The sequence below is a fragment of the Pristiophorus japonicus genome, chromosome 17, assembly GCF_044704955.1.
Source record: "Pristiophorus japonicus isolate sPriJap1 chromosome 17, sPriJap1.hap1, whole genome shotgun sequence".
In the NCBI taxonomy this organism is placed as follows: Eukaryota; Metazoa; Chordata; class Chondrichthyes; family Pristiophoridae; genus Pristiophorus; species Pristiophorus japonicus.
The window spans coordinates 56,442,345-56,554,904 of NC_091993.1; the positions used below are offsets into that span (position 1 = coordinate 56,442,345).

Sequence of the window (112,560 nt, forward strand, 5' to 3'; positions counted from 1 at the left end):
CTGCCTGCTGTACCTGCATGCTAACTTTCAATGACTGATGAGCCATGACACCCAGGTCTCGCTGCAACTCCCCTTTTCCTAATCTGCCACCATACAGATAATATTCTGCCTTCGTATTTTTGCCCCCAAAGTGGATAACCTCACATTTACCCACATTATACTGCATCTGCCATGTATTTGCCCACTCGCCTAACCTGTCCAAGTCACCCTGAAGCCTCTTAGCGTCCTCCTCACAGCTCACACCGCCACCCAGTTTAGTGTCATCTGCAAACTTGGAGATATTACACTCAATTCCATCATCTAAATCATTAATATATATTGCAAAGAGCTGGGGTCCCAGCATTGAGCCCTGTGGCACTCCACTAGTCACTGCTTGCCATTCTGAAAAGGACCCGTTTATCCCGGCTCTCTCTTCCTGTCTGCCAACCAGTTCTCTATCCACGTCAGTACATTACCCCAAATACCATGTGCTTTGATTTTTCACACCAATCTCTTGTGTGGGACCTTGTCAAAATCCATTTGAAAGTCCAAATACACCACATCCACTGGTTCTCCCTTGTCCACTCTACTAGTTACATCCTCAAAAAATTCCAGAAGGTTTGTCAAGCATGCTGACATAAATCCATGCTGATTTGGACCAATCCTATCACTGCTTTCCAAATGTGCTGCTATTTCATCCTTAAAGATTGATTCCAACATTTTCCCCACTACTGATGTCAGGCTAACCGGTCTATAATTACCCGTTTTCTCTCTCCCTCCTTTTTTAAAAAGTGGTGTTACATTAACAACCTTCCAGTCCATAGGAACTGATCCAGAGTCGATAGACTGTTGGAAAATTATCACCAATGCATCCACTATTTCTAGGGCCACTTCCTTAAGTACTCTGGGATGTAGACTATCAGGCCCTGGGATTTATCGGCCTTCAATCCCATCAATTTCCCTAACACAGTTTCCCACCTAATAAGGATATCCTTTAGTTCCTCCTTCTCACTAGACCCTTGGTCCCCTAGTACATCCGGAAGGTTATTTGTGTCTTCCTTTGTGAAGACAGAACCGAAGTATTTGTTCAATTGGTCTGCCATCTCTTTGTTCCCCATTATAAATTCACCCAAATCCGACTGCAAGGGACCTACGTTTGTCTTCACTAATCTTTTTATCTTCACATATCTATAGAAGCTTTTGCAGTCAGTTTTTATGTTTCCGGCAAGCTTCCTCTCGTACTCTATTTTCCCCCTCTTAATTAAACCCTTTGTCCTCCTCTGCTGAATTCTAAATTTCTCCCAGTCCTCCGGTTTGCTGCTTTTTCTGGCTAATTTATATGCCTCTTCCTTGGATTTAACACTATCCTTAATTTCCCTTGTTAGCTACGGTTGAGCCACCTTCCCCATTTTATTTTTACACCAGACAGGGATGTACAATTGTTGAAGTTCGTCCATATGATCTTTAAAGGTTTGCCATTGCCTATCCACCGTCAACCCTTTAAGTATCATTTGCCAGTCTAATCTAGCCAATTCGCGCCTCATACCATCAAAGTTACCTTTTCTTAAGTACAGGACCCTAGTTTCTGAATTAACTTTGTCATTCCCCATCTTAATAAAGAATTCTACCATATTATGGTCACTCTTCCACAAGGGGCCTCGCACAACAAGATTGGTAATTAGTCCCTTCTCATTACACATCACCCATTCTAGGATGGCCAGCTCTCTGGTTGGTTCCTCAACATATTGGTCTAGAAAACCATCCCTAACACACTCCAGGAAATCTTCCTGCACCGCATTGCTACTAGTTAGGTTAGCCCAATCTATATGTAGATTAAAGTCGCCCATGATTACTGCTGTACCTTTATTGCACACATCCCTTATTTCTTGTTTGATGCTGTCCCCAACCTCACTACTACTATTTGGTGGCCTGTACACAACTCCCACTAGTGTTTTCTGCCCTTTGGTATTCCACCCATACTGATTCTACATCATTCAAGCTAATGTCCTTCCTTACAATTGCATTAATTTCCTCTTTAACCAGCAACGCCACCCGCCTCCTTTTCCTTTCTGTCTATCCTTCCTAAATGCTGAATACCCTTGGATGTTGAGTTCCCAGCCTTGGTCACCCTGGAGCCATGTCTCCGTGATGCCAATCACATCATATCCATTAAATGCTATCTGCACAGTTAATTCGTCCACCTTATTCCGAATACTCCTCGAATTGAGACACAGAGCCTTCAGGCTTGTCTTTTTAACACACTTTGACCCTTTAGAATTTTGCTGTAAAGTGGCCCTTTTTGTTTTTTGCCTTGGGTTTCTCTGCCCTCCACTTTTACTATTCTCCTTTCTATCTATTGCTTCTGTCTCCATTTTATTTCCCTCTGTCTCCCTACATAGGTTCCCATCCCCCTGCCATATTAGTTTAACTCCTCCCAAACAACTCCCCCTAGGACATTGGTTCCAGTCCTGCCCAGGTGCAGACCGTCCGGTTTGTACTGGTCCCACCTCCCCCAGAATCGGTTCCAATGCACTCTCATAAACTATCTTCTCTCTCTTTATCATTTTTTAGTCGTCCTTTGCTGGTTTCTAAAATTTTCCCAATCCTCTGGCCTTCTACTGTTCTTTGCAACATTGTATGTCTTTGTTTTCAATTTGATACCATGCTTTACTTCCTTAGTTCGCCATGGATGGTTCATCATTCTCTTGGAGTCTTTCTTTCTCACTGGAATATATCTTTGCTGAGAGTTATGAAGTATCTCCTTAAATGTTTGCCACAGCTTTTCTACAGTATTACCCTTTAATATATTTTCCCAGTCCACTTTAACCAACTCTGCCTTCATACCTTTGTAATTACTTTCATTTAAGTTCAGAACACTAGTTTGAGACCTAGCTTACTCACCCTCAAACTGAATTTGAAATTCTACCATGCTATGATCACTCTTCCCAAGAGGATCTTTCACCAGATCTAAAATAATCTGCTCCCTGGTTGATTCCACAAGGTATTGTTCGAAGAAACCATCCAACATTCACTCTATGAACTCTTCCTCAAGGCTACCTTTGCCAATTTGATTTGTCCAATCAATATGAAGATTAAAATCGCCCATGATTATTGTCCTAGCTTTCTTACAAGCCTCCATTATTTCTTGCTTTATACTCTGTCCTAGTGCAGCTACTGTTAGGGAGCCTATAGACTATTCCCACCAATGACTTCTTTCCCTTATTATTTCTTATCGCCACCCAAACTGATTCTACATTTTGATCTTCCGAGTCAATATGATTTCTCACTGCTGCACTGATCTCATCCTTTCTGAACAGAGCTACCCCAACTCCTTTTCCTTTCTGCCTAGCCTTACGAAATGACAAATACCCCTGAATATTCAGTTACCATCCTTGGTCACCTTGCAACCACGTCTCTGTAATGGCTATCAGATCATACCCATTAATTTCTATTTCTACCATCAACTCATCTGTTATATATGCAAACTATAGTTATACTCTCTGTGTAGTCACTGTATCGTTGCATAAGATGGAGACTTGTTATTTAATGTACTATCAATAAGGTTTACACTGTGTATATACTATGCTGGCACCACTAGAGAGTGCAACTGGTGGAGATCGGGGTTTCCTGCTCTGTGGCAGAGGCTGTCCACCAGAGGGCACTGCGGTGGGAGACCTGAAGGTCACCTGCATAGGTGTGTAGGGCCCAGTATAAAAGGCTGCCCACCATGCTTGTGCCTCACCCTGGAGTTACAAATAAATAATCAAGGTCACTACAGCTTGAGTACAACACATTGCCTCGTGGAGTCATTCATAAGTACATTACAGACATAACATCATCTATCTTGTTACGAATGCTGCGTGCGTTTAGATATAGAGCTTTTAATTTTGTCTTTTGTGTATACATAAGAACATAAGAAATAGAAGCAGGAGTAGGCCATTTGGCCCCTCGAGCCTGCTCTGCCATTCAATAAGATCATAGCTGATCTGATCATGGACTCAGCTCCACTTCCCTGCCCTTTATTCCCTCATCGCTCAACAATCTGTCTATCTCTGTCCTCATGTATGGATCTGAGGCATGGACGATATATTGAAGGCACCTCAAGTTGTTGGAGATATATCACCAACGATGTCTCCGCAAGATCCTGCAAATCCCCTGGGAGGACAGGCGCACCAACATCAGTGTCCTCGTCCCCAGTATTGAAGCACTGACCACACTCGATCAGCTTCGCTGGGCAGGCCACATAGTACGCATGCCAGATACGAGACTCCCTAAGCAAATGCTTTATGTGGAGCTCCTTCATGGTAAACAAACCAAAGGAGGACGGCGGAAACATTATAAGGACACCCTCAAAGCCCCCCTGGTAAAGTGCGACATAACCACTGACACCTGGGAGACCCTGACTGCAGACCGCCCGAGGTGGAGAAAGTGCATCCAGGAGGGCGTCGAGCTCTTCGAATCTCAACGCAAAGAGCGTGAAGAGGCCAAGCACAGACAGCGGAAGGAGCGCACGGCAAACCAGCCCCACCCACCCCTTCCCTCGACGAATGTCTGTCCCACCTGTAACAGGGTCTGTGGTTCTCATATTGGACTATTCAGCCATCAGAGAACTCACTTTGGGAGTGGAATCAAGTCTTCCTCGATTCCGAGGGACTGCCTATGATGATGATGAACTATATTCAATGACCCAGCCTCCAGAGCTCTCAGGGACAGAGAATTCCACAGATTTACAACCCCGAGAGAAGAAATTTCTCCTCATTTCAGTTTTAAATGGGCAGCCCCTTATTCTAAGACTATGTCCCCTAGTTTTAGTTTCCCCTATGTGGAAATATCCTCTCTGCATCCACCTTGTTGCGCCCCCTCATTATCGTATAAGTTTCAATAAGATCACCTCTCATTCTTCTGAACTCCAATGTGTATAGGCCCAACCTACTCAACCTATCCTCATAAGTTAACGCCCTCATCTCCGGAATCAACCTAGTGAACCTTCTCTGAACAGCCTCCAATACAAGTATATCCTTCCTTAAATATGGAGACCAAAACTGGATGCAGTACTCCAGGTGTGGCCTCACCAATACCCTGTACAGTTGTAGCAGGACTTCTCTATTTTTATATATATCCCCCTTGTAATAAAGGCCAACATTCCATTTGCCTTCCTGATTACTTGCTGCACCTGCATACTAACTTTTTGTTTCATGCACAAGGACCCCCAGGTCTCTCTGTACTGCAGCACTTTGCAATTTTTCTCCATTTAAATTATAATTTGCTTTTCTATTATTTGGGCCAAAGTTGATAACCTCACATTTTCCCACATGATACTCCATCTGCCAAATTGTTTCCCACTCACTTAGTCTGTCTATATCCCTTTGCAGATTTTTTGCGTGCTCCTCACAATTTGCTTTCCCACCCATCTTTGCATCATCAGCAAACTTGGTTACATTACACTCGGTCCCTTCATCCAAGTCATTAATATAGATTGTAAATAGTTGAGGCCCCAGCACCAATCCCTGCGGCAACCCACTAGTTACTGTATGCCAACCGGAAAATGACAAATTTATCCCGACTCTCTGTTTTCTGTAGGTTAGCCAATCCTCTATCCATGCTAATATATAGGCTCTGTCCCTTCCTGCCACACTGTGGTTATCATTACCTCTGCACTTTTGCCTTCTCCTTTCTCTTTTTAAATTTCTGCTCACAGGAATCCTCCCCTTCCACCGCCACTCCCCCATAATTTAGTTTAAAACCCTATCTACATCTCTAGTTATTCGATTCCAGATTCTAGCATTTTCCCTGCTACTGATGTCAGGCTAACTGGTCTGTAGTTCCCCATTTTCTCTCCCTCCTTTCTTAAATAGTGGGGTTACATTTGCTACGTTCCGATCTGCGGGAACCATTCTAGAATCTATGGAATTTTGGAAGATGACAACCAATGCATCCACTATCTCTATAGCCACCTCTTTCAAAACCCTTGGATGCAGGCCATTAGGTCCAGGGGATTTATCGATTTTTAGTCCAATTAATTTCTCAGGTACTATTCTTTTACAAATACTAATTGCTTTCAGTTCCTCATTCTCGCTAGACCCTTGGTGCAACACTATTTCCGGGAGGTTTTTTGTGTCTTCTTCTGTGAAGACAGACACAAAATATTTGTTTAATTTCTCTGCCATTTCCTTAATCCCCATTATAATTTCTCCTGTCTCGACCTGTAGGGGACCCACATTTACTTTTGCAGGGATGGAGAGAGTGTGTGACCCAGGGATGGAGAGAGTGTGTGTGACCCAGGGATGGAGAGAGTGTGTGTGACCCAGGGATGGAGAGAGTTTGTGTGACCCAGGGATGGAGAGAGTGTGTGACCCAGAGATGGAGAGAGTGTGTGTGACCCAGGGATGGAGAGAGTATGTGACCCAGAGATGGAGAGTGTGAGACCCAGGAATGGAGAGAGTATGTGGCCCAGAGATGGAAACATAGAAACATAGAAAATAGGTGCAGGAGTAGGCCATTCAGCCCTTCTAGCCTGCACCGCCATTCAATGAGTTCATGGCTGAACATGCAACTTCAGTACCCACTTCCTGCTTTCTCGCCATACCCCTTGATCCCCCGAGTAGTAAGGACTTCATCTAACTCCCTTTTGAATATACTTAGTGAATTGGCCTCAACTACTTTCTGTGGTAGAGAATTCCACAGGTTCACCACTCTCTGGGTGAAGAAGTTCCTCCTCATCTCGGTCCTCAATGGCTTACCCCTTATCCTTAGACTGTGACCTCTAGTTCAGAACTTCCCCAACATTGGGAACATTCTTCCTGCATCTAACCTGTCTAAACCCGTCAGAATTTTAAACGTTTCTATGAGTTCCCTCTCATTCTTCTGAACTCCAGTGGATACAAGCCCAGTTGATCCAGTCTTTCTTGATAGGTCAGTCCCACCATCCCGGGAATCAGCCTGGTGAATCTTCGCTGCACTCCCTCAATAGCAAGAATGTCCTTCCTCAAGTTAGGAGACCAAAACTGGACACAATACTCCAGGTGTGGCCTCACCAAGGCCCTGTACAATTGTAGCAACACCTCCCTGCCCCTGTACTCAAATCCCCTCGCTATGAAGGCCAACATGCCATTTGCTTTCTTAACCGCCTGCTGTACCAGCATGCCAACCTTCAATGACTGATGTACCATGACACCCAGGTCTCGTTGCTCCTCCCTTTTTCCTAATCTGTCACCATTCAGATAATAGTCTGTCTCTCTGTTTTTACCACCAAAGTAGATAACCTCACATTTATCCACATTATACTTCATCTGCCATGCATTTGCCCACTCACCTAACCTATCCAAGTCACTCTGCAGCCTCATAGCATCCTCCTTGCAGCTCACACTGCCACCCAACTTAGTGTCATCCGCAAATTTGGAGATACTACATTTAATCCCCTCGTCTAAATCATTAATGTGCAATGTAAACAGCTGGGGCCCCAGCACAGAACCTTGCGGTACCGCACTAGTCACTGCCTGCCATTCTGAAAAGTACCCATTTACTCCTACTCTTTGCTTCCTGTCTGACAACCAGTTCTCAATCCATGTCAGCACACTACCCCCAATCCCATGTGCTTTAATTTTGCACATTAATCTCTTGTGTGGGACCTTGTCGAAAGCCTTCTGAAAGTCCAAATATACCACATCAACTGGTTCTCCTTTGTCCACTTTACTGGAAACATCCTCAAAAAATTCCAGAAGATTTGTCAAGCATGATTTCCCTTTCACAAATCCATGTTGACTTGGACCTATCATGTCACCATTTTCCAAATGCGCTGCTATGACATTCTTAATAATTGATTCCATCATTTTACCCACAACTGAGGTCAGGCTGACCGGTCTATAATTCCCTGTTTTCTCTCTCCCTCCTTTTTTAAAAAGTGGGGTTACATTGGCTACCCTCCACTCGATAGGAACTGATCCAGAGTCAATGGAATGTTGGAAAATGACTGTCAATGCATCCGCTATTTCCAAGGCCACCTCCTTAAGTACTCTGGGATGCAGTCCATCAGGCCCTGGGGATTTATCGGCCTTCAATCCCATCAATTTTCCCAACACAATTTCCCGACTAATAAAGATTTCCCTCAGTTCCTCCTCCTTACTAGACCCTCTGACCCCTTTTATATCCGGAAGGTTGTTTGTGTCCTCCTTAGTGAATACCGAACCAAAGTACTTGTTCAATTGGTCTGCCATTTCTTTGTTCCCCGTTATGACTTCCCCTGATTCTGACTGCAGGGGACCTACGTTTGTCTTTACTAACCTTTTTCTCTTTACATACCTATAGAAAATGGAGAGAGTGTGTGACCCAGAGATGGAGAGTATGAGACCCAGGGATGGAGAGAGTATGTGACCCAGAGATGGAGAGCGTGTGTGACCCAGAGATGGAGAGTATGAGACCCAGGGATGGAGAGAGTGTGTGACCCAGAGATGGAGAGTATGAGACCCAGGGATGGAGAGAGTGTGTGACCCAGAGATGGAGTGTATGAGACCCAGGGATGGAGAGAGTATGTGACCCAGAGATGGAGAGTATGAGACCCAGAGATGGAGAGTGTGTGTGAGACCCAGGGATGGAGAGAGTGTCAGACCCAGGGATGGAGAGAGTGTCAGACCCAGGGATGGAGAGAGTGTGAGACCCAGGGATGGAGAGAGTGTGAGACCCAGAGATGGAGAGAGTGTGAGACCCAGGGATGGGGAGAGTGTGTGTGACCTGGGGATGGAGAGAGTGTGTGTGACCCAGAGATGGAGAGCGTGTGTGACCCAGAGATGGAGAGTATGAGACCCAGGGATGGAGAGAGTGTGTGACCCAGAGATGGAGAGTATGAGACCCAGGGATGGAGAGAGTGTGTGACCCAGAGATGGAGTGTATGAGACCCAGGGATGGAGAGAGTATGTGACCCAGAGATGGAGAGTATGAGACCCAGAGATGGAGAGTGTGTGTGAGACCCAGGGATGGAGAGAGTGTCAGACCCAGGGATGGAGAGAGTGTCAGACCCAGGGATGGAGAGAGTGTGAGACCCAGGGATGGAGAGAGTGTGAGACCCAGAGATGGAGAGAGTGTGAGACCCAGGGATGGGGAGAGTGTGTGTGACCTGGGGATGGAGAGAGTGTGTGTGACCCAGGGATGGAGAGTGTCTGTGACCCAGAGATGGAGAGAGTGTGAGACCCAGGGATGGGGAGAGTGTGTGTGACCCAGGGATGGAGAGAATGTGTGTGACCCAGGGATGGAGAGTATCTGTGACCCAGTAATGGAGAGAGTGTGACCCAGGGATGGAGAGAGTGTGTGACCCAGGGATGGAGAGTGTTATATATACGAACTTGTATTTACTCTGTAAAGCCAGCAGAGGGCTCATTCCCTGGAGTCCCAAGGGATCCCATAATCCCTTGGGAGCACAGGTATTTAAGAAGGCTTCACAGGTTGGAGAGGCACTCTGGAGACCTGAAATAAAAGACTACGGTCGCACTTTACTTTGAGCTCACAGTGTTCAGTCTGACTCTTTCTCTATACACTACAACTGGCGACGAGATACAGATAGCGAACTCAAAGATGCAGAGAACAGTGGGCATCCTGGAGAAATTTTCGGAGGGAGATGATTGGGAAACTTTTGTGGAGCGACTCGACCAATACTTCATGGCCAACGATCTAAATGGGGAAGAGAGCGCTGCCAAACGTAGAGCGATCCTCCTCACCGTCTGTGGGGCACCAACGTATGGCCTCATGAAGAATCTGCTCACTCCAATGAAACCCACGGAGAAATCGTATGATGATTTGTGCACACTGGTCCGAGAGCATTTGAACCCGAAGGAAAGCATTCTGATGGTGAGGTACCGGTTCTACACCTACAAAAGGATTGAAGGCCAGGAAGTGGCGAGTTATGTCGCCGAGCTGAGACGCCTTGCAGGACATTGCGAATTTGAAGGACATTTGGAGCACATGCTCAGATACTTTTTCATACTTGGCATTGGCCACGAAACCATACTTCGCAAGCTTCTGACTGTAGAGACCCCAATCTTGAGTAAGGCCATAGCGATAGCCCAGGCGTTCATTGCCACCAGTGACAATACGAAGCAAATCTCTCAGCACACAAGTGCTGCTACAAGTACTGTGAACAAAGTGATGTTGTTTTCGAATCGTAACGTATAGGGCAGGTCACACATACCTGCAGCTACACGTCCGCAGCTGTCTCAAGGGTGATGAATGCAAGGCCATTAACACGTTGTTGGTGCTGTGGGGGTGATCACCATTTCCATTCATGCCGATTCAAAGTATACGTTTGCAAGGGCTGTGGAACAATGGGACACCTCCAACGAGGGTGCAGGCAAGCTGCTATGCCTGTTAAACCTGCAAACCACCACGTTGCAGAGGACAGATCCACGGAGGATCACTACAAACCAGAGCCTCAGATAGAGGAGGCAGAGGTACATGGGGTGCACACATTCACCACGAATTGTCCCCTGATAATGCTGAATGTTGAACTAAATGGACTCCCGGTGTCAATGGAGCTGGACATGGGCGCGAGCCAGTTCATCATGGGCAAAAAGACTTTCAAAAGGTTGTGGTGCAACAAGGCCTCAAGGCCAGTCTGAACTCCAGTTCACACGAAACTAAGAACATATACTAAAGAACTGATTCCTGTAATCGGCAGTGCTACCGTAAAGGTCTCCTATGATGGAGCGGTGTACAAAATATCACTCTGAGTGGTACCGGGCGATGGTCCCATGCTGCTTGGCAGGAGCTGTCTGGAAAGATACGCTGGAACTGGGACGACATCCGAGCGCTATCGCCCGCTGATGACACTTCGTGTGCCCAGGTCTTAAACAAATTTCCTTCGCTGTTCAAACTAGGCATCGGGAAATTCCAAGGAGCAAAAGTGCAGATCCACTTATTTCCGGGGGCGCAACCCATCCATCACAAGGCGAGAGCAGTACCATACATGATGAGAGAAAGGGTAGAGATCGAGCTAGACCGGCTGCAACGAGAGGGCATCATTTCACCGATCGAGTTCAGTGAGTGGGCTAGTCCTACTGTCCCAGTCCTCAAGGGAGACGGCACCATCAGAATCTGTGGCGATTACAAAGATTATCATCGTTTCTCTCTGCAGGACCAATATCCACTACCAAAAGCTGATGACCTCTTTGCAACGCTGGCGGGAGGAAAGACGTTCACTAAGCTGGATCTGACTTCAGCCGACATGACGCAGGAACTGGAGGAATCATCGAAGGTCCTTACCTGCATCAACACGCACAAGGGTCTTTTTGTTTGAAACAGATGCCCGTTTGGAATCCGATCAGCGGCAGCAATATTCCAGAGAAACATGAAAAGTTTACTGAAGTCAGTCTCGCACCGTGGTCTTCCAGGGCGACATCTTGGTCGCAGGTCGGAACACAGTCGAGCACCTGCAGAACCTGGAGGCGGTTCTTAGTCGACTCAACCGCGTGGGGCACAAGTTAAAACGCTCGAAGTGCATTTTCCTGGCGCCTGAAGTGGAGTTCTTGGGAAGGAGGATTGCGGCAGACGACATCAGGCCCACCAACGCGAAGACGGAGGCAATCGAGAACGTACCGAGGCCACAGACATGATGGAGCTGCGGTTGTTTCTGGGACTCTTGAACTACTTTGGTAACTTCTTACTGGGTCTCAGCACCCTGCTAGAACTACTACATGTCTTACTACAAAAAGAGGGCGAATAGGTTTGGAGCAAAAGCCAAGAAAATGCCTTTTTAAAAGCAAGAAAATTGTTATGCTCAAGCAAATTGCTTGAGTTGTATGATCCATGTAAGCATTTGGTACTAGCATGTGATGCGTCATCATATGGCATCGTGTGTGTATTGCAACAAGCTAATGATTTTGGGAAACTGCAACCAGTTGCTTATGCATCCAGGAGTCTCTCTAAGGCTGAGAGAGCCTACAGCATGATTGAAAAAGAAGCGTTAGCGTGTGTCTATGGGGTAAAGAAAATGCATCAATACCTGTTTGGGCTAAAATTCGAATTGGAAACTGACCATAAGCCACTTATATCCCTGTTCTCCACGAGTAAAGGGATGAATACCAACGCATCGGCCCATATCCAGAGATGGGCGCTCACGTTGTCCGCATACAACTACGCCATCCGCCACAGAAAACTGCGCCGATGCTCTCACGAGGCTGCCATTGTCCACTACGGGGGTGGAAATGGCGCAGCCCACAGATCTAGCCATGGTTATGGAAGCATTTGAGAGTGAGCAATCACCCGTCACTGCCCGGCAGATCAAAACCTGGACAAGCCATGACCCCTTATTATCTCTAGTCAAAAGCTGTGTGCTTCACGGGATCTGGTCCAGTGTCCCAGTGGAAATGCAGGAAGAGATAAAGCCATTCCAGCGGCGCAAAGATGAAATGTCTATACAGGCAGACTGCCTTCTGTGGGGCAATCGAGTAATGGTCCCCAAGAAGGGCAGAGACACCTTCATCAATGACCTCCACAGTATCCACCCAATCATCGTAATGATGAAAGCGATAGTCAGATCCCATGTGTGGTGACCTGGTATCAATGTGGACTTAGAGTCCTGCGTTCACAGATGTAACATGTTCGCAGTTAAGCAATGTACCCAGGGAGGTGCCACTAAGTTTATGGTCTTGGCCCTCCAAACTGTGGTCTAGGGTACACGTCGACTATGCAGGCCCGTTCTTGGGTAAAATGTTCCTTGCGGTTGTAGATGCGTACTCCAAGATTGAATGTAAGATAATGTTGGCTAGCACGTCCACTGCCACTACTGAAAGCCTGCGGGCCATGTTTGCCACACACGGCTTACCCGATGTCCTGGTGAGCGACAGCGGGCCATGTTTTACCAGTGCTGAGTTCAAAGAATTCATGAGCTGTAACGGGATCAAACATGTCACATCTGCCCCTTTTAAACCAGCATCCAATGATCAGGAAGAGAGAGCAGTGCAAACCATCAAGCAAGGCTTGAAGAGGGTAACTGAAGGCTCACTGCAGACTCGCCTATCCCGAGTCCTGCTTAGCTACCGCAAGAGACCACACTCATTCACTGGGATCCCACCTGCTGAACTGCTCATGAAAAGAGAACTTAAGTTCACCCTGATCTACATGAACAGGTGGAGAGCAGGCGGCTTGAACAAAGTACATACCATGATAGCGCAAATGTGTCACGTGAGATTGAAGTCAATGATCCTGTATTATTAAATTATGGACAAGGTCCCAAGTGGCATCCCGGCACTATCGTGGCCAAAGAGGGGAGCAGGAGTGTTTCAGGTCAAACTTTCAAATGGACTCATTCACCGGAAATATTTGGACCAAATCAAACTCAGATTCACGGACTACCCTGAGCAACCCACCTTGGACCCTACCTTTTTTGATCCCCCAACACACACACCAGTGGCAACCGACACCACGGTTGACTATGAAGCAGAACCCATCATCCACAGCAGCCCTGCAGGACCCAACATACCAGGCAGCCTAGCAAGGCCAGCTGCACAGCAGCCCTGTGAGGGCCCAACAAATGATTCAATAACACCAGCTTTCACACCGAGATGATCAACCAGGGCAAGAAGGGGCCCGGATCGACTCACATTGTAAATTGTTACACGACTGACTTTGGCGGGTATATATATATGTTATATATGTGAACTTGTATTTATTCTATACAGCCACCAGAAGGCTTATCCCCTGGTGTCCCAAGGGATCCCATAATCCCTTGGGAGCACAAGTATTTAAGGAGGCTTCACAGGTTGGAGAGGCCTCTGGAGACCTGCAATAAAAGACTAAGGTCACACTTTACTTGAGCTCACAGTGTTCAGTCTGACTCTTTCTCCATACACCACAGAGAGAGTGTGTGACCCAGAGATGGAGAATGTGAGACCCAGGGATGGAGAGAATGTGAGACCCAGGGATGGAGAGAGTGTGTGACCCAGAGATGGAGGGGATGTGTGACCCAGAGATGGGGAGTATGAGACCCAGGGATGGAGAGCGTGTGTGACCCAGATATGGAGGGGATGTGCGACCAAGAGATGGGGAGTATGAGACCCAGGGATGGAGAGAGTATGAGACCCAGGGATGGAGAGAGTGTGTGACTCAGGGATGGAGGGGATGTGTGACCCAGAGATGGGGAGTATGAGACCCAGGGATGGAGAGAGTGTGAGACCCAGGGATGGAGAGAATGTGTGACCCAGAGATGGAGGGGATGTGTGACCCAGAGATGGGGAGTGTGAGACCCAGGGATGGAGAGAGTGTGTGACCCAGGGATGGAGGGGATGTGTGACACAGAGATGGGGAGTATGAGACCCAGGGATGGAGAGTGTGAGACCCAGGGATGGAGATTGTGTGTGACCCAAGGATGGAGAGAGTGTGTGACCTAGGGATGGACATACTTTGTGACCCAGGGATTGGTCAGCAGCCCTTCCTCAACTGGCCCTCCTTCACGTGCGAGCCTTGGCAGTGTGTATTAGCCAGCTACAGGACTGTGTATCACAGGTGAGATTCATTCTGTCTTCACCCAAAATCTACACATATGCGGGGTCAGCAGGAGTCAATCTGGGTGGAAATCTTGGCTAATTTTCATTCTCCTCAGAACAGGGTATCTAAGTCAAATTCTATTTCCTCCATGGTCACTGTCGCTGGAATCTCCTAAGTCAGCACAGTGAGAGAGCAAACTGTTCCATGTCCACTCCACACAGTGCAATTTGCTGCTATGCCATGGGGAAGCTGAGCAGTTCCTACTTGCAGTTTCCCTTTAAGAATGCTGCCTCTTTAAAGTAATGTTGTAGTTACCTTAACCTTCTCTGAGCACTCCCCAGTTAAACATCATTTTCATTGATGTGACCTAATTCTGCAACAGGATGTGTCACAACAGGATTATACCACGTACAGGTATCACCTAAACGTAACTGTGTTTTTATAAATACTGTTTACTCTTTTACTTAACCCAGAACACTCAGTGGAAACTAACTGAACCCACCTCCCTCAGTTGTTAGTCATTTAATTAATATACCAATCCCTGTTTCTCCAAGATCTGTCTGAGTTTACAGTGAGCAGCAAATAGCCTGTGAATCATGTAACCTAGGTCACTTTATAGCTCACACGCACACAAGTTGTCATGTATTCAACCAGCATTGTAACCCATGTATAAACTGACCTAAGTTGTACACCGTGAGAACACTGACCACTAGGTGGGAGACACTCCTAACCTGGACCTTCAGATATCAAAGGGGAAGCTCCACCCACCTTCATCACTTGAGTGCTAAGGAATAAAGGACAGGTCACGGACTGACCTTCTCTCAAGCATGGGCCTCGTGTGCATTTATACTGTGTAGTAAGGACGTATCAATGGCGACAAGAAACTGGGATTTAAACCACGCGAGCATGGCCACTAGCAGAACAGACGAGAGGTACTGTGTTAAGGAATGGTTGGGACAGAGAGTCAACATTGTTAAAGCAGCACACAGTTCTCCAGGCAGACAAGGGCAGTCAGGCATGCCCCAACATGTAGTTGAACCCAGAGGGGGAATTCGACAGAGACAATGGCAAGCTGAACAGCGATTCACGCCATTGCAAGGGACAATGCGGCCAGTAATGGGGCCATCAACACCTGTTAATGGTGCACTCAAGGACAATAACAGTGGCAGTCAGGGACGATCGACTGGCAAGGGACCTTTTGTTTCAAACCGCAACTCATGCTGGAGGCGTGGAGGCATACATTAAGCCGGAGTTTGCAGAGATGAGCAAAATACCTGCAGAAATTGCAGAAATGGACACTGGGGGAAATCGCTGGAAGCTAAAGTTCAGCGAGTTCATGTGGAGCACGTATACAGTTCATACACCAGGACGCCACCGATAATGACGAAAGTGCTCCTCAATGACATCCCAGTATCAATGGAGTTAGACACGGGTGCCAGCCAGTCCCTGATGGGTATCAAACAGTTCGAAAAGTTGTGGGCATCCAAGGCCAGGAGGCCAAAATTATCACCGATTGACGCACAGCTACGGACTTACACAAAGCAGATCATTCCGGTGCTAGGCAGCGCCACGGTAGTCGTGACCCACAAAGATTCGGAGAACAGGTTGCCACTCTGGATTGTCCCAGGGGATGGTCCCGCACTACTGGGGAGGAGTTGGCTTGCTGTCATGAACTGGAAATGGGGCGATGTCAATGCAATTTCCTCTGTGGAGCGAGTATCATGCTCACAGGTCCTGGACAAATTTGACTCATTATTTCATCCCGGCATTGGCACTTTCATGGGGGCCAAGGTAGTGATTCACATAAACCCGGACGCCAGACCAGTACACCACAAGGCCAGAGTGGTGCCGTACGTGATGCGGGGAAAGATAGAAGGCGAATTGGACCGCCTGTTGAGGGAAGGCATCATCTCGCTAGTCGAATTCAGTGACTGGGCGAGCCCGATTGTGCCGGTGCTCAAGGCGGATGGGTCGGTCAGGATATGTGGCGATTACAAGGCCACCATCAATCGGGTGTCACTCCAAGACCAGTACCCGCTACCGAGAGCGGAGGACCTCTTTGCGACGCTATCTGGTGGCAAACTTTTTTCAAAATTGGACCTGACCTTAGCTTACATGACCCAGGAGCTGGCGAGTGAGTTGAAGAAGCTGACCACCATCACGACACACAAGGGGTTGTTTGAGTACAACAGATGTCCGTTCGGGATTCGCTCGGCCGCCGCGATCTTCCAACGAAATATGGAAAGCCTCCTCAAGTCGATTCCAGGGACGATGGTTTTTCAGGACGACATCCTCATTACGGGTTACGATACTGAAGAACACCTCCACAACCTGGAGGAGGTGCTACGCAGACTGGACCGGGTAGGGCTGCGACTGAAAAAGGCGAAGTGCGTCTTCCTAGCTCCAGAGGTAGAATTCCTGGGGATGAGGGTAGCAGCAGACGGGATCAGCCCTACTGCATCCAAGACGGAAGCGATCCAGAGAGCACCCAGACCCGTAACACGACGGAGCTGCATTCGTTCCTGGGGCTCCTGAACTATTTTGGTAACTTCCTTCCCAAATTGAGCACGCTGCTAGAGCCGCTACACATGCTCCTACGCAAAGGTTACGAATGGGTCTGGGGGGACAGCCAGGAAAGGGCTTTTAATAGAGCACGCAATTTGTTATGTTCCAACAATCTGTTAATGCTGTATGACCCATGTAAGAAACTTGTGTTAACGTGCGATGCGTTGTCCTATGGTGTCGGGTGTGTGTTGCAGCATGTCAATGCCAAGGGTCAGTTACAGCCGGTAGCTTATGCCTCCAGGTGTCTGTCCCAGGCAGAAAGGAGTTACGGGATGGTAGAAAAGGAGGCGCTCGCATGTGTATATGCGGTAAAGAAAATGCACCAGTACCTGTTTGGCAGGAAATTTGAGGTAGAGACTGATCACAAACCCCTAACGTCCCTTTTGGCCGACAACAAGGCCATAAATGCAAACGCATCGGCCCGCATACAGAGGTGGGCACTCACGTTAGCTGCCTATGACTACACAATTCGGCACAGACCGGGCACCGAAAACTGTGCCAATGCACTCAGCAGGCTCCCACTCGCCACCACTGAGGGGGCTACCGAGCATGCTGCTGAGATGGTCATGGCTGTTGCAGCTTTCGGAAGCGAAGGCTCACCCGTGACAGCCCGTCAGATTAAAGTCTGGACAAATAGAGACCCGCTATTGTCTCTGGTCAAGAAATGTGTCCTGAATGGGGACTGGGCAGCCACGTACAGGGCATGCCCTGCAAAATTTAAACCATTTCACAGGCGCAAGGATGAACTCTCGATTCAGGCCGATTGCCTACTGTGGGGAAACCGCGTAGTCATGTCCCAGATGGGCAGAGAGGTGTTCATCAGAGAACTCCACAATGGGCACCCGGGCATTGTCACGATGAAGGCAATTGCCAGGTCACACGTTTGGTGGCCAGGGATAGACGCAGATCTGGAACTTTGTGTTCGCAGGTGCAACACATGTGCCCAGCTGGGCCATGCGCCCAGGGAAGCCCCCCTTAGCCCCTGGCCATGGCCCGCCAAGCCTTGGTCACGCATCCATGTGGACTACGCAGGTCCTTTCATGGGGAAAATGTTTTTGGTTGGAGTAGACGCCTACTCCAAATGGATCGAGTGTGACATTTTAAATTCAAGCACATCTTCTGCCACGGTAGAAAGTCTACAGGCAATGTTCGCCGCCCACGGTCTACCGGACATCTTGGTCAGCGACAATGGCCCGTGCTTCACAAGCACCGAATTCCAGGACTTCATGGCAGGCAATGGAATTAACCATGTTAGAACGGCACCGTTCAAGCCGGCCTCAAACGGCCAGGCAGAACGAACAGTGCAGATAATCAAACAGGGGATGCTCAGGTTCCAAGGGGGTTCCCTACAAACCCGCTTATCGCGCCTCCTGTTGGCCTATAGATCCCGACCACACTCGCTCACAGGGGTTCCACCCGCAGAGCAACTAATGAAAAGGACGCTCAAAACCCGATTATCCCTTATACACCCCACCATGAAAGAAATTGTCGAGAGCAGGCGCCAGTCACAATATCACTACCATGACAAGAATGCGAGGGCGCGATGTATTGATGTAAATGATCCTGTTTTTGTCCTCAACTACGCTGCAGGGTCCAAATGGCTCGCAGGCACTGTGGTTGCCAAAGAGGGAAATAAGATTCTGGTAGTTAAACTTACCAATGGACAAATCTGCCGCAAACATGTGGATCAAACGAAAAGGAGGTTCAGCAACCCCATAGAAGAAGCAGAGGAAGAACACGATATAGAGTTCACTCCACCACAGGTGACCGAACACCGGAACCAAAGAGAGGAGAGCCCAGTCACTGTGGGCAGTCCGGACAGCCCTGAGGCACTGCAAACAGCAGACACTCAGGCCAACGCCCAACAACCGGAGCCCCAACTCAGGCGCTCTACAAGGGAACGTAAACCACCAGAGAGACTCAACCTGTGATCCCAATAAGACTTTGGGGGGCGAGGTGATGTCATGTATTCAACCAGCATTGTAACACATGTATAAACTGACCTAAGTTGTTCACCGTGAGAACACTGACCACTAGGTGGGAGACACTCCTAACCTGGACCTTCAGGTATAAAAGAGGAAGCTCCACCTACCTTCATCATTTGAGTGCTAAGGAATAAAGGACAGGTCACGGACTGACCTTCTTTCAAGCATGGGCCTCGTGTGCATTTATACTGTGTAGTAAGGACGTATCACAAGTAACACATTAAAACACACTGGGTCAGAAACAGCCCCTTTTTATAAGAGCTGTGACTGCCTCAAAGAGGCACCCATGGGTCGGTGATCACTCACCGCTCAGTCAACGCGGATGGGCTGCCATTTTGAAAATTGCCCTCGTGGATTTTCCCGACGGAGAACGTCACCACTCCGCCTGTGTTGCGGCCCCGTCGACCCCTTACCGACCGGCGGCGACCCCCTTTCCACCCCGCATGGGGAATTGCCCGCAGGAGTGGATCGGCCGCAGCTCAGTGCCCCCGACAGCTTTATCCAGTGGGAAGCTTCTTGTGGCTGGACGGCAAATCCACCATTAAAGGGGAGGGTGCATGCCGCGGCCACCATTTTATTTTAATTGTCGGCCGACTGCCAGGTCAGCCCAACAATGGCGGTCATGAGTTCGGCCGGGCTGCCAACAGGCAGCCTGGCACCCCATCTGGGTACTGGGCTGCTGGCCCAGCCAAAACCCTCCCTGGTGGCCCAATGTTTACCACTAAAGGCCTTTAACTGAAGAGGAGGGACATTTGATGCGTCAGCGCAGCGCTGATGACTCGGAGTGATGGTTGTTCCAACCCGCCCGGACTTCTGCCCCCCTGACCATGGCTGTTCCAACCACTCGGACTTCCTCCCCCCTGTCCATGGCCGTTCCAACCTGCCCACTCATCCTCCCCCCTGTCCATGGCCGTTCCAACCTGCCCACTCATCCTCCCCCCGTCCATGGCCGTTCCAACCTGCCCACTCATCCTCCCCGCTGTCCATGGTCGTTCCAACCCACCCGGACTTCCTCCCCCCTGTCCATGGCCGTTCCAACCCACCCGGACTTCCTCCCCCCTGTCCATGGCCGTTCCAACCCACCCGGACTTCCTCCCCCCTGTCCATGGCCGTTCCAACCTGCCCACTCATCCTCCCCCCTGTCCATGGCCGTTCCAACACACCCGGACTTCCTCCCCCCTGTCCATGGCCGTTCCAACCCACCCGGACTTCCTCCCCCCTGTCCATGGCCGTTCCAACCCACCCGGACTTCCTCCCCCCTGTCCATGGCCGTTCCAACCCACCCGGACTTCCTCCCCCCTGTCCATGGCCGTTCCAACCCACCCGGACTTCCTCCCCCCTGTCCATGGCCGTTCCAACCCACCCGGACTTCCTCCCCCCTGTCCATGGCCGTTCCAACCCACCCGGACTTCCTCCCCCCTGTCCATGGCCGTTCCAACCTGCCCACTCATCCTCCCCCCTGTCCATGGCCGTTCCAACCCGCCCGGACTTCCTCCCCCCTGTCCATGGCCGTTCCAACCCACCCGGACTTCCTCCCCCCTGTCCATGGCCGTTCCAACCCACCCGGACTTCCTCCCCCCTGACCATGGCTGTTCCGACTCACCCGGACTTCCTCCCCCCTGACCATAGTTGTTCCAACCCACCCGGACTTCCTCCCCCCTGTCCATGGCCGTTCCAACCCACCCGGACTTCCTTCCCCCTGTCCATGGCCGTTCCAACCCACCCGGACTTCCTCCCCCCCTGTCCATGGCCGTTCCAACCCGCCCGGACCTCCTCCCCGCTGTCCATGGCCGTTCCAACCCACCCGGACTTCCTCCCCCCTGGCCATGGCTGTTCCGACTCACCCACGCTTCCTCCCCCCTGACCATGGCCATTCCAACCCACCCGGACTTCCTCCCCCCTGTCCATGGCCGTTCCAACCCGCCCGGACCTCCTCCCCCTTGTCCATGGCCGTTCCAACCCACCCGGACTTCCTCCCCCCTGACCATGGCTGTTCCGACTCACCCACGCTTCCTCCCCCCTGACCATGGTCGTTCCAACCCGCCCGGACCTCCTCCCCCCTGTCCATGGCCGTTCCAACCCGCCCGGACCTCCTCCCCCCTGTCCATGGCCGTTCCAACCCACCCGGACTTCCTCCCCCCTGACCATGGCTGTTCCGACTCACCCACGCTTCCTCCCCCCTGACCATGGCTGTTCCGACTCACCCACGCTTCCTCCCCCCTGACCATGGCCATTCCGACTCACCCACGCTTCCTCCCCCCTGACCATGGCCGTTCCGACCGCCCGCACTTCCGCCCTGCTCCAAAAAAACCCAAAGAGTTTTCCCCGGATTGTCCACTCCATGCATTGGGGCGGACGGAGCACTTAAAAATCGGTAGGTCCGCCCCCATTCGGGGGCAGGTCAATTTGGGCCCCTCTCATGGACACACACTCATGCAGACACATGCAGACACTCATGGACACATGCATGAGCACGGACAAACTCGGGGACATGCGCATGGGTGTGCCAAGACACAACACAGACAAAGGCGTGAGCACACACAGACATACACACACATTCATGGACGCACACACATGTTTTACTGCAGACCTGCCCAGCTTATTGATTTGCTTTGCTACTACCATACGAAAGAAGAAGACACTGTTTTCACACCTTTCTGCTCAACCTTATGTAACACCTTCCAATCCGACAATACAGGTGCAGTGTCGGGAATCCGGTACCCTCGGAATCGAGGCCATTCCGGATTCAGGGCTTTTCCGGACTTTCGATCGTCTTTCTGACGTCACGAATCCGGAAACACCCGAGCCCAGATTCGGGTATTTCCAGATTTCTGAACATCAGAAAGACGGGGGGAGGTCCCTGCTGAGGAGCTGTTAGGGCCGTCCGGCCCCGCAGTAGTGGAGGTGTTCGGGCGGGCCGGCGAGGAAACCCCAAGGTTGGGCAGCGGCGGGACCCCGAGATCGGCAGGGTCGGGGGTCCGGATTCCGGAACTCCGGATTTTCAAAGCTGCACTAGTATTACGAAAAGAAACATCACACAGGAATGGTGGGAGTGCAGTGCTGGCCTGTTAGTTTAGATGTTAATTTGTGGATGTGAACTATCAGTTCTCACTCCTAAAATAAACATGGATTTGTCATCTGTCTCACCTTTTCTGGTCATAAATCTCACTCCTGATGAGGACAATACTTGTGTATCTCCAGGTGTGTGTGTGTGTCTGGGCAGGTCTGGGCTTTAATGTACCAGTGGGAGTTTTTGTGCGTCATTTAGTGTTTGATGTGACTCAGTATTTATCCATCAGTCTAAATCAGTGAATCAGTCTCAGTGTGTACAAGTCTATCTTTAAGTATTTTGCTGGATAAGAATGTGTCGAGTCTGTCTATATTTTGGTGTTATAATCAATTCTGTGTGTTAACAGATGTGCATCGCTGTATCTTTGCATTACCATTGTATACATCTGTTAGTATCAATATGTATAACTGGGTCAAGGTGTATCTGTGTCAGTGTGCGTGTGACTGTGTACAGATCAGTATGTTTCTGTCTGCATGTCAATTTATGTCTCATTACATGTCTTTATTTGCATCTACATGTGCCAGTGTTTTTGTTTGTACGTGTCAGTGTGTATGTCAATGTATGTGTCTGTATGGATGTGGAGTGTTCATTCCACCGGCGACGTTCTGGCCTCCCCCTCTCCCCACTCAACGGCGGAGTCTCTGGTGAGCACGTGGTGTGCACAATGGCAGTGGTCACTCTGACCTCTCTGACTGCTCCTCCTTCCACAAAATGGAGCTCTGACCTTCCCAATGCCTGCCCCCAGCCAGCCCTCGGATCACTTACCATCTCACCAAAGGGCGCTGCTCAGCTTATGGCTCACATCCCACCGTAGGCAATTAGGCCCATACAGCAGTGCCTGGTCTCCAGTCGTCTTGGACACCCTTCCCACTGGACCAAGACCTTGCTCAGCTAGGCCGGTGTGGTAGCCGGTGTGCAACGGCCAACCCACATTAAAAGAACGCACAGACATCTTCCACCCTTCAATATGAAGTTTGGGATCTGGAACTCAGGACCCTCATGGACAACTCCAACAGCAACAGGCCGGAATGCTGCAGCGCCATAGTTGCCCGGGAACATAGACGCTTTGATGTCAACATCGCCGCCCTAAGCGAGACCCGGCGGGTAGGGGAAGGCCAGCTCAAAGAACAAGATGGAAGTTACACCACCTTCTGGAAAGGCAAACCAGAGGAAGAACGCTGCCTCCATGGAGTTGGTTTCGCCATCAAGAATGAGCTGGTCAACCACCTCAGAGACTCCCCCTGCGGGATTAGCGAACGTCTCATGACTCTCCGACTCACCCTATCCCGGAACCAGTATGCCCCAACACTCGATGCCACAGATGAGGCCAAAGAGGGATTCAACTCCAGCCTCGAACAATCCCTACGGACGACAAACTGATCCTCCTCGGCGACTTCAACACCAGAGTCGGTAAGGACACAGCCATCTGGGGAGACAGGATCGGCAGAGAGCGGATAGGGAAAGCCAACTCCAGCGGTACCCTGCTCCTGACAAAATGCCGAGAACACGACCTTGTCATCAGTAACACCTTGTTCTGCCAGAGGGACAAATATAAGGCATCGTAGCAACACCCTCACTCCAAACACTGACATCTGCTCAACTACATCATCCCTTGAGTCAGGGATCACAGGAACATGCGCTTCACTCGCACCATGACAGGAGCTGACGGCTGCTGGACGGACCACCACCTAATCTGTTCCATCATCAACATCGATATAGCCCCAAAGCGGCGACGGCAACAGAAGCAGTGCTGCAGAAAAATCAACGCCGGGACACTCAAAGACCCAGCTAAGAGAGCCCTATACAGCCAGCAACTCATTGCTAACCTGGCGACCCTTGATGACCCCGAGACGCAGAATGCCCACAGCGCTTGGTCTGTCCTCCAGGCCTCCATAACCAGTGCCTGCGAAGAGATGCTCGGTCACTCAACCAGGAAACACCAGGACTGGTTTGATGACAATGATCAGGAGATCCAAGAGCAAATAAATCGCAAGCGCAGGGCATTTCTGAACCTAAAACAACAACCCAACTCGGGAGCAGCAAAGCAACATTACAGACGGTTTAATGCCGAGATCCAACAAAAAACCCACGACCTAAAGAATAGATAGTGGGTGGGGAAAGCACAGGAGATTTAGCAGCTGGCCGATAGCCATGATGTGTGAGGATTCTTCAGCGCAGTCAAATCTATCTATGACCCAAGCTCCCAAGCCCCACCCCACTGCTGGCCAAGAACGGGGAGACAATCATCAAGGACACCGAGGCAGTCAGGACCCACTGCAAGGAGCACTTTGAAGATCTCATTAACCGAGACTCTGCCTTTGACACGAGTGTCCTCAACTCCATCCCGCAGCATGCGACCCACCACCATCTCAGCAAAACCCAGGCCCTGCACGAGGTAGTAAAGGCCATCCGTCAACTCAAGAACCGACATCGGGAGTGGATGGAATCCCCACTGAGGCACTAAAGTATGGCGGAGAGGCACTATTGGCACGAATGCATGGACATTATCTCTCTTATCTGGAACACCCTTGAAGCCTCCCTGATAAAGTGCAACATCTCCACTGACACCTGGGATTCCCTGGCCAAAGACTGCCCTAAGTGGAGGAAGTGCATCTGGGAGGGCGCTGAGCTCCTCGAGTCTCGTCGCCGAGAGCATGCAGAAATCAATCGCAGGCAGTGGAAAGAGCGTGCGGCAAACCAGTCGCACCCACCCCTTCCCTCAATGACAATCTGTCCCACCTGTGACAGAGACTGTGGTTCTTCTATTGGACTGTACAGCCACCTAAGAACTTATGTTAAGAGTGGAAGCAAGTCTGAGATACTGCCTATGATGATATCTGGAAGGAGGAGAGCATGCCAGGAGATCTCAGAGATGCAGTTATCGTGACCATCTTTCAAAAAGGAGACAAGTTCTACTGCGGCAACTACAGAGGAATCTCCCTGTTATCAGCCACTGGGAAGGTCATCACTAGAATCATCTTCAACCGTCTTCTCCCTGTGGCTGAGGAGCTCCTCCCGGAGTCACAGTGCGGATTCCATCAACTACGGGGTACAACGGACATGATCTTTATGGCGTGACAACTGCAAGAGAAATGCAGAGAACAGCATCAACCCTTGTACATGGCCTTCTTTGACCTTACAAAGGCCTTTGACACTGTTAACCGCGAGGGACCATGGAACGTCCTCCTCCGTTTCGGCTGCCCCCAAACTGTTAAGTATGAAAGAACTCCACAAGACTGAGTACTGTGAGCTAAAACTGATGTGACCTTAGTCTCTTTAATACAACTCCAGAGTGCCTAAACAGCATGGCAGACAACCTTTTATACTCCCTTGCACGAGGTGTGCAGGTGACCATTGAACCTCCAACAGTTGCGCCCTCTGGTGGCAAGTCTTACACAGTTACAATGTTTACATACATAACAACAGGTTTGTCGTCATCCTCCTCCTGCTCCACGACGACATGCAAGTCATGATCCTCGCCAACGGATCCACCACAGACTCAATCCACGTCCGGACCAGGGTCAAGCAGGGCTGCGTCATCGCACCAACCCTCTTCTCGATCTTCCTCACTGCAATGCTCCACCTCACACTCAACAAACTCCCTGCTGAAGTGGAACTAAACTATAGAACCAGTGGGAACCTGTTCAACCTTCGTCACCTCCAGGCCAGGTCCAAGACTGTCCCATCCTCTGTCGTCGAGCTACAGTACGCAGACAACGCTTGTGTCTGCGCACATTCAGAGGCTGAACTCCAAGTCATCGTCAACACCTTCACCGAGGCGTAGGAAAGCATGGGCCTGACACTAAACATCCGTAAGACAAAGGTCCTCCACCAACCTGACCCCGCCACACACCACTGCCCCCCAGTCATCAAAATCCACAGCGCGGCCCTGGACAACGTGGATCATTTTCCATACCTTGGGAGCCTATTATCAGCAAGGGCAGAAATCTGCGATGAGGTTCAACACCGCCTCCAGTGCACCAGAGCAGCCTTCGGCCACCTGAGGAAGAGAGTGTTTAAAGACCAGGCCCTCAAATCTGGCACCAACCTTATGGTCTGCAGGGCTGTAGTGATACCCGCCCTCCTATCTGGCTCAGAGACGTGGACGATATACAGCAGACACCTCAAATCGCTGGAGAAATACCACCAACGATGTCTCCGCAAGATCCTGCAAATTCCCTGGGAGGACAGACGCACCATGTCAGTGTTCTCGATCAGGCAAACATCCCCAGCATCAAAGCACTGACCACACTTGTTCAGTTCCGTTTAGTGGGCCACATTGTCTGCATGCCTGACGCAAGACTCCCAAAGCAAGCGCTCTACTCGGAACTCCAACACGGCAAGCGAGCCCCAGGTGGGCAGAGGAAATGTTTCAAGGACACCCTTAAAGTCTCCTTGATAAAGTGCAACATCTCCATCGACACCTGGGAGTCCCTGGCCCAAGACCGCCCTAAGTGGTGAAAGAGCATCCGGGAGGACATTGAGCACCTCGAGTCTCACCTGTGTCAGAGACTAATTCCCATATTGGACTCTTCAGTCACCTAAGAACTCACTTTTAGAGTGGAAGCAAGTCTAAGATGATTGATGATGTATGGATGTCAGTATGTGTGTCAGTGTTTATATGTGTGTCAGTGAGTGTGTCTGTATGTAGACCAGTGCATTTGTATGTGTTAATGGGGTAGAAATTCCAAAGTTCTGGGCCCGTACGAAGTTTCTACGGACCCGGGAAGGCATCGGAAAAGCCGATTTTCAGCGCACAATGCGCATGCGCTGGAAACTGGCTTTTCCGATCTGTCAAGCTGGAGCTTACAGATTATAGACATCTCGGGAGTGAGGACATTTCTTGTGCAAGATTGCGGGATTTACCCATTTCTTGCCCAGCAAATGTCCTCAAAACTCTTGCACCTGATAAAAGCAGGCACATAGCTTACTTTTACAGGCGCAAGTGTTTTAAAACATACAAAAGCACGAAAAAATTAAATTTAAAACACATATTTTATTGTTAAAAACACTCCCCACTACGGTAAGTTTATTTTTAACCATAATTTTAAAAACTTTTTAAAAATTGGGAAAATATTTTATTTTTATACGACATAATAACATTAATTTCAATTAATTTTAAATATGAGTGGTTTGTTTTTTATTTTTCATTATTGTGTGTATTTGGTTTTGTTCCCATTACTAGCACTGAGAACTCATAGATACGCAAGTCTCAGTGCTATTAATGGGAACCGGTGAAATACTTATCTCATTGGCTGAACAGTCACACATGACTGCATCTTCTGCGTGGGAACCCTCTGGATGGGAGCGCGCTTTGCAGCGTGGGAAGAGAAGGCCTCCCCACCGCAATCCAGGGCGCCTCTGAGACCACCAGGTACTTTCGTAAAAATTCTCCGGCGAGGAGGCAATTGCCTGCGGGAAGACCTCCAGAGGAATTTCTGGGCAAATGTGTCTCTCTGTACTTATGTCTGTGTGAGTCTCTCAACGTGTGTCTCTGTACATGTGTCAGTGTACATGGACCACTTCCCATATCTTGGGAGCCTCCTATCAACAAGAGCAGGCATTGACGACGAGATCCAACATCGCCTCCAGTGCACCAGTGCAACCTTTCCTCAGGCCGCCTGAGGAAAAGAGTGTTTGAAGACCAGGCCCTCAAAACTGCCACCAAGCTCATGATCTATGGGCTGTAGCAATACCTGCCCTCCTGTATGGCTCAGAGACATAGACCACGTACAGTAGACACCTCAAGTCGCTGGAGAAATATCACCAACGATGTCTCCGCAAGATCCTACAAATCCCCTGGGAGAACAGACACATCAGCGTCCTCGTCCAGGCCAACATCCCCAGCATTGAAGCACTGACCACACTCGATCAGCTCCACTGGGCAGGCCACATAGTTCGCATGCCAGACACAAGACTCCCAAAGCAAGTGCTCTACTCGGAACTCCTTCACAGAAAACGAGCCAAAGGTGGGCAGCGGAAACATTACAAGGACACCCTCAAAACCTCCCTGATAAAATGCAACATCCCCACCGACACCTGGGAGTCCCTGGCCAAGGACAGCCCTAAGTAGAGGAAGTGCGCTGAGCCCCTCGACTCTCAACGCCGAGAGCATGCAGAAATCAAGCACAGGCAGCGGAAAGAGCGTGCGGCAAACCAGTCCGACCCACCCCTTCCCTCAACGACTATTTGTCCCACCTGTGACAGGGACTGTGGCTCTCATATTGGACTGTTCAGCCACCAAAGAACTCACTTCAGGAGTGGAAGCAAGTCTTCCTCGATTCCGAGAGACTGCCTATGATGATGATGATGATGTCAGTGTTTGTCTGTACATATAGCCCTCAACTTGTGTCTACATGTGTCTCTGTCCTGGCCATTATCACATTGCTGTTTGTGGGAGCTTGCTGTGCACAGTTGGCTTCCGCGGTTCCTACATTACAGCAGTGACAACACTTCAAAAGTACTTCATTGACTGTAAAGCGTTTGGGGCATCCTGAGCTTGTGAAAGGCACTATGTAAATCCAAGTCTTTATTTATTTTTACTTGTCAGTGTGTCTTGGTACATGTGTCAGTGTGTGTTTGTATGTGAGTCTATGTGTGGAGCTGATCGAGTGTGGTCAGTGCTTCAATGGTAGCCTGGACGAGGACGCTGATGTTGTCAGTGTGAGTCTGTATGTGTGACTCTATATATGTCAATGTGTGTCTATGTGTGACTCGATTGAGATTTTCGAAGTGCTCCTTCCAGCGGGCTCTGACTGCCTCGGTGTCCTTGATGAGTGTTTCTTGGCCAGGAGTGGGGTGGGGACTTGGGTGCTTGGGCCATAGGTGGCCTTGACTGCAATGAAGAATCCTCGCAATTCATGGCTGTCGGCCAGCTGCTGTATCTCCTGTACTTTCTCCATCCACCACCCGGGTCCCGGGTTTTTTGTTGGACCTCAGCCTTGAGCCGTCTGTAATGCTGCTTTGCTGCTCCCGAGTTGGGCGGTTGTTGATGGAATCCCAGCTGAAGCACTGAAGTATGGCAGAGAGGGACTGTTGGCGCGAATACATGACCTCATCTCTCTCATCTGGAGGGTGGAGAGCATGCCGGGAGATCTCAGAGATGCAGTGATCGTGACCATCTTTAAAAAAGGGGACAAGTCTGACTGTGGCAACTACAGAGGAATCTCCCTACTATCAGCCACTGGAAAAGTCATCACTAGAGTACTCTTCAACTGTCTTCTCCCTGTGGCCGAGGAGCTCCTTCCGGAGTCACAGTGCAGATTTCGTCCCCTCCGGGGCACAACTGACATGATTTTTGCAGCACGACAGCTACAGGAAAAATGCAGGGAACAGCGAGGGTCCATGGAGCGTCCCCCTCCGTTTCGGATGCCCCCAAAAGTTCGCCACCATCTTCCACCTGCTCCATGATGACATACAGGTCGTGATCCTTACCAACGGGCCCATCACAGATCCAATCCACGTCTGGACCGGTGTCAAACAGGGCTGCGTCATCGCCCCAACCCTCTTCTCAATCTTCCTCACCGCCATGCTCCACCTCACAATCAACAAGCTCCCCGCTGAAGTGGAACTAAACTACAGAACCAGTGGGAACCTGTTCAATATTCGCTGTCTCCAGGCCAGATCCAAGACCACTCCAACCTCTGTCGTCGAACTACAGTACGCGGATGACGCCTGCATCTGCGCACATACAGAGACTGAACTCCAGGACAGAGTCGACATATTTACTGAGGCATACGAAAGCATGGGCCTTATGCTAAACATCCATAAGACAAAGGTCCTCCACCAGCCTGTCCTCGCCGGACAGCAATGCCCCCAGTCATCAAGATTCACGGTGCGGCCCTGGATACAGTGGACCACTTTCCATATCGCGGGAGCTTCCTATCAACAAGAGCAGGCATTGACGACGAGATCCAGCACCGCCTCCAGTGGTCCAGTGTAGCCGTCGGCCGCCTGAGGAAAAGAGTGTTCGAAGACCAGGCCCTCAAAACTGCCACCGAGCTCATGGTCTACAGGGCTTAGTAATACCCGCCCTCCTGTATGGCTCAGAGACATGAACCATGTACAATAGACAGCTCAAGTCGCTGGTGAAATACCACCAACGATGTCTCCGCAAGATCCTACAAATCCTCTGGGTGGACAGATGCACCAATATTAGAGTCCTCGATCAGGCCAACATCCCCAGCATTGAAGCAGTGACCACACTTGATCAGCTCCGCTGGTCAGGCCACCTTGTTCACATGCCAGACACGAGACTCCCAAAGCAAGTGCTCTACTCGGAACTCCTTCGCGGCAAACGAGCCAAAGGTGGGCAGCGGAAGTGTTACAAGGACACTCTCAAAGTCTCCCTGATAAAGTGCAACATCCCCACTGACACCTGGGAGTCCCTGGCCATAGACCGCCCTAATTGGAGGAAGTGCATCAGGGAGGACGCTGAGGACCTCTAGTCTCATCACCGAAAGCATGCAGAAATCAAGCGCAGGCAAATCAGTCCCACCCACCCCTTCCCTCAATGGCTATCTGTCCCACCTGTGACAGGGACTGTGGTTCTCGTATTGGACTGTTCAGCCACCTAAGGACTCATTCTAAGAGTGGAAGCAAGTCTTCCTCGATTCCGAGGGACTGCCTATGATGATGATGGTGATGTGCGACACTGTACATGTGTCAGTGGGAGTTTATGTGTGACTCTGTAAATAAGTCAGCGTGAGTCTATGTGTGTCAGCGTGTGTCTATGTGTGACTCTGTACATATGTCTATGTGTGACTCTGTACATGTGTCAGTGTGTGTCTATGTGTGATTATGTACGTGTGTCAGTGTGAATCTCTGGGCCAGACTTTCCACTTTTATGCAGATCGCCCAAAAATGGGCGTTATTTCTAGCATTGGCAGTTAATATGGATTTTGAGATCACTGGATTATTGCCCATTTGCAAAACCCCAACTTTCCACTTTATAAAATGGGCGTTAGCGGTAACATTTTTGCCCTTCTGCTGTAAAATGGCAGCGTCCACAGTAATGCCATGGCAACGGTCATTTTCCGCGTTTCAGCAGGTCAGGGGTCATCAATACATGCGCAAAAGAGGAGAGAGAGAGAGAGAGAGAGCGAGAGAGAGGGAGCAGAGAGGAACTGAAAGCGTGCGTGGGTGTGTTGTGTGATTGTTTGGCTGTTGTGGGAGATAGGAAGGAGATTTACCAGCAGCAAAAATAATTGAGTGCACAAATAACGTTGTTCACACGGAGTTTTGGGGGAAAAAAATATAGTTAAAATGGAAGGCATGGAGGAGGCGACACAGTACACTGTGGAGGCTAAGGGCACTGGCGAAAACAGTGAGGTAGGAGAGCAACTCGTGGGAGGACGAAAACGAGTTTGGAGATACTCCGACGAGGCAAATGCCTTCCTCCTGCAGGAGGTGGAGTCACGCTGGGGTCAATTGACCCGGAGTGGGCGTGGGAAGCCCACCCAAAAGGTTTACCAGAAGAATTGGGCCGAGGTGGTCTCGTCGGCGACGAACAAGGTGTATGAGGGCAACCAGTGCCACAAGTGCTGGAGCGACCTTGTCGGATCCGTCAAATTAAGTATTACATTTATTTACATGTACTTATATATTTATATAATTTGAATTGTAAGTGTAATGAGTGATTAAAAATCATATTTGATGTCTTGCAATTATACCGGGAATGTTTTACTTAAAGCCTGCGTTGACGGTGTACGTCTTTAGGTAAAGAATGATAATTTTCATAATAATCATGATTACATCTGTCAGTTATGTGTTGCATCAGACTCTGTGACAGTACCTAGCAATGATCTCACACAATGATCTCATGCCATGTCGTGCTGGTGTTACCTTTTACAGAAGAAGCTTTTGAGGAATAGAGCCGAGCAGAGTCATCATCGAGCTCACCGACATCGAGGAGCGGGTGCTGGCACTTGTGGGACCCGCCCCCGGTCGGCCACGCAAGTAGCAGCAGAGCCTGATGTGATGCCACGTGAGTAAAGTGTACACCATTGTGTGATGGTAAGTCAATAGATGCCACATCCACTCATATCCAACCAATAATATATGATAGATGATTGATAAAAGTGTTATCTAAATAAGAATGGCCTCATGAAAATCATTGTAATGCAGAATTTGGTCATGGTCATGAAATGTGATGTCTGTGATGATTTTTAGAGTGGTGGTGCTTTTGTCGTGCATCTGCTGTGTGTAGCGTTTGAATCACCTTGTGACCTGAGCACCCTCTTCTCCTCTAACAACCTCATTTGTGTTTTGCAGCTCAGCCAGCAGCACGGCCCCAGGCAACACCACCGAGCCCAGAAGCTGCGGGTCTGGGGCCGGAGTTGCCGGGGGATTGTCAATCTGTGCTGAGGCAGGGTGCCTTCTCCACGGATGACAGTGCCGACTTTGAGGAGCCTGCATCGACAAGCATGATAATCTATTCGACACCAATGACATCTAGTGCTCCTGCGACCATGCCTTCCTCCACCGGAGGTACCGGGCCCAAGCACCTTGTCGCATCCCAGGTGTCTCCATGTTGGCGCAGACCCCGCAGAGGTTGGGTCGATGCAGCAGGACTGCTCCACGAGTGGCAGATCTGAGTGGGGACATGGAACACTTGTCCAGGAGGAGTGTTGAGATAGGTCAGCAGATCCTCCAGACAAGGGGGGGGCATATCCCAACAGCTGGCCAGCATGTCTGCCACCATGACCGAGTAAGTGCTGCAGATGGCGGAAGCCCTGGAGGTGATGGCCATGAACACTGGTGACAAAGGGCTCCCAGTGATCCCGGAGCACGGCACTGCACCCCAAGATGCCGCACCCCCATTGCCAGCGGCACATGCGAGCCAGGAGGAAGGTTTTGCTTCTGGCCCGGAGGATGTTCCCACCTCGGGACCTTCCTCTCCCGTATCCGGCCAACCAGCGGTTCTGCCGTCAGCCCCCCCAATGAAGCATCGCCTGAGGAGTTCCTCGGCAAGTGGCTTGGAGTAAGGAGGGGAAGGGGTAGAGGTGGAGAGGAGAAGTGGGGGGGTGGGGGAGGAAAGTGAGGTGCATGGCCGCAGGTGTTGTTTTGGTCACAGTATTTTTATGTTGTGGTTGCTATTTTGTTGGGAGGGTTGGGGGAAGGGGGTACCTTGTTTTTTTGCATTTGTGTTCTTTGATTATGAAGTTTGATTTTAAATGTGAACACTTTTATGAATGATGTAAATATTATCAATTTATTGTGGGCTGGGGTGGGTTGTTTTTTACGGTTATAACTATGATTTTACACAAATGTTCTCATTAAATGTTTTTTATTTCACATAACCTTGTTGCGCATTGTCCCAGATAGGACCGCTTCTCCCTGTAAGTGCGTGGGGTGTAAGTTCTCAACCTCCTCCTCAGTCTGCCACCTCATTGTCTGGGCACATAATGCTCTTCAATATACCTTCTGCCATCTCTAGTCTGCAGCACGTGTGTAGTCATCCAGACAGGCTGAGAAATTACAGGCCCCATTACAATCATAATCAGTATTATACCTATTGTTCACAAACAATAAATGTACCTACTAAAACACCTAAAATAATATCAAATCGTCGACAGTATGATGAGATGTTTGTTCAGATGTTCAAATCACCTTAAAAGGCCTCGACAGTACATCAAAACTCCCCAGAACTTGAAACATAGAAACATAGAAAATAGGTGCAGGAGTAGGCCATTCGGCCCTTCGAGCTTGCACCACCATTCAATAAGATCATGGCTGATCATTCCCTCAGTACTCCTTTCCTGCTTTCTCTCCATACCCCTTGATCCCCTTAGCCGTAAGGGCCATATCTAACTCCCTCTTGAATATATCCAATGAACTGGCATCAACAACTCTCTGCGGCAGAGAATTCCACAGGTTAATAATTCTCTGAGTGATGAAGTTTCTCCTCATCTCAGTCCTAAATGGCCTACCCCTTATCCGAAGACTGTGTCCCCTGGTTCTGGACTTCCCCAACATCTGGTAAATTCTACCCGCATCTAACCTGTCCCATCCCGTCAGAATCTTATATGTTTCTATGAAATCCTCTCTCATCCTTCTAAATTCCAATGTATAAAGGCCCAGTTGATCCAGTCCCTCCTCATATGTCAGTCCTGCCATCCCGGGAATCAGTCAGGTGAACCTTCGCTGCACTCCCTCAATAGCAAGAACTTCCTTCCTCAGATTAGGAGACCAAAGCTGAACGCAATATTCCAGGTGAGGCCTCACCAAGGCCCTGTACAACTGCAGTAAGACCTCCCTGCTCCTATACTCAAATCCCCTAGCTATGAAGGCCAACATACCTTTTGCCTTCTTCACCGCCTGCTGTACCTGTATGCCAACTTTCAATGACTGATGAACCATGACACCTAGGTCTCGTTGCACCTCCCTTTTTCCTAATCTGCCGCCATTCAGATAATAGTCTGTCTTCGTGTTTTTGCCCCCAAAGTGGATAACCTCACATTTATCCACATTATACTGCATCTGCCATGCATTTGCCCACTCATCTAACCTGTCCAAGTCACCCTGCAGCCTCCTAGCATCCCCGTCACAGCTCACACCGCCACCCAGTTTAGTGTCATCTGCAAACTTGGAGATATTACACTCAATTCCTTCATCCAAATCATTGATGTATTTTGTAAAGAGCTGGGGTCCCAGCACTGAGCCCTGCGGCACCCCACTAGTCACTGCCTGCCATTCTGAAAAGGACCCGTTTATCCCGACTCTCTGCTTCCTGTCTGTCAACCAGTTCCCTATCCATGTCAGTATATTACCCCCAATACCATGTGCTTTGATTTTGCACACCAATCTCTTGTGTGGGACCTTGTCAAAAACCTTTTGAAAGTTCAAATACACCACATCCACTGGTTCTCCTTGTCCACTCTACTAGTTACATCCTCAAAAAATTCCAGAAGATTTGTCAAGCATGATTTGGCCTTCATAGCTAGGGGTTTTGAGTATAGGAACAGGGAGGTCTTACTGCAGTTGTACAGGGCCTTGGTGAGGCCTCACCTCGAATATTGTATTCAGTTTTGGTCTCCTAATCTGAGGAAGGATGTTCTTGCTATTGAGGGAGTGCAGCGAAGGTTCACCAGACTGATTCCCGGGATGGCAGGACTGACAAATGAAGAGAGACTGGATCGACTGGGCCTGTATTCACTAGAGTTTAGAAGGATGAGAGGGGATCTCATAGAAACATATAAAATTCTGACGGGACTGGACAGGTTAGATACAGGAAGAATGATCCCGATGTTAGGGAAGTCTAGAACCAGGGAACACAGTCTAAGGATGAGGGGTAAGCCATTTAGTACAGAGATGAGGAGAAACTTCTTCACTCAGAGAGTTGTTGACCTGTGGAATTCCCTACCGCAGAGAGTTGTTGATGCCAGTTCATTGGATATATTGAAGAGGGAGTTAGATATGACCCTTACGGCTAAAGGGATCAAGGGGTATGGAGAGAAAGCAGGAAAGGGGTACTGAGGTGAATGATCAGCCATGATCTTATTGAATGGCGGTGCAGGCTCGAAGGGCCAAATGGCCTACTCCTGCACCTATTTTCTATGTTACTATGTTATCTATGCTGACTTGGACCGATCCTGTCACTGCTTTCCAAATACGTTATTTCATCCTTAATAATTGATCCCAACATTTTCCCCACTACAGCTGTCAGGCTAACCGGTCTATAATTAGCCGCTTTCTCTCTCCCTCCCTTTTTAAAAAAGGTGTTATATTAACTATCCTCCAGTCCATAGGAACTGATCCAGAGTCGATAGACTGTTGGAAAATGATCACCAATGCATCCACTATTTCTAGGGCCACTTCCTTAAGTATTCTGGGATGCAGACTACCAGGCCCGGGGATTTATCAGCTTTCAATCCCATCAATTTCCCGAACACAATTTCCCACCTAATAAGGATATCCTTCAGTTCCTCCTTCTCACTAGACCCTCGGTCCCCAGTCTTTCCGGAAGGTTATTTGTGTCTTCCTTCGTGAAGACAGAACCATGGTATTTGTTCAATTGGTCTGCCATTTCTTTGTTCCCCATTATAATTTCACCCGAATCCGACTGCAAGGGACCTACGTTTATCTTCTCTAATCTTTTTTTCTTCACACATCTATAGAAGCTTTTGCAGTCAGTTTTTATGTTCCCGGCAAGCTTCTTCTCGTACTCTATTTTCCCCCTCTTAATTAAACCCTTTGTCCTCCTCAGCTGGATTCTAAATTTCTCCCAGTCCTCAGGTTTGCTGCTTTTTCTGGCCAATTTACATGTCTCTTCCTTGGATTTAACACTATCCTTAATTTCCTTTGTTAGCCACGATTGAGCCACCTTCCCTGTTTTATTTTTACTCCAGACAGGGATGTACAATTGCTGAAGTTCATCCATGTGATCTTTAAATGTTTGCCATTGCCTATCGACCATCAACCCTTTAAGTATCATTTGCCAGTCTATTCTAGCCAATTCACACCTCAAACCATCAAAGTTGCCTTTCCTTAAGTTCAGGAAATTTACATAGCACCTTTAATGGGATGTGGGCATCACTATCAAGGGCGTCCCTAACTGCCCTTGAAAAGGTGGTGGTGCACCAACTTCTTGAACCGCTGCAGTCCGTGTGGTGAAGGTGCTCGGTGGTCTGTCCAGTTTTATTCCTATTATTGTTTCTTGTAGTTGTTTGACTTGCTGGGCCATTTCAGAGGGCAGTTAAGAGTCAAACACATTGCTGTGGGTCTGGAATCACACACAGGCCAGACCGGGTAAGGGCGGCAGATTTCCTTCCCTAAAGGACATTAGTGAACCAGATAGGTTTTTACCACAATCCCGTAGTATCACCATTACTGATACTATACTACATTTTTTTTTTAAATTCTAGATTTATTTAATTAACTGAATTAGAAATTCCCCATGGTGGGATTTGAATGCGTGGCTCCTGATCTTTTGTCCAGGCCTTTTGTTTACTAGTCCAATAACATAACCACTATACTACCATACCCATGTGTCAGTACGTGTATCTCTGTACGTGTGTTAGTGATAAGGCGACCTGTGAGAGACCATCAGCGGCGGGTCGGCACCATAAAAGGAGCAGCGAGCGGCGGCCATGGGCAGCGTGACGGTGTACCACGGCAAGGTACACCGCGAGCTGGTGCAGGAGGGCAAAGGCAGCGACGATTGACGTCATCAAGGTCCAGGTCACTGATTGGAGCGTGGGCATTCACAGCAGGAGCGGCAAGGTCGGGGCGAAGGAGCGGTGAGAGATTGTAGAGGGACGTGATCAGGGACCAGGAGAGGCGTGAGTTCAGGGCCAGTAGAGCCGAGGGCCCAGGGGCAGCAAGGGCCAGCCAACACTGCTATATGTGTGCGCACTAGGCCCGTGCAGCAGAGATGGTCTCCAGTCATCTTGGTTAACCCTTGCCACTGGACCAAGACCTAGCTCTGTCAAGCCCGTGTGATGGCTGGGGTGCAACGGCCACCCCACGTTAAAAAAATCCACGCACAGGCATCTTCCACCCTTCAGGATGTAGTTCATGATCTGGAATATTAGGTCCCTCATTGAAACACCTGTGAACTCCTTTTTTGGAGTGGAAGCAAGTCATCCTCGACATGAGGGACTGCCTACGATGGTGATGGGAGTACAAGTTATGGTGGGGGTGTTAATGTAGCACTATGTTGCTCGAGTCTCGTGGTAACTGCATGGTTGGAGCTTCTATTGATTCTGAAATAATTGATGATTAATCTTTGTTTTCAGTTCCTATTATAAAGGTCCATGAAATGAATATTTATCTTTCTGAGTAAAACTGGAGGGTAATTTCCTGAGTAAAATTGTGGGGTAATTTCACTGTAATAAAAGCCTGTTCTAGATATTTGCTTTTTGCCAGTCAGGAACTTTAATACAATGCTTGATTTTTTTAGTTTGCAAAATTGCCCAACTTCAATGACTGTTTGCTGTATTTTTATAAGGGATCTGGGCAGTGTTGGGAAAATTACTTTTGATTGTTGCAACCAGTCAGTTGGAATGCAGCCAGCGCAGCACTTTAAAAGACAAGGAACGTTCCCCATGACCAGTCTACAATGTAACTGCATCAACTGCTTCAGTTTTGATCCATATTGGCTAGAAAATTAGACTTTGCAGCCAGTTTGCAGACACCTGAAGGCCAGTTCACAAGATCCCAAAATAATTAAAGACAAGGGAGGCCATTCGGCCCATCTTATCCTTCCATCCAGAGAGTTCACAACCACCCCCTTTGCAGCATCCAAATGTTTCTGACACGATTCCAAAGTCTTTGCCTCCACTGCTCTATCTGGGAGTTTATTCCACACTGGGACACGCTTTGTGTGAATTCTCTAGTATCAGCCCTAAAATGACTTTTTACTAGTTTAAACCTCTGTCCCCTAGTTCTACACTCACAATTTCATTTTCTGTGCTCATTAATAATCGTAAATCCCTCGAGAAGATCACCTCTCGGACTCCTCTTCACCACGTTGGAAATTTCAGGTTTCTCCTGTCTTTCTGTATAAACTCTGACACCTGACCCTGGGGATGGGAATCATGGTGCTTCTCTGATCTGCCTCCAGCACTTGATTTTCTCTCTTGTGTTTTGGTGACCAGAACTGTACACAGAGCTCAAGGTGGGTCTGACCAGAACTGGACACAGAGCTCAAGGTGGGTCTGACCAGAACTGTACACAGAGCTCAAGGTGGGTCTGACCAGAACTGGACACAGAGCTCAAGGTGGGTCTGACCAGAACTGGACACAGAGCTCAAGGTGGGTCTGACCAGAACTGAACACAGAGCTCAAGGTGGGTCTGACCAGAACTGAACACAGAGCTCAAAGTGGGTCTGAGTAGAACCAGACACAGAGCTCAAGGTGGGTCTGACCAGAACTGGACACAGAGCTCAAAGTGGGTCTGACCAGAACTGGACACAGAGCTCAAGGTGGGTCTGAGTAGAACTGGACACAAGAACAAAAGACAGTCTGGAAATGCAAAGGCTGAAAAGATAAGCACCTAGGTCAAGAAAAGGCTCATTCCTTGATAAAAGACTAGTTGCCAAGGCACCACATACCACAGTAAAAGATAAAGATTGACCTAAAGGAGAGTTTAAAGCAAAGAAAGTCACAATGCATGCTATAACTGCTAACCGCTCTTACTCACAAGATAGCAAGAGCAGTAATTCCTCATGGGAAGAGGTAAAATCTAGAGAACTAACGAAGTATGAGCAAGGCGTGACAGGGAGCAGAAGGACCGGGGTCCAGGACCAGGACCCCCTGACATACACCAAACTCTCCATCGGTGATAAGACCCATACGAGTAGTTAAAAAAAAGAGGCGGCAGACATCGACATGGGATTCTGTAACATTGATCTGAACTGGACACATATATAAAAGTGGTTCTAGAACTGGACTCAGTATTCAAGGTGGGTCTGACCAGAACAGGACTCAACAACAACAACAACTTGTAATTAGATAATAGATATATATATTAAACTAGTAAAACATCCCTAGGCACTTCACAGAAGTGTTATAAGACATAACAAATACATTTAATACTGAGCCACATAAGAAGAAATTACGGCAATGACCAAAAGCTTGGTTTTAAGGAGTGTCTTAAAGGAGGAGAGAGAGGTAGAGAGGCGAAGAGGTTTAGGGAGGGAGTTGCAGAGCTTGGGGCCCAGGCAGCTGAAGGCATGGCCATCAATGGTTGAGCAATTATAATCAGGGATGCTCATGAGGGCAGAATTTGAGGAGCACAGACATCTCGGAGGGTTGTGGGGCTGAAGGAGATCACAGAGATAGGGAGGGGCGAGGCCATGGAGGGATTTGAAAATAAGGGTGAGAATTTTGAAATCGAGGTGAAATTGGGAGCCAATGTAGGTCAGAGTTGTTAGGAGAGTGAGACTTGGTGCGAGTTAGGACACGGGGCAGCTGAGTTATGGATGATCTCAAGTTTACATAGGGTAGAATGTGGGAGGCCAGCCAGGAGAGCATTGGAGTAGTCAAGTCTAGAGGTAACAAAAGCATGGATGAGGGTTTCAGCAGCAGATGAGCTGAGGGAGGGGCGGAGGCGAGCAATGTTACGAAGGTGGAAATAGGCGTTTTAGTTATGCTGTGGATATGTGGCCAGAAGCTCATTTCAGAACCAAATATGACGCCTAAGTTGCGAACAATCTGGTTCAGCCTCAGACAGATGTTAGGGAGAGGGATGGAGTCGGTGGGTACGAAACTCAGTTTGTGGCGGGGACAATCTTCACAATATTTAATTGGAGAACATTTCTGCTCATCCAGTACTGAATGTTGGACAAGCAGTCTGACAATTTAGAGACCATGGAAGGGTCGAGAGAAGTGGTGGTGAGGTAGAGCTGGGTGTAGTCAGTGTACATGTGGAAATTGATGCTGTGTTTTCGGTTGATGTCACCAAGGGGCAGCATGTGGATGAGAAATAGGAGGGGCCAAGGACAGATCCTTGGGGGACACCAGAGGTAACGATGCGGGGGCGGGAATAGAAGTCATTGCAGGTGATTTTCTGGCTATGGTTAGATAGAGAAGAAAGGAATCAGGTGAGTGCAGTCCCACAGCTGGACAATGTGTAGAGGCGTTGGAGGAGGATTGAGTGGTCAACTATGTCAAAGGCTGCAGACATGTCCAGAAGGACGAATTCAAGATGCAGTCTGACCAGAACTGGACTCCTAATTCAAGGTAGGTCTGACCAGAACTGGACTATAGAGTATGATCATTATCTTCTCTGACTAGTATTCTCCTGATTTAACTGTGTTTAGCTCAGCATTCTATTGGCCATGTTGATTGCTGCTCTGCATTGGTTGGATATGTTTAGCATTGAGCTTACTGAGACTCCTGGAACTTCTTCATCTACAACCTTAGCTAATTCAGTACCATTAAGAGCATAAGAACATAAGGAATAGGAGCAGGAGAAGGCAATTTGGCCCCTCAAGCCTGCTCCACCATTCAATAAGATCGTGGCTGATCTGATCTTGGCCTCAACTCCACTTCCCTGCCTGCTCCCCATAACACTTTGACTCCCCTAGCATTCAAAGATCTATTTTCACCTTAAATATATTCAATGACTCAGCTTCCACAGCTCTCTGGGGAAGATAATTCCAAAGATTCACGACCCTCTGAGAGAAGAAATTCCTCCTCGTCTCACTTTTAAATGGGCGGCCCCTTATTCTGAAACCATAACCCCTAGTTCTAGATTCCCCCACGAGGGGAAATATCCTCTCCGCATCTACCTTATCAAGCCCCCTCAGAATCTTATGTTTCAATAAGATCACCTCTCATTCTTCTAAATTCCAATGAGCCCAACCTGCTCAACCTTTTTTCATAAGACAACTCCTTCAGCTCAGGAATTAACTTTCTCTGAACTGCCTCCAATACAAGTATATCCTTCCTTAAATAAGGAGATCAAAACTGTACGCAATACTCTAGGTGTGGCCTCACCAATACCCTGTACAGTGTAGCAGGACTTCTCTGCTTTTATATTCTATCCCCCTTGCAATAAAGGCCAACATTCCATTTGCTTTCCGATTACTTGCTGTACCTGCATACTAACTTTTTATGTTTCATGTACAAGGACCCCCAGGTCCCTCTGTACTGTAGCATTTTGTAATTTCTCCCCATTTAAATAATAATTTGCTTTTTTATTTTTCCTACAAAAGTGCATAACCTCACATTTTCCCACATTATACTCCATCTGCCAAATTTTTCTCCACTCACTTAGCCTGTCCATATCCCTTTACAGATTATTTGCATCCAACACACAGCTTGCTTTCCCACCCATCATTGTATCATCAGCAATTTTGGTTACATTACACTCGGTCCCTTCATATAAGTCAATAATATAGATTGTAAATAGTTGAGGCCCCAGCACCGATCTCTGTGGCAACCCACTAGTTAAAGGTTTACCAACCTGAAAATGAACCATTTATCCCGACTCTCTGTTTTCTGTTATAGCCAATACTCTATCCATGTAATATAGTACCCCCAACCCCGTGAGCTCTTATCTTGTGCAATAATCTTTTATGTGGCACCTGGTGCAAGGGTTACGGATGTCTCTGAGCGGGTGCAGGGCATTCTGAAAAGGGAGGGTGAACAGCCAGTTGTCGTGGTGCATATAGGTACCAACGATATAGGTAAAAAATGGGATGAGGTCATACAAGATGAATTTAGGGAGCTAGCAGCTAAATTAAAAAGTAGGACCTCAAAATCTGAGGATTGCTACCAGTGCCACGTGCTACTCAGAGTAGGAATCACAGGATAGCTCAGATGAATACATGGCTTGAGGAGTGGTGCAGCAGGGAGGGATTCAAATTCCTGGGGCATTGGAACCGGTTCAGGGGGAGGTGGGACCAGTACAAACCGGAAGCTGCACTTGGTCAGGACCGGAACTAATGTCCGAGGGGAAGTGTTTGCTAGTGCTGTTGGGGAGGAGTTAAACTAATATGGCAGGGGGATGGGAATCTATGCAGGGAGACAGAGGGAAGTAGAATGGGGGCAGAAGCAAAAGATAGAAAGAAGAAAAGTAAAAGTGGAGGGCAGAGAAACCTAAGGCAAAAAGCAAAAAGGGCCACATTACAGCAAAATTCTAAAGGCACAAAGTGTGTTAGAAAGACAAGATTGAAGGCTCTGTGCCTCAATGTGAGGAGTATTCGGAATAAGGTGGACGAATTAACTGCGCAGATAACAGTTAACGGGTATGATGTAATTGGCATCACGGAGACATGGCTCCAGGGTGACCAAGGCTGGGAACTCAACATCCAGGGGAATTCAACAGTTAGGGAGGATAGACAGAAAGGAAAATGAGGTGGGGTGACATTGCTGGTTAAAGAGGAAATTAATGCAATAGTAAGAAAGGACATTAGCTTGGATGATGTGGAATCGGTATGGGTGGAGCTGCGGAATACCAAGGGGCAGAAAACGCTAGTGGGAGTTGTGTACAGACCACCAAACAGTAATAGTAGGGTTGGGGACAGCATCAAACAAGAAATTAGGGATGCATGCAATAAAGGTACAGCAGTTATCATGGGTGACTTTAATCTACATATTGATTGGGCTAACGAAACTGGGAGTAATGCGGTGGAGGAGGATTTCCTGGAGTATATTAGGGATGGTTTTCTTGACCAATATATCGAGGAACCAACCAGGGAGCTGGCCATCCTAGACTGAGTGATGTGTAATGAGAAAGGACTAATTAGCAATATTGTTGTGCGAGACCCCTTGGGGAAGAGTGACCATAACATGGTAGAATTCTTTATTAGGATGGAGAGTGACACAGTTAATTCGGAAACTAGGGTCCTGAACTTAAGGAAAGGTAACTTCAATGGTTTGAGTCATGAATTGGCTAGAATAGACTGGCAAATGATACTTAAAGGGTTGACGGTGGATAGGCAATGGCAAACATTTAAAGATCACATGGTGAACTTTAGCAATTGTATATCCCTGTCTGGAGTAAAAATAAAATGGGGAAGGTGGCTCAACCGTGGCTAACAAGGGAAATTAAGGATAGTGTTAAATCCAAGGAAGAGGCATATAAATTGGCTGGAAAAAGCAACAAACCTGAGTACTGGGAAAAATTTAGAATTCAGCAGAGGAGGACAAAGGGTTTAATTAAGAGGGGGAAAATAGAGTACGAGAAGTTTGCCTGGAACATAAAAACTGACTGCAAAAGCTTCTATAGATATGTGAAGAGAAAAAGATTAGTGAAGTCAAACATATGTCCTTGCAGTCGGATTCAGGTGAATTTATAATGTGGAACAAATAAATGGCAGATCAATTGAACAAATACTTTGGTTCTGTCTTCATGAAGGAAGGCACAAATAACCCTCCGGAAGTACTTGGGGTCCGAGGGTCGAGTGAGAAGGAGGAACTGAAAGATATCCTTATTAGGCGGGAAATTGTGTTCGGGAAATTGATGGGATTGAAGGCCTGATAGTCTGCATCCCAGAGTACTTAAGGAAGTGGCCCTAGAAATAGTGGATGCATTGGTGATCATTTTCCAACAGTCTATCGACTCTGGATCAGTTCCTATAGACTGGAGGGTAACTAATGTAACACCACTTTTTAAAAAGGGAGGGAGAGAGAAAGTGGGTAATTATAGACCGGTTAGCCTGACATCAGTAGTGAGGAAAATGTTGGAATCAATTATTAAGGATGAAATAGCAGTGTATTTGGAAAGCAGTGACAGGATCAGTCCAAGTCAGCATGGATTTATGAAAGGGAAATCATGCTTGACAAATCTTCTGGAATTTTTTTAAGGATGTAACTAGTAAAGTGGACAAGGGAGAACCAGTGGATTTGGTGTATTTGGATTTTCAAAAGGCTTTTGACAAGGTCCCACACAGGAGATTGGTGTGCAAAATCAAAGCACATGGTATTGGGGGTAATATACTGACGTGGATAGAGAACTGGTTGGCAGACAGGAAGCAGAGTTGGGATAAACGGGTCCTTTTCAGAATGGCAGGCAGTGATTAGTGGAGTGCCGCAGGGCTCAGTGCTGGGACCCCAGCTCTTTACAATATACATCAATGATTTGGATGAAGGAATTGAGTGTAATATCTCCAAGTTTGCAGATGACACTAAACTGTGTGGTGGTGTGAGCTGTGAGGGGGATGCTAAGAGGCTGCAGGGTGACTTGGACAGGTTAGGTGAGTGGGCAAATACATGGCAGATGCAGTATAATGTGGATAAATGTGAGGTTATCCACTTTGTGGGCAAAAACACGAAGACAGAATATTATCTGAATGGTGGCAGATTAGGAAAAGGGGAGATGCAACGAGACCTGGGTGTCATGGTTCATCAGTCATTGAAAGTTGGCATACAGGTACAGCAGGCGGTGAAGAAGGCAAATAGTATGTTGGCCTTCATAGCTAGGGGATTTGAGTATAGGAGCAGGGAGGTCTTACTGCAGTTGTACAAGGCCTTGGTGAGGCCTCACCTGGAATATTGTGTTCAGTTTTGGTCTCCTAATCTGAGGAAGGAAGTTCTTGCTATTGAGGGAGTGCAGCGAAGGTTCACCAGACTGATTCCCGAAATGGCTGGACTGACATATGAGGAGAGATTGGATCAACTGGGCCTTTATACATTGGAGTTTAGAAGGATGAGAGGGGATCTCATAGAAAGATACAAGATTCTGACGGGACGGAACAGGTTAGATGTGGGTAGATTGTTCCCGATGTTGGGGAAGTCCAGAACCAGGGGACAAAGTCTTAGGATAAGGGTTAGGCCATTTAGGACTGAGATGAGGAGAATCTTCTTCACTCAGAGAGTTGTTAACCTGTGGAATTCCCTGCTGCAGAGAGTTGTTGATGCCAGTTCATTGGATATATTCAAGAGGGAGTTAGATATGGCCCTTATGGCTAAAGGGATCAAGGGGTATGGAGAGAAAGCAGGAAAGGGGTACTGTGGGAATGTTCAGCTATGATCTTATTGAATGGCGGTGCATGCTCAAAGGGCCGAGTGGCCTACTCCTGCACCTATTTTCTATGTTTCTATGTTTATCGAATGCCTTCTGGAAATTGAAATACACAACATCTACTGGTTCCCCTTTATCCACTCTGCTCATTACATCCTCAAAGAACTTCAGCAAATTTGTCAAACATGACTTCCCTTTCATAAAACCATGCTGATTCTGCTTGACAGTATTATGATTTTTTAACTGTCCTGCTACTACCTCCTTACTAATGGACTCCAGCATTTCCCAACGACAGATGTTAGACTAGCTGGTCTATCGTTTCCTGCTTTCTGTCTCCATCCTTTCTTAAATAGGGGCCTTACATTTGCAGTTTTCCAATCTGCTGGGACCTCTCCAGAATCCAGGGAATTGTGGATTCATGGAGTACGCATGTTATCTAACTTTCCTTCTACGTCCAGCACTTTACATTTGTCTCCATTTACTTCAGTTCTGAACAATGTAGGTCTTGTCTCTCTGCCCTGGGATCTCAAGAAAACAGACAAGTATTTCATCGTCAAATAAAAGGAAAAAACATACAAAAAGTTAGAATACAATAAAAATATACAAAAAAAATCTCTGCCCTCAGGCGAGAGCTGGATCTATTCTTGGCTGAGACATAGCCTGCAATGTAAATCAGGGCCAACGTGATCTTCTGCACTAGTTTTTCAAATGCTCTAGGGGGTTAGAGAGGATTTAAACAAGTTTTTTCCCTCTAATTGGACTGGGTTTTTAATCTTTTTTTTTTGCATCTCCCAGGAGATTACATTACATTGCTTAGGGTGAGATGGGGAGTGTCTGTATCGTGATGCATAAGGCCTCACAGCTGTGTGGGATAGCGTGGAGGCACCAGCAGGTCTTTTCCTCTCCGTCATTTTCATATGTTTTGTAAACTTTTCTCATTTCCTGTTTTCTTATCCGAACATACACAATTGACAGGCAGGGAAAGCCCAGCTGGTCCATAAAGCCTGCCTTACACTGATGATGGCCAGAGGATCATGACTAATCATTATCCCCTTCCTCCCCTGCCACATAATCTCCTGGGACAGGCAGTAAAAGAGAGAAAAATCCCAGGGCCAATACGGGAAAAATGCTGAAAAATTCCACAGGAAAATCAAAACCAGTGCAGATCATCACATGGGCCAAGTATTATCTATAAAGACACTTACTGACTATAAGTTGTGATCTTTGCCCCAGGCTAGGTCCCTCTTGAAAGCATGCAGAGAGTCAACACTCTCCACACCAGAGGCTCACCACTCTCTGGGAAAAGAAGAATTGCCTCACATGCAGTTTATTCCTACTCTTACACAGTATAAACCCATGACCCTGGTCCTCCCCAATCTGTCAAACTGGAATAGTCTATAAATACTATCGAGCCCTTTCATTATTTTATATACCTGCACAAGGTTACCTTTAAGTCTACGCTGCACTAAAGCAAATAGACCAAATCCTTCAGCCTGTCTGATTCTCGAAGCTAGGAATCATTCTTGTAGCTCTTTTTCAAGGCTCACAATGTGGGCGTGGGGGGACCAAAACTGGGCCAAGTACTCGAAATGCAGTCTGACCAGCAGCCTGCATAGTATCAAAATGGGTCTTATGGGCTCAATTTTCCCCAAAGCTGTTTTTTGGGGTATTGCCAGAGTTGCGCCCGTTTTTCCAGGCCACAACTGCTCCAAAAATAAATGTGCCAAGTTTCCCCGTTCTCTTTTTTGAAATTGGCGCCGCACAGCCTGTCCTGTAGTCTTGGGGTGGAGCCAACTGTCTGCGCCGAAAATACGATGCCGCCCCTTCTACACATGCGTGAATAAAAGGACGTTTTTGACATGATTCCTATGGGCGCGCATGTGCAGTACAGCTCCCGATCTGCAATCGGCCATTTTTAAAGAGCCAGTTGTGTGTGTGAGAACTTTGAGTGTTGTGTAAGAACTTTAATTATCATTGGAAAAATTGGAGCTGCAAAGCAACACGGTGCAAGGACCAAGAATTTCTTACAGGATGAAGTGGAAGCATTAGTTACTGTGATTGAGAACAGATGGCAGGAGCTGGACACCAGCAGAGGTCACATAAAAGTTCCACCCAAAGAAATGAAGAAAAGCTGAAACCAACTTGCACAAGATTACTTTGCAATGGTGACCACCCCGAGGTCTGGAGGCCAGTGTAAAAAGAAGTGGCAGGACCTTGGTCAAGTAGTTAGTGTAAGTAATATTTTCATTTTTCAATGGAATTGTAAATGTGACCATCTGTATATGTCCCATCCAGCAAAAAGACACCCTCTCTAAAAAGTTATATTTTCATCTTTGCAGATGAAAGTGGCACACAAAAAACGAGAGAGAACTTGAACAGGAGGGAGAACAGCAAATCTGCAGCCACTGACATCCTTGGAAGACAGGGTCGCTGCTTTGATGGGTCCTGCCTGGAAAAAAGCACCCACCACTGCACAAGCTGGGCCCACAATCGAGGGAGAGGGCAAGTCCTGCATATTCCACAGTCTGGCTTTCTTGAATGTTTACTGCGCGGGCTAGCCATGCTTCGGTTCATGGGGATGTCTCCATCAGCTACGCTTCGGTTGATGTAATGTGCTATCGTTCATTGTGGTCTTTCAAATCAGCCTGCTGCCTGCGATGTGTGAGCCTACTCATGCCACCCGGCCCCCTCCTCTGCTGCTAACCATTTGTCTGTTCTGTTATATTTTTCAGAACCTGAGGCCAACCCTGACAATGCAGAAGGAGGTTCAGACAAGGGCGAGTCTGAAGAGAACATCTTCCAATCCCACCTTCCAGACCAAGAGCATGAGGGTGAGGGTGAGGGAATGGATGAAGCCCCCACTGTTGTACTCACTTTTGAGGAGGTGCAGGTGCCGCCTATTGAGGTGCCAGCCCCTTCCCTGAGTAGTGGTTTGAGTGTTGGTGAGACATTCCATGGTTTCCCACCGTCCCAGGCTGCGGGTCCCAGTAGGGTGAAGCAAGGCACACCCAGGGCCCCACTGTCCTAGGCTGTGGGTCCCAGTGGTGGGGTGCAGCAAGGCACACCCAGGGCCCCACCGTCCCAGGCTGTGGGTCCCAGTGGTGGGGTGCAGCAAGTCTCACCCAGGGTCCCACCGACCCAGGTTGCGGGTCCCAGTGGGGTGCAGCAAGGCACATCTAGTGCCCCACCGTCCCAGGCTGTGGGTTCCAGTGGGATGCAGCGAGTCACACCCAGGGTGAGGAGGGGATGGAGAGCTCGGCCATGCTCTCCTGAGCTGCAGGATCTAACAGATGTGGTTCACATGATGGCAATGAGTGCGGAGAGCATTGACCTTACCCGATCACTCCTGGACATCATCGGTGTGGTAGGTGATGAGGTATTGGGACTGTTGGGAGAAGTAACAACACTCTCACGAGAAATGGGAACGTTGTTCGAGAATATCTCAGTCAGCAGAAACAATGTCGGTGCACATGAGGGAGGGAATGTCACAGGTAGTTGACACACTTTTGCTCAACATCAGGGAGGGCATGTCACAGGTAGGTGAGACACTGTCGGCGAACATGAGGGAGGGAATGTTGGAGGTAGTTGAGACATTGTCAGGCACATGAGGGAGGGAATGTCGGAATTAGCTGCTGCAATAAGGGAACACGCCCAGACCGCACACCCATTGACAGAATCAACTGCCACCCTCAGACTAGCCTCTGAAGAGACCCAAGCCGGGCCTTCCACATTACCGCCTGCCCACGCCCCCCCCTTAAAGAAGTGTGTATTACCCGAGATGTTCGAAAGAATAAGCTTGGTGCCAACCCAAGAAACGCTGCGCCACCACCTGTGGACAGGGGTGGAGTCACCGAGACCAAGCACAGTGGGCGGTCTTAGAATAAGGTGGCAGAGAGATAGGTGCAGCCTTTCTCTGCTGTTGTTGTTGTTATTATTGATGTTACTGTTACTGTTCTCAAATTAAAAGTTTTTTGTAAGTTACGTAAATTTACAAGTTTAAAAGTTAATAAGTGATCTTAAAGATTTTAAGTGATCTTAAAGTTTGTAAGTGATCTTAAGTGAAAACTTTAAAGTTTGATACAAGAATATTTTTATTAAAGTTAAGTATAAACAAATGTTTGTTAAACTTTTGAATAAAATATATTTTAAATTATAACTGAATCATTTACATTATTTGTTCCATTATTAACATAACTTTTGGAACTCAAGAAGAATCATTTGTTCGATTATTAATACAATTTTTTGAAGTAAACAGTGAACTGACCGACAATCTCAGGGGAGTATTGCAAGTTGCCTCTGGAATGGTCCAGGCATCAGAAACACAGTTTCAAGATGACAATGGTCCTCTCTATTATGCTGCGCGTTGCAATGTGTGACATATTGTATTCCCAGTCAGCTTCAGTCAGGGTTACGCGTAGTGGCGTCATGAGCCAGGTGGAGAAGTCGAATCCATTGTCTCCCAGTAGCCAGCGCTGCCCTTTGGCCTGCTGCTGAAACATGGCAGATATAATGCTCTCACGTAGGTTGAACGCATCATAGGATCATGGGTGCTCCCAGGGTATCTTGCATCAACTGACATGATGCAATGCATGTCGTCACACACGAGCTGCACATTAATGGAGTGGAAGCCTTTTCTGTTCCTGTACATCTCGGAATCCTCCAAAGGTGCAAGGCGATGTAGGTACAATTAATGCAAACCTGTACCTTGGGGAAGTCAGCAATCCTGGAGAAGCCCACAGCCCTGTCACACATTGTCTAGGCGGTCATGGAGAACTTTATGTAGTCATTCCTCTGGGCATATAGTGCAGCAGTCACCTGCCGAATGCAGGTATTAGTTGCATGTTGAGAAATGGTGCACACATCCCCAGTTGTAGCTTGGAACGATCCAGATGCATAGAATGAAAGTGCAGCCGTAAGCTTCACTTCAACTGACAAAGCAGTCCTCCTGACACTTCTAGGTTGCAGGTCTGCTTTTACTAACTCACAGATCTCAGCTACAACTTATTTGCGGAAACGCAGCCTTCTGACACAGTCTGCATCACTCAGATGCAGGTATGAACGGCTGTCTCGATATACCCGACGTGGGTAAGGTCTCCTGCCCAGCACCCTATGGGCTCGGAGGTTCTTCATGCGATGACATTGAATCAATTGTCTCCTTCACAGCACCATCATGCAGAAGGTTTGCACAAGGTATGGCATTGTCAGTATTGCCCCCATGATTAAATTTTACCTTTGCAAGAAACTCAAAACGGCAGGTAGTCAGGCAGGACAAGGTTCTTTGTTCTCTCTCCTCTCAAGGTATGTATGGACCACACCCAGGTCTGAGCAGGCGCAGTGATCGGGAACCCCCCCCCCACCCCCCCCACCCCAGCTACATTTGATGTGTAGTGCAGGCTTCTGATGCCTTCCATTTGCCCCCCACCCCTCCTCGGGCTTCTTTTGAAGCTGAGCCCTGAGCCCGTATATGGGCGAGTATCAGATTCTGCCGGCCGACGCACTGACCCTCAAGCCCTGTTTGCATACGTTCGGTGGTGGCATGTTTAAAAAAAATGAAAACTTACAGAATTCCATCAAACTTCCATGTACTGCGTTTTAAGGTAAAGAAATGTAATCTTTATTATGCATATTTAAGTGTTCTTCGTTCCCTCCATCATCATCATCATTGGCAGTCCCTCGGAATCGAGGAAAACTTACTTCCATTCTTAGCATGAGTCCTTAGGTGACTGAACAGTCCAATATGAGAACCACAGTCCCTGTCACAGGTGGGACAGACAGTCGTTAAGGGAAAGGATGAGTGGGGGACTGGTTTGCCGCATGCTCCTTCTGCTGCCTGCGCTTGATTTCTGCATGCTCTCGGCGATGAGACTTGAGGCGCTCAGTGCCCTCCAGATTGCACTTCCTCCACTTAGGGCAGTCTTGGGCCAGGATCTCCCAGGTGTCAGTGGGGATGTTGCAACTTTATCGGGGAGTCTTTGAGGGTGTCCTTGTAATGTTTCCTCTGCTCACCTTTGGCTTGTTTGCCGTGAATGAGTTCTGAGTAGAGCGCTTGCTTTGGGAATCTCGTGTCGGGCATGCGGACAATGTGGCCTGCCCAACAGAGCTGATCGAGTGTGGTCAGTGCTTCAATGCTGGGAATGTTGGCTTGGTCGAGGACGCTAATGTTGGTGCGTCTGTCCTCCCAGGGGATTTGTAGGATCTTGCGGAGACATCGTTGGTGGTATTTCTCCAGCGATTTGAGGTGTCTACTGTACGTGGTCCACATCTGAGCCATACAGGAGGGCGGGTATTACTGCAGCCCTGTCGCTCCCTCCAAAACTTCACTGAAAAACAATGGCGTCTTTCTGCACCGATTTTTCAACGTGCGCTGGTTTTTCTTAACTCACCAGAAGGTTTTTCGGGAGTGGTCACATATGCTGACCTAGGTGAAATTTTTGGGGGGCAAACTTACATAATTGAGAAAAACTGGCGCAGACATCAGGTTACGCCCCTATGACGCAAAAAAACCCAAAATTAAAAAAATCTTAACTGAGTTACGCTGGCGTACATTCATTGGGGAAACTTTAATTTTTTAACTTACGCTAAAAAAACGGCGCAAATCACTGGGGAAAATTGAGCCCTTAATGTGGTCTTAATTTATTATCAACAGCGACGATTGCAGATCCCAATTGTAAAGCTATGGCCATCTAAATAGAGCACTATCCTGTGGTTGGTTGTTAGGTTTGCAACTGAGTGGCTTGCGAGACGACCAGAGTCAACCACATTTAATGATTAATGAACCGGTTACATTTTTACAACAATCTGACAGCCTTGTGCTCACTTTTACTGGTAGCAGCTTTTTAAAAATGGAATTAAAATTCTCAAACTGCATGGTGGTGTGACAATTCCCATGCTCTGGGGAACACTAGTCCAGTAACATAGCCTCTACACTACCGTACCCAACTTAACTGATGAGCAGAGTAATTGCAATGGAGGTTGGGGCCACAGCAGAGGGAATTTACTGTGCATCTAACCTGAGCTATACCTTTTCTCAGACTTCAGTCTAATGAAGTGCACACACCCAAAACATCAAACCCTGCCTTTTCTCCTTATAGAGGAGGATTGACCTGCTGTGTATTTGTATTGTTTTGTGTTTTTAATTCCCAATTTCTACCTCTGACAGCAATGCTCCACCTGGCCGTGCTTGATGGAGAGGCTGATGAGAAGTGGGAATTGTTTCATCAGCACAAAAACAAAACATTGGCATTCCACAGATAAAGTAAAACTAAAGGACATGAGATAATCTAAAGTGGGTGGAGGTGCGAGATGAATGGAGACTGCAACTAAGAGGAGCGATGAAATGGAGCCTCCTTCAGGGACCCAGCTTGGGCCAGGTGTTGCTATGGAAATGGCCCATGGTGCTCGGCCCTGGTCTGGATTCCATGGCAGCCTCTGGTGCCAGGTGAACCATAGCTGATCAGGGTCTCCTCCCCTCCTTCCCCCCACTTCGCCATGATCAGGTTGAACATAGTCATGACCCAAGCCAAGAATTTCTTCAGGAGACAGTGGTCGTCGGAGGGACAGGGCCATTGAGCACCAATTTCTCACTGCACAGGTGCAGGGAGGGAGAGTGTGAAACCAAATAAATTCAGGCCAGATTCAGGCACAAGAACAGTGAGAGCAGTCTGTGGCAGGCCCAGAGCTCAGGCGAGGCAGGGGTAGAGCCCATTCCTTTCATCGGAACTCTTAAGTATGGAAGAACTCCGCAAGACTGAGTACTGCGAGCTAAAACTGATGTGATCTTAGTCTCTTTAATACCACTCCAGAGTGCCTAAGCAGCATGGCAGACCTTTTATATTCTCTTGCACAAGGTGTGCAGGTGACCCTTGGGCCTCCAACAGTTCTGCCCTCTGGTGGCAAGTCTTACACAGTTACAATGTTTACATACATAACAGGAACAACACGACTCAGAAACACTTTATGCTGAAATGTAAAGAACGAGTCTAATTCAGTCTGCAACTGGTAACACGATTGAACTAAATGAAAATACATCATTGTCTCACGGTCACATGACCAGTGAGTGAAAGTCACTAATCCTGAGAAATGTGAAGCTTCTTTTAATAAATTAAATTTTCCATTTTTTTTTAAATGTCAGGCTGTACCACAGAAATGAGGCTCCTTCCCTTCAGTTTTTTAAATCCCCCCCACAAGTCCTTTGGGAAGAGTACATAAGAACATAAGAAATAGGAGCAGGAGTAGGCCATAAGGCCCCTCGAGCCTGCTCCGCCATTTAATAAGATCATGGGTTGATCCGATCATGGACTCAGCTCCACTTCCCCGCCCGCTCCCCATAACCCCTTATACCCTTATCGTTTAAGAAACTGTCTATTTCTGTCTTAAATTTATTCAATGGTCTTGCTTCCACAGCTCTCTGAGGCAGCGAATTCCACAGATTTACAACCCACTGAGAGAAGAGATTTCTCATCTCAGTTTTAAATAGGCGGCCCCTTATTCTAAGATTATGCCCACTAGTTCTAGTCTCTCCCATCAGTGGAAACATCCTCTCTGCATCCACCTTGTCAAGCCCCCTCATAATCTTATACGTTTCGATAAGATCACCTCTCATTCTTCTGAATTCCAATGAGTAGAGGCCCAACCTACTCAACCTTTCCTCATGACAACCCCCTCATCTCCAGAATCAATCTAGTGAACCTTCTCTGAACTGCCTCCGAAGCATTATATCCTTTCGTAAATATGGAAACCAAAACTGCACTCAGTATTCCAGGTGTGGCCTCACCAATACCCTGTATAGTTGGAGCAAGACTTCCCTGATATATACTCCATCCCCTTTGCAATAAAGGCCATAATTCCATTGCCTTTCCTGATCATTTGCTGTACCTGCATGCTATCCTTTTGTGTTTCATGCACAAGTACCCCCAGGTCACTCTGCACCTCAGCATTTTGTAATCTCTCTCCATTTAAATTATAATTTGCTTTTTTATTTTTTCTGCCGAAGTGGATAACCTCACACCTTCCCACATTATACTCCATCTGCCAAATGTTTGCCCACTCACTTAGCCTGTCTATATCCCTTTGCAGATTTCTTGTGTCCTCCTCACAATTTGCTTTCCCACCCATCTTTGTATCATCAGCAAACTTGGCTACATTACACTCAGTCCCTTTATCCAAGTCATTAATATAGATTGTAAATAGTTGAGGACCCAGCACCGATCCCTGCGGCACCCCACTAGTCACTGTTTGTCAACCGGAAAATGACCCATTTATCCCGACTCTCTGTTTTCTGTTAGTTAGCCAATCCTTTATCCATGCTAATATATTGCCCCCAACCCCGTGAGCTTTTATCTTGTGCAGTAACCTTTTATGTGGCACCTTATCGAATGCCTTCTGGAAATCCAAATACACCACATCCACTGGTTCCCCCTTATCCACCCTGCTCATTACATCCTCAAAGATCATGCTCAATCGGCTCCAGTGGGCTGGCCACGTAGTCCGAATGCCTGATACAAGGCTCCTAAAACAGGCACTCTACTCCGAGCCCCGTCACGGCAAGTGAGCCCCAGGAGGGCAGAGAAAATGCTTCAAGGTCACCCTCAAAGCCTCCCTGAAAAAATGTAACATCCCCTTCAACACTTGGGAATCCCTGGCCCATGACTGCTCAAAGTGGAAGAGAAGCACGCGGGAAGGCACCGAACACAGAGTCTCTTTGTCAAGAGCATGCGATAGGAAGGAGCGTACGACAAACCAAGCACTCCACCCACCCGTCCCTTCAACCACCATCTGCCCCTTCTGTGGCAGAGTCTGTAGATCCTGCATAGGACTCATCAGCCACCTGAGAACTCATGGAAGCAAGTCATCCTCGACTCCAAGGGACTGCCAAAGAAGAAGATAACAATGACAACACTTCAAAAAGTACTTCACTGGCTGTAAAGGACTTTGGGAAGTCTCGAGGTGGTGAAAGGCGCGATAGAAATGTAAGTCTTTTTTTTTTATGAGAGCAGAGGAGAAAACAAGCAGCTGGAAAAAACTTCCATTTCAAGTATTGTTAGTGAAGCGACTAAAATGAGTCATTAGACAACATTGTTATTCGAGCTGGATGCATTTCATGTACCTGTTGGTCTTTTCTCGACCACAACACTAGGCTTTGAATAGGTGCCAGACATTCTTGTCTCTTATGAATTGTCTGTTTCTTGGCTCCCAGTATCTGCCGTTGCTCCGTGGTAGCTCTCTCGCCTCTGGCTTCAATCCCACTCCAGATATATTCCAGGCTGATATTCCAGAGCAGTACTGAGGGAGCACTGCACTGTCAGAGGTGCCGTCTTTCGGATGAGACATTAAACTGAGGCCCCGTGTGCTCTCTCAGGTGGATGTAAACGATCCCATGGCACTATTCAAAGAAGAGAAAGTGGGCTGGATTTTTATATGGAAGGTGGGTTGGGGGTGGGGGAGATCCAATCTTTCTTCAGAAAACAGTGATCGTCATTGAGCTTGTCTTCCTAATTTCCCACTGCCAGGTCAGAGAGCGAGAGCCCTGCCAACTTTAATAAGATCAACAGAATGGAGGTTGAAAAAAAGGTTTCCATGCTTATATTAACTTCCTATCTCCTGGCAGTAAATCTCTCTGTACCCTCTCCAAAGCCTTCACAGCCTTCCTAAAGTGCGGTGCCCAGAATTGGACACAATACTCCAGCTGGGGCCAAACTAGTGTTTTATATGGGTTTAGCATAACTTCCTGGCTTTTGTGCTCTATGTCTCTGTTCATACGCTTTCTTAATTGCTTTGTTAACCTGTCCTGCCACCTTCAAAGATTTGTGCAGAAGTACCCCCCAGGTCTCTCTGTTCATGCACCCCCTTTAAAACTGTACCATTTAGTGTGCATGGTCCCTCCTCATTTTTACTTCCAAAATGTTTCACCTCACACTTCTCTGCATTAAATTTCATCTGCCATATGTCCACATTCCACCAGCCTGTCTATGCCTATTGAAATGTATTACTCTCTTTCTCACTGTTTACTATACTTCCAAGTTTCATGACATCTACAAATTTCAAAATTATGCCTTGTACCCCCAAGTCTAAGTCATTAATGTATATCAAAATCAGCAGTACTGAACCTTGGGGCTCGCCACTGTATACCTCCCACTGTCTGAGAAACAGCCATTCCTTACAACTCTCTACTTTCTATCCCTTAGCCAATTTTGTATCCATGCTGCTACTGCAGCATCTGAATGTCCATATACACAACCTCAACTGCACTGTCCTCATTCACTCTCTGTTACCTCCTCAAACAAATCAATCCAGTTAGTCAAATATGATTTGCCCGTAACAAATCTGTGCTGGCTCTCCTTTATGAGTTCTTGCTTGTCCAAGTGGCTGTTAATTTTCTCCCGGATTATTGTGTCTAAAAGCTTCCCACCACCGACATTAAAGTGTCTGGTCTGTAATTGCCAGGTTTATCCTTCTCTTTTTTAAACAAGGGTGTAACATTTCCAATCCCCCAGTCATCTGGCACCAGCCCCGTATCTAAGGAGGATTAGAAGATTGTGGCCAGCACCTTTGCAATGTCTACCCTTACTTCCCTAAAACTATGGTTCATATCAGTTAATAATTCTATTATAAAGTAGAGTTTATTATGTGTACAATGGCAAGAGCATTTCTTTGTGGCACTGGACTGACAATGCACTGGTTCATAATCAGAGTTCAGAATTGATTGCCAAAGTTTCAATTCATTGAATACAAACCAGATGTAAACCGAAACAGCATACATTCACGGATAAGAATATGGGAATGCATATCCCAGACAAATGCATACAAGATAGCGCACAAGCTGGAGTTGGTTACACAGGATAATACAGACTAGTGCCTGGTTTGCCTTTTTTATGGCCTTGTTAACCTGTGTCGCTAATTTTAGTGATTTGTGTATTTGTATTCAGAGATCCCTTTGTTCCTCTACCGACCCAGACTCGCACCCTCCAAGTAATAAGTGACCTCCCTATTCTTTCTACCAAAATGTAATACCTCACAATGTTGAACTTCATTTAGAAACAAAGAAACATAGAAAATAAATGCAGGAGTAGGTTATTCGGCCCTTCGAGCCTGCACCACCATTCAATAAGATCATGGCTGATCATTCCCTCAGTACCGGCTTTCTCTCCATACCCCTTGATCCCTTTAGCCGTAAGGGCCATATCTAACTCCCTCTTGAATATATCCAATGAACTGGCATCAACAATTCTCTGCGGCAGGGAATTCCACAGGTTAACAACTCTCTGAGAGAAGAAGTTTCTCCTCATCTCAGTCCTAAATGGCTTACCCCTTATCCTTAGACTGTGTCCCCTGGTTCTGGACTTCCCCAACATCGGGAACATTCTTCCCGCATCTAACCTGTCCAGACCCATCAGAATCTTATACGTTTCTATGAGATCCCCTCTCATCCTTCTAAACTCCAGTGAATAAAGGCCCAGTTGATCCAGTCTCTCCTCATATGACACTCCACCCATTCCTGGAATAAGTCTGGTGAACCTTCACTGCACTCCCTCAATAGCAAGAATGTCCTTCCTCAGATTAGGAGACCAAAACTGTACACAATATTCCAGGTGAGGCCTCACTAAGGTCCTGTATAACTGCAGCAAGACCTCCCTGCTCCTATACTCAAAGCCCCTAGCTATGAAGGCCAACATACCATTTGCCTTCTTCACCGCCTGCTGTTCCCGAATGCCCACATTCAGTGACTGATAAACCATGACACCCAGGTCTCGTTGCACCTCCCGTTTTCCTAATCTGCCGCCATCCAGATAATATTCTGCCTTCGTGTTTTTGCCCCCAAAATGGATAACTTCACATTTATCCATATTATACTGCATCTGCCATGCATTTGCCCACTCACCTAAATTGTCCAAGTCACTGTGCAGCCTCTTAGCGTCCTCCTCACAGCTCACACCGCCACCCAGTTTGTCATCCGCAAATTTGGAGATATTACACTCTATTCGTTTATCTAAATCGTTAATGTATATTGTAAAGAGCTGGGGTCCCAACACTGAGCCCGACGCCACTCCACTAGTCACTGCCTGCCATTCTGAAAATGACCCATTTATCCCAACTCTCTGCTTCCTGTCTGCCAACCAATTCTCTATCCATGTCAGTACATTACCCCCAATACCATGCGCTTTGATTTTGCACACCAATCTCTTGTGCAGGACTTTGTCAAAAGCCTTTTAAAAGCCCAAATACACTGGTTGTCCCTTGTCCACTCTGCTAGTTACATCCTCAAATAATTCCAGAAGATTCGTCAAGCATGATTTCCCTTTCAGAAATCCATGCTGACTTGGTCCGATCCTGTCACTGCTTTCCAAATGCGCTGCTATTTCATCCTTAATGATTGATTCCAACATATTCCCCACTACTGATGTCAGGCTAACCAGTCGATAATTACCCGTTTTCTCTCTCCCTCCTTTTTTAAAAAGTGGGGTTACATTAGCTACCCTCCAGTCCATAGGAACTGATCCAGAGTCGATAGACTGTTGGAAAATGATCACCAATGCATCCACTATTTCTAGGGCCACTTCCTTAAGTACTCTGGGATGCAGACTATCAGGCCCCGGGGATTTATCGGCCTTCAATCCCATCAATTTCCCTAACATAATTTTCCGCCAGTAAGGATATCCTTCAGTTCCTCCTTCTCACTAGACCCACTGTCCCCTAGTACAATCGGAAGGTTATTTGTCTTCCTTTGTGAAGACAGAACCGAATTATTTGTTCAATTGATCTGCCATTTCTTTAGTCCCCATTATAAATTCACCCGAATCCAACAGCAAGTGTCCTACGTTTGTCTTCACTAATCTTTTTCTCTTCACATATTTATAGAAGCTTTTGCAGTCAGTTTTTATGTTCCCTGCAAGCTTCCTCTCGTACTCTATTTTCCCCTTCTTAATTAAATCCTTAGTCTTCCTCTGTTGAATTCTAAATTTCTCCCAGTCCTCAAGTTTGTTGCTTTTTCTAGCCAAATTATATGCCTCTTCCTTGGCTTAACACTATCCTTAATTTTCCCTGTTAGCCATGGTTGAGCCACCTTCCCCGTTTTATTTTTACTCCAGACAGGGATGTACAATTGCTGAACTTCATCCATGTGATCTTTAAATGTTTGCCATTGCTTATCCATCATCAACCCTTTATGTATCCTCCATCTTAATAAAGAATTCTACCATATTATGGTCACTCTTCCCCAAGGGGCCTCGCACAACAAGATTGCTAATTAGTCCCTTCTCATTACACATCACCCAGTCTAGGATGGCCAGCTCTCTAGTTGGTTCCTCGACATATTGGTCTAGAAAACCATCCTTAATACACTCCAGGAAATCCTCCTCTACTGCATTGCTACCAGTTTGGTTCGCCCAATCAATATGTAGATTAAAGTCGCCCATGATAACTGCTGTACCTTTATTGCACACATCCCTTATTTCTTGTTTGATGCTGTCCCCAACCTTACTACTACTGTTTGGTGGTCTGTACACAACTCCCACTCGAGTTTTCTGCCCTTTGGAATTCCGCAGCTCCAACCATACCGATTCCACATCATCCAGGCTAATGTCCCTCCTTCCTATTGCATTAATTTCCTCTTTAACCAGCAACGCCACCCCACCTCCTTTTCCTTTTTGTCTATCCTTCCTAAATGTTGAATACCCCTGGATGTTGAGTTCCCAGCCTTGGTCACCCTGGAGCCATGTCTTCGTGATGCCAATGACATCATACCCATTAATTGCTATCTGCGCAGTTAATTCGTCCACCTTATTCCAAACACTCCTCGCATTGAGTCACAGAGCCCTCAGGCTTGTCTTTCTAACACACTTTGCCCCTTTAGAATTTTTCTGTAATGTGGCCCTTTTTGCTTTTTGCCTTTGGTTTCTCTGCCCTCCACTTTTACTATTCTCCTTTCTATCTTTTGCTTCTGACTCCATTTTGTTTCCCTCTGTCTCCCTGCATAGGTTCCCATCCCCCTGCCATATTAGTTTAACTCTTCCCCAACAGCACTAGCAAACACTCCCCCTAGGACATTGGTTCCAGTCCTGCCCAGGTGCAGACCGTCCGGTTTGTATTGGTCCCACCTCCCCCAGAACCGGTTCCAATGTCTCAGGAATTTGAATCCCTCCCTTCCGCACCACTGCTCAAGCCACGTATTCATCTGAGCTATCCTGCAATTCCTACTCTGCCAATTATATGCCCATTTTGCAAGTTTATTAATGTGCTCCTGTAATTTGTTGCAGTCCTCAGTATTGACTAACCCACCCCAAATTTGGTGTCATCCGACATCCAGTCCTGGAAGAGCCACAATTTCCTTCAGTTAAACATTGGGAAGATTAAAGCCAAGCCATCATATTTGCCCCCACTCACAAATTCATTCCCTCACCAATGATCCCATTTCCCTCCCTCAGGTTGGAAATGGGATCAGGTTGAAACAGGCGGTTCTCAACATTGGCGTCCTATTTAATCCTGACTCAATATCCACTCCATCACAAAGGTTGCCTACATCACCCATCTCAGCCACTCCCTCAGTTCATATGTTTCTGAAGCCATCATACATGCTTTTGTCACCTCCATTGTTCTCCTCACTAGCCTCCCATTCTCCAAACTTCAGCTCGTCCAAAGCTCTGAGCCCGTATCCTAACCTGCACCATGTCCCGCTCACCCATCACTGTGTTCACTGCTATATATTGGCTGCCAGTCCCTCAATGCTTCCGATCCAAAACAAGGTCCGTGCAGCAGAGCTGGTCTTCAGTCGTCTTGGTTAATCCTTGCCACTGGACCAAGACCTAGCTCTGTCAAGCACGTGTGGTGGCTAGTGTGCAACGGCCACCCCACATTAAAAAAATTCACACACAGGCATCTTCCACCCTTCAGGATGAAGTTTGTGACCTGGAATATTGGGTCCTTCATTGAAACACCTGTGAACTCATCCTTTTTTGGCATGGAAGCAAGTCATCCTCGGTACGAGGGAGCACCGATGATGATGATGACAGACTGGAGTGCGTTGCACAGGATAATACAGACTGGAGTGCGTTACACAGGATAATACAGACTGGAGGTTGTTACACCGAATAATACAGACTGGAGTGTGTTACACAGGATAATACACTGGCTGGAGTGTATTACACAGGATAATACAGTGTGGAGTGTGTTAGATGGGATAATACAGACTGGAGCGTGTTACGCAGGATAATACAGACTGGAGCGTGTTACGCAGGATAATACAGACTGGAGCGTGTTACGCAGGATAATACAGACTGGAGCGTCTTATGCAGGATAATACACACTGGAGCGTGTTACGCAGGATAATACAGATTGGGGTGTGTTACGCGGATAATACAGACTGGAGTGTGTTACGCAGGATAATACAGACTGGAGTGTGTTACACAGGATAATACAGACTGGAGTGTGTTACACAGGATAATACAGACTGGAGTGTGTTACACAGGATAATATAGACTGGAGTGTGTTACACAGGATAATACACAGGCTGGAGTTCACCATCCACCTAATACTGGCTAATGCTGTCCACAACCAGCCAATGTTAAGTTAAAAGGAAAATCCTGAGCCAAGAGCTCTGAGCATAAACCTCAATATGAAGTGCCCCAAATTTGTCCAATTCTTGGCCTGGTAAAGATGAGCAGGGAGTTTGTCAGGCTGTCTTTTTATCTGTCCCATAAGGGGAAACGTCAGACATGGATTGTCCTTGGAAATCATCCGCAACACACCCTGGGCAAACCCCCTCAATGTACCCTAGATTGGTGCCAAGTGTCACATCACCCTGTGAATCACCATCCATCTGTGGTTAGACATCCAATCACAGAACACTCAGACAAGGGCAAAGGTCTCCCTTTCAAAGGAAGGAAGAATGGAGGCAATGGGGACAGACATACTAATGATGCACCCTCTGCTACTGAGGGACCAACCTTCTAAAGTGAAGCACAACATCTTCTAACAGTATAAACAAAAAGTAAAATACTGGATACCCTGTACTGGATATCTGCAGCAAAAACAGAGAATGCTGGAAACTCTCAGCAAGTCGAGCAGCAGCTGTGAAGAGAACAGAGGAGGTAACTTTTCAAGTGTAGACCCTTAGTCAGAACTGTTAGAAATTACAATGAACAGCATTTAAAAAGGAACAAAGCAGAGTAAAGGGGAAGTGGAAAACACACATGCATGTACCCACAGCCACATACACACATATCCAGACACCTACACACACCCACAAGAAAAGGATGTAAAGTACTTCAGCGGAAAATGTTAAATGATAGAACGATATTGTATGAGACAATAGAAGGCATACTGAGTGAAATCAAAGAAATAAAATACATGAATGAGACATGGAGAATGTGAAAATAGCTGAATGAGCTGGAGGATGAGGCACCTAAAAATGGAAACATGAAAAACTGGCAAAGAGGACCAGGTTTCAGTAACTCAGGACCTTGGGAGAAGAAAAACGCTGGTCTCCACTGAGGGTACTGACAACTCAGTCAGCAGAGTGTTCTGGCCAACACCGTCACCAACCCATCCTACACTTCCTCCCAAACACAAGGTGGGAGCTATAGCAAAAGACTGAAACTATTAAGTCAATATTAAGGCCAGAGGGATGCAAAGTCCATAATAGAAGGCCTCAGGCTTGTGTGGATCTTCATTAGATCAGTGGAGAAGGTCAAAGTCAGAGGTGTGTGATTGGGAGTGGGAGTGAGATGGCAAGTGACAGGGATCTCAGGCCCACATGGATTGGAGGTGTTCAGCAAACTCGTCAATAATCTGCATTTGGTCTTCTCAATGTAGAGGATAGTGCACCATGAGTAGTAAATACAAGTTGGGAGAAGAAATGTTTGAGGTCTTGGACAAAGGGAAGGAGAGCAGACAGTAGGGGTGATTAGCCCCTCCGGAGCGTGGAGCAGGGAAGGGAGGGGAGGGGAAGATGTAGTTGTAGTGGGATCATGTGATGGAGGTGCCAGATCGGTTGAATACTGAGGCTGCTAGGCAGAAAGTAAAGACCAAGGCAACCCTGCCACTGTTGTGAGAGGCTGGGTGTGGGGAAAGAGGTGTGGGCTGAAGCACAGGAAATAGGACAAACTCGGACTAAGTTTGTATCTACCACAGTTGAGGGGAATCCTTGACTGAGAAAACAGGAGGCCATTTTAGAAGTTCTGGAAGCGGAGAAGGTGGCATTGTGAGAAGATACGACGGAGAAACTGTTTGAAAGCAATGGAGGCAGGGTGGAAAGAAGTATAATCCAGATTGATATGGGAGCCTGTGCGCTTATAACTGATGTCAGTGGAAAGCCCCTCCACAGAGATTGAAGGAAAAAAAGACTTGGATTTATATAGTGCCTTTCGCAACCATGGGACATCTCAAAACGCTTTATAGCCAATGTGGGAAACACAGCAGCCAATTTGTGCACAAGCAAGCACCCACAAACAGCAATGTGATAATGATCAGATAATCTGTTATTTTGTTATGTTGATTGAAGGGTAAATATTGACCAGGACACCAGGGATAACTCCACTGCTCTTCTTCGAAATAGTGCCAGGGGATCTTTTACGTCCACTTGAGCAAACGGGGCTTCGGTTTAATGTCTCATCCAAAAGACGGCACCTCCGATAGCGCCCACTCAGCACTGCACTGGGAGTGTCAGCTTCGATTTTTGTGCTCAAGTCCCTGCTGACTCATAGACGAGACTGCTACCCACTGAGCCATATCTGACACTGACACTTTGAGGGAAATCAGAACCGGGCCATATAAAGGTAAGGGATGGTGGAAATTTTAAGCATAATTGACATTCAGGGTGAGAGCAGGAAGTAGCACCGACAGAGTTATCAATATAAAGGAAAGAGATCAGGGAGAGGAGCCAGTAGGAGTGGAACAAAGAGTGTTCGACATATCCTATAAAAAAGACAGGCATAGCTAGGACCCAAGTATGATCTCATAGCAACATCTTTTATCTGGAGGAACTGAGTGCAGTTAAAGGGAAAGTTTTTCTGTCTGAGAACAAGTTCTGCCAGACAGAGGATGGGAGCTGGTTTGGCTACTGTTCAAAGAAAGTAAGAAATGAAGGTGCAGAGGGATTGTACGTCCATCGTAAACATATGGTGGAGGAGTGCTACCTTGGAGGAACTAGTGAGAATCTAGTGAGAAGGAGGAACTGAAGGATATCCTTATTAGGCGGGAAATTGTGTTCGGGAAATTGATGGGATTGAAGGCCGATAAATCCCCGGCCTGATAGTCTGTATCCCAGAGTATTTAAGGAAGAGGCCCTAGAAATAGTGGATGCATTGGTGATCATTTTCCAACAGTCTCTCGACTCTGGATCAGTTCCTATGGACTGGAGGGTAGCTAATGTAACACCACTTTTTAAAAAAGGAGGGAGAGAGAAAACGGGTAATTATAGACCAGTTAGCCTGACATCAGTAGTGGGGAAAATGTTGGAATCAATCATTAAGGATGAAATAGCAGCGCATTTGGAAAGCAGTGACAGGATCGGTCCAAGTCAGCATGGATTTATGAAAGGGAAATCATGCTTGACAAATCTTCTGGAATTTTTTGAGGATGTAACTAGCAGAGTGGACAAGGGAGAACCAGTGGATGTGGTGTATTTGGACTTTCAAAAGGCTTTTGACAAGGTCCCGCACAAAAGATTGGTGTGCAAAATCAAAGCACATGATATTGGGGGTAATGTACTGACGTGGATAGAGAACTGGTTGGCAGACAGGAAGCAGAGAGTCGGGATCCTTTTCAGAATGGCAGGCAGTGACTAGTAGATTGCCGCAGGGCTCGGTGCTGGGACTCCAGCTTTTTACAATATACATCAATGATTTAGATGAAGGAATTGAGTGTAATATCTCCAAGTTTGCAGATGACACTAAACTGGGTGGTGGTGTGAGCTGTGAGGAGGATGCAAAGAGGCTGTAGGATGATTTGGACAGTTTAGGTGAGTGGGAAAATGCATGGCAGATGCAGTATAATGTGGATAAATGTGAGGTTATCCACTTTGGGGGCAAAAACACGAAGGCAGAATATTATCTGAATGGCAGATTAGGAAAAGGGGAGGTGCAACGAGACCTGGGTCTCATGGTTCATCAGTCATTGAAAATTGGCATGTAGGTACAGCAGGCGGTGAAGAAGGCAAATGGTATGTTGGCCTTCATAGCTAGGGGATTTGAGTACAGGAGCAGGGAGGTCTTACTGCAGTTGTACAGGGCCTTGGTGAGGCCTCACCTGGAATATTGTGTTTAGTTTTGGTCTCCTAATCTGAGGAAGGACGTTCTTGCTATTGAGGGAGTGCAGCAAAGGTTCACCAGACTGATTCTAGGGATGGCTGGACTAACATATGAGGAGAGACTGGATCAACCGGGCCTTTATACACTGGAGTTTAGAAGGATGAGAGGGGATCTCATAGAAACGTATAAGATTTTCACGGGACTGGACAGGTTAGATGCGGGAAGAATGTTCCTGATGTTGGGGAAGTCCAGAACCAGGGGACATAGTCTTATGATAAGGGGTAGGCCATTTAGGAATAAGATGAGAAACTTCTTCACTCAGAGAGTTGTTAACCTGTGGAATTCCCTACCGCAGAGAGTTGTTGATGCCAGTTCATTGGATATATTCAAGAGGGAGTTAGATATGGCCCTTGCGGCTAAAAGGATCAAGGGGTATGGAGAGAAAGCCGGAAAAGGGTACTGAGGGAATGATCAGCCATGATCTTATTGAATGGTGGTGCAGGCTCGAAGGGCCGAATGGCCTGCTCCTGCACCTATTTTCTATGTTTCCATGTTTCTAAGTTCTTCCTTTCTTTGGCTTGCAGTCAATTTTCATCTAATATGGTCCTGTGAAGCGACTTGGGATGATTTGCTATATTAAAGGTGCTATATAAATACACGTTGTTCTAACTGATCTTATATTCTGGAGATTTTCCCCACATGGCATCAAATCTCATAGTTCCTCAACTCCAGATAATCTGCTTCTACCTCTTCCCCAAGATACAGAAACAGGACTGTCCTTGTAGGCCAATTGTTGCAGCGTGCGTCTGTCCCACCAACTTACTTTATCCCTCGCTACCGAGCTACGTTTGTAACCCTTCTAATGTTCTGCCACTTTCATGAATTAGGGAAGTCCAAAACTAAGGACCTAATCGAGTCACTAATAAATCCAAAAAGGAATTCAGGAGAAACTTCTTTACTTAGAGAATGATTAGAATGTGGAACTCCCTACTACATGGAGTGTTTGAAGCGAATAGCATAGATACATTTAAGGGGAAGATAGATAAGTACATGAGAGAGAAAGAATGGCCCAGAAATCCCTCTCAAGGTCTTCCCGCAGGCAAAGCACTGAAGAATGGACAGAAAATGCGCACTTACCTGAAGCTGCTAGGCCCACTCAAGATCCTGGTCCGGAGGCCTCTCGTGACTGCAGGTCGCAGCGTGTTCACGTCGGGATGTCCGCAGGAGCCACATGGAACTGGACACCCAATCACTGGTAAGTATTTTCTCAATATTGCTATGAATGAGAAAAACCCCACAATACAGGGATAGAAATTAAAGTTGTTATAAATGTTTTGAAATGTTTTTAAAAAAAGTTAGGGTTAGGGTTTAAAATAACATTACCTGAGCGGGCAGGGTTTTAATATGTTTTTTAAATTTTATTTTAATCATATTTTTGATATGTTTTAAAACTCTTACGCCTGTAACAGTAGGCTATGCGTCTGCTTCTATCAGGCGCAGGAGTTTTGAGGACATTTGCCGGGCAGGATATGGGTAAATCCCGTAATCTTGCCCATGCAAATGTCCTCGCTCCCGATCTGCGGATCATCTGTCAAGCTCCAACTTGACAGATCGGAAAAGCCAGGTTTTATAGCGCATGCGCATTGCGCGCTGAAAACCAGCTTTTCCGATGCCTTCCTGGGTCCGTACACACTCCGTACAGATCCGGGAGGCCGGGATTTCTGGGCCAATATAGTGATAGGGTGAGATGAAGTAAGCTGGGAGAGGAGTTTCCTTTGAAGCATAGACACTGACGTGGACAAGTTGGGCCAAATGGCTTGTTGCTGTGCTTTAAATTCTATGTAATTCTATGTAATAAATTCTTTTTTTTGCCCAATCACCTTCTGTACTTCCTCATACAGTGGTCCAACCAGTACCCACCTCCTCCCCTTGGCACTTGTTCTCACCAGAAGCAACTTCTCTTTTAACTTCACTCAGTTCCTGCAGATAAAAGGTGCCACTATGGGCACCACCCACTACCATCGGCGATTTAACCATCTCCTGTTTGTCACTCAAGCACTTTATCGGTAATTCTATTCTTGTCTCGTGTGTGTGAGTTTCCGCGTGTGTGTGCGAGTGACCATGTGTGTGTGCGCGAGTGTGTGTGTGTGTGTCCGTGTGTGAGTGTGTGTCCCCGTGTGTGTGTGTCCGTGTGTGTGTGTGTGTCCGTGTGTGTGTGAGTGTGTGTGTGTGTGTTTCCCCTCCTTCTCTCTTTGTTCTGTTCCTTAGTAAATGCTGTTCACCTTTAATAATCTCCAGTTATGACGAAAGTCCACGCCTTTGTTCTCTGCCACACAAGCTCAGTGTTCCCAGCACACTCTTATTTTCTTCCTCTTCCCACAGTGCCCTCTGCAGGCAGTCAGGTGTCATGGAGGGATTAGCCATTTGACTTTTCAGTGTGAATTTAGTCATTCTTAATGGACATTCCCATCTAGTTTCAGCATTTGTTACCTATCCTTCCTCTACAGTCTCTCTTAGCATGGGTCAGGGGGTGAAGTACCTGTCAGAAAGGACCCAGCCTCCACTCTGTGCTTGTAGTCACAGTGTTGTTAAGTTTCTACACAGAGGGATCTCCCTGTTGTCGGCCACTGGGAAAGTCATTTCTAGAGTCCTCCTCTACCGTCTTCTCCCTGTGGCTGAGGAGCTCCTCCCGGAGTCACAGTGTGGATTCCATCCCCTACGGGGTACAACGGACATGATCTTTACAGCGTGACAACTGTCATGTCTCTCACACTACTGTATATAACTGTATCTTACCATGCTATACATGACTGTAACTAGATATGACCTGTAACCACAAGCATACTTTACCACCAGGGGTACACTTGCAGGAGACGCTGCATACTTGTTCCACACAGGTATATAAAGGCAGGTCTCAGGCAAGTGGGCACTCGAGAGCTGTGAAATAAAGGTGCAGGTCCAGAGTGACCTTGAATTCAGCATGTGCCTCGTGTAAGTCTGTACTGCAGGGTCAGGACTTTACAACAACTGCAAGAGAAATTCAGGGAACAGCACCGACCCTTGTACATGGCTTTCTTTGACCTTACAAAGGCCTTTGACGATGTTAAAAGTGCCGGCACAGGCACGATGGGCCAAATGGCCTCCTGTGCTGTGTGATTCTATGAAGACAATCTCCCATTTCAGAATTGAGATCAAAATCCATTTTAACAGTGGTTACAAAAGTAGGTGGAAGTCCAACAGGACCAAACATTCTTTTTTCATCACTGACCTAGTTAGGTGATGAATAGATTCACAACTTACATAAAACAATGAGGGGGCAACGTGTTTACAGAGCAATTTACAGCGTGGGATGGATGTAACAAGCTCGCAGCTAAATAAAGCCTCTGAAATGTATTGTAAGCAACATGAGTCACAAAGACGAAGCATGCTGCTGACTGTTCTTGGTTTGACGAACTGAAGCATCAGCTCAACTGGCCACGTACAAATAACATCACACACTGGAGGAAGCAGCACCTTACACAGTGTCAACAAGTAGCAGCTAAACTGGCTGTCTGAGACTGATTGGCCTCGATATTAACCCCCACCCTCCCGCAACAGGCGGGAGAGTGTGTGTGTGGGGTGGGTGTTAAAGACTTAAATATGGGGAACACGTCCCCAACATACCACGCACGCGCCCGCTGCTTTTTTTATGTTAAGTTCTTCAGCCATTTTCGGCCTCCTCCACACCCTCCTCACCTCCCCGTGAATATCGGAACCATTGTCTCTGACCCATGACAATCAGCAACCTGTATAAAGATGAACCGTCAACAAGGTCAGTTAATGCTGTGCTTATTCTGAGCTCCCCTTTCAACCTGCTCTAATCCTTGCATTCCCGGTTGGATAAAATATGTAATTCATGCAGGGGACTTGGGTGGTACAATCACACCGTCCTTTCAGCATGGAGCTCAGGTCCAGCACAGACCAATAAGATGCAAATATCCACTCTGTGCCAGCTGGAAAATGCCTTTAAGTTAGAGAAACACAGCCATCGGCAGACTCCTGCTCTACAGACCACCACTGCCCTACACAGCTCTCAGCTGTGGCTTAGGTGGTAGCACTCTCGCCTCTGAGTCAGAGGGTTGTGGGTTCTGGTCCTACTCCAGAGACTTGAGCACAAGATCAAGGCCCACATTCCAGTGTAGTACTGAGGGAGTGCTGCACTGTCAGAGGCGCCGTCTTTCGTTTGAGATGCTGAGGCCCCGTTTGCCCTCTCAGGTGGACGTAAAAAATCTCGTTACTATTTCGGAAAGAGCGGGGCAAGCAGAGGGCGGTGGTCCTGGCCAATATTTATCATTCAACCATCATCAGTAAAAAAATATATGCCGTTTGTGGGATAGAAACATAGAAACATAGAAAATAGGTGCAGGAGTAGGCCATTCGGCCCTTCTAGCCTGCACCGCCATTCAATGAGTTCATGGCTGAACATTCAACTTCAGTACCCCATTCCTGCTTTCTCGCCATACCCCTTGATCCCCCTAGCAGTAAGGACCTCATCTAACTCCTTTTTGAATATATTTAGTGAATTGGCCTCAACAACTTTCTGTGGTAGAGAATTCCACAGGTTCACCACTCTCTGGGTGAAGAAGTTCCTCCGCATCTCGGTCCTAAATGGCTTACCCCTTATCCTTAGACTGTGACCCCTGGTTCTGGACTTCCCCAACATTGGGAACATTCTTCCTGCATCTAACCTGTCTAACCCCGTCAGAATTTTATATGTTTCTATGAGGTCCCCTCTCATTCTTCTGAACTCCAGTGAATACAAGCCCAGTTGATCCAGTCTTTCTTGATAGGTCAGTCCCGCCATCCCGGGAATCAGTCTGGTGAACCTTCGCTGCACTCCCTCAATAGCAAGAATGTCCTTCCTCAGGTTAGGAGACCAAAACTGTACACAATACTCCAGGTGTGGCCTCACCAATGCCCTGTACAACTGTAGCAACACCTCCCTGCCCCTGTACTCAAATCCCCTTGCTATGAAGGCCAACATGCCATTTGCTTTCTTAACCGCCTGCTGCACCTGCATGCCAACCTTCAATGACTGATGTACCATGACACCCAGGTCTCTTTGCACCTCCCCTTTTCCTAATCTGTCACCATTCAGATAATAGTCTGTCTCTCTGTTTTTACCACCAAAGTGGATAACCTCACATCTGTGCTACTATTGGCTGCTGTGTTTCCGCCATTACAACATATTGAAATGTGTGCAGGAAAACTTTGGACCAGTGTGTTTCCAGCCCAACCGGGAAGGAAGCTGGATCTAGTGCTGGGGAATGAAGGGGGGCAAGTGGAGCATCTTTCATACAGTGATCAGAACACTATGAGATTTAGAGTTGTTATGGAAAATGGCAAGAAACATCAGGGAAGATACTCAATTGGAATAGGGTTCATTTCAGTGAGTTGAAAAGGGATTTGGCCCAAATGAATTGGTAACAAAAATTGGTAAGTAAATCAGCAAATTAAAATGCGAGGCCTTCAAGGAGATAGTTTGGGTACGGACTAGACACATTCCTATGAGACAGAAAGGAAGGCCATCCCAAGCTAGAAATCCCGGCATGACTAAAGATATGGGCCATGCAATTTGTGGTCAGCAGCAAACAACACTTGCCATTCATTACAATTACCCACAGAATTTTACACTGCGATTTACGGTTATAAAGCAGTCAAAGCAGAGTAGCACCCTCTACAGGGGATCTGGGACCTGTGTGAACTTGGCAAGCCACGGTGTGTCTCCTAAACCAATAAGATTGAAAAATCCTTACTGCAACACACAGGGAGGAATTTTTACTTTTTGGTCCGCTGGGAGCAGGGCTGGGAGGCCTGGTAGCGTGTGGGAAACCACATCGTGAGCAGCGAATACAGTATACTAAATTGAAAGAGGTACAAGTAAATCGCTGTTTCACCTGGAAGTAGTGTTTGAGGTAATAAAAACAGAGAATGCTGGAAATCTCAGCTGGTCAGGCAGCATCTATGGAGAGAAAAACAGAGTTAACGTTTCAGGTCGACGACCCTTTGTCAGAACTGCCACATGTTCGAAACGAGCACATTCTTAAGCACTGAAAGGGGGAGGGGAGGAAAGAACAAAAGGGAAGGTCTGTGACAGGATGGAAGGCAGAAGAGATTAGAGAGACAAAAGGGATGAGGGGACAAATTGAAATGATAATGATAGAAGTTAGAAAAAGTTTAAGATGGATAGGGTGTCAATGGCAGAGTAATGACCAGCTGCCATTGGAGACAAAGAGAAATAAACGAGAAGAAAAAGAGAAAAAAAACATAACATTGGGGGGGGGGGGGGGGGGGGAGAAGGGAGCCAAAGATGACCAGAGATTATACGCTCTGAAATTGTTGAATTTGATGTTGAGTTCAGAAGGCTGTAAGGTGCCTAAACGAAAGATGAGGTGCTGTTCCTCGAGCTTGTGTTGAGCTCCGTTGGAACAGTACAGGAGACCGAGGACGGAGAGGTCAGAGTGGGAGTGGGAGTGGAGTGGGGAACTAAAGTGACAGGTGACTGGAAGCTCAGGGCCACACTCATGGACTGAACGGAGGCGCTCCGCAAAGTGGGCACCCAATCTACGTTTGGTCTCCCCAATGTAGAGGAGACCACATCGTGAGCAGCGAATACAGTATACTACATTGCAAAATGTTGTATATGCATGCCTGTTTACTGTATGATGTCTATAACATTGTTATGCCACACTAAATGTACCCTTACACTGTACACACCTTACCTGTACACCAGAGGGCGTTGCTGCTGGAGACCTAAGGGTTACCTGCACACTGCAGGCAACCCAATATAAAAAGGAGCTCACAGCTTGGTGTCCTCACTCGAGGAGCTGCAAATAAAGGACTTAAGTCTACACAGTTTCAGTATCATACCCTGCCTCATGGAGTCATTTGCTAAAGATATCTACATACACTACAACTGGCGATGAGGATACGAGGTCACGAACTACACGCTCAACATGTCTAACCTCAGCAACTTTCAGCAATTTACAGAAGGCGAAGATTGGGATGCTTTTGTGGAAAGATTGAAACATTTCTTTATAGCCAATGACCTGGATGGGAACACAGCTACACCACCGAATAAGCCCAGGGCCATCCTGCTTAGCAGTTGTGGGCCCTCCATCCATTGTCTCGTCAGGGACTTGCTAGCCCCAGCGAAGACAACCACCAAAAGCTATTAGGAGCTTGTAACACTCATACAGGAACAACTAAAACCGAAAGAAAGCATCCTCACAGCCAGGCATCGGTTCTACACTTACTGGCGACCTGAGGGCCAAGAAATTGCTAAGTATGCTGCACCGTGTGATTTTGGAGACCACCTAAATGAAGCCCTAAGGGACAGATTCATCATTGGAATCAGCCACGAGGACCTCCTGCACAAGTTGCTCTCTGCTGACATCATGGTCACCCTGCAGAAAGCAATCCAAGTGAGCCAGGCCTACATGGTTTCGGCCGGCGACTCCAAGCGAATACTGACCCAGAACTCTAAACCGGCGAGCGCAGTGCACCGCATGGATACTTCGAAAGGCAGGAAGGCTGCCCCGAGTCCAGCAACCCTGAGTTCGCCACATGGGGCAAACCGGATGGCCCCGTGCTGGCACTGTGGAGGAAACCACAGGGCCCACCAGTGCCACTACAAAGACTATGCATGCAAAGGCTGCAAAGAAAAAGGGCACCTCCAAAGAATGTGCAGAAAAAGCTGTACTCACCGTGTGTCTGATGAGTGGCTGATCACCAGGGCTCCGACACAGATGATGGTGAAGTTGCTCAAACCCTGGGAGAAGAGTATGGAATTAATACTTGCTCCACTGAAAGTTCTCCATGGACGATGGAAGTGGACATCAACAGGGTCCCAGTCTCCATGGAAATCGACATGGGGTGAGCCAGTCTATGATGAGCCAAATGACCTTTGAAAAACTTTGGATAAATCCCGCCAATCTACCGAAACTGTCTCCTGTCCAGGCGCAGCTCCTCACCTACAGTAAAGGTAAAATCCCAGTCGTTGGCAGCGCGAATGTCCAGGTCTCCCAGGGTGGCGTGTTGAACAAACTTCCCCTGTGGATTGTAGCCGGCAACAGTCCCACGTTGCTGGGCAGGAATTGGATGAACCCGATCCACATCAGGCGAAGTGGCGACGGCTTCTGGTCCCCGGCAATCGACCTCGAACATGGATCCATCGCTGCATCCGGAGGTTCCATTGTCCAGCTCGACGGCGCGGCATGACTCCACAACACCACAGCAAAATCTCCAAGACCGAGCATCCAAACTCCATTTTCCGGACTGGAGCAGGACTCCAAGAGGTGAACATCGACAAAAGAAATTGATTCCCAACGTCCAGTGTCGAACCTGTGGAAGAAAAGAGCAGGAGAGCCAGAAGATGGCGGCCGCACCACGAGGAGCAGAACCTGTAATCAAAATGGTCGCGGCCATACCACGAGGGGCAGCGTTGGAGGAGCGACACATGGCACCGAGCGGCCAATCGGATTGGGAGGCTCCCTTAAAGGAGACTGGTAACCAAATAAATTTAAAGGGACAGTTTCAACTATTTGAGTACAAGGACTTTAAAGCTAAAGATGCAATTAAAGGGTGCAAGTATGAAAATGCATGCAATGTAACCATGACTTGTGATGCTGGTTTAACTAATGTGACTAATGAGATGAATGCATGTGTCAATAAGGTTAAGAACAAGTTTATTATGCTTAACAATAATGATAGAGAATGTGAAATGCCTAATGTAACCATGTCTGTTGAAACCAGGACACCCAAAAGTGATGCAAATGCTAGAATGTACAATGCATGCTCGACTATGTGTGATCAGAGCCAAGGTGTCATGTATACTGGTAGGACACTGCCAAAGGACATTGGGTCCTACAGGGACCATGCTGATGCCAATGGAATCCTCCTGTGGGAGACCCCCAGGTCCAGCAGGCTATCTGACCATGTAGCCTGGACCTTTGGAACGAATGTGATGCCCCTTGCAGGACACATACACCCAGTGGGAGCACACCCACTACAGGGACAGTGGCCAATGGGCAGCCCAGCCACCACCAATGGCAACCTGCACCAGACCAGCCCTACAACCCCTGGCTACCAGGGCCAACACCAGGAGCGTGAGGCCAATACCCTCCAGCTTCCATGGCAAATCCTGGGATGACCTGACCCTCATCCCCATTGGTGGACAAGGAGCCCACTCAGTCTTGTGGCCTTGCCCACCACCCCACAACTACCCACATCAGTGTATACACACCACCCACTGCTGCCGTGGCTACCCCCCACAACAGTGACACCCACTTGGTCTGTGTGTGAGGGAGGGGAAACATACGAGACCAGCCTCAAGTACAGGGGTCACACCTGGCAACCACACAACCCTCACCACAACCTCCCATAGCCCACCACTCATCACCTCCCCATGTCATGACAATAAGGATATGAAAAATGCTTAGGGGGGAGTATTGTTGTATGTGCATGCCTGTATACTGTGTGATGTCTGCAACACTGTTATGCAACACTGAATGTACCCTTGCACTGTACACACCTTACCTGTACACCAGAGGGTGCTGCTGCTGGAGACCTAAGGGTTACCTGCACACTGCAGATAACCCAGTATAAAAAGGAGCTCACAGCTTGGTGTCCTCACTCGAGGAACTGCAAATAAAGGACTACAGGTCTACACAGTTTCAGTATCATACCCTGCCTCATGGAGTCATTTGCTAAAGGTATCTATGTACACTACAAAGTACAAGTAAATCGCTGTTTCACCTGGAAGGAGTATTTGGGGCCCTGGACAGTGGGAAGGGGAGGGGGTAAAAGGGCAGGTGTTGCATCTCCTGCACTTGCACGGGAAGGTGCCGTGGGAAGGGGAGAGGGGGCTGGGGGTGACTGCGGAATGGACCAGGGTGTCGCGGAGGGAACGGTCCCTTCGGAATGCTGAGAGGGGAGGGGAAGATATGATTGGTGGTGGGATCACGCTGGAGGTGGTGAAAATGGCAGAGGATGATCCGTTGAACATGGAGGCTGGTGGGGTGAAAGGTGAGGATGACGGGAACCCTGTTGTGGTTCTGAGAGGGAGGGGAAGGAGTGAGAGTAGAGGTGTGGGAAATAGAATGGACTCGATCAAGGGCCATGTTAATCACGGCGGAGGGGAATCCTCGGTTGAGGAAAAAGGAAGAGATGTCAGAGGCACTAGTGTGAAAGGTGGCGTTTTCGGAGCAGATGCGACGGAGACGGAGGAACTGGGAAAATGGAATGGAGTCCTTACAGGAAGCGGGGTGGGAGGAAGTGTAATCCAGGCAGCTGTAGGAGTCAGTGGGCTTATCGTGGATACTGGTCGAAAGCCTATCCCCAGAAATGGAGATGGAGAAGTCAAGGAAGGGAAGGGAAGAGTCGGAGATGGACAATGTGAAGGTGAGGGAAGGGTGGAAATTGGATGCAAAGTGAATGAAATTTTCAAGTTCAGGGCAGGAGCAGGAAACGGCACCGATACAGTCATCAATGTACCGGAAAAAAGGGTGAGAGAGGGGACCCGAGTATGACTGGAACAAAGAATGTTTCACATATCCCACGAAAAGGCAGGCATAGCAAGAACCCAAGCGGATTCCCATAGCAACACCTTTAATTTGGAGGAAGTGAGTGGAGTTAAAGGGGAAGTTGTTCAATGTGAGAACAAGTTCAGTCAGGCGGAGGAAGGTGGTGGTGGATGGGGACTGGTTGGGCCTCTGCTCGAGGAAGAACTGGAGCGCCCTCAGGTCATCCTGGTGGAGAATGGAAGGGACTGCCTATGATGATGGGGTAAGTAGCAAGTAACAAGTGCCAGGCAATGACCACCTCCACAAGAGAGTCTAACCACTGCCCCTTGACATTCAACCGCATTACCATCACCAAATCTCCCACCATCAGTACCCTGGGAGTCACCATTGACCAGAAACTTAAGCCATTTAAATATTGTGTCTATAAGAGTAGGTCAGAGGCTGGATATTCTTCAGCGAGTGTCTCACCTCCTGACTCCCGAAAGCCTTTCAACTATCCACAAGGCACAAGATAGGAGTGTGATGGAATACTCTCCACTTGCCTGGATGAGTGCAGCTCCAACAACACTCAAGAACCTCGACACTATCCAGGACAAAGCAGCCCACTTGATTGACACCTGATCCATCAACTTCAACACTAACTCCCTCCATCACCTGCGCAATGTAGCTGCCGTGTGTACCATCTACAAGATGCACTGCAGCAACTCGCCAAGGCTTCTTCAGTAGCACTTTCCAAATCAACGACCTTTGTCACCTAGAATGACAAGGGCAGCAGGCACATTGGATTACCTCCACGCTCCCCTCCAAGTCATATACCAACCTAACTTGGAAATATATCGCCATTCCTTAATCATCGCTGGGTGAAAATCCTGGAATTCCTTCCCTACAGCACTGTGGGTGAATCTTCACTGTACGGACTGCAGCCGTTCAAGGCGACGGCTCACCACCAGCTTCTCAAGGGCAAATAGGGATAGGCAATAAATGCTGGCCTTGCCGGCGACACCCACATCTCATGAACGAATTAAAAAAAGTACTCCAGCTGGGGCCAAACTAATGTTTTATATAGGTTTAGCATAACCTCCTGGCTTTTGTACGCTATGCCTCTATTTATAAAGCTCAGAATTTGATATGCTATAGTAACTGCTTTGTTAATTTGTCCTGCCAAAGATGTGTGCACAAACCCCCCCCAAGGGTTCTTGCACCCCCTTTAAAATTGTACCAGACGCACACAGATCCACATGTGCAGGCAACACACCTGTGCAGAAGGGCAATGCACAAGGGAAATTCGGGGCATTCTAGGGTGATGGGCTTGGCTGCCGTAAGACCTCCAGAAACTTTGGGAAAATGGCGTAAACTTGCGCTGCTTTTTCTGGTATTTCCACTCAATGGGAGAACCCCAATGGAATTCACTCTTTCCAGCTGGGATCAACCCGAAGTAATGAAATGGTAGCATCCTGCTCGTTGTATCCAGACTAACTGCGTTTCCCCAGCTGGAATCAACAAACCTTATTCGATATGATTCTGAAACTACAGGGTACATTCACTCGCTGAGTTATTGGGAATCATTAAAACTTCACAGTAAATGAGGAGGTAGTAGAGAAATTGGATCGGATAAAAATAGATAAAGAGATACTTAAAAGGTTGGCACCGTTCCAAGTAGCTAAGTCACCCGGCCCAGATGAGATGTATCCTACGTTGTTGAGGGAAGAAATTGTGGAGGCTCTGGCCACAATCTTCCAATCCTCCTTAGATATAAGAATAGTGCCCAATGACTGGAGCATGGCAAATGTTACACACCTGTTCACAAAAGGGGAGAGGGATAAACCCAGAATTCAGCTCAGTTAGCCCACCGTCGGTGGTGGGAAAACTTTTAGAGACATTAATCTTAGACAACATTAATTGGCACTTAGAAAAATATGGGTTAATAAATGAAAGCCAACACTGATTTGTTAAAGGCAAATCATGTTTGACTAACTTGATTGAGTTATTTGATTACGTAATGGAGAAGGGTAATGAGGGTAGTGCATTTGATGTTGTGTATATGGATTGTGTATAGCCGCTGGAGTGGAATTAAACTACAGAACCAGTGGGAAGCTGTTCAACCTGCGCCATCTCCAGACCAGATCCAAGACCACCCCGACCTCTGTCATCGAGTTACAGTACGCGGACGGCGCCTGCGTCTGCGCACATACAGAGGCTGTACTCCAGGACATAGTCGACGTATTTACTGAGGCATACAAAAGCATGGGCCTTATGCTAAACATCCGTAAGACAAAGGTCCTCTACCAACCTTTCCTCACCGCACAGCACTGCCCCCCAGTCAGCAAGGTCCATGGCACAGCCCTGGACAACGTGGACCACTTCTCATATCTCAGGAGCCTCCTATCAACAAGAGCAGGCATCGTCGACGAGATCCAACACCGCCTTCAGTGCGCCAGTGCAGCCTTCAGCCGCCTGTTTGAAGACCAGGCCCTCAAAACTGCCACCAAGCTCATGGTCTACAGGGCTATAGCAATACCTGCCCTCCTGTATGGCTCGGAGACATGGACCATGTACAGTAGACAACTCAAGTTGCTGGAGAAATATCACCAACGATGTCTCAGCAAGATCCTAGAAATCTCCTGGGAGGACAGGTGCACCAACATCAGTGTCCTCGGCCAGACTAACATCCCCAGCATTGAAGCACTGACCACACTCGATTAGCTCCGATGGGCAGGCCACAAAGTTCGCATGCCAGACTCGAGACTCCCAAAGCAAGTGCTCTCCTCGGAGCTCCTTCACTGCAAACGAGCCAAAGGTGGGCAGCGGAAATGCTACAAGAACACCCTCAAAGCCTCCCTGATAAACTGTAACATCTCTACTGACACCTGGGAGTCGCTGGCCCAAGACCGCCCTAAGTTGAGGAAGTGCATCCAAGAGGGCGCTGAGCACCTCAAGTCTCATTGCCGAAAGCATGCAGAAATCAAGTGCAGATAGTGGAAAGAGCGTGTGGCAAATAAGTCCTGCCCCCCCCCACTTCCCCTGGTGAATGTCTGTCCCACCTGTGACAGAGTCTGTGGCTCGCGTATTGGACTGTTCAGCCTTGACGTCCTTGACGGCGTCCCTTCGCTTTGGGAGAGGGGTGCGCCAGGGATGCCCCATGTCCGGCCAGTTATATGCCATCTGTGTGGAGCCTTTCCTGCACCTCCTGCGGACGAGGTTGACGGGACTGGCTCTGCAAGGGCCGGGCGTGGAGGTCGTCCTCTCAGCTTACGCCGATGACGTGCTCCTTACGGTAGAGGATCCCGCTGACCTGCGGAGGATGCGTGAGTGCCAGGAGATTTACTCGGCCGCATCCTCCGCCAGGATCAACTGGGAGAAATGTTCCGGACTCCTGGTGGGTCAATGGCGGGTGGACTCCCTGCCGGAGGAGTTCAGTCCTTTTGCCTGGAGCACGACCCATCTCCTCTATCTGGGAGTCTACTTTAGCCCCGACGAGGAAGCCTGGCCGGCAAACGGGCAAGAGCTGGAGGCCAAGGTCGCCGCTCGCCTAGGGCGCTGGACAGGACTGCTCCGAGTGCTGTCCTACAGGGGTCGAGCGCCAGTCATAAACCAGCTGGTTGCTGCCATGCTGTGGTACCGACTGGTCACTTTGACCCCTCCACCTGCGTTTGTCACCAAGGTACAGAAGAAGCTGGTGGACTTCTTCTGTAACAACAGGAAGCACTGGGTCTCTGCTGCAGTCTTGCGTCTCCCGCTTGGGGAGGGCGGTCAGTCGTTGATGTGCGTCAGCACCCAGCTCGCGACTTTCCGTCTTCAGACCCTGCAGAGATACCTTTACGTCGAGCCCCTTCCTAGGTGGCGTGCTCTGGCGACGTATTTCTTCCGCCAGCAGCACGGCCTCAACTACGACATGCAGCTCCTGTTTGTGAGCATGGGGGATGTCAGGACCGCCGTCCAGGAGCTGCCTCTCTTTTACAAGGAACTCACCAGGGTCTGGAACAAAGTCTCCACCAAGCGCAGCTCTCCACCGGCTGGAGTGGCGGCCGTCCTGCAGAAGCCGCTGCTCGGGAATGCGTACCTCCACGAGAGGGCTGTGGCTGGTGAGGTGACCAGGGTCAGGGACCTGCTTGATGCTGGAGGAGCGGGCTGGATGGCGCCAGACACAATGGCGCGGCGCCGAAATTAGGACGACATCCGCCGCATGGCCGATGCCATCGAGTCGCTAAAAACAGCTCTGGGCCTGACTCCGTTAGGTGCATCGAGGAGGCTCAAGCACATGGGGAGATCCCTTCCGAACTGACCCCCGTCCGGATGGAATTCCTCATCGGCACCAAACCCGGGAACCTCCCTCAGGAGCCGGCGCCTCCCAACTTGAGCCGCCTCGGGGAAATCCCCTCCGTGCCTTTCAGTTCCGCGCGGAGGGGTTTTCTGTACGGGCTGCTCCTGCACACTCTCAACTTGGTCATCCTCGCCTGCCATCCGGAAACGCCATGGCGTACCTTCTTGCCGTCCGGAGGAGGCGGGTGTCCCTGATGGAGGGCACTCTGCGCGGGAGTCCTCTCACTATTTATCGGGGACTTGGCCTGGAGGGTACTGCACGGAGCAGTTCCGTGCAATAAATTTTTAAGCCGGTTCACGGGCTCCCAGGCCGCCTGCAATTTCTGCGGTCTGGAAGAGTCCGTGTTCCATGTTTTTATCGAATGCAAGAGGTTGCAGCCCCAGTTTAATTATTTAAAGGGACTGCTCCTGAAATTCTGGCTGCAGTTCAGTCCCACACTCCTGATCTTTGGGCACCTTGTGCGGAGGGGAGCGGATAGGTCCGAGGGCCTCCTCGTAGGACTGCTCCTGGGCACGGCCAAGGGTGCTATCAGCCGGTCCAGGCAGCGGGCGGTCGAGGGAGTCGTTCAGCCTGACTGCCTGCCTCTCTTCCGCGTGTACATCCGCGCCAGGGTGTCCTTGGAGATGGAGCACGCGGTGTCCACCTGTACGCTCGCGGCTTTCCGCGAGAGGTGGGCACCGGAGGGACTGGAGTGCATCATCATGCCCGGCAACCAAATTTTAATTTGATTTTATGTTTCAAAGTTTAATTTGTTTTAATTGCCGGTATTTTTAGTGTCCCCCTCCCCTTTTATAGGGGGCACTTGGAGAAAAAAAATATATGATTTTAGTGCCCCAAAAAAAACTAAACACAAACAAAAACACAAAAACCCCCCCCCAAAAAAACACAAAAAAAAGGGCCTTGAAAATGGTTGGTGTGTCCCCCAGATCAGGGGGACACGATTTAATGTTTTAGTTTCCTCCCAAAAAGAGTTCTGTAGACAAGGGTGGAGCTGTTGGAGGCGTCGCCTGATCATTTGGAGCCTGGAGCAGTGAGGGAAGGAGTTCCCTGCTGTTGCTCCTGCCTGGAAGGCCTTTGTGAACCCTGAGACCAGCCCAGGAAGAGGAGGAAGGGGCTTACTCCAATTCCAATTCATCCAGAGGGAGAGGAGGAGAGCAGAAAATTCAACATCATTATTACTTTTACAAAGAGTTGGAGAGAGGGGGAAAAGAACAACAACTATCCAGTGTGGAAGGAGGGAAAGACTTCATCATCAAAAGATGGGTGTATTGGTGCATTCCCCGAAAGACTTTGTTATATCGGTGGGGGGAGGAAAGAAAACTTGCTAGAGGGCTGGAACATCGCGGGGGTTGTGTGTGTGTGGAAGTGTGTGTGGGGGTCTTGCTAAATAACTAGGCCCCACACAGCACTGAAGCACCCCTCCCCCATTGCCTAGCCTGGGATAGCTGGAGCTACCTGGCTGAAGACTGATTAATCACCCTATTTAACATCGTTGGGAGTGCTGTGCCTGGGTGGCTCCAGCTGCCCCAAGTGAAGACATCTTCTCCCCCCACCCGAAGACCATCTACAAAGACTGTTTTGTTTGCCATCTGGAGGGTGCACCCCAGCAACACCCACCCATCACTGTGAGGGGAGACCTGCCCTCACAGCTTCCCTCTTTCCCACTCCCCCTCCCTCTTTCTCTGTCACTCTCTCTGTCTCTCCCCTCTCTCTCTGAGAGCCGCTTTCTCCTAATTGGAAAAATCAATTACAAGACAACTGAGCAGAGGGAGCAAGGCCCCTCCCCAAACGTCAACTAGGGGAGAGGTGTGCCTCTTTCAGAGCTCCCTCTGTTCAAACACCAACGAGGCCATTTAAGCCCATTAAGGCCTGTGACTTTGGGGTGGGTGTAGCCCTTAAAGGGACCCCGTGATGGCGACCCCATCCACGCCGGTGGCAGGGCCAGCTAAGACGTACGCGCAGGCGGCGTCCACATCCACGGCGCCTCCTGCTGCCCTGCCACCTTTCAGACTAATAACAAAGAAACACGGGGTCAAGAGCTACACTCACCCCACAATGAGCATCGAGGAGTGTGTGCGGGCGATGTCTGGGGTAGTCGGCCCCTCGGCCATTGTCGCAGCCTCCAAGATGTCTGGGAAGGCGGTGTTCTTCCTGGGGTCGGAGCAGGCGGTGTCCCTGGCCCTTGAAAAGGGGCTCACGGTGGGCGGGACGTTCCTGTCGGTGGACCCTCTCGAGGCCGCCGCGCAGAGGGTATTCCTTTCCAACGTCCCGCCCTTTGTTCCCGCTGAGCTCCTCCTCCCTCACCTACACCAACTGGGGGAGGTAAGGTCAGGGATAAACCCCATACCGCTCGGCCTCAGGGAGAGCAGTCTGCGCCACGTGTTCTCCTTCCGCCACCAGCTCTTTGTCCGACTGCCGCGGGAGGAGACGACGGAGGGATCATTTAATGTGGTGCACGAGGGGACTGCCTACCGCGTCTTCTGGACGTCGGACGGCGTGCGGTGCCATGCCTGTAGGGAGGTGGGGCACGTTCGCAGGAACTGCCCCACCTCCAAGGCCCCCAAACCACCGAAGGCGGCCAATGCTGGCACCGCCGCCACCCCTCCCCCTATTTGCGTCCGCATACCGGGAGCTGTGGGTGCGCGGGCATCATCGGAGGCTTTTGTTTTCACGACCTCCGGTCGGGGGGAGGGAGAGCGTCCGGCCGGAAAGAAGGCGCGGAGGAAGGTGAAACATATCGCGGCGGGTCCCCTCAGTGCGCCAGACAGTCTGATCACCGCGCTCAGCCCAACCCTGTCACCGGCGAGCGCGTGGTGCCCTGAGCCCGTGCCCGAGCCCTTGACCATTACCGCAGAGGGGCTTGGGCGCGGGCAAGAAAAGAAAAAGGGGGGAGTGGAGCGGGAGGCCTCGGCAGACATGGAGGTCTCCATGCCTCCGCGCCCCCCAGGAACAAAAGGAGGCGCCGCTCCAATGAGGTGGAGGGGGAACAACATCCCTCCGCGGAGGAGCCGGTGCCTGCCGCGTGTCCCGCGTCCCCCACCAGCGCCCCCAAACTGCGCCATAGGCGAGATGAATCTGTCACCGAGGAGGGTGGGGCAGTCAAGGCTGTCGTGGGGGGCGTGGGGCCAGCGGAGAAATGCGTTGCCGCCGGGTCGAGCGTCCCGGGGACTGAGGCGGGCAGTCCCGAAAAGGCCGAACCTGAGCCGACCCAGCTGTTAACCAACTTCCCCCGGGAGTCGCTCGACCCGGAAGAATTACAAAGTGTTAACAATTTTAATGATTCTGTACACGCTGGGCGGGGGGGGTGGAGGCGGGGAGGGAGAAGAACACCAACCCTCGCCCCCTACTTTGGAGCTGGGAGAATTGGAGGACCTGGAACATTTCTTTGACTAGGTTTCCCCGGTTTCCCCGGTTCCTGGGGCAGAGGAGGAACCCCTTCCGCTGTCGCTTCCTGACCCAGCACCACTTTTAAAAGAGCCCAGTGGGGACTCCTCTGCCGACGATCCTGGGGGTGGGATCGGGACAGAGCCAGGGTCGGATGGAGCGGCCGGGCCGTTTGCCGTACCTCGTGCGATCGACGGGCCGGCTGCTGGCGGCCACCTCCCGGAGGGGGACAGGGACTCGGTGGGGGACGAGGGAGAAGATCTAGAGTCCATCGCCAGTGAGGCGGTGGATCTCCTTGTGCCCGCCGCTGAGTCCCCCCTCATTCCTGTAAAGGAACTCCGGGACTTTTTGGCCCAGAGCCAGGGTCGCTGCAACCGAGCCCATCTGGCCCGGGAAAAATGGTCCGAGCCGGTGCTGCTCATCGCGTCCTTCCGCGCCGCCGCTAAAACCATGGCCGCGGGCGGGCCCTTACCTACGGCGCAAAGCCTTGAGCTGCGCCGGCTCAAAAGGTTCCTCGCTGGGCTGCTGCGGGAGTGGAGGTCAAAAAACGACTCCACTCCCCCCCCCCACAATAGGTTAGGTAGAGGTTGCACTATGCTTTTGTCATGAAAATAACCATAGCCAGCCTCAACATCAATGGCGACAGAAAGGCACACCGTAGATTTAACAATTTTTCGCTCCTGCGGGAGGGGAAATATGTGGTGTGCTTCCTGCAAGAAACCCAGACCGATCCAGGAGATGAAGCCACGTGGCTCCTGGAATGGCAAGGAGAGGTCCGCATGAGCCACCTCACCGCCACTTCTTGTGGGGTGGCCATCTTGCTGGCCCCACATTTTCAGCCGGAGATCTTGGGGGTCGAGGAGCTCCATCTCGTGAACGTGTACGCCCCTCAGCCCGGCCCGCAGCAAGCGCGCTTCTTCGAAGAAGTGTCCGCTCTTCTTGGCTCCGTCGACGTCGGTGACTGCATTGTCCTGGGGGGGGTTTTACCTGCACCCTCGAGGCGAGTGAACGCTCTGGTGCCCCGCAGAGCATGACGGCTATTGAGAAGTTGAGGGACCTAATCGGGTCCTTCGACTTGGTGGATGTCTGGCGAGGACGGTGAGGAGGCCTGGAGTAGGATGGTCCAGAATCGACCGCCTTTACGTGTCTCGGGCGTACGTTTCCTGCGTCCCGGCGGCCTCCACGCGGCCGGTGCCATGTTCGGACCACCACCTGCTGTGGGCGGAGCTCGCTTCGCTCCGCGCGAGGACGGGGTCCGCGTACTGGCATTTTAACAACCAGCTGCTGGAGGACGTGCGGTTCCACGACTCATTCCGTCGTTTCTGGGCTCACTGGAGAAGGAAGCAGGCGTTCTTCCCCTCCTTGAGGCTATGGTGAGACGTGCGCAAGGCTCACGTCCGCGTCTTCTGTCAAGAGTACGCGAGGGGGTCGACCAAGAGGCGGGCGGCCAGGGTCGGGCGCCTAGAAAAAGAGGTGCTCGACCTGGAGTCCCGTCTCGGTCATGTCGTCGAGGACCCGGCCCTGCGGACGGTGTACGTAGCGAAGAAGGCCGCATGAAGGACCTGCAGCTCATCGGGTCCCGAGGCATGTTCGTGAGGTCGTGGATCCGGTTCCTGCGGGATCTGGACCGCGGCTCCCCCTTCTTCTACTCGCTGGAGTGTCCGTAAGCAGCTCTTGACGCTGCTGGCTGACGAAGGCTCTCTCGTCTCGAATCCGGAGGGCGTCAACAACAGGGCCCGTGAATATTACAGAGCTCTGTTCTCTCCGGAGCCGTCCAGCGAGGAAGCGTGTAGAGTTTTGTGGGAGGACCTGCCGAAGGTCAGCCCGGAGGGCGCCGAAAATCTGGAAGCTCCGCTAAGCCTGGCGGAGCTGACCGGCACCCTCGACCGGCTCTCGAGGGGAAAAGCCTCGGGGCTGGATGGGCTGACCGTGGAGTTCCACAGGGAATTCTGGGATGTCCTGGGAGGCGTCTACGCGCGGGTCCTGGGGGAAAGTCTGGCGACCGGGGAGATGCCCCTCTCTTGGCGCAGGGCAGTCATCGTCCTGCTGCCGAAGAAGGGCGATCTCCGCCTCCATAAGAACTGGCGCCCGGTCTCCCCCCTCAGCACGGACTACAAAATTCTTCACCAGGGCGATGTCTGCTCGCCTTGGTGCCGTGCTGGACCACATGATCCACCCCGACCAGTCCTACACGGTCCCGGGCCGGACAATCCACGATAACATCCATCTGGTCCGGGACCTCATCCATCATTCCCAGGAGGCTGGTCTGTCGGTCGCCTTCGTATCTCTCGACCAAGAGAAGGCGTTCGACAGGGTGGATCACGACTATCTGTTCGGGACTCTGCGCGCTTTCGGGTTCGGGACGCATTTCGTCGCCCGGATCCGACTTTTGTACGCCGCCGCGGAGTGTCTGTTTAAGGTTAACGGGTCCTTGATGGTGCCTCTTCTCTTTGGGAGAGGGGCGCCCCAGGGATGCCCCATGTCCGGCCAGTTATATGCCATCTGCGTAGAGACTTTCCTGCGCCTCCTGCGGACGAGGTTGACGGGACTGGCTCTGCAAGGGCCGGACGTGGAGGTCGTCCTCTCGGCTTACGCCGATGACGTGCTCTTCGCGGTAGAGGATCCCGCTGACCTGCGGAGGATGCGTGAGTGCCAGGAGATTTACTCGGCCGCAGCCTCCGCCAGGATCAACTGGGAGAAATGTTCCGGACTCCTGGTGGGTCAGTGGCGGGTGGACTTCCTGCCGGAGGAGCTCAGGCCTTTTGCCTGGAGCACGACCCATCTCCTCTATCTGGGAGTCAACGTTAGCCCCAACGAGGAAGCCTGGCCGGCGAACTGGCAAGAGCTGGAGGCCAAGGTCGTCGCTTGCCTAGGGAGCTGGACAGGACTGCTCCGAGTGCTGTCCTACAGGGGTCGAGCGCTAGTCATAATCCAGCTGGTGGCCGCCATGCTGTGGTACCGGCTGGTCACTTTGACCCCTCGCCCTGCGTTTGTCACCAAGATACAGAAGAAGCTGGTGGACTTCTTCTGGAACAACAGGAAGCACTGGGTCTCTGCCGCGGACTTGAGTCTCCCACTTGGGGAGGGCGGTCAGTCGTTGGTGTGCGTCAGCGCCCAGCTCGCGACTTTCTGTCTTCAGACCCTGCAAAGATACCTTTACGTCGAGCCCCCTCCTAGGTGGCGTGCTCTGGCGAAGTATTTCTTCCGCCAGCAGCACAGCCTAAACTACGACATGCAGCTCCTGTTTGTGAGCATGGGGGGCGTCAGGACCGCCGTCCAGGAGCTGCCTGTCTTTTACAAGGAACTCACCAGGGTCTGGAACAAAGTCTCCACCAAGGGCAGCTCTCCACCGGCTGGAGTGGTGGCCGTCCTGCAGGAGCCACTGCTCGGGAATGCGTACCTCCACGACCGAGGTTTTAGGTGGCAGTCGGACGAGAGGGCTGTGGCTTGTGAGGTGACCAGGGTCAGGGATCTGCTCGATGGTGGAGGAGCGGGCTGGATGTTGCCAGGCACGCTGGCGCGGTGCCTAAATTCGGTCGACGTCCGCCACGCGGCCGATGCCATCGATTCGCTAAAAACAGCTCTGGGCCCTGACTCTGTTCGGTGCATCGAGGAGGCTCAAGCACGTGATGAGATCCCGTCTGAACTGACCCCCGTCCAGATGGAATTCCTCATCGGCGCTAAACCCTGGAACCTCCCTCGTGAGCCGGCGCCTCACAACTTGAGCCGCCTCGGGGGAATCCCCTCCGTGCCTTTCAGTACCGTGCGGAGGGGTTTCCTGTAAGGGCTGCTCCTGCACACTCTCAACTTTGCCATCCTCGCCTGCCGTCCGAACACGCCATGGCGTACAAATCTTGCCATCCGGAGGAGGTGGGGGTGCCCGATGGAGGGCACGCTACGCGGGAGTCCTCCCACTATTTATCGGGGACTTGGCCTGGAGGGTGGTGCACGGAGCAGTGCCGTGCAATAAATTTTTAAGCCGGTTCATGGGCTCCAGGCCGCCTGCAATTTCTGCGGTCTGGAAGAGTCCGCGTTCCATGTTTTTATCGAATGCACGAGGTTGCAGCCCCTGTTTTATTATTTAAAGGGGCTGCTCCTGAAATTCTGGCTGCACTTCAGTCCCACACTTCTGATCTTTGGGCACCCTGTGTGGAGAGGAGCGGGTAGGTCCGAGGCCTTCCACGAGAAGTGGGCACCGGAGGGACTGGAGTGCATCATCACGCCCGGCAACCTAATTTTAGTTTGATTTTATGTTTTAAAGTTTAATTTGTTTTAATTGCCGGTGTTTTTAGTGGCCCCCTCCCCTTTTATAGGGGCACTTGGAGAAGAAAAAAATAGGATTTTAGTGCCCAAAAAAACACTATAAAAAAAAACAAAAAAACAAAAAAAAAACAAAAAAAAAACACAAAAAAAAGGGCCTTGAAAATGTTTGGTGTGTCCCCCAGATCGGGGGGACACGATTTAATGTTTTAGTTTCCTCTCAAAAAGAGTTCTGTGGACCAATGGTGGAGCTGTTGGAGGCGTGGCCTATTCACTTGGAGCCTGGAGCAGTGAGAGAAGGAGCTCCCTGCTGTTGCTCCTGCCTGGAAGGCCTTTGTGAGCCCTGTGAAACAGCCCAGGAAGAGGAGGATGGGGCTTACTACAATTTCAATTCATCCAGAGGGAGAGGAGGAGAGCAGAAATTTCAACATCATTATTACTTCTACAGAGAGTTGGAGAGAGGTGGAAATAACAACATCCAGTGTGGAAGGAGGGAGAGCCATTACTATTCTACAGGTGGGTGTATTGGTGCATTCCCCGAAAGACTTTGTTATATCGGTGGGGGGAGGAAAGAAGACTTGCTAGAGGGCCAGAACATCGCACGGGTTGTGTGTGTGTGGAAGTGTGTGTGGGGGTCTTGCTAAATAACTAGGCCCCACACACCACTGAAGCACCCCTCCCCCATTGCCTAGCCTGGGATAGCTGGAGCTACCTTGCTGAAGATTGATTAATCACCGTATTTAACATCTTTGGGAGTGCTGTGCCTGGGTGGCTCCAGCTGCCCCAGGTGAAGACATCTTCTCCCCCCACCCGAAGACCATCTACAAAGACTGTTTTGTTTGCCATCTGGAGGGTGCACCCCAGCAACACCCACCCATCACTGTGAGGGGAGAACTGCCCTCACAGCTTCCCTCTTTCCCACCCCACCCCCTACTCTCTCTTTCTCTGTCACTCTCTCTGTCTCTCCCCTCTCTCTCTGAGAGCCCCTTTCTCCTAATTGGAAAAATCAATGACAAGACAACTGAGCAGAGGGAGCAAGGCCCCTCCCCAATCGTCAACTAGGGGAGAGGTGTGCCTCTTTCAGAGCTCCCTCTATTCAAACACCAACGAGGCCATTTAAGACCATTAAGGCCTGTGACTTTGGGGTGGGTGTAGCCCTTAAAGGGACCCCGTGATGGCGACCCCATCCACGCCGGTGGCAGGGCCAGCAAAGACATATGCGCAGGCGGTGTCCACATCCATGGCGCCTCCTGTGCCTCCTGCTGCCCTGCCACCTTTCAGACTAATAACAAAGAAACACGGGGTCAAGAGCTACACTCACCCCACAATGAGCATCGAGGAGTGTGTGCGGGCGATGGCTGGGGTAGTCGGCCCCTCGGCCATTGTCGCAGCCTCCAAGATGTCTGGGAAGGCGGTGTTCTTCCTGGGGTCGGAGCAGGCGGTGTCCCTGGCCCTTGAAAAGGGGCTCACGGTGGGTGGGACGTTCCTGTCGGTGGACCTTCTCGAGGCCGCCGCGCAGAGGGTATTCCTTTCCAACGTCCCGCCCTTTGTTCCCGCTGAGCTCCTCCTCCATCACCTACACCAACTGGGGGAGGTAAGGTCAGGGATAAACCCCATACCGCTCGGCCTCAGGAAGAACAGCCTGCGCCACGTGTTCTCCTTCCGCCACCAGCTCTTTGTCCGACTGCCGCGGGAGGAGACGACGGAGGGATCATTTAATGTGGTGCATGAGGGGACTGCCTACCGCGTCTTCTGGACGTCGGACGGCATGCGGTGCCATGCCTGTAGGGAGGTGGGGCACGTTCGCAGGAACTGCCCCACCTCCAAGGCCCCCAAACCACCGAAGGCGGCCAATGCTGGCACTGCCGCCACCCCTCCCCCTATTTGCGTCTGCATACCGGGAGCTGTGGGTGCGCGGGCATCATCGGAGGCCTTTGTTTTCACAACCTCCGGTGGGGGGGAGGGAGAGCGTCCGGCCGGAAAGAAGGCGCGGTGGAAGGCGAAACATCTCGAGGCGGGTCCCCTCAGTGCGCCAGACAGTCTGATCACCGCGCTCAGCCCAACCCTGTCACCGGCGAGCGCGGGGTGCCCTGAGCCCGTGCCCGAGCCCTTGACCATTACCGCAGAGAGGCAAGAAAAGGAACAAAAGGAGGCGCCGCTCCAATGAGGTGGAGGGGGAACAACATCCCTCCGCGGAGGAGTTGGTGCCTGCCGCGTGTCCCGGGTCCCCTACCAGCGCCCCCAAACTGCGCCGTAGGCGAGATGAATCTGTCCCCGAGGAGGGTGGGGCAGTCAAGGCTGCCCAGCCTCTGCCTCCCGGGGATGGCGTGGAAGATCTGCCTGTCGTGGGGGGCGTGGGGCCAGCGGAGAAATGCGTTGCCGCCGGGTCGAGCGTCCCGGGGACTGAGGCGGGCAGGGCCGAAAAGGCCGAACCTGAGCCGACCCAGCTATTAACCAACTTCCCCCGGGAGTCGCTCGACCCGGAAGAATTACAAAGTGTTAACAATTTTAATGATTCTGTACACGCTGGGCGGGGGGGTGGAGGCGGGGAGGGAGAAGAACACCAACCCTCGCCCCCTACTTTGGAGCTGGGAGAATTGGAGGACCTGGAACATTTCTTTGACCAGGTTTCTCCGGTTTCCCCAGTTCCTGGGGCAGAGGAGGAACCCCTTCCGCTGTCGCTTCCTGACCCAGCACCACTTTTAAAAGAGCCCAGTGGGGACTCCTCTGCCGACGATCCTGGGGGTGGGATCGGGACAGAGCCAGGGTCGGATGGAGCGGCCGGGCCATTTGCCGTACCTCGTGCGATCGACGGGCCGGCTGCTGGCGGCCACCTCCCGGAGGGGGACGGAGACTCGGTGGGGGACGAGCGAGAAGATCTAGAGTCCATCGCCAGTGAGGCGGTGGATCTCCTTGTGCCCGCCGCTGAGTCCCCCCTCATTCCTGTAAAGGAACTCCGGGACTTTTTGGCCTAGAGCCAGGGTCGCCGCAACCGAGCCCATCTGGCCCGGGAAAAATGGTCCGAGCCGGTGCTGCTCATCGCGTCCTTCCGCGCCGCCGCTAAAACCATGGCCGCGGGCGGGCCCTTACCTAAGGCGCAAAGCCTTGAGCTGCGCCGGCTCAAAAGGTTCCTCGCTGGGCTGCTGCGGGAGTGGAGGTCAAAAAACGACTCCACTCCCCCCCCCCACAATAGGTTAGGTAGAGGTTGCACTATGCTTTTGTCATGAAAATAACCATAGCCAGCCTCAACATCAATGGCGACAGAAAGGCACACCGTAGATTTAACAATTTTTCGCTCCTGCGGGAGGGGAAATATGTGGTGTGCTTCCTGCAAGAAACCCACACCGATCCGGGAGATGAAGCCACGTGGCTCCTGGAATGGCAAGGAGAGGTCCGCATGAGCCACCTCACCGCCACTTCTTGTGGGGTGGCCATCTTGCTGGCCCCACATTTTCAGCCGGAGATCTTGGGGGTCGAGGAGCTCCATCTCGTGAACGTGTATGCCCCTCAGCCCGGCCCGCAGCAAGCGCGCTTCTTCGAAGAAGTGTCCGCTCTTCTTGGCTCCGTCGACGTCGGTGACTGCATTGTCCTGGGGGGGGTTTTACCTGCACCCTCGAGGCGAGTGAACGCTCTGGTGCCCCGCAGAGCATGACGGCTATTGAGAAGTTGAGGGACCTGGTCGGGTCCTTCGACTTGGTGGACGTCTGGCGAGGACGGTGAGGAGGCCTGGAGTAGGATGGTCCAGAATCGACTGCCTTTGCGTGTCTCGGGCATACATTTCCTGCGTCCCGGCGGCCTCCATGCGGCCGGTGCCATGTTCGGACCACCACCTGGTGTGGGCGGAGCTCGTTTCGTTCCGCGCGAGGACGGGGTCCGCGTACTGGCATTTTAACAACCACCTGCTGGAGGACGTGCGGTTCCAGGACTCGTTCCGTCGTTTCTGGGCTCACTGGAGAAGGAAGCAGGGGGGCTTCCCCTCCTTGAGGCTATGGTGAGACGTGCGCAAAGCTCACGTCCGCGTCTTCTGTCAAGAGTACGCGAGGGGGTCGACCAAGAGGCGGGCGGCCAGGGTCGGGCGCCTAGAAAAAGAGGTGCTCGACCTGGAGTCCCGTCTCGGTCATGTCGTCGAGGACCCGGCCCTGCGGACGGTGTACGTAGCGAAGAAGGCCGCATGAAGGACCTGCAGCTCATCGGGTCCCGAGGCATGTTCGTGAGGTCGTGGATCCGGTTCCTGCGGGATCTGGACCGTGGCTCCCCCTTCTTCTACTCGCTGGAAAAAAAACAGAGTGTCCGTAAGCAGCTCTTGACGCTGCTGGCCGACGAAGGCTCTCTCGTCTCGGATCCGGAGGGCGTCAACAACAGGGCCCGTGAATATTACAGAGCTCTGTTCTCTCCGGAGCCGTCCAGCGAGGAAGCGTGTAGAGTTTTGTGGGAGGACCTGCCGAAGGTCAGCCCGGAGGGCGCCGAAAATCTGGAAGCTCCGCTAAGCCTGGCGGAGCTGACCGGCACCCTCGACCGGCTCTCGAGGGGAAAAGCCTCGGGGCTGGATGGGCTGACCGTGGAGTTCCACAGGGAATTCTGGGATGTCCTGGGAGGCGTCTACGCACGGGTCCTGGGGGAAAGTCTAGCGACCGGGGAGATGCCCCTCTCTTGGCGCAGGGCAGTCATCGTCCTGCTGCCGAAGAAGGGCGATCTCCGCCTCCATAAGAACTGGCGCCCGGTCTCCCCCCTCAGCACGGACTACAAAATTCTTCACCAGGGCGATGTCTGCTCACCTTGGCGCCGTGCTGGACCACATGATCCACCCCGACCAGTCCTACACGGTCCCGGGCCGGACAATCCACGATAACATCCATCTGGTCCGGGACCTCATCCATCATTCCCAGGAGGCTGGTCTGTCGGTCGCCTTCCTATCTCTCGACCAAGAGAAGGCATTCAACAGGGTGGATCACGATTATCTGTTCGGGACTCTGCGCGCTTTCGGGTTCGGGACGCATTTCGTCGCCCGGATCCGACTTTTGTACGCCGCCGCGGAGTGTCTGTTTGACGGCGCCCCTTCTCTTTGGGAGAGGGGTGCGCCAGGGACGCCCCATGTCCGGCCAGTTATATGCCATCAGCGTAGAGACTTTCCTGCGCCTCCTGCGGACGAGGTTGACGGGACTGGCTCTGCAAGGGCCGGACGTGGAGGTCGTCCTCTCGGCTTACGCCGATGACGTGCTCTTCGCGGTAGAGGATCCCGCTGACCTGCGGAGGATGCGTGAGTCCCAGGAGATTTACTCGGCCGCAGCCTCCGCCAGGATCAACTGGGAGAAATGTTCCGGACTCCTGGTGGGTCAGTGGCGGGTGGACTTCCTGCCGGAGGAGCTCAGGCCTTTTGCCTGGAGCACGACCCATCTCCTCTATCTGGGAGTCTACGTTAGCCCCAACGAGGAAGCCTGGCCGGCGAACTGGCAAGAGCTGGAGGCCAAGGTCGCCGCTTGCCTAGGGAGCTGGACAGGACTGCTCCGAGTGCTGTCCTACAGGGATCGAGCGCTAGTCATAATCCAGCTGGTGGCCGCCATGCTGTGGTACCGGCTGGTCACTTTGACCCCTCGCCCTGCGTTTGTCACCAAGATACAGAAGAAGCTGGTGGACTTCTTCTGGAACAACAGGAAGCACTGGGTCTCTGCCGCGGACTTGAGTCTCCCACTTGGGGAGGGCGGTCAGTCGTTGGTGTGCGTCAGCGCCCAGCTCGCGACTTTCTATCTTCAGACCCTGCAGAGATACCTTTACGTCGAGCCCCCTCCTAGGTGGCGTGCTCTGGCGATGTATTTCTTCCGCCAGCAGCACAGCCTAAGCTACGACATGCAGCTCCTGTTTGTGAGCATGGGGGGCGTCAGGACCACCGTCCAGGAGTTGCCTGTCTTTTACAAGGAACTCACCAGGGTCTGGAACAAAGTCTCCACCAAGGGCAGCTCTCCACCGGCTGGAGTGGTGGTCGTCCTGCAGGAGCCACTGCTCGGGAATCCGTACCTCCACGACCGAGGTTTTAGGTGGCAGTCGGACGAGAGGGCTGTGGCTGGTGAGGCGACCAGGGTCAGGGATCTGCTCGATGGTGGAGGAGCGGGTTGGATGGCGCCAGGCACGCTGGCGCGGTGCCTAAATTCAGTCGACGTCCGCCACGCGGCCGATGCCATCGATTCGCTAAAAACAGCTCTGGGCCCTGACTCTGTTCGGTGCATCGAGGAGGCTCAAGCACGTGATGAGATCCCGTCTGAACTGACCCCCATCCAGATGGAATTCCTCATCGGCGCTAAACCCCGGAACCTCCCTCGTGAGCCGGCGCCTCACAACTTGAGCCGCCTCGGGGGAATCCCCTCCATCGCCAGTGAGGAAGTGGATCTCCTCGTGCCCGCCGCTGAGTCCCCCCTCAATCCTGTGAAGAAACTCCGGGACTTTTTGGTCCAGAGCCAGGGTCGCCGCAACCGAGCCCATCTGGCCCTGGAAAGATGGTCCGAGCCGGGGCTGCTCATCGCGTCCGTCCGCGCCGCCGCTAAAACCATGGCCATGGGCGGGCCCTTATCAAAGGCGCAAGACCTTGAGCTGCGCTGGCTCAAAGGGTTCCTCGCTGTGCAGCTGAGGGTGTGGAGGTCAACAAACGACTCCACTCCCCCCCCACAATAGGTTAGGTCGAGGTTGCACTCTGCTTTTGTCATGAAGATAACCATAGCCAGCCTCAACATCAACGGCAGCAGAGAGGCACGCCGTAGATTTAACAAATTTTCGCTCCTGCGGGAGGGGAATTATGCAGTGTGCTTCCTGCAAGAAACCCACACCGTTCCGGGAGACGAAGCCACGTGGCTCCTGGAATGGCAAGGAGAGGTCCGCATGAGCCACCTCACCGCCACTTCTTGTGGGGTGGCCATCTTGCTGGCCCCGCATTTTCAGTCGGAGATCTTGGGGGTCGAGAAGCCCGTGCCAGGCCGCTTGCTGCACGTCATGGTTCGCCTGGGGGACGTGCCGCTCCATCTCGTGAACGTGTACGCCTCTCAGCCCGGCCCGCAGCAAGCGCACTTCTTCGAAGAAGTGTCCGCTCTTCTTGGCTCCGTCGACGTCGGCGACTGCATTGTCCTCCGGGGGGATTTTAACTGCACCCTCGAGGTGAGGGACCGCTCCGGTGCCCCACAGAGCATGACGGCTATTGAGAAGTTGAGGGACCTGGTCGGGTCCTTCGACTTGGTGGACGTCTGGCGAATTCTCCACCCTGACTTCAGCGCCTTTACTTGGGTGAGGCCTGGAGTAGGATGGTCCAGAATCGACCGCCTTTACGTGTCTCGGGCATACGTTTCCTGCGTCCCGGCGGCCGGTGCCGTGTTTGGACCACCACCTGGTGTGGGCAGAGCTCGCTTCGCTCCGCGCGAGGACGGGGTCCGCATACTGGCATTTTAACAACCAGCTGTTGGAGGACGTGCAGTTCCAGGACTCGTTCTGTCATTTCTGGGCCGACTGGAGAAGGAAGCAGGGGGGCTTCCCCTCCTTGAGGCTATGGTGGGACGTGGGCAAGGATCACGTCCGCGTCTTCTGTCAAGATTACGCGAGGGGGTCGACCAAGAGGCGGGTGGCCAGGGTCGGGCGCCTAGAAAAAGAGGTTCTCGACCTGGAGTCCCGTCTCGGTCAAGTCGTCGAGGACCCGGCCCTGCGGACGGTGTACGAAGCGAAGAAGGCCGCGCTGAAGGACCTGCAGCTCGTCGGGTCCTGAGGCGCGTTCGTGAGGTCGCGGATCCGGTTCCTGCGGGGTCTGCACCGCGGCTCCCCCTTCTTCTACTCACTGGAAAAAAGACAGAGTGTCCGTAAGCAGCTCTTGACGCTGCTGGCCGACGACGGCTCTCTTTTATCGGATCCGGAGGGCGTCAACAACAGGGCCCGTGAATATTACGTCGCTCTGTTCTCTCCGGAGCGTCCAGCGAGGAAGCGCGTAGAGTTTTGTGGGAGGACCTGCCGAAGGTCAGCCCGGAGGGCGCCGAAAATCTGGAAGCTCCGCTATGCCTGAGCTGACCGGCGCCCTCGACTGGATCTCGAGGGGAAAAGCTCCGGGGCTGGACGGGCTGACCGTGGAGTTCCACAGGGCATTCTGGGACATCATGGGGGGGCGACTACGTGCGGGTCCTGGGGGAAAGTCTAGCGACCGGGGAGATGCCCCTCTCTTGGCACAGGGCAGTCATCGTCCTGCTGCCTAAGAAGGGCGATCTCCGCCTCCTTAAGAACTGGTGCCCGGTCTCCCTCCTCAGCACGGACTACAAAATCTTTGCCAGAGCGATGCCTGCTCGCCTTGGCGCCGTGCTGGACCACATGATCCACACCAACCAGTCCTACACGGTACTGGGCCGGACAATCCACGATAACATCCATCTGGTCCGGGACCTCATCCATCATTCCCAGGAGGCTGGTCTGTCGGTCGCCTTCCTGTCTCTTGACCAAGAGAAGGCGTTCAACAGGGTGGATCACGACTATTTGTTCGGGACTCTGCGCGCTTTCAGGTTCGGGATTCATTTCGTCGCCCGGATCCGACTTTTGTACGCCGCCGTGGAGTGTCTGTTTAAGGTTAACGGGTCCTTGATGGCGCCCCTTCGCTTTGGGAGAGGGGTGCGCCAGGGATGCCCCATGTCCAGCCAGTTATATGCCATTTGCGTGGAGCCTTTCCTGCACCTCCTGCAGACAAGGTTGACGGAACTGGCTCTGCAAGGGCCAGGCGTGGAGGTCGTCCTCTCGGCTTACGCCGATGACGTGCTCCTCGCGGTAGAGGATCCCGCTGACCTGCGGAGGATGCGTGAGTGCCAGGAGATTTACTTGGCCGCATCCTCCGCCAGGATCAACTGGGAGAAATGTTCAGACTCCTGGTGGGTCAGTGGCAGGTGGACTCCCTGCCGGAGAGCTCAGGCCTTTTGCCTGGAGCACGACCCATCTCCTCTATCTGGGAGTCTACCTTAGCCCCGACGAGGAAGCCTGGCAGGCGAACTGGCAAGAGCTGGAGGCCAAGGTTGCCGCTCGCCTAGGGCGCTGGACAGGACTGCTCCGAGTGCTGTCCTACAGGGGTCGAGCGCTGGTCATAAACCAGCTGGTGGCCGCCATGCTGTGGTACCGACTGGTCACTTTGACCCCTCGCCCTGCGTTTGTCACCAAGATACAGAAGAAGCTGGTGGACGTCTTCTGGAACAACAGGAAGCACTGGGTCTCTGCCGTGGTCTTGAGTCTCCCGCTTGGGGATGGCGGTCAGTCAGCACCCAGCTCGCGACTTTCCGTCTTCAGACCCTGCAGAGATACCTTTACGTCGAGTCCTCTCCTAGATGGCATGCTCTGGCGACGTATTTCTTCCGCCAGCAGCACGGCCTCAACTACGACACACAGCTCCTGTTTGTGAGCATGGGGGGTGTCAGGACCGCCGTCCAGGAGCTGCCTGTCTTTTACAAGGAACTCACCAGGGTCTGGAACAAAGTCTCCACCAAGCGCAGCTCTCCACCGGCTGGAGTGGCGGCCGTCCTGCAGGAGCCGCTGCTCGGGAATCCGTACCTCCATGACCGAGGTTTTAGGTGGCAGTCGGACGAGAGGGCTGTGGTTGGTGAGGTGACCAGGGTCAGGGACCTGCTCGATAGCGGAGGAGCGGGCTGGATGGCGCCAGACACGCTGGCGCAGCTCCTAAATTCGGCCGACGTCCGCCGCGCGGCCGATGCGATCGAGTCGCTAAAAACAGCTCTGGGCCCTGACTCCGTTAGGTGCACCAAGCACGTGGGGAGATCCCGTCCGAACTGACCCCCGTCCGGACGGAATTCCTCATCGGCGCCAAACCTCAGAACCTCCCTCGGGAGCCGGCGCCTCACAACTTGAGCCACCTCGGGGAAATCCCCTCCGTGCCTTTCAGTTCCGTGCGGAGGAGTTTCCTGTATGGGCTGCTCCTGCACACTCTCAACTTTGCCTTCCTCGCCTGCCGTCTGGACACGCCATGGCGTACCACCTTGCCGTCCGGAGGAGGCGGGGGTCCCCGATGGAGGGCACTTTACGCGGGAGTCCTCTCACTATTTATCGGGTACTTGGCCTGGAGGGTGGTGCACGGAGCAGTGTCGTGCAATAAATTTTTAAGCCGGTTCACGGGCTCCCAGGCCGCCTGCAATTTCTGCGGTCTGGAAGAGTCCGTGTTCCATGTTTTTATCAAATGCACGAGGTTGCAGCCCCTGTTTTATTATTTAAAGGGGCTGCTCCTGAAATTCTGGCTGCACTTCAGTCCCACACTCCTGATCTTTGGGCACCCTGTGTGGAGGGGAGCGGATAGGTCCGAGGGCCTCCTCGTAGGACTGCTTCTGGGCACGGCCTAGGGTGCCATCAGCCGGTCCAGGCAGCGGGCGGTCGAGGGGGTCATTCAGCTTGACTGCCTGCCTCTCTTCCACGCGTACATCCGCGCCAGGGTGTCCTTGTAAATGGAGCACGCGGTGTCCACCGGTACGCTCGCGGCCTTCCGTGAGACGTGGGCACCGGAGGTAACCAAATTTTAATTTAATTTTATGTTTTAAAGTTTAATTTGTTTTAATTGCCGGTGTTTTTAGTGTCCCCTTCACCTTTTATAGGGGGCACTTGGAGAAAAAAATATATGATTTTAGTGCCCAAAAAAAAACTAAAAAAAAAACAAAAACACAAAATAAATCACCAAAAAAAGGGCCTTGAAAATGTTTGGTGTGTCCCCCAGATCGGGGGGACACAATTTAATGTTTTAGTTTCCTCCCAAAAAGAGTTCTGTGGACAAGCACTCCAAGGTCCCTTTGTTCATCTATTAAGTGGCCTACAGCTTAATGTGTATCCCCTTTCCTTATTAGCCTTCCCAAAGTGCATCACCTCACACTTCGCTGAATTAAATTCCATTTGCCACTGCTCTGCCCACCTGACCAGTAGATTGATATCCTCCTGCAGCCCATGACTTTCCTCTTCATTATCACCCACACAGACAATTTTAGTGTTGTCTGCAAACTTCTTAATCATACTCCCTATATTCAAATCTAAATCGTTGATATATACCACAAAAAGCAAGGGACCCAGTACTGAGCCCGGCAGAACCCCAGCTTCCAGAATATCTGCATTTGTAAGTAAAATTGAAATTATGTTGACATATTGCCAAGTACTTGAGGTTTGGCCATTAGGTGTTTTATCAGCTTCCAGTCACAAAAACATCTATCAATCATCACCCTTCTTTCTACCTCCAAGCCATTTTGGATCCAATTTGCTACTTTGCCCTGGATCCTATGAGCGTTAACCTTCATGATCAGTCTACCATACAGGACCTTATCAAAAGCCTTGCTAAAGTCCATATATACGACATCGTACGCACTACCCTCATCGACCCTCTTGGTTACCTCCTCAAAAAATTCAATCAGGCTAGTCAAACATGATCTTCCCTTAACAAATCCGTGCTGACTGTCCCTAATTAATCCTTGCCTATCCAGATGCAGATTTATCCTGCCTTTCAGGATTTTTTCCAATAATTTTCCCACCACTGAGGTTAGGCTGACAGGCCTGTAATTACTCAGCCTATCCCTTTTTCCCTTCTTAAACAAGGGTACTACATTAGCAGTCCTCCAATCCTCCGGCGCCATGCCTATATCCAAAGAGGACTGGAAAATGATGGTCAAGGCCTCTGCTATTTCCTCTTTTACTTCACTCAACAACATGGGATGCATTTCATCCGGGCCTGGGGACTTATCTACTTTCAAAGCTGCTAAACCCCTCAATGTCTTCACTCAACATCTACCACCCAGCCCCCCCAGGCGTAACTGCACAGCAATCAGAGGTGGTAGCTCTGGATGATTCTCCATTCCCTAACGTGATTACAGTGCCAGTACTGCCATGGAAGTAACTGTGACAAGGTGATGGTCGGAACACCACACACATGCATACCCCATTCAATCCCTTCAAAGGAATATAGGGACTGGTGTAGGTTATTCAGCCCCTCCAGTCTGTTAAATCAAGGCTATTCAAACCAGTTGTCACCTTTGCAATAAATTTCACCAGAAGTATATGATTCGGTGGTGCTCAAACATTATCAGCAGGAACCCGCCAAAAAGAGAATAGGAGCAGAGAGAGCAGGACTTCCTAAAGAGCGGGTGGGCTTCCTGAAGAGCAGTGAGGGGTCTCCCTAAAGAGCAGAGGGAGGGGGTTTCAGAAAGAGCAGGGGTAGGGGTATTCAGCAAGAGCAGAGGGAGGGGTATTCAGCAAGAGCAGGGGGAGGGGTATTGAGCATGAGTTGGGGGAGGGGTATTGAGCAAGAGCAGGGGGAGGGGTATTCAGCAAGAGCAGGGGGAGGGGTATTCAGGAAGAGCTGGGGGAGGGGGCTTCAGGAAGAGCAGGGGGAGGGGGCTTAATGTTACTGATGAAGTACCCTTCCTGCAGGTCAGCTTGCCACACATCCTAACCCCCAACTGCCAGACCTGTCTGCTGAGGAAACAAAACTGCCGATAAGGACCCAGTTGGTGCAGCAAACTGTTGCAGCGTTTCATTTCCTGTTAAGTCCTGACTCTAATGTACTGACTTACACGACATACATGCTGAAGTCAAGGTCACTCAGGACCTGCACCTTTAATTCCAGCTCTCCAGTGCTGCACTTGCCTGAGACCTCCCTTTATATACCTCAGTGGGACAGGTATGGAGTGTCTCCTGCAAGTGCACCCCTGGTGGTAAGGTATGCTTATTGTTTCAGGTCATATCCAGTTACAGTCATGTATAGCATGGTAAGATACAGTTATATCCAGTAATGTGAGATACATGACATCACCCGCCCCCAAGGTCTTATTGCCTTTATAGATTCAGTCTCTCAGGTGGTCTGCGCTCTCGCATGGAGCGTCTTAGTTGTGGTTCAGTTGTTTGCCTTGGTGCCTATTTTTCATTCGGTGTGATTGCTGGTATCTCGCCTGGGCTGTCTGTTTCATTCAGTGTGATTGCTGGTATCTTGCCTGGGCTGTCTGATGAGACTGCCCTTTCCTCAGGTTGTTCCACCTGTCTGTCCACCAGGTGTGATGTGATTCCACATTGTAGTCTGCCTCTGGTTCTTCAGTGTTATCAGTGAATCTACTTTTTACTTGGTCTACATGCCTCTGGCAGGTTTGGCCATTGTCCATTTGTGCAACCAGTAGCCTGTTTCCCTCTTTGTCTGTTACTGTCCCTGCATGCCATTTGGGACATCGGCCATAGTTTAGCACAAACACTTTGTCCCCTATCTCATTCCACCACCCCCTCGAATTTCGGTCATGGTACTCAGTTAGCTTTTGACGCTTAGCCTCAACAATTTCATGCATGTCTGGGAGGATTAACGAGAGCCTGGTCTTTAAGGTTCATTTCATCAATAGTGGCGCGGGGGGAAACCCAGTCAACGAATGCGGACGAGATCTGTATGCCAGCAGCAGTCGCGACAGGCAGCTCTGCAGTGTGGGACCTTGGATTCTGAGCATGCCTTGTTTAATGATCTGCACTGCTCGTTCCACCTGGCCACTGGAGGCCGGCTTGAAAGATGCTGTCTTAACGTGATTTATAATGGGGTCAACTATAAAATCATGAAATTCTGCGCTGGTGAAGCACGAACCATTATCACTGACCAATATGTCAGGAATGCCATACGTTGCAAACATGGTTCTAAGTCTCTCCACAGTGGTGGAGGTGGTGCTCGAGTTTAAACTGGTGCACTCGATACATTTTGAAAATGCATTAACGACTACGAGGAACATTTTGCCCATGAATGGGCCCACATAGTCTACATGCACCCGCGACCACAGTTTGGTGGGCCAGGGCCAGGGGCTTAGGGGGGCCTCCATGGGGGCATTACTGAGTTGGGCACAAATGGTGCACCGACGGACGCAGAGCTCCAAGTCCGCGTCAATGCCAGGCCACCAGACATGAGATCTGGCTATGGCTTTCATAAGGACGATCCCCGGGTGCTCGTGATGGAGCTCCCAGACAAATGCCTCCCTGCCTCATAAGGGCATAACTACTCAGCTGCCCCACATCAGGCAGTCTGCCTGTAGTGAGTGTTCATGCATGCGTCTATAGAAGGGGTTGACCTCCTCGGTGCAGGCATCGTGAGCCTCTGCCCAGTCACCGGTTAAAACGCATCTTTTAACTAGAGATAACGTGGGGTCGCTGGTCGTCCAGGCTCTGATTTGGCGAGCCTTCATGGGCGAACCTGTGGATTCAAAGGCATTGATTGCCATGACCATCTCACAGTCCTGTTCGTCAGACCCTTCCGTGGTCGCCAGGGGTAGCCCGCTAAGCGCGTCGGCACAGTTGTCTGTGCCTGGTCTGTGCCTTATCATGTATTGGAAGACGCCAGCATGAGTGCCCACCGCTGAATGCGCGCCGAGGCGTTGGCGTTGATAGCCTTGCACCCGGATAGTAGGGATGTGAGGGGTTTGTGGTTCGTTTCTAATGCAAACTTGGCCCCGAAAAGGTATTGGTGCATCTTTTTGACACCGTACACGCATGCGAGGGCCTCCTTCTCAACCATACCGTACTCGCGCTCCGCTCGCGAAAGTGACTTGGAGGCATAAGCAATGGGTTGCAATTTACCTGCATCATTGACGTGCTGTAAAACGCACCCGACCCCGTACGCTGACACATCACATGTAAGGACTAACTTTTTACCTGGGTCAAAAAAGGCTAAAACTCTCTTGGAAGATAGAAGGTTGCATGCCTTATTGAAGACGCATTCTTGGGCATCCCCCCAAAACCAATCGCACCCCTTTCTGAGTAGCACGTGGAGAGGCTCCAGCAGCGTGCTCAAGTTCTGCATAAAGTTCCCAAAGTAATTGAGTAGCCCAAGAAAGGCGCGCAGTTCTGAGACATTCCAGGGCCTGGGTGCCAGGCGAATCGCTTCGGTTTTGGATTCGGTTGGGCGGATTCCATCAGCGGCCATCTTTCTGCCCAAAAATTCAACCTCAGGCACAAGAAACAGGCAGTTGGATTTCTTAACTCTTAGGCCTACCCGATCCAATCGACTTAGTACTTCCTCAAGATTGCGGAGATGAGAGTCGGTGTCCCTGCCCATGATGAGTATGTCATCTTGAAACACAACCGTCCCCGGGATGGACTTGAGCAGACTCTCCATGTTGTGCTGGAATATAGCAGCTGCTGACCTGATGCCGAATGGGCATCGATTGTACACAAAAAGACCTCGATGTTTGTTGATGGTGATGAGTAGCTTAAACTCTTCGGTCAGTTCTTGCATCATATACGCAGATGTGAGGTCAAGTTTCAAGAAAAATTTTCCTCCAGCCAACGTGGCAAATAGGTCCTCCACTCTGGGCAGCGGGTATTGGTCCTGTAGGGAGACTCTGTTTATGGTAGACTTGTAATCTCCACAGATTTGCACGGATCCATCTGGCTTCATGACGGGAACGATGGGGCTTGCCCAGTCGCTGAATTCCACGGGAGAAATTATGCCTTCCCGCAGAAGCCGGTCCAGTTCGTTTTCAATCTTTTCCCTCATCACATAAGGCACAGCTCTAGCCTTGTGATGGACCGGTCTGGCAGTCTGTGTGATGTAGATTCTAACTTTAGCCCCTTTGAAGGTGACCATACCTGGCTGAAAGAGATGTTCAAAATGGCTGAGAACTGTTGAGCAGGAGGTCCGTTTCTCTGACGACATGGCGTGAACATCGTCCCATTTCCAATTAAGTTTTGCTAGCCAGCTTCTCCCCAACAGGGCTGGGAGATCCCCGTGGACAATCCACAGGGAAAGTCGGTTCACCATCCCTTTGTGTGTGACTGAGAGCATGGCACTGTCAAGGACTGGGACAATTTCTTTCGTATAGGTCCTTTGTTTGGTGTCGATCTTTGTGCATTTTGGTCTGTGCTTTTGTGCGGCCACAGCTGTTCAAATTGTTGAATGCTCATGGGGGATTGACTGGCCCCGTGTCAAGTTCCATGTTGACGGGTATCCCGTTGAGTAGAACCCTCATCATAATTGGAGGCATCTTGGTGTAAGAACAGTGGACATTGATCGTGTTAACCCGCTGTACCTTGGTGTCCCATGCACTGTTCCAACCATCTTCTGGTCCGCTTTCCGATCCTTCCGATTCGTATACCAGCCGAGCTACTGTTTTTCTGCACATGCAAGCCAGATGATGCCCTGTGTAGTTGCAGTTTCTGCAAACGGCATGCTGAAATCGGCACACCATGGTTGAGTGCCTTCCCCCACATCTCCAACACAGACCGTTTCCATTGTTTCCGAAGGATGAGCTGCGTCTGGCTGATCTCCCTTGAGCTTCTCTCCATTTGTTGTTGATTGCTCACATTGTGGGTTGATGAGGTGTGATCGGCCGTCCATGTGGCCCTTGATTTTGATGGCTTCTGGCGCCACTGTCTGCTGTTGAAGGCCTGCTCTCCTGCTTTTGTCTGTGTGTGGGGGTAGCGGTTTGTTTCACAATGTGAAGCCCTTGTTCTGATGCTTTGTTGGTTGTCGTACCCAAAGTATAGATCAGCCTCGTTTCTTCTTCGCCTGCCAAGAACGTCTGTGCGACCAGTGCTGCTGCCTCTGGAGTCAAGTTCTTAGTCTCTATAAGCTTTCGGAATATGCCTGCATGGTCTATTCCTTCAATAAAAAAGTCTCTCAGTACTTCTCTCCTTAGTTCATCGGGGAACTCACATGAACTAGCCAGCCTCCGATGTTCTGCCACGAAGTCGGGTATGCTTTGGCCCACACATCGTCTGTAGTTGTAGAACCTGTGTCTGGCCATGTGTAGGCTGCTCACTGGCTTTAGGTGGTCTCTTACCAGTGTGCTCAACTCCTCAAACGACTTGCTTGCTGGTTTTTCGGATGCCAGCAGGTCTTTCTTTAAAGCGTATGTTTTTGAGCCACAGCTGGTTCAAGAGATGGGCTCTTCTCTTGTCTGCCTTATCGTCGCCCAGCCAGTCTTTGGTCACAAAGCTTTGCTGGAGCCTTTCTATAAAGTCATCCCAATTGTCTCCAACATTGTATTTCTCATCTGAGCTGTGGGTAGCCATTCTGTGGATTCTGTGATTCCGTAACTCATCGCCACTGTTAAGTCCTGACTCTAACGTACTGACTTACACGAGACATATGCTGAAGTCAAGGTCACTCAGGACCTGCACCTTTAATTCCAGCTCTCCAGTGCTGCACTTGCCTGAGAACTCCCTTTATATACCTCAGTGGGACAGGTATGGAGCGTCTCCTGCAAGTGCACCCCTGGTGGTAAGGTATGCTTATTGTTACAGGTCATATCCAGTTACAGTCATGTATAGCATGGTAAGATACAGTTATATACAGTAATGTGAGATACATGACATTTCCTCCCTTAGCCCACGACATGACTCAAACGTTCAGTGGCCGGGGTGGCACCAGCCCTGTCACCAAGCACTTTCCCCTCTATATAACTGTGTGGCTTTGTAATTGTGCAACTGTGCATGAACCCCAGCCCACTCCATTTAGGTGTACCTATTGTGAAATGCGTATTGTCGTATTTACTCTGTATAAAATCATTCCCCCAAGAATGTGGAAACTTCTTCAATCATACTTTTTTTAAACAGGAGGGGGAGCAGGGATTTGAAGAGAGAATGAGGAGGATAACATTGGCAAGTTAAGATCTTTATTCAAACTCCCAACTGACATAAATGGCAATAGTATCAGTGACTACTGCTACCCCCCCGATAAGATTAACTGCCTCAAAATCTGAGATTCTCTTGGTCTGTGCAGATCAGCTACTCTCAGCATTGACCAGATGAATCATCAGGGTAGCCCAATTGTGCTGCTTTGGGCATAATTACTCATGAAGCACGTTTTTGGCACAGGATTAAACCCATCTGTAAAGGATTACTGCACGCACGAAAAATAACCAAAGATTAGATGGAAAAACTCAATTCAATTAGCTCGATTGGCTTTCTGCAGTTTTCAAACCTTCTAATCCACGTCCAATCTGAAGTAGGTTTAAATATCATTTTTAAGATGAATCAATACTGTTCCGAAGCTTTACCACCAGTTTCTCATATTAATGGTGCATTAGATACAGTGGCTGAGGTTGGGCAGCAAGAGTTGGGCAGCAGGACAAGGAGGAGGAAAGCTATCTGACTATGTATACAGAGAGTGGACACACTATCGGGACCTGCCTTTGGAGTTCACCAGAGAGATTAATGCAACTGCAGTGCACCGGTTACCAACCTGAGTCAGTGTCATTGATGCCAAGTCCCCTGTCTCAGCCCTGTCCCCAGACCCCAGTCCCCTGTCCCCAGTCCCCAATCGCCTGCCCCCAGTCCCCTGCCTCCAGACCCTTGTCCCCAGACCCCTGTCCCCAGACCTCAGTCCCCAATCGCCTGCCCCCAGTCCCCTGCCTCCAGACCCTTGTCCCCAGTCCCCTGCCCCAGATCCCAGTCTCCTGTCCCAAAGTCCCCTGTCCCCCAGTCCCCTTCCTCAGCCCTGTCCTAGGTTCAATCCCTTATCTATTCTAAGTTCATATGCAACTATAATAACTTTTCCAATTAATTAGTACCTTGTCACATCAAAGTGCTTCACATAATTTTGGAGTGCAGTGGCTGTTGTGAGGGTGCGTGGGGTGAGCGCGAAAGGAAGCACATGGCAACCAAGGGTGTTTTTTAGGCTTAGGGTTGGGCCATTGGGCCTGACACTTCACCCAGCTCCCACTAATGGCTGCAAGCACCACACCCCGGGACCTTGCCATGCTAAACTGAGTGAGAGTAGCGAAAGAGTAACGGCCGAACACACAGGACTGGATTTTTGGTTCTGCTCATTTCGGGACGGTAATGGCGGCGGGGCGGTAAAGTTTGCGCCCAGGAACAGTTTACGCCTCAGTCAGCAAAATTCATCAGCCCTTTGTGGGGCAGAGCGCTAAGGGAGGCGTGTAAGCATCGGCGCAGGCCCCAGGAAGATAGTAAAGGATATTGGACAAAGTGCTTACGCCAGAAGGTTTTTATTAAAGAACATGCTGGACACTTTACTGTTCCCCAAAGATTGGGATTTTGGACAGATTGTATTTCATTGTTTGCTGAAAATGTCTGTAGCAGACCCAGGTCTCTGGGCAACAATGGCCTTGAGAAAAAACTCATCGCAGGCGATTGGCAGGATTGTTCAGTAATGGGAAACCGCTTAGCCCAAGATCGGGTGCGAAGCAAAAACCCATCAACGGCTATTTACGCCATTACCTGGATGAGATAGCCCCAAAAGGCAGGAAACTGAGCAAAGAACTGCCATTAAGTCCCAGACTCAGTGGAACCAAAAGCAATCAACAGAATACACGAACGTATGATCTGAGATGATGGGCCATTCAGACAATCACCCCAGACAAAGGAAATACTCTATTTTGGCAGGAAGAAGCATGGACTGTACCGTATAAGAGAAGGCAGTTTGCTGCTATTTCTCTCTTCACTTCAAGAACTGTGCACGCGGGATGGAGAGGAAACCCACCAACGAGGGACCAAGAGCCTCGCGATTCTACCTTCAGAAGGACCCTCGAGACCAGGACCTGAATGCTGCAACAGCGGCACGGAATCGGAAGAAAAAGCTTTCTCCAAGGAAGGCGTAGCAAGTAAGCCAATGGATGATCTGGGTGAGCATTAGCCAAACCCACGCATCATTAAGACCACCGAATTGAGTGTGAGGGGGTGTTGTGTGTCCCAAACCAAGCTTTAGGGGCTTAGTGGGGAGGTGCGGTGTGTGTGATTATAGTCTAAGGTGGGATTTGTTGGACGAATCCAGTTATACCCTGTACATTACCGTAGTGTGTTCTTTTCTTGGTCGTCTTAATTTGTGACAGGAGCCTGTTAGGACGGGCCAGTTTTTGTGCTGTTGTACTGTTTTGTTTACACCACCAAGTGTTACTTTTACTGGTATGTGTGTGTGTGTGTGTGTGTGTGTGTGTGTGTGTAACCGAAAAAGTATTGTACAGTTGAGGCCGAAAGACCTGTCTCTGGTTCAGTTTTCTGTTCCCCCAAATAATTCCTGTCTAGAACCGTAGGCTCGGGTGATTCAAAATCACCAAGGCAAACCACCTACAGTCATTGCACACCTCTCTTATGGCGCTAGGTCGGCTGAGCAACTGAAAATCCCGAGCTAAACAGCCAGCCTCGGAGCGCTGTAAGAAAGGCCTGGGGTTGGGGGGGTGAGGGGGGGTGCCGAAACACCTAAAACATAATGGCCCAGAAATTCCAGCCTCCCGGGTCCGTATGGAATGTGTACGGATTTGGAAAGGCATCGTAAAAGCCGGTTTTCAGTGCACAATGCACTGCTGGAGCTTGACAGATCCTCCGCATCTCGGGAGCCAGGACATTTGCATGGGCAAGATTGCGGGGTTTACCCATATCTTGCCCTGCAAATGTCCTGAAAACTCTTGTGCCTGATAAAGGCAGGCGCATAGCCTACTGTTACGGGCGTAAGAGTTTTTAAATACACAAAAACATTATAAAATAAAATTTTTTAAAAAAACGTTATTGTTTAAAAACCCTCCCCACCATGGTAAGTTTATTTTAAACCATAATTAAAAAAACTTTTTTAAAAATTGGAAAAATATACTTTTTAAGAAAACATAAATAACTTGAATTTAAATTAATAAAAATATGTGGTGTATTTTTTTCTATTTTTTATTAGAGTTTTGTGTGTTAAGGGGGGGTTCCTATTATTATGAATGAGAATATACTTTAACGTGATTAGCTGCCCAGAGCCATGTGACTGCAGCTCCAGCCCTGCGCACGTCCTGACATGCACGCGCTCCGACACACAGTCAGTGGCCTCAGGACTGGGAACTCGCATGGGCCCAGCAGGAACAGGTAGGTGCGCATCTTTTTTAACTTTTTCCCTCGATCACCCGCAGGAAGCAGCCGACAGGGATTTCTGGGTCAATAACTCATGCCACCACAACATAAATCTAAAAAAAAACAATCACATTTACCTGAGGTAGACATTACTTATCTCACTGCGGCCGCTATAGCTTGGAATGACAGCTTCCACAGACGGTTCCAGCACGTCGCTCTACGCAGTACTACGAATCGGGCAGCAGCCAAACATTGAGCTGGTGCTGCAACCAGGGGTGTTGCACACCGACTCGCCTTTTCGAAACCTGCACCAAAAGTCCCGGCGGGGCACTGGAAGATGGCCGCCCGCCTGGAAGTACTTACCGCCACCATTGCCCCCCTCCAGGGCGCTAACGGGGGCGGCAGAAGACTGAAAATCCAGGCCTTGGAGAATTCCAGACCTCTGAAACTGAATTAATTAATTAGGATGAGGAAAAACATTTCATGCTGAATTTGTTTTCGCCCGAATAAAAAAGTTCCATGCTCACCGTTTTTAATTAGTACAAACCATAACGGGCAGGTGTTTGCTCTCGGTTGCACTCGTTATTTTCAGCGCAATTCACAAAAGAGAAGACTAAAGCAACCATCTTCAGCCAGAAGTGCCGAGTGGATGATCCATCTCAGCCTCCTCCTGAGGTCCCCACCATCACAGAAGCCAGTCTTCAGCCAATTTGATTCAGTCCATGTGATATCAAGAAATGGTTGAGCGCACTGGATACAGCAAAGGCTATGGCCCCGACAATATTCTGGCTGTTGTGCTGAAGACCTGTGCTCCAGAACTAGCAGTGCCTCTAGCCAAGCTGTTCCAGTACAACCACAACACTGGCATCATCCCGACAATGTGGAAAAGTTCCCAGGTATACCTGTCCACAAAAAGCAGGACAAATCCAATCCAGACAATTACGCCCCATCAGTCTACTCTGAATCATCAGCAAACTGATGGAAGGTGTCGTCGACAGTGCTATCAAATGACAATTACTAACCAATAACCTGCTCACATATCCTCAGTTTGGGTTCCACCAGAACCACTTGACTCCAGACCTCATTACAGACATTGTCCAAACATGGACAAGGGAGCTAAATTCCAGAGGTGAGGTGAGAGTGACTGTCCTCGACATCAAGGCAGCATTAAACCAAGTGTGGCATCAAGGAGATCTAGTAAAATTAAAATCAATGAGAATCAGGGAAAACTCTCCACTGGCTGGAGTCATACCTAGCTCAAAGGAAGACGGTTGTGGTGGTTGGAGGCCAATCATATCAGTCCCAGGACATCGCTGCAGGAGTTCCTCAGGGCAGTGTCCAAGGCCCAACCATCTTCAGCTGCATTATTAATCACCTTCACTCCATCATAAATGAGGATGTTCGCTGTGTCAGCTATGGGTCAGTGGGTAGAACACTTGCCTCTGAGTCAGAAGTGGTGGATTCAAGACCCACTTGAGGGACTTGAGTACAAAAAACCTAGGCTGATACTCCAGTGCAGTGCTGAGGGAGTGCTGCGCTTGCCTGGATGAATGCAGCTCCAACAACACTCAAAACGCTCGACACCATCTAGGACAAAGCATCCTGCTTGATTTGCGTCACCTTACACATTCACTCCCTCCACCACCGACGCACCGTGGCTGCAATGTGTACCCATCTACAAGATGCTCTGCAGCAACTCGCAAAGGTTTCGTCAACAGCATCTCCCAAACCCACAACCTCTACCACCTAGAAGGACAACGCCAGCAGGTGCATGAGAACACCACCACCTCCAAGTTCCCCTCTAAGTCACACACCATCCTGACTTGGAAGTATATCGCTGTTCCTTCATCGTCGCTGGACCTAAATCCTGGAACTCCCTCCCTAGCAGCACTGTGGGAGTACCTTCATCACATGGACCGCAATGGTTCAAGAAGGCAGCTCACCATCACCCTCTCAAGAGCAACTAGGGATGGACAATAATTGCTGGCATAGGGGTGACGCCCACATCCCGCGAATGAATTTTTAAAAACTGTCGGCCTTTTACAAGAAAAGGGTGGCACTTGTGCAAGGGAAAGAGACTGGGAAATGTTGAATAAGTGGTATATGTGTGCTTGTATGTGTCTATGTTAGAAGGTCAGTAGGGAGGAGGATTTTACAATGCTGCAAGGTTCAAGTGTGTGGACCTTGACTCAAGACCATAAATAGAACAAAAACTGCTCAAGCCAGAAGGGGAAGAGAAATGGAGAGGGCAACTGCAAGGATGGCAAAGTACAGACAGAGAAAAGGACTGGGGTAATTTGATTGTACAATTTGTACTGTGCTCCAGATGTCTGTCTCTCCCTTTACATTCTGGCAAACCATCAATTCTCATAATGTGACCTTATAGCAGGCTGCTAAATTCTAGCACTATGATCATTCTCCTCTTCCTCGCTCTGTGTTAAAGCTAGCGCAGGCACCAAATGTGTGTTGGGATCATAATAAATGGAGCAACTGCTCATTTTTGCCTCTACTCTTAGGGGCTGAAATTTGAAAGCCAAGGGTCACCCAAAAGACGGCCGATGGCTGCCGAGATATCTGAGGGTACTTTGGGCAGGAGTTTCGGCAAAAAGTCCTTTGAAAGAAAAAAGGACTTGTACCGTCAATCTGGGCAGCAGCTCCCATTCTCAGCGGCAAAGGAACTTGCCGCCCAAGTGCCGCTGAGGATGGAGTTGGACCCAGGGAGGATTGAACAGCTGGAAATAAAAATCATCAAAAAAAATCATCGGAACATCTTCAGGGGACCCTATCCAGGTAAGTCGCAGTAAAGGAAAATATTTTAAAATGTTTACTAACCTTTTCTTGCAGGTCTACCGTCAGGGATAGACCAGCCTTCTCACAGCGGTCCTTCCCCGTCCTGCCGCTGACTCCCGCCCACACCAATCTGGCATCTCGGGGGTCGGGGCCGCTCGGGAGTCGAGGGTCGAGGCCGAAATTGATGACCTTACCGCCCACTGCCACCGAGATCCACCGACATTCCTCCCCGGGTTCCGACCTGTGCAAGTTTACATTTGGTATAATGCACTGCAGCAACTTGCCAAGGCTTCTTCAACAACACCTCCCAAACCCGCGACCTGTACAACCTAGAAGGAGACGGGCAGGCACCTGGGAACACCATCACCTGCAAGTTCCCCTCCAAGTTATACACAATCCTAACTTGGAAATATCACTGCTTCTTTATCGTCGCTGGCTCACAATTCTGGAACTCCCTCCCTAACAGCACTGTGGAAGCACCTTCACCACATGGACTGCAGCGGCTCAAGAAGGCGGCTCACCACCACCTTCTCAAGGGGCAATTAGGGATGGGCAATAAATGCCTGCTTTGCCAGAGACACCCACATCCCAGGAACAAATAAAATAAATTGTTGCAGTCCTCCTCAGTGTTGACTATCTCCCCCAATTGGTGTTGATGGCAAATTTAGAAATTATGTATTTGATTCCAAAGTCTAAATCATTAATTTAAATTGTGAACAAGTGGTCTCAGTCGGGAACC

At 49.8% G+C, this 112,560-nt stretch overlaps 1 long non-coding RNA gene across 1 annotated transcript; it reads right to left on the reverse strand.

Annotated features, from left to right (window-relative positions):
• Positions 1-55,730: 55,730 nt before the first annotated feature.
• On the reverse strand, positions 55,731-112,058 carry LOC139227748 (uncharacterized). The gene is made up of 3 exons (XR_011587461.1): positions 111,864-112,058; positions 71,657-71,721; positions 55,731-55,861 (listed from the first exon to the last, which is right to left on the reverse strand). It is a non-coding gene; the product is annotated as an uncharacterized lncRNA (long non-coding RNA).
• Between the last annotated feature and the right edge of the window lie 502 nt (positions 112,059-112,560).